This window comes from Rhinopithecus roxellana, chromosome 3 (genome assembly GCF_007565055.1).
Source record: "Rhinopithecus roxellana isolate Shanxi Qingling chromosome 3, ASM756505v1, whole genome shotgun sequence".
Classification (NCBI taxonomy): domain Eukaryota; kingdom Metazoa; phylum Chordata; class Mammalia; order Primates; family Cercopithecidae; genus Rhinopithecus; species Rhinopithecus roxellana.
The window spans coordinates 185,265,929-185,376,839 of NC_044551.1; the positions used below are offsets into that span (position 1 = coordinate 185,265,929).

The window sequence follows — 110,911 nt, forward strand, 5'->3', positions numbered from 1 at the left end:
AGTGGTGTCTGCTGCCTGCTCCACTTCCCCCAACCTCTTCCTAAGTTAAGCTCTTCCTAAGTGGAAATGTGGCCATTTCTGCTCACTATTGTATCCCAAGAGCCTAGCATAGTGCCTGACACAAAGTAGCTATCACTAAATATTAGTTGAATGGACTCCTTTCATCAATCCAAGGGTAGGCACTGCTGTTATCCTCATTTTCAGATGAGGAAACAAAGACTCACCCGGTCTTTGGCACAGCTGGAATATGAGTCTAGGCAATCTGACTTTAGACTTCGAGCTTTTTTTTGTTTGTTAAAATACAAACAATCCCATAGCATGTATTGCCATCTTGTAATAACATAAGAGTAATCAAAACAATACGAATAAATGTTCATATTGGTCAAAGGACATCTAAAAGCAAACTGTATCCATTTCAACAATTTCTCACTTCATTGATCATTTCTAGTTGGAGAAACTTTGTAGCAGAGTAATATTATGTCCTTTTAGCATGATCCGACCCAGTTGTAGTCTTGACTTTGTTTTAGAATAGATCTCTTCTGCATCATCTAATACAAGTTTCATATACTCATCAAAACTAATGATACAGCCTTCTATCCGCGTATTCACTTGCTTATAGAGCCACACCTGAATCCGCGATCTGTTTTGTAAGTATCTGAAGATGAGATTGACGGCTACACCATAGCCTTCTGCACTTTCTGGCCCTGGCCGCAGTATGCCATGGTGGAATTCCACAAAGAGCACACCTACACACTGATTTCAAGCTTTTAACTCTAAGAACCTACTTTATCAGTAGCTATAGTTACTGAGGACTGTTATTAGAGTTGATCATTTAATTTATATTGGCAGTGTAATGATTTTGAATATTTATTTTAGAGATTGCCTTGCCTAGATGACATAATGGCTTTTTTAATTTTTTTTTTTTTTCTTTTCGGTGACAGAGTCTAGCTCTGTTGCCCAGGCTAGAATGCAGTGGTGCAATCTTAGCTCACTGCAACCTTCACCTCCTGGATTCAAGTGATTCTTCTGCCTCAGCCACCCAAGTAGCTAGAGTTACAGACGTGCGCCACCATGCCTGGCTAATTTTTGTATTTTTAGTAGAGACAGGGTTTCACCATGTTGGCCAGGCTAATCTCAAACTCCTGACCTCAGATGATCCACCTGCCTCAGCCTTCTAAAGTGTTTGGATTGCAGGCATGGGCCCCCACACCACACCCGGCATAATGGCTTTCATATTGTGTTAGGATATGATCAAGAGGATTAAGAAGAATGAAAAACTAATGTTTCAAAGGCCTTAGAAGACAGGATAAATACTCGCAACTGGCCAGGTCTGATAGAGAGTAGGAAGAGGTCCTGGGGCACGTGCATGCTCCGCAGTTGGTGCCTTGTAGCAGGAGTTGGCAAACTTTTTTGTAAAGGGCTGGGTAGTAAATAGGCTTTCTAGGCCATAGAGTCTCTGTCTCAACTACTCACCCCTGTCACAGTAAAAGGAAAGCATCCACTGTGAATATACAAATAAATGGGTGGGGCTGTGTTCCAATCAAACTTTATTTCTAAAAACAGAGGCCAGGTCAGATTTGGCCCACAGGCTCTGGCTTGCTGACCTGTCTTTGAGGATGTAAGCTAGATCTTCTGACCTTTCAAGAGAAGATGAAAATCGGGATTTTTATGTAAAAAAAATTTCCCAATTCTGAAAATACAGTATGGCTGCCAGTTTGCTTGCTTATATTGCCTGAAATATGTGTATGCTTTTGTTCAGTAAATAGGACATAAATGTCAACAACCATAATACCCATGGCATGTGGAAAATACTGTAGTTCAAAAGAGTGACAAATTCCCCTGGAATGGGCAATAATCACTAATGGCTTAATGGAGGAGATGGTGCTTAGCTGGGATTTAAAAGTTAGGTAAAGTTTTTCCATACAAAATTTACCATGTGGTAACATTTCCAGCAAAAGCAATAGTATGAGCAAAAATATCTGAGGAACCACAAATACTCATTTTGACAGGGAGCAGCAGGCAGTAAGACTGGGCAAGCAGGAAGGGAGACCAATGACTGCTGAGGGGGCTGGAGTCTGGTTTATGGACTGCTCAAAACTGCACTGTAGGGAAGCTGGCGTTAGCAATGCCCATTAACAACTAGGCATAGAGCAATCAAAAATGGGGAGACTAGTTAACAGACTGTTGTACTAGGCAGTAACTATTTCTTGAAATGAGCTCTTAACTCAGAGCCAACATGCCCACTAGCTCAAAAACGAAAATCATAGGATGCCAGAGCTAGCAGGAAGCTCAGAGGTCTGACCACCTCTGCCCCCATTGACAGATGGGGAGGCTGTGACCTGGGAGATGTCACTTGCCCAAGGCCACAGAGCAAGCTAGGGCAGAGGCAGGCCTGGAACCCGGTAACCATGAGCACACACACCAAGTGCCCTGGAAGCATATGCTCTTGCAAAGGGAGAAAAGGTCTGGCTGCATGTATTCTACAGTGTAGGTCATAAAAGCCCAACACAAAATGTAAAGACAGAAGGAAAAACATGTGTAACAAATTCAACAGACCAAGGATCGTTAGTTTTAATGCATAACTAATTCTTCCTTTAGCAAAACTCTAAAACACCAACAGAAAGATTGGTAAAGGACAGTTTGTAGAAGAAGAAATACATATGACAGATATTCACATTCAGAAAACACCAGTCTTGCTGGAGAGCAAATAAATGTGAACTACAATGATATATTCAATTTCATAATCAATTTGAGGAAACACTGATTCTAAATATGTATTTATTATAGATAGATAGATAGATAGATAGATAGATAGATAGATAGATAGACAGACAGACAGTTTTTGGCGTCTTTTCTTGTTTTTGTTTTTGTTTTCTGGAGACCGAGTTTTGCTCTCGTTGCCCAGGTTGGAGTGCAATGGCACAATTTCAGCTCACTGCAACTTTTGCCTCCTGGGTTCAAGCAATTCTCCTGCTTCAGCCTCGTTAGTAGCAGGAATTATAGGCGCCTGCCACCACGCCTGGCTCATTTTTGTATTTTTAATAGAGACAGGGTTTCACCATGTTGGCCAGGCTAGTCTAGAACTCCTGACCACAGGTGATCCGCCTGCCTCGACCTCCCAAAGTGCTGGGATTACAGGCGTGAGCCACCGCACCCAGCCAGATAGATAGATTTAACAATGACTTAGTCTTGGTGAGAGTCCACTTTTTAGCATTATTGATGGGGATGTGTTTTGGTATAGCCTTCTGGAGGTCAATTCATAATTTATTTCAGAAATCTTAAAACTATTCCTATACTTTGTATAAGTCAAGCTTTTCTAGAGAACCAGAACCAATAGAAGACAAATGGATTAATTGATTATAAGGAATTGATTAATATGTTCATGCAGGCTGACAAGTCGCAAGATCTGTAGTTGGCAAGCTGGAGACCCATGAGGTCTGAGGGTGTAGCTCCAGCCCAAGCCCACAGGCCTGAGTACCAGAAGAGTCTTGGGGATAGTTCCCGTCGGAATGCTGGTGAGCTTGAAACCCAGGGACAGCCAATGTTTCAATCTGAGTCCTAAGGTGGGAAAAATCAATGTCCCAACTCAAAGACAGGCAGAAAAAGAAATTCTGTTTTATTCAGCCTTTTTATTTTATTCAGGTCTTCAACTGACTGGGTGAGGCCCACCACACTGGGGAGGGCAGTCAGCCTCCCTCAGTCCACTAATTCAAATATACTCTAGAAACCCTCACAGACATACCCAGATCAGTGTTTAACTAAATATGTGGGCACCCCCTGGCCCAGTCAAGTGGAGGCACAAAATTAACTGTCACAGCCTTCGTCACAACAATTTCACTTCTAGGAGTGTATCCTCAGATATTGGAGAAGCATAAAGAAAGGATGTTATTAGGATTTTCATCTCAGTGTCGTTTACAATGCACAGAGAAAAACCAGAAACAGCATGAGCTGCCAATAAGCTTAGCCATATTTAAAATACCTAAAATTAAAGACTGGTTAAATACATGAATTGCCTATATGATGGAATATTATGTAGCTAAGCAAAAATGTTTTTTGAGCCTGCCATGGTGGCTCACACCCATAATTCCAGCTACTTGAGAGGCTGAGGTAGGAGGTTTGCTAGAGGCCAGGAGTTCAAGACCAGCCTGGGCAACATAGACCCTGCTTCTAAACAAACAAACAAACTTTTGAGGGACATTTTTTTTTTTTTTTTTTTTTGAGATGGAGTCTCGCTCTGTCCCCTAGGCTGGAGTGCAGCGTCACGATCTCAGCTCACTGTAATCTCCGCCTCCCGGGTTCAAGCAATTCTCCTGCCTTAGCCTCCCGAGTAGCTGGGACTACAGTCACCTGCCACCACACCCAGCTAATTTTTGTATGTTTTTAGTAAAGACAGGGTTTCACCATATTGGCCAGGCTGGTCTCAAGCTCCTGACCTTGTGATCCACTTGCCTCAGCCTCCCAAAGTGCTGGGATTGCAGGCGTGAGCCACCGCAACCGGCCTTGAGGGATGTTTTATTCTATTTTATTTTATTTTATTTTATTTTATTTTATTTTATTTTATTTTATTTGAGACGGAGTGTCGTTCTGTCTCCCAGGTTGGAGTGCAGTCGCGTAATCTCGGCTCACCGCAACCTCCCTCTGCCTGCCTGTTTCAAGCAAGTCCTCTGCCTCAGCCTCCCAAGTAGGTGGGACTACAGGCAAGCTGTGCAACCACGCCTGGCTAATTTTTGTAGTTTTAGTAGAGATGGGGTTTCACCATATTGGCCAGGCTGGTCTCAAGCTCCTGACCTTGTGATCCACCTGCCTCAGCCTCCCAAAGTGCTGGGATTACAGGTGTGAGCCACCGCGCCCAGCCAAGGGACATTTTTAAAGGTATCTCATGAAAAATGCTCATGAGATCATTTTGGGCTTAGAAGTAGCAGGCTAGGAAACTATGTATACATACAATAACAACTTAATGATTACACAGTAATTTTGGCTCACACTTATTCAACACCCTTTATATACCAGGCATCATATCATTTGACCTTCATATAACTCTATAAAGGCAGCACTATTATTATCCCCGTTTTGGAAAGAAAGAATCTGGGGTTAACTAACTTGCTTGAGATCGTTAACTAGAAAAAAATCAAAGTCAACATTGAAGTCTGGGGCAGTCTTAGAGCCTTAGCTGTAACTACTCAGCTGGTGGAAGCAGGCTGGGTTGGGAAAAGAGGGAAGAGGGCAATATATCAACAATGTCCTGGGAGACGTGATTAAGTTCCACATGTCAGTAAATGGGAACTTCACCCTTTAGGTGCTCAGAGCTAAAACCTGGAGTCATCTGATTTCTTTCTCTTACACCACACATCTAGTCCATCAGCAGATCCTATAGGCTCCTATTTCTAACTATGCTCAGGATCTGGCCCCTCCTCACTCCCTTTACCTCTTCCCCCTCCCCAAGCCAACCCCATCTCTCAGCCAGATTATTACAGTAGGCTGTGACCTGGTCTGCCTTCCCTCACCCCTACTGCCTATGTGCCTGGCCAAAGACCATTCCATCGATATCACAGTGGTTAACCTGCTGGTAGGGGCCGGGGTGGGGGAAGGTGTTGTTCAGAATCTTAATAATATACATATTTTTCGAGACAGAGTCTCACTCTGTCGCCCAGGCTGGAGTGCAGTGGCACCATCTCGGGTCCATGCCCGACTAATTTTTTTGTTGTATTTTTTTAGTGGAGACAGGGTTTCACCATGCAGGCAAGGCTGGTCTCGAACTCCTGATCTACCCACCTCAGGCTCCCAAAGTGCTGGGATTACAGGCCTGAGCCACTCCGCCCGGCCAGGATCTTAATAATATTTTAATCATGCTTTAATAGTGGTACAAGGAGAATGATACTTGTGTAACCAATACATTTTTTCATAGATTTCCCAACCCTTCTCCACCCGCAGCCTGAGTCCCCTCAGCTGAGCGGCTGCTACCATAATCCTTGGCTCTTGGACTTTGTGTCTTTGCAGCCCTGGAAGTTATGAAAGCACCTCATAGAAGGTAGCTTTGTGGCATCCAGGTGGCCCCAGGAAAGCAGCGCCCTGCTGCTGGCAGTGAGGAACTTCTAGGCGCGAAGTTCCCCCGGCAGGCTTGTCTGGTCACCTTTCACTGTACAGTCTCAGTCTCCTTCCTGTTTATTGTCTGTTGGAGGAGCCGGCTGTCAGGCTCAGGAGCTTTGAAGTTAATGGTGCCTTTTATTTCCTCCTCCTGGAGTCTGGAAAGGTCTTATCCTGTTGTTCCCTGCAGAATCCCTGCCAGGCTGGAGGGCTCCTAGAATGCACCTACGCCAGGGTTCCCAAGCCAGGGCTGATGCGGTGTGTCGCCCACATTGGGAAAAAAAAAAAAAAGAAAGAAGGAGGGAAGGAAGGAAGGAAGGAAGGAAGGAAGGAAGGAAGGGAGGGAGGGAGGGAGGGAGGGAGGGAGGGAGGGAAGGGAGAAAGAAGAAAGAAGAAAAAGAAAGAAAAAGAAAGAAGAAGGAAGGAGGGAGGGAGGGAGGGAGGGAGGGAGGAAGGAAGGAAGGAAGGAAGGAAGGAAGGAAGGAAGGAAGGAAGGAAGGAAGGAAGGAAGGAAGGAAGGAAGGAAGGAGAAGCAAGGCAAGGCAAAGTCAAGCCAGTATTTTTAAAATCAGGAGATATCTCCATTTCCTCTGTCTTTTTTTCGTTTGTTTTTTGAGACGGAGTCTTGCTCTGTCTCCCAGGCTTGAGTGCAGTAGTGCAATCTCAGCTCACCGCAAGCTCCACCTCCTGGGTTCACGCCATTCTCCTGCCTCAGCCTCCCGAGTAGCTGGGACTACAGGTGCCCGCCACCACGCCCAGCTAATTTCTTTTTGTATTTTTAGTAGAGACGGGGTTTCACTGTGTTAGCCAGGATGGTCTCCATCTCCTAATCTCATGATCCGCCCGTCTCGGCCTCCCAAAGTGCTGGGATTACAGGCTTGAGCCACCATGCCCAGCCTCAATTTCCTCTTTCTTTTAAAGTCAAACAATCTGCCAATAGTGGGCACCAATTCCCAAGCTATAACAATCTGAGGGGATGCAGAAGGTGCTCCCACCCTGGATGCAGCACGTGCCCACTTGTCGACCACAGTCCTCATCGCTCCACAGTGCTTCCTGGCCCTGTGGCTGGTGTGGACACTGACTGTCAAACTCAGGCTTTTTTGTTTCCTCACAAAGAGGAATACTTCTCTCCCTCCAAGTTTCTTCCAAAGGTTGGGGAGTGGGGGAAGTTAGACCAGGAGGGCTGTAAGTCATCTTCTTGTTTATGTTGTCTTCCTGACCCTCTTATTCCCCTGGGTTTGTGTCCTCTGGGATCAAATCCCAGCCCCTCCTTTCACAGAAGGAGAAACTGAGGCCCACGGAAGGAAGGCTACTCACTCAAGCCTCAGCATGGGTTCACAGAGCTTGCTTCAGGCTCCAAAGAGCAATGTCATCAGAAGGTTCTGGCCTGCTCTGTTATTATTATGGATGACAAAATATTAGAGAGCAATTTATACTTCATGATTCTTCACGTCATACAACAGTCCTTTAAGGAAAGAGTAGTTTTCTCATTTTACTAATATGGACAAGGAGATCCAAAGAGCATAAGTGGCCCATAGAGGGTCACACACTTTCCAGATCTCATTTGAAAAGTGAGGACAGTAACTCCTGACCAGTCTGAAGTCTGGGCCAGGTGATTCTCATAGGCCCCCATTAGCTCCACTATCCATGTGTCCATCGTTTATTTCTTTATTTGTTTATTGAGACAGGGTCTTGCTCTGTTGCTCAGGCTGGACTGCAGTGGCGAGATCAGGGCTTACTGCAGCCACCATCTCTCTACCTCAACCTCCCAAGTAGCTGGTACTAACAGACTCGCACACCACCACACCTGGCTAAATCAAAAACAACAACAACAACAAAATGGTAGAAACAGGGTCTCACTATGTTTCCTGGGCTCATCTTAAGCTACTGGACTCAGGTGATCCTCCCACCTCAACCTCCCAATGTACTGGGATTCCAGACTTGAGTCACTGTGCCTGACCCATTGTTTATTACTTTGGTAAACCTATATTGACCACGTCCTTTACTGCAGGCACTGGGCTAGATGTTGGGGATACAAATACGGAAAAGATACAAGTCTTGTCTTCAAGGAACCTGAAGTGTGTGGGGTAAATAGATGGAGGTGTGGGAGAACAGGAAGAAAGGCAATGGACAATTATTTGGGAAGTAGGGAAGCCTGCTCTCAGTGATTGCTTGGACATGTATCACAGTGCCTGGCATATGCTAAGCATGCCACAAATGATAAATTTTCTCGTATTTATCAACAAAAATACATTACTAGCAAGGGGGAAAGCTTTGCCACAAGGATTACTCACAAAAGGGGATAGGTGACTTCAGGTTAAAAACAGCATGGGCTGGGCGAGGTGACCCTTGCTTGTAGTCCCAGCTACCCAGGAGGCTGAGGCAGGAGGATCCCTTGTTGAGCCCAGGAGTTCCAGGCTACAGTGAGCTATGATCATACCACTGCACTCCAGCCTGGATGACAGAGCAAAACTCTGTCTCTTAAAACAAAAGAGAAAGAGAGAATATCTTTAGTAGGAAACATAAATCAATTTCTTCTGGGATGGCAGTCAGGTGGGACAGGTTGGGAGCAGTGTGAGACAGTTTATAGAGCTCTTTCTCAACTTGTTGTGAGTTCTTTTTAAAAATTTTTTATTGAGATATTTTAAAAATATGCTATTTAATGTCATTTTCAGTAAAGAAAAATTCAAAACTTAAAGTATTAGCATGAATTTTTATCATTTATCTTTATATTATGCAATGCCAGTTTTAAATGCAAAAATAAGAACACAACTCACATGCAAAATCACTGAAATTACACAATTTGTATTTTGTAGCTTGAACATGTGTATATATTTCATTCTTTCCTTAACGGTGAAAACACTGCACAAAATTAAGTTAACTATTTTTATTTCACTCTTGATACGTGCACAGCCAATCAATACTCCCTACCTCAGGCATAATACCAATGAGTAAGGAAGAGCTGAAGGAAGAGGAACTATGGGTTGCCCCATTTTTCCCTTTCTATCTATGTCGTAATACATGGTTGCCTAACACAGGAAAGTAACACCCCTAAGAAAGCATATGATAGGGTTCCCTGGTCATTCATGTTTCCTAGAATACTACTGCCTTCTGTTATGGGTTGAATGGTGTACCTCCACAAAAGATAGGTTGAAGTCTTAACCTTCAATAGCTCAGAATGTGACCTTTTTAGGAAATAGGTTCATTGCAGATGTCATTAGTTCAGATGAGGTCATATTGAGTAGGGTGAACCCTTAGTCCAATATGACCGGTGTCCTTATAAGAAGACATGGCCAGGCGCGGTGGCTCACGCCTGTAATTCCAGCACTTTGAGAGGCCAAGGTGGGTAGAACACCTGAGGTCAGGAGTTCCAGACCAGTCTGGTCAACATGGTGAAACCCTGTCTCTACTAAAAATACAAAAATTAGCCAGGCATGGTGGTGCGTGCCTGTAATCCCAGCTACTGGGGAGGCTGAGGCAGGGGAATTTCTTGAACCCTGGAGGCAGAGGTTGCAGTGAGCTGAGATTATGCCACTGCACTCTAGCCTGGCAACAGAGTGAGACTCCGTCTCAAAAGAATAAGAAGAAGGAGGAGGAGGAGGAGGAGGAGAAGAAGTGGCTATGTGAAGAGAGAGAGAAGAAGCCCGCGTGAAGACACAGGCAGAGTTTGGAGTGCTGTAGCTATAAGCCAAGGAAGAACAAGGGATTCAAGTTGTAATCCCTGGCCAACCCCAAAAACCAGGAAGAGGAAGAAAGAATTTTTCCTTAGAGTTTTCAGAGGGAGTGTGGCCCTACTGACACCCTGATTTGGGACTTCTAGTACCCAGAACTGTGAAAGAAGAAAGTTCTGTTGTTTCATGCCATCCCATTGTTGTACTTTGTTAGGGCAGCCCCAGAAACTGATAACACCTTCTTTCTGTGTTCCAAAGCAACGTCTAGTTCAAATAGAAAGCACAGCCTCTCAGGTACTCCCCCCGCCCCATGCCCACTTGTACACATGATCCACTGACCTTCTGCTCCCTTTGAATGTCACCAAACTCCATGCATCACAGGTCCACTGGAATTCTGTGCTCATGAGGCATGGGGAATAGCACATGCAAACAGAGAGCATGGAATGGCAGACACTTGTCTCCTCTGCTCCCTGCATGCTCCACTGTCCCGAAGGACTTCATTTACAAAACACAGGTTCAACGATAAAATTTTCTATATGCATGGAGCTGGCCCTGGGTGAGAGGTAGGTTTATTTTTCACTTATTCCGTCTGTGCCTTTTTAAATTTAAAAAAGTAATGTGGACCAGCTTTATAAATGTCCTAGGTTTTGAGTTCTGCTTGCAAAATGCTGCTTTTTTATTCTTCCTGCCTGGTTCTCAGACCTAATCTGCCGACTCATATCTCAAGAACTTGTAGTCAAGGATCATAAAGGATTTGGCAAATGTTCTCTTGACTAAGTAGACCACACAATTAAAACTCGTTTAAAGGCACTGGATTGGTTTTTGGTTAAAGATCAAAGTGGTAATAAGGCAGATGTCTTCCGTCTGTGTCTATAAACCAAGCCAAACTTCATGCTTTTGGTCCTGAATGGAGTAGTGCAAACCATTAACACCACGAGGAAACGCTATTCAAAGTATATGCCTCAACTTCCCCTGGACAGCTGAGTATTTGAGGAATTTATATGCTTTATATCCTCTGTCAGGATATTCACTGCAGTATGGTTACATGGAAGCAAATACTCACTGCAATGTGGTTATATGGAAGCAGAAGGCTAGAAATGTATGGCCATTCCCAGGCTAAATGTCCATACCTTATGATGGATCCATACTATGGGATTACGGGATGCCATGCAGTTCTTTGGGCACTGCCATGAAACAACAAAACAGAAAACAGTAAGGCACACGAGGATGTGTAGAGTATGCTACCATTCATGTAAAAGGAAGAAAAGGCATGAATGTCTACGTAAATGCATAAATCACTTCGGAAGGAAACATAAGACTCTGGTTATCGCTGGGGAGGAGGAGAACAAGGCCTGGGGCCAGGGGGAGAACATGTACATTTTGCCACGTTTGAGAGTTTGTATCATATGAAAAGCAAAAGGAAAGTTCAGCGCAAACTGGGAAGTTCATAATATTACAGTGAAAATATTAGACCAATTTGTCCTCTAAGGAAGATTGAAAAGGGCAGATTTTTATTTTTTTAGGGATACATAAGAAAGCTGAAGATAAGTAGAATGCACTTGCTCTAAATCTGTCGTTCCCAACCTGTGAGTTTCAGAGGTTGAGGGTGGGGGGATGGTAACTGACTCATGGTAAGCACTTAATAAAAGTTTAGTTTTTGAATGGCTTAATTAATACTTCTTCTTGGCTTGGTTGGGGGTGGATGGGAGAAGTGATTCCAGTTGCATTGGTACTTCCTGCTGCCCGGCACAGGAAGCCTTCTCTGCTAAAGGCACCTGTGGACTGTGACTCAGCACAAAACCATCAGTTTACTGGTGCAATGTATATTTACTCTTCAGAAATACTGAGAAAATGAGGGACTCTGGAGAATGATACACAAAGGGGTGTGGAATGACTATGCTTAGAATCTTACTGAAATAGCCCCTGGAGAAAAGCCCAAAGTTTTTGCTTTCCCTCTCAGTTATCCAAACTCCTGATAATTGATAGCTGAAGTTTAGGAAAAGGGCAGTACAAATTAGTGAATAATAAAGGCCTATCTTCTTTCAATGTACCCAGCATAGAAAGATTGGGAAAGGAATAATACTGCTATGAAAAACAAAACAAAACATCAATGCTCTTCATTGTTGTTGAATGGAAGAACCCTCTAGTACATATTGATATGTCAGGTGATTATTTTAAAGTAACATTCACTCTTTTTTTCTGGTTATGAAATAATGCATATTTCTTGTTGAAAATCTAGAAAATACAGAAGTCTTAGGAAAAAAAGTAAATTAAAATGTACCATAATCCTACCACTCTGATTACACAGTTAATATTTTTGCATATGTGTGTGTGCATGAATGTAGTTTAACTGGGATCATACTCTAATCTTTTTTTGTTTTTATTCATCCCCTTAAAGACAGCCTATTCTTTCTCTTGTTTTTGTTTTCAGAGGCATCGTCTTGCTCTGTTGCCCAGGCTGGTGTGCAGTGGTACAATCATGGCTCACTGCTGCCTCAACTTTTGGTGCTCAAGTGATTCTTCTATTTCAACTTTCCGAGCAGCTAAGACTACAGGTGTATACCACCACACCTGGCTAGCGTGTGTGTGTTTTGGGGCGGGGGGCCTTGCTATGTTGCCCAAGCTGGTCTTGAACTCCTGGCCTCATGCAATTCTCCCACCTCAGCCTCCCAATGTGCTAGGATTGCAGGCATGAGCCACCGTGCCCAGCCCAGTTTATCCTTTTTATTTAATAAATTATAAACATTTTCTCCAATTCATTTTGCATCATTTTAAAAATGTTTTTACGAGACAAATAATTATTAAACCAGTTCCCTGTTCTAATGGTTCACTATAATGAAAAAGCATTTTTGATGAAACACCTTTGAAATAAACCTGCTTTTTTAAAAAGAATAAATTTCTACAGGTGGAAGAGTTTGATCAAGTAATACAGTTTAAAATGTTTTGATTTATGTTGTCTTTCAGAAAGATGGTATTAATTTATATTCCCAACAACACTGTGTATTTACCAAAAGTCCTTAACAAAAAAGTGCCCCACTGTTTTTTTTAAAAAAGCTTTTAATTTGTGTGCGAGGGAGTATGAGCATTTTAAAAATAACATCTATCCATATGAATTCCTTCTTTGACGGCATACCTATTCATGTCCTGCATCCATTTCTGCATGTAGGGTGTTAATGTTTTACATACAGATTTATCAGAGGTCTGGAAAGTAACATCAACCTTTTGTCACATTTGTTAAAAACATTTTCTCAAATTTATCATTTGCCTTTTTGGTAATGATAATTGATATATCTAGATCTTGCACATTTATTCAAATATGTCTACTCACCTTGCCTTTGGGTTCTTCCTATGCCTTAATATCTAGGCCTTCCCCTCCGTGTACTTCGTGTATGTTTTCTTCTTCTTCTCTTGTGATTTGCTTGTTTGTAGTTCTCTAAGTTCTTATATTTACTTTGGTGATATTTAAACAAGTCCTTAGTTTTACTTTTTTCCGCAACCTAATTTATTAAATAATTTAGCCATTTATACTTGTCCCAACAAAGTGAAATGCCACATTTATCATACAGTGAATTTTTAAGTATATTAAATGTTCCTAACTTTCCAGTTATTCCACTGATGCTTAATCCATCCATTCTTGTGTCAACACTACACTGTTCTAACTATAGTGTTGCAATATGCTTTAAGATTTGATAATACAGGTCTATCTCCCCAGTTTTTTTGTTTGTTTGTTTATTGAGATGGAGTTTTGCTCTTGTTGCCCAAGCTGGAGTGCAATGGCACGATCTCCGCTCACTGCAACCTCCGCTTCCCGGATTCAAGTGATTCTCCTGCCTCAGCCTACCGGGTAGCTGGGATTATAGGCGTGCACCACCATGCCTGGCTAATTTTTTGTATTTTTAGTAGAAACAGGGTTTCACCATGTTAGCCAGTTTTGTCTCAAACTCCTGACCGCGGGTGATCTGCTCGCCCTCGGCCTCCCAAAGTGTTGGGATTACAGGTGTGAGCCACCACGCCCCGCCATCCCCCCCGTTTTTAAAAGATAAATTTCTTAGCTTTTCTCACAGATATTCTCCCATGTGAATGTTAGAAAACATGTTAAGTGCCCCCTCCACCAATCTATGCACAACCATTAAAATTTTATTACATAGAGTAATTTGGGTGAAGTTGGTGTTTGTACCTCTATTCGTTCAAGCCTTATTGTGTTTCACCCTTTGTAACGTCTTAAGAGCCTGCACATTTATTCAGTTTATTTTTTGATATCTTACACTTTCAAAATAGTTTTTTGTTTGTCCGCTTTACATTAAAACTACTCTTCAAGGTCCAATTGAAGCTTATCAAAGTTGATTTAATTTTTTCCAGGTGGGTCTTCATGTGCAGGAAAGCAGTCAGAAACTAAAGGCTCTTCAGTCGGAGTTATTTATTGAGTGTTCACTTTATACCTGGTGTAGCGATTATCCCTTTACACGCATTATCTCATTTAATTTTCAGCAAGTTGGTGCAACTTTCATTCCCATTTCACACACGAGGCTCTGAGTTTGAGGAACTTGACAAAAATCACCCAGTTGGTAGGTGGATCAAAACTATCACAAATATCAATCAGCCAAGAAGGATAGCCCAATGCTATGCCATCAGATGGCCTGACTCAAAAGAATGACTTTCCAAAAACAATCGACTGGACTAAAAAGACAATGTTCTCCATCCACCGGACCCGGCAAAAAAGCCTGGTTTTCCTCCAGCGTGAGGTGTGGAGAAATATTCGGCAGGCGCACAGTAAATACCAGTGACTTAGGCTCCTTTAGAATTAGGGACTCGTGGGTGAACAAGGGTGATTTTTCTGCAGCTTTAACAGGAATTGTCCGTTTGGAAATCTACCTCCCCATGGCAGGGCAGGTTTAAAAGAAGAGGAAAACAAACAAAAAAGCAAAAACAAAACAACAACAACAACAACAACAACAAAACAGAAAAAAAAAAAGAGAAAAAGAAAAACAGGTGGAACCGATGTAAGGAGGGCTAGAGCAGTGCGCGCGGAAGGCAGAACTTTCTGAGGGCGTCCTGCCCGCACGTTTCAAGCGTGGTGCGCGCAGGTGGCGCCGCGGTCCCTTTGCGCCGCGGTCCCTTTGCTCCCCGCGCAAGTCGGCGGGGTGCCCAGAAGGCCACCACTAGCTTCAGCGAAGGTGAGAGGGAAGCTTTCCGCCGAAGCGAGGGAGGAGGGCGGGCAGGAAGCGGAGCCAGAGCTGGCAAAGAAAGGCTCCAATTCCCAGCCCCCCGCCCCGCGGGGCGCGGGGGCGCCGGCAGCGCATGCGCGAGGCCCGGCCCCCAATTCCCCCAGCTAGGGAGGGAGGCCCCCGGCGGCCGGGAGCCTGCGAGCCGCGGCGGGACCCGAGCGCACGCAGGGGCGCGGCGACGGCCGGGGCTAGCCGGGCTTCGGAGTTGGCCGTCGGGAGTGCGGGGCTCCCCAGGCGAGGGTCCAGCGGCCGGCAGGCACCAGAGGGCACCGCTGGCTTGGCACTGGGAGGGGCCCGGCGTCCGCAGCCCCCCACGCCCAGAGAGGATGCGTGAGTTTCGCCCCGGCTGGAGGGCAGGATGTGGGAGCAGGACAAAGGCTGGGCGGCGGGGGAGGAGTTGGGGACGGCGAGCCGGTGGCCGCCGCCAGAGCCCCAGCCTCGAGCGAGCTAGCGGAGTCGACAACTTTCTCTGCAACTTTTGCAAAAGGGAAGATAAAAATTCTGCAAGTTGTTGCACAGCTCCATATCGCCCTGTGTCCGGCGAGCAGAGGGGAGGGGGCACCGCAGCCTTCCCCGGACGGTAGGCGACCGCCAGCTCCTCTGAGCGGGCGCAGGAGGGGGCGCCCGCCCGGACCCGGGGCCAGGGGCTAGCGAGGATAGGGACACCGGGGGTCGGAGCTGGGGGCACGCTCTGGCCGCTGAAGTTGCCCGTGTCCACGCAGGGTGCGCCCTGAAAGCCGGGTAGCCTCGGATAGCGGCGCTACGTACGCGATGATGGATGAGCCGTGGTGGGAAGGGCGCGTCGCCTCGGACGTCCACTGCACCCTGCGCGAGAAGGTCAGTCCCTCCCTGCCCTTGTCACTCTGGGTACAGCCTTCTTCGGTCTCGACTTCGTGTTCTCAGGTCGCCTGCGTGGGAACTCAGAACTCCCGGGTGCCTTTCTTTCCTCCTACCCTTTACCTTCTCCCGGAGTGTCTGAGCGGAATTGGGGGCGGGGGTTAGAGACTGGAGATTGGAGAGATTGAAGTTGGTTTTTCTGATAAGGAGCTCAGAACTCTGGGCCAACTAGTCAGAGATCGCCACTGTACCACTAAGGCAGTACTTCCTATAGTATTGCCACCCTAGGTTATTTTAAACAGTACGTGAAGGGGTCTTTAAAAAATATTGTATATTCATTCTAATGTGTAATTTAAGAATGTGTATATATCTAGCAAGCTCTGCATTTGCGATTTTCCATTTATTGTAATAATGATGTAGCAGTTTATTTTGGAGCAAATTTATTTACGTAAAAGTAGTGACTCTATATAAAGATAAGTGGTAATACAAGGAATACATGGTTATGGCCAAACACATGTATCTGTGTGTATATCTAGAATGGGACCGAATGAAATTTAAGGAACACCAGTGTAGTTGAAAGAGGCTTACAAAACTGGGAGGCTGAGGGAAGAAAACAAAAACTCCCCTGCCGGTTTGCCTCCTGTGGCAGAAGGTGGTTGGGAGCAGCTGCAATGTGATCCCTGCACACCCCTCCCCTCAAGGAGAGAAGGGCTGAGGGGCATTGGGAAGGTGGAAGAGTCCAGGTGGGCTGGAGGCATGGCCTGTGTGTCTTGCCTCCAGCCCCTGGGCTGAGACTGGCAAGGAGTGACTTGGGGAACAGGTGTAAGGTAGTGAATGGATTGGTTTCCTAGGGCTGCCATTACAAAGGACCACACAAACTGGAGGGCTTAAAACAACAGAAATTTATTTCAGCTCTGGAAGCTGAAGATCCCAGATCAAAGTGTTAGCAGGACCATGACTCTCAAAAGGCTCTAGAGGAGGATCTTTCCTTCTTCCTTTTAAATTTGCTGGTGCTTGGTCATCCTTGGCATTCCTCAGCTTGTAGGTACATCATTCTAGTCTCTGCCTCCACTGTCATATGGTTCTATCTGTGTCTGTCTGTTTTCTCTTCTTACAAGGATACCCAATCATTGGAGTAGAACCCACCCTAACCCAATGTGATGTCATAATAATTTAATTACATCTGAAAAGACCCCATTTCCAAGTAAGGTCACATTCTGAAGGAAGTTCCAGATTGAAATGACATTTGGGGAGACACTGTTGCGCCCAATACAGGGAGGAAAAGGTCTTCCTAGTGTGGTACCTGAGTCCCCACACAGGTTTCACAGTCAGTGCATTTGTTCGAGTGTCTGGAGGAGCTCTGCTTAAAGGGTTACCAGCTACTTAGTGTTTTGTCCTCATTGAGTAGCTGTCTTCCAGTCCAATTAATGCTTTTGTCTTGTCTTTCTGTACCTGCTGACCTGTCTCTGTCCTGCGTTGCTCAGCAAGGCTGTAGCTTTCCTCTGTTCCCTTGGTCTTCTTCCCAGAACAGAGTGGCCAAGCTGTAGCACATTCTAGGCATCTGGACAAGAAAAAATCCAGGTCTTGTTGGTTTGGTTGAAAAGGAAGGAAAGTGGTAGGGGTATGGTCCTGGCCCTTTTCTGGAGGTGGTGGCTGAATGGAGCTAGTGAGGACTGCTTGGAAATTGGGCCTCCTTGTTTATCATAGACTCAAGTGGTTGTCATTTTTGCTCACAGCTTCTGAGGAACGACTTTGACCTGATTTGCCCCTTTCTAGAGGGAAGGATTTCTAAGAGCAATAAATGCCATTTGTTTAGTTACCTGAGAATGCCCAACCTTTTATACATAAAGGAGGATGTCCTAAGTGTTCCTTTAGCTGCTCAAAGAAGCAAGAAAAGCAATTCTCCATGAACTGCTATAGTCATGTCATAGTGCCATGTGAGTTTACTATTGGGCTCCCCTCCTCGGAGAGAAGATGGGTTTGTCCCAGTTTTGCAGGTTAGAAGTAGAAAGCTCACCCAAGGACTGATGGCCAAGGTCAACCTTGACTTAAAGCTGGACTTATTAGGGCAAATCCCAAGTTCCTTTGGTTATAATGTCCCATCTCCTCAAAATACTGCTATTGTTCTCCTTTATTTCCTCTCCCTCTTCAAAGAAGAAAATGCTTCTTCAAAAATTTGGCTTCGTGGAGTCTGGCAAGAAGAGTGAAGACTAGGGGAACCTAGTAGCCATACTAGCCTCGCCTTGAGGAATGAGGGCTGGCCTTTTGTTTTTCCCAAATAGAGTAATTGCTTTTCCCTCAAAGGTCTACTCTGATAATATGTTTCTAACACTGTAGAACAACTTTACAAGTGCCTGACGCTTACTCTTTGTTCAATATTGCCAGATGAATAAAAAGCATGTTTACATATATGCTGCGTAACTGTTACCATACAACCACAAGCAGTTATCCTCACGTGACCCACACAGGAGGCGAAGCTGAGATCACTGAGACAGTGGGAGCCCCACTTCGTCAGATATGAGATTCCAGTCTAGCATCGTACTACAGGGTATCAAAAACTTGACACCATGGAAACAAGTCTTCGTATTGCATGCACACTATTGATGGAAGCGAAACCCTGATCTGCTCTTTTAACCTCTCTAAATCTGGCCCCTATCTTCCATTCTTCCCAGAATAGCCAAAATTTAGATTGTGTCATTCTCTGCTTAAAGACCTCCAGTGTCATCCCGCTGCACTTACAATTCCCGGTCCTCACCACTGTGTGGAATACCCAGCACAGCCTGGCTCTGGCCTGCTCTCTGACCTTGTCTGCTACCCGCTCCCTACCCTCCATTCCATTGCTCTTGAGCCACACTGACCTCCTTTCTGTTCCTGGAACAAGTCAAACTTGTTCATGTCTCAGGGCCTTTGCACTGGCTCTTTCCTCTATTTGGATTCTGTGTTTCTCAGACTGTCACATGGTTGGTTGTCTCCCTTAATCTTTGCTGCCTCTCCATGTCACTCTATTAAATCATTTACCAGGATCTGAAGTGGTTTTTTTTTGTTTTTTTGTTTTTTTGTTTTGAGACGGAGTCTCACTCTGTTGCCCAGGGTAGAGTGCAGTGGTGCGATCTTAGCTCACTGCAACCTCTGCCTCCCAGGTTCATGCAGTTCTCCTGCCTCAGCCTCCCGAGTAGCTGGGATTATAGGTGCGTGCCACCACGCCCAGCTAATTTTTGTACTTTTAGTAGAGACGGGGTTTCACCATGTTGATCAGGCTGGTCTCAAACTCCTGACCTCGTGATCTGCCCGCCTCGGCCTCCCAAAGTGCTAGGATTACAGGCGTGAGCCACCACGCCTGGCCTGCAGTTATTTTTCATTTGTTTGCTGCCTTTCTTCCCACACTAGAATACATGCTACACAAGAAGAGGTCTGTGTCTGTCTTGTTCCGTGTGGGGACCTCAGTGCCTTGAACACAGCCTCCCAATGTGTATGGAATGACAAGGAGGTTGAATAAGTCAGTCTTCGCTTTCCTCCTCTGTAAGCTGGGAGAAATGTTTTACAGCAATGTTAGGATTAAGTGAGTGAACTTAAGAACAGTGTGAGGTGCATGGTGGGTACTTGGCAGGCATTGTCCTCTCCGCTTAGGGTTGCTGTGAGACACTGATAGCCCATTCACATAGTGCTGTTCAGAGTAAGGCTTAAGGTTTGTGACCACCCTCCAAGGAGTCCACACACGCGATAGGTAATCCTTGTAAGAAAGGCACTGTTAGCCAGTTGGACCATTGGTCCTGTGATGGTGTTGAAGCCGGGAAAGGGACCAGTTTGCCAAAAATCATGTATCTGCTGAGGGCTGGGACCCAGGGGTGAGACCCCATCAGTAAGATCCTCTAACCAGCCTGGCATCCTGATGGGTGAATGCGGGGAGTTGAACCCTCCTCCAGCCCAAATTTATCTGGAGAAATCTCTCCCTCCCCTTTCTGTCAGTCAGCCACCTTTATCCCATGCTCAGCCCTTAAATTCCTCCTTGGATCCTTCTTCCTGTTGCTGTTGCATCTGCAGAAGCCCACCTAGAACCCTGCTCCCTTCAGCTCCTATCCTCTGACCTTTCTGCTGGGGATGGGAATGCCAGCCAGTACAGGGATGTAGGGTTTCTTACCTGCTACGTGTGTGCCCCTTGACCCATTTCCCTGAACCAAAAGGAGGAGCAGATTGTCACCATGCTGGTGTCACCAGTGAGGAGGCTGCTAGTGATGTTTTTCTGGTAACCAAGTCTGTGCCAAGTCTGTCCAGATTAAAACTTGGGGCCACTTGTTTTTTTCTTGAAAGATGCATCCACCTAAGTTTAAAATTAATAGAGTGTTGAATCCAAGAACTAATAGATTTTGGTGAGTGCTGGTTATACATGATGGAATGAGAGCATTAGATGGTACACAGCTTGAGGGCCACGTTCCTTGTCCCTCAAGCCTCTCCTTTGTCATGAGTCCTGGCCCCACCCTCATCCTTGCTTCTTTCACCATCTTTGTCACCCTGCATAGTGACTTGTCCTACCCACTAGACTGTGAACTCCTTGCAGATATGAGGTGTGCCTTGTTACCTTGGCGTTCCCAGACCAGTATCTGAGTCAGAGAGGGCCCTCAGGGTGTCCCTCGCCTCACCTGATGCAGGCACAGGCATTGTGAGTGCACGAAAGAGTGAGACAGCCCCAAATGGACTCTTGTGGGGAAATGTTGAACGAATGCTTGTGTTCAGGGCCGCTTCCTGGGAGTCCTTCATCTCGTCTTCCGCATCTGCCAGGAGATGCCCCTGGCCTGTCCAGTAGAGTCTTTGTGTGTGTGGCCACAGCATTGGCTGTGGTGTCCAGCACAGGATCTGGTTGCTGGAGGATGCCGCCCCAGCTTCCTACAGACCTGCATGTTCTCCTGTCAGGTAACGTGGGGCAGGAAGTTAGAAAAGCAATTACCCACAAGGGCAGATTTACTGGCCTGGACCAAAGTACAGCTTAAGGATCTTAGGAAAATAACTGCAGGTTGAGCCCAGATAACAGAAATGTCAATAATTCCTCCTAGATTTCTAACAGGAGGTCCCGTTTCTCTTCCTGAATTTTCTGAGCAGCAGAGTAGATATAACTTGCACTCTTCTCCTTTTGATTTATGCCCATTTTCCACATAATCTTCACTCTCTAATTAGAAGGAAGTAGTTATGTTAGTAAGCAGAGACACTACTGTGACTTAAGGCTTCTTGAGTGTGTAGAAGACTTTCTGAATATAGGGATTTCTGGAGTTCTTAAGGGAAAAAAATCTCCCTCCCAAAGCCTTGTTGATAAGCTCTGCTTGACATGACCTGGTAACTTGATCTCCCTGGGCTCCAGGGATCCAGGGACTAGGGGCTCCCTGCTTCTCCTCCACTGGGGGTTTTACCTTCTCCCAGGATAGGAGTCATGTGATACCTTAGGGGTCTTCTCATCCTGCTCCAGACTTGAGATCTGCAGAGCAACCAGCCACCTAATGCGTTTTTTTCCACTTCCTGAAGCTTACTTCATTGCACGTTTAGAGGACTTCAGCTCTGTGAGACTACTTTTTTTTTTTTTTTTTTAGGCGGAGTCTTGCTCTGTCGCCCAGGCTGGAGAGCAGTGGCGTGATTTTGGCTTACTGCAACCACCACCTCCTGGGTTCAAGTGATTCCCCTGCCTCAGCCTCCCGAGTAGTTAGGATTACAGGTGCGCACCACACCCAGCTAATTTTTCTATTTTTAGTAGAGATGGGGTTTCACCATGTTGGCCAGGCTGGTCTCTAACTGCTGACCTCAGGTGATCCACCCACCTCAGCCTCTCAGAGTGCTGGGATCACAGGCATGAGCCACTGCTCATGGAAAGGGCTAATGACTAGGCCAGGGTTGCCTTTATTTGGCCCTGGTGGGTGGCTATGCCTGGGCCTCACCTGTGTGTGGTGCCTCTCCCCTCAAGTGATTTGACCTCTGCCATTGCTTGTCCCTAACTTGCCAGGGAAAAGGACACCTCAGGGCGCCCCGCTCTTGCCAAATCTGACAGCTGGATAGTGGTAGAAATTCATCCCAGCTCATCCTCAGCCCGTGTCAAAACTGCATCATTTTTTAGTGACTCCTGAAGCTTGCATACCCTTTTATTTATCTCTTCCAACATCAGTATTTTTTCTCACTCTTTCCCCTAAATCCCTCAAATTTCCCCACTTCAAGACTGAATATCTGTCTCCTTATAGAAATTAGTGACCTGGCCAGGGACGGTGGCTCATGCCTGTAATACCAGCACTTTGGGAGGCTGAGGTGGGTGGATCAGGAGGTCAAGAGATTGAGACCATCTTGAGCAACAAGGTGAAACCCCGTCTCTACTAAAAATACAAAAAAAAAAAAAAATTAGCTGGGCGTGGTGGCATGCACCTGTATAGTCCCAGCTACTCAGGAAGCTGAGGCAGGAGCATGGCTTGAACCCGGGAGGTGGACGTTGTTGCAGTGAGCTGAGATCACGCCACTGCATTCCAGCCTGGCGACAGAGCAAGATTTCCTCTAAAAACATAAAAAGCAGTGACCAAGGTCCATACTCAACAAAGGGCTCATGGATTTGGGTGGGTCATCCTCCACTTGGTTTTTTCCATTCCCTTCCCCTCCTTCTGAGTTTCTGCATCCCTCAAGGGGAAGTCTTCCCCAAATCACAAGATGCTCCCAGATCTACCAAAAAGAAAGTGTTCCAAACTGTGGCAGTGGGATGTGTCTGCCCGACTTAGTTACAGGAATGTGTCATTCAGGCCTTTAAAACTCAAATGCTGGCTTTGACAAGCTCTTCCCTCCTCTAATAGCAAGGCTGTCTTATGACAGTGTTCTTCAAGTGAGACCCTAAGCAGTCTGCCCTCATGACCCCTTCCTGGAGATGAAGGTGTGGGCGCTTATAGAATAAGGAGAAATTTCCTGCAGTCTAACCTGCAGAGGTGATTCAAGCTGCCTTAGAAGGTGTATACAGAGCATGGAAGATGGACTGGGAAGAATTGAAAACCGCAAATGAGGTTGGGGGACAAGATGGGCTGCCATTCAAGATAGTGTCTAGCTTTGAGACTGACTGCAATGCTTCACCCATATTCTGGAGGAAGCTGGTGACAAAACTGAACCAGAACTTGATGTTGTTGCTTAAGTCTTTTAGGTCTTAGAATACCAAAATGCTCAATGTGTGCACAATACCCAGTGAAGACACGGTCTCAGTGTGCCTTATCTGTGGCAGAAGCAAATTACCTTCGAAGGCTTCCTTGCCTCTGCAAAACCACGACAGCAGTCCCTGCCCCTCCTGCCACCCAGGTGTCCCAGGGAGAAAATGGGTGTGGGTGTACCCCATCAATCTCCAGGGCCTCCAGATCATGAGATGGGCAAGGGACTTGGCTGGGCACCCTGGTTGGCTGGGGAAGCCTGTGCTGTCTAAGGGAGGGGAGGACATTCAAGACTTGGAGCTGGCCCTGTGCCCTTGCCCTTGACTTCTTTGTCTTCCTAAATCACACAGCCCCTCGGGTAAAGGGAGTGCAGCCAACAGTTCTCTGGTATGTCTGAGCACCTGGCAGAAAGAGGTGACACTGCAACTCTGCTGTTCTCTCTTTTTCTTTTTGAGTTATTACACACACACACACACACACACACACACAGAGCATTTGTTTAGGAAATAGCAAAAATGAATACAAGCAAATAGAAGAAAGTAAAATTCCCCTCACGATCCTACCACTTGGAAACAATCTCGGTTGACATTTTGGTGTGTGCTCCTTTCTGTGCATGTCATCGCAATACTTTTTTTTTTTTTTTTTTTTAAGTAAAAATGGAAAATACCACCAAGTGCAGTGGCTTACGCCTGTAATCCCAGCACTTTGGGAGGCTGAGGCAGATGGCTCACTTGAGGTCAGGAGTTCGAGACCAGCCTGGCCAACATGGAGAAACCCTGTCTCTACTAAAACTACAAAAATTAGCAGGGTGTGGTGGTGAGTGCCTATAATCTCAGCTACTGGGGAGGCTGAGGCAGGAGAATCGCTTGAACCTGGGAAGCAGAGGTTGCAGTGAGCCAAGATTGTACCATTGCAACCCAGCTTGGGCAACAAGAGCGAAAGTCCATCTCAAAGAAAAAAAAAGGAAAATATCTTGTTGTAAAACACTTTGTCTGTTTCCTACATACATCTTTCCATATCATTCTTTTCCACCCAATTCCTGATTATCGGACACTAGCAAAGAATTAGAAACAATCAATCGTTTGTTTAGAATAGATAACACATGAATGTGATTTTGAAAAACCACACTATACAAAAGAGTAGATGGTGGAAAGGCTTCCTGCCGCCCTTGTCCCCGAATTTCCCTCCGCAGAAGGTACCACTGATCCCGATTTCTTGTGAATCCTATTCTGTCCATAAGAAAGCATAAATTATGTGTGCTTTGACACAAGAAGTAGTATGAATTACATACTTTCCTTTACCATTTCGTTATTTTGATGTTTATTTTATTTTATAATAATAATAATAATATTTATTATTATTATTATTGAGACAGAATCTCACTCTGTTGCCCAGGCTGAAGTGCAGTGGCATGATCTCGGCTCACTGCAACCTCTGCCTCCCAGGTGTGGTGATTCTCCTGCCTCAGCCTCCTGAGTAGCTGGGATTACGGGCACATGCCATGACGCCCGGCTAATTTTTGTATTTTTAGTAGAGATAGGGTTTCATCACGTTGGCCAGGCTGGTCTCAAACTCCTGACCTCAAGTGATCCGCCCATCTCAGCCTCCCAAAATGCTGGGATTACAGGCGCGAGCCACAGTGCCTGGCCTCATTATTTTAATGTTTAGATTTTAATAATCTAAATAACTTTTATGAAACCATGACAGAAGGGTTTTTTTTTGTATATTTTGCTAATTGTAGCAATAATGTATAGTGGGCACTTAGGAAATCTGTATTGAACAAATGAATAGACGATTTCCTTTTGGTCATTTTCTATTCAAGTATATACATTTTATTTTACAAAAATACTATCAAGTATATCACAGTTTCGTAACTTTTTTCCTTAACTGTACATGCTAAATAACCTTCCATGTCATTTTCTATCCTTCTGCAGTCCCATGCCTAATGTTTTATGGATGCATCATGATTTCACTAACTCATTGCATTGTTGGATATTTAGGGACTGCTTATTCATTTTTTAAAAATTGAGGTATAATTTATGTACAGCACAATATACGTATCTTAAGTGAATACACAGTTTATAGTGTACAGTGAGTTTTGACAAATGTATATACTCATGTAACCACCACCATAATCAAGACATAAGGTCAGATACGGTGGCTCATGCCTGTAATCCCAGCACTTTGGTAGGCCGAGGGGGAGTGAATCACCTGAGGCCAGGAGTTTGAGAACAGCCTGGCCAACATGGTGAAACCCCATCTCTACTAAAAATACAAAAATTAGCTGGGCATGGTGGCACACGCCTGTAATCCCAGCTACTCGGGAGACTAAGACAGGAGAATCACTTGAACCCGGGAGACAGAGGTTGCAGTGAGCCGAGATTGTGCCACTGCATTCCAGTCTGGGTGACGGAGAGAGACTCTGTTTCAAAAAATAAAAAAATAATAAAAAAAAAAAAAAGATGGCTGGGCACGATGGCTCACATCGGTAATCCCAGAACTTTGGGAGGCTGAGGCCGGCAGATCACGAGGTCAGGAGTTCAAGACCAACCTGGCCAACGTGGTGAAATGCCATTTCTACTAAAAATACAAAAAATTGGCCAGGCGCGGTGGCTCAAGCCTGTAATCCCAGCACTTTGGGAGGCCGAGACTGGTGGATCACAAGGTCAGGAGATCGAGACCATCCTGGCTAACACAGTGAAACCCCGTCTCTACTAAAAATACAAAAACTAGCCGGGCAAGGTGGCAGGCTCCTGTAGTCCCAGCTACTCGGGAGGCTGAGGCAGGAGAATGGCGTAAACCCAGGAGGCGGAGCTTGCAGTGAGCTGAGATCCGGCCACTGCACTCCAGTCCGGGCGACAGAGCGAGACTCTGCCTCAAAAAAAAAAAAATTAGCTGGGCGTGGTGGCAGGCGCCTGTAGTCCTAGCTACTCAGGAGGCTGAGGCAGAAGAATTGCTTGAACCCGGCAGGCAGAGGTTGCAGTGAGCTGAGATTGTGCCACTGTACTCCAGCCTGGGTGACAGAGTGAAACTCCATCTCAAAAAAAAAAAAAAAGAAAAAGAACACAGGACATTACCATCAACCTAGAAAGTGCCTCATCAGTCCCATCCTGCCCCCAGCCTTAGGCAGTCACTGATCTGCTTTTTGTCCTTGTAAATTAGATTTGTCTTTTCTAGAGTTTCATATAAATGGAGTTATATGTATGGACTCCTTTCTGCCTGCTCTTTTTTACTTAATGTTGTGCTTTTGAGATTCATCTGTGTCGTTGTGTCTATCAGGAGTTTATTTCTTTTTATTGCTGATTAGTATTCCATTTTATGTCTATAAAAATTTGTTCATCCATTTCCCCACTGAATACCTTTTTGAGTTGCTTTTAGTGTACCATTTGATTTTATATAGCACTGCTGTGGTGATCCTTGATTTATATCTGTAAGTATGCTCAGGAATAAGTTCCTAAAATGGAAGCGCCAATCACAGGGTATGATTTTAAGAACCTTGCATATCACCAGGTAATAAATTCCCACAGGATTGCACTAGTATACTTCCACTGGTGGTATGGAAGAATGCCTGTTTCCCAGCAACTTTGCTAACCCTGGATATTACCCTTTTAAAAAAAATTAGTACCATTTGGAGAGGTTAAAAAAGGTGTCTGAATGGCTGTGTTTAAAAGGAGCAGGAGCCGGGCATGGTGGCATGCACCTGTAGTCCCACCTCCTTGAGAAGTTGAAGTGGGAGGATCACTTGGGCCCAGGAGTTTGAAGCTGCAGTGCACTATGATCATGCCAGAGTGAGACCCCATCTCTTTTTTTTAAAAAAAAGAGTGGGAACCCAGAGTGGGAAAACGACTAGAGCCAGGGTGTCCAATCTTTTGGCTTTCCTTGGCCACATTGGAAGAATTGCCTTGGGCCACAAGTGGAATACACTAACACTAATAATAACTAATGAGCTAAAAAAAAAAAAATCACCAAAAAATCTCCTAATGTTTTAAGAAAGTATGAGTTTGTGTTTGCCACATTCAAAGCTGTCCTGGGCAGCATGGGGCCCATGGGCTGTGGGTTGGAAAAGCTTGTGCTAGAAGATGGCAAGGTGAGAGGAAGGGAACTCTGAATCCTTTCTAGGCTGCATGGAACCCCATTTGTAGCCCGGAACTGGCCTGAGACCTGCATCAAGGGCTGGATGAGGGCTGTTAAGGTGACCTGGCTGGAAAACTCCTCCAGCTCCCTCTTAGCCCGTGCATTGCAGTGTGTGCTGCCCCTGGTAACTGGATCCTTCAGAGGCAGAATCTGAATCATCCTGAGGCACTGAGTGCCTTGTAGGTCCCTGGAGCAGATGGTTCCAGGCCCTGGGCATTCTTGTGATAGGGATACCCACGCCATGCCACCAGCTGCTAAGTCTGGAAGTGGTCATCACGTGATTTGGGTGGAAGGGTTGAGGGGACACGAGGAGGAAGGAGAGGAGGTCATTCAGAACAGAAGCATCGGGAATTGGATAGATTCAGTTATTGTAAGGGAAAGTTTTAGAGAACTTCAATGGCATCAGAAGGAAATTGGCCACACTGTGGTCCTTCCATGCATGAAAATATGGTGCAGTCATTAGATGCGACATAGTAGACAGCGCTGGTGTGCAGTGGACTTTTCTGATTATTGTAAAAAAAAAAAAAATCCAAGCAATTCAGAGCACTTCTGACTCTTTGGAGTGAAACATTGTTTTTTCCTTAACTTTTTATTATGGAAATTTAAAAAGATACACAAATGTGGAGAGAACAGTAGAATGAGTCCTCACATACCCTCCACCCAGCTTCCTCACCTGTTTCATCTGTTCCCCAGACAGTGTGTCATTTTACCCATAAATGGCACTACCAGATAAGGGCTTTTTTTTTTTTTTTTTTAACAACTATGCCATTTTCACACCTAAAATAATTACCAGTATTTCATTAATATCTTCTGTTGTCCATTTCTCTGTTGTCTTGGAAATGGATTTTGTAGCTGGTTTGTTCACATGATAATTCAGATAAAGTCCATGCTTACATTTTTTTTTAATGTCTCTTAAGCTGGGTGTGGTGGATCACTCCTATAATCTCAGCATTTTGGGAGACCGAGGCGGTTGGATCACTTGAGCTCAAGAGTTTGAGACCAGCCTGAGCAACATGGCAAGTCCCTGTCTCCACAAAAAATTTAAAGATTGGCCAGGTGCGGTGGCTCATGCCTGTAATCCCAGCACTTTGGGAGGCCGAGGTGGGCGGATCACCTGAGGTCAGGAATTCCAGACCAGCCTGGCCAACATAGTGAAACCCTGTCTCTACCAAAAATGCAAACAAAATTAGCTGGGCCTGGTGGCAGGTGCCTGTAATCCCAGTTACTCGGGAGGCTGAGGCAGGAGAATCACTTGAACCCGGGAGCAGAGGTTGCAGTGAGCCAAGGTTGCGCCATTGCGCTCCAGCCTGGGCAACAAGAGTGAAAGTCAGTCTCAAAAAAAAAACAATTTAAAAATTAGCTAGGCGTGGTGACACACACCTGTAATCCCAACTACTTGGAAGGCTTTGGTGGGAGGATTGCTTGAGCATGGGAGGTCTGGGCTGCGGTGAGCTGTGTTTATGCCACTACACTCTAGCCTGGGCGACAGACCAAGACTCTGTCTCAAAAAATAAACAAATGAATAAATAAATAAATATAAAATACAAAAATGTTCTCAAGTCTTTTATTTTCCAATGGTCCCCTCCCCTGCCTGAAAATATTTTTTTCATGCCATTGATTTTCAGATAAAACAGTTTCATTTGTCCAGATAAATGTCCTATATTCTGGATTTGACCTATTACCTCCTCTTGCAGTCATTTAACTTGAATTCATTGTTAACAGATCGGTTTATACACTTCCCTACTCATGTGGGATTATAATATGCTTTAACCTACCTGTTTTCTAGCTATAGACTCAAGCATCACTTCCTCAAGAGAAGCCATCCCTGACTCCCAGACAAGGACAGGCTGGGCCCTTTGTTTGTTCTCAGAGCACCCTTGGTGATTCCTTCAGCACTTAGCACAATTTGTAATTATACACCTATTTTGGCAACTATTTGATGGAAAGCTAGCTCCCTCCCCAGACTATAGGCCCAGGGGAGCAGGCGTTGGATCTCTCCAGCTCTCAGCAGAGTGTGTGTTGCCTAAGAGTCCCTCCATCAGGATGTGCTCATCACTGACACCTTATCTGACTGAAGTCTGTGCTCTGCAGCCCACAAATTGCCTTCCTGGACTTCCCTGTCGAAACCGTCTTTTTTTTTTTTTTTTTTTTTTTTTTTTTTTTTTTTTTGAGACAGTCTCTGTTGCCCACACTGGAGTGCAGTGACGCAATCTCACTGCAACCTCTGCCTCCTAGATTCAAGCGATTCTCGTGCCTCAGACTTCTGAGTAGCTGGGATTACAGGTGCACACCACCATGCCCGGCCTCAACATAGTCTTGTGGGGTAGGTAGCACGTCTACCAGTAACTCCACCATATACTAGTAGAAAAATGGCATCTGAGGGGTTAAGTATTTGACCAGAGTCCCCCTTTTAAGCAAGGTAGTTAAAGCCTTAATATTTTGTGGATCTGCTGTCCCCACCTGACTTTAGATAAGGCACACATGAAGCAGAGGACTTGCAATGCAGCCTCCAAGTTGGTGATGGTGTAATATGGACTTCCCCTCAAGCAGAGCTGACACCCTGGGCAGCCACCAAGCTAGGTGAGAAGGTGGGGGTTAGTAGAACAAAGCTGTTGACTTGGCGTTGAAATTTCTCTTTAGTCTCTCCTTTTGTGTTAACTTTTGGTTTTGAAATCATTTCAAACTCAGAGAAGATTTGCAAGCATAATATGCAGTTTTGTGAACATTTTAACACATTTGTCCTATCATTCTTTTTCTCTATTTATATTTCTTTTCTTCAACCAAGTTGCAAAAATAATGCCACATTATCCCTTAATACTTCAGGGTTTATTTCTCTATTTTTTTAATAGAGACAAGATCTCACTGTGTTGCCAGGTTGGTCTCAAACTCTTAGGCTCAAGCAGTCCTCCCACCTTGGCCTCCCAGAGTGTTGGGATTACAGGCGTGAACCACTGCACCCAGCCCTTGTTACTTTTAAGATTGGCTATGAAGGGGTTTCTGCAGGAGTTTTTGTCAGATCACCAGGGACATCTTCTCAGGTATCCAGGACCTCCCCAGAGCCATGTTTCAGGAAGAGGGGATTCAGCATTCTGGTTAGGAAGGAAGAAGCCAGGCAGTCGCTGGTGGGCTTTGCTGGCCTCAGCTGTGAGGAAGGCAGTGCTCTGGCTGATTTCCTGGGGCCATCTCTTTGGCTTCGTTGTCACACAGTGCCCATGAAAGCAGCCTCTTTATCCAGTGGTCATTGAACGAGCTTCATGTGTAACCTGCAAGACCTGTGGGAGGCTCTGCCAGGAGAAACCATGACCCAAACCCTGCCCTGAGGCCCTTAGCATAGCTGGAGATATAGTCATATCACACCACTTACAGCCATATGTTAATGGCCATATAGCCATTTAATGTTAGTAATGATAGTCCAGTTTTAATGGGTGCTTACCTTGTGCTGAAAGCTTGAGATCCCCTCCATTAGCTAAGTCCTCAGGCAACTCCTTCCAGTAGGTCCCATAATTATCTCCATTTTACAGACGGAACATGCAAAGTGTAGAGAGTTGCATACCTTACCCAAGCCCTACTAACTGTTGTCTACCACACAGCTAGTAGACAACCTGGCTCCAAAGCTCACACCTACTGCTATACCAAAGACGGGTCCAATTGCCCAAGGAAGACTTAAAAAGCTTCAAGGAGGAGGTGCTGTTTGATTTGGGTTTGAAGGATGAGTAGAAGTTTGCCAGGCAGAGACAGGTGTGAAGTTCATCTCTCTGCAGGGTCCAGGGCAGCTGGTGAGAGTCAAGCATTAGTGGCCTGCAAGGGGTGGCCTGGTCAGTTGTGGGGAGGACCAGGAGATGCACCAGGAACACTGGCTTTGAGGATGTGGATCTTCCTAGATGTTTGAACCTTATCCTGAGAACCCATGGAGGGCAATGAGAAGGGTGGGGAGGGGAAGGCCAGCTCCCTGGAAATGCACCCTGGCCTCGGAGACTAGTTATTACAGTTATTGCAGCTGCCCCGAAGCGATGGCAGCTGAACTTAGGGGAGGAAGTGAGGAGACTTGACAGGTTTTAGACAATAGGGTCAAAAGGACCAGCGAACCAAAAGCAGGAACGATTTCAAGTTTCTTGCTAGTTGGAACAAAGTAACTTTCCTTAGCTGAGCTTGTTCAACCTTTTTCATAGTAAACATTATTCTTGTTTCCCCTTCAGGAAACTGTCAATTGAAGGACTCCCACTGCCCAGTAAGTGAAGGGAATTGATGTTCACTGGATACCTGCAGAGGGCCAGCGACTGTGAAATGCCTTGTGTGTGTTATCTGGTTTAATTACTAAAGTTGCTTCAGAAAGAAAAAGGATGAGTTAAATGTACTGACCAAGGCACTGGTGGTTCTTGAATATCTGTGCATGTTTATTCCTGCATTTAACACACTGTTTTTAGCAGCCAACTGCGTGCTACACACACTGTGCTAGCCACCACGTAAGGGATGAACAAAAATTGTTTTCACAATTGGGGATGAACAAAAATTGTGTCACGGAGCTTATAGTTGAGCATCAGGCTCAAGTGGAGAACTCGTAAAGCATAGATAGGTACTCAGCTCCATCCTCAGGAATTCTGATTTGGTGAGACAGGAAATACAGGGTGTGTCAGGTCCCTAGGGCTGCTGTGACTATGTGCCACACACTTTGGGCTTTATTCTCTCACAGTTGTGGAGACCACAAGTCTGACATCAGGAGGTCAGCAGGCCACGGCTCCCTCTGAAGGCTCTAGGGGAAGATCCTTCCTTGCTCTTCTAGCATTTGACGGCAGCTGGCATTTTATCTGTGGTCTTCCTTGGCTTGTAGCCACATCATTCCAGTTTCCGCCTCCATCTTCACAAGGCCTTATCCTCCTTGTCTGTCTTCACCTCGTCTTCCCTCTGTGTGTCTCTGTCTCTGTTTGCTCTTCCTATAAGAACATAAGACACTGGATTAGCACCCATCCTGATCTGATATGACCTCGTTTTAACTTGATTGCATCTGTAAGGACTCTTACTTATTTATTTATTTATTTATTTGAGACAGATCGCTCTGTCGCCAAGCTAGAGTGCAGTGGCGCGATCTCGGCTCACGGCAACCTCCGCCTCCCGGGTTCAAGAGATCTCCTGCCTCAGCCTCCTGAGTAGCTGGGACTACAGGTGCGCACCATCACGCCCAGCTAATTTTTGCATTTTTAGTAGAGACAGGGTTTCACCGTGTTGGCCAGGATGTTCTCGATCTCTTGACCTTGTGAACCGCCCTCCTCAGCCTCCCAAACTGCTGGGATTACAGGTGTGAGCCACTGCACCCGGCCGACTATTTTCAAATAAGGTCATATTCTGAGGTTTTGAGTAGACAAGAGTTGTCAGGGAAACACTATTCATCCCAATACAGGGGAGAACCCGCTTTTTAAATAGGTCCCCAGGGGATTCGAATGCATGTGGTCAACTGGCAACCCATTTGAGAAACCTTGGACAGTAGATGGGTAGGGAAGTAGAGTCTCAGTGAGGGGGTAGTGGTGCAGTCACCCTACTGTCCCATTTTGGGCTTCTCATTAGGGTCGAAGCTCCCAGGAGAATCCACAAAAGGAATCTGGAAATCGGGGACAGGAGCTGGAGGTGTGGAGGGAAGAGCTTTGGAGCCACTCCACAGAGTGATCCAGGAGGAAAGCGGAGAGATCCAAGAATTGGACCTGTGACAGAGAACCAGCATGGAGGGGCACGTCGGGACCTCTTCCCCTGGATAACAGAGGGCGTGGGAGGATGAGGGGCACCCCAGTCCTCCACTCCAGAAGGTATGGGGGATGCGGTCCTGTAGGAAGCTGGCAGAAGTAAAGAATTCAGTTGGGGGGTGTGGTGTCTTTTAAAAAGGCCATGAATGTTGTCTGTGGGGGGTGTTTGGAGGCCCCAGAGCCGTGGATTGGATGGGGGGCCAAGTCTGTGGGAATGTTTGGAGGCCCCAGAGCCATGGGTTGGATGGGGGGGGGGGCCACTGAGGGTTGCGCAGGCATGTGTGTGGTCACTGTGGATGCCCTGGCAGCTGTGGCCGGGCCCGGTACAGAGTTTGCCTGGAAGGGCAGTGGCTCTGGCTCCCAGGAATGAGGAGGTGTGCTTGGAGCTGGCCTGCCTGCCATCTGCCCGAGAGTAGTACAGACGCCGGCTGCAGATGTGGTGCCTGGGTTACCTTTCACTCTGCTGGAAGGAAGCTACAGGCTGGACTTAAGCAGGAGGGGACGTTACAGGCATTGTTGGCCTCATGTGACGGGCCAACCTCTCAAGAATGTTGAAATAGTGTTCCCACAGAGGTGTTGATGCTTTACAGAAAATGCCTCCTTGGGTCTTATGAAGCAATCGGGGCAGAGAGAGGAAGGAGGGTGAGCCTCCCACCTTGCTGGGCCTCTCAGGTCATGCTGTGTACTGAGGCCTCTGAAGAGCCAGCCTTTCTCCCCCTTTCTTTGCCCCTTTACATTTGCAAGTCTCCACTTCCTGTTGGTCACCTTGGTTACACATGGTGTTTCTTCACCTCTCTGCAGCTCTTTGTTCTTAGACAAGACCCCTCTAGCTGTTGTCCCAGCCCAAGACCTGGATTCCCGGGCTCTTGTTGGCAGCAGTGGGGATAGGCGTGGTAGGAAGATTGGAGGAGGAGAGCAGAGTGATTTCTTTTGGGTGGCTGGTGTTTGAGAGCAGCTCAGCCCTACTTTACTGCACCTTGAGCTGTTTACGAAGTGGTTGTCACCCTCCAAGTAGTGTCATACCCCAAGCCCTGGCCAGCTCCTCTGATGTCCAAGCCCAGGATTTACCACTCACCTGCAGTGTGGCCTTGGCAGTTATACTTCTGTGCCTCAGTTTCCTGGCTACTAGGGCTAGTGCTGGTTCCACCTCGGAGGGTGGGTGTGGGGACATAGCAAATGCACATAGCATTTAGGTTCCAGTTGTAAGGGAGGAGATAGTCCCATAAGAGAGAGAAAAGTGGGCATGCGTGCCCACAGAGAAACAGGACTGGACGTGCTTATGCCGACATACATACGTACTCCCGGTGTTTTCCTGCTGGTGGAACTGCTAGAGACTTTAATTTTCTTTGTGCTCCTCTGTATTTTCTAAAATTCGTATAGTGATTAAGTATTATTGGTTAAATAAAACAGTATTATTATTATTGTTTTCTGAGATGGAGTCTCGCTCTGTCACCCAGGCTGGAATGCAGCTCACTCTAACCTCCACCTCCCAGGTTCAAGCAATTCTTGTATTTCAGCCTCCCAAGTAGCTGAGGCTGAGATTGCAGGCGTGCACCACCACGCCCGGCTAATTTTTTTGTATTTGTAATAGAGACAGGGTTTCACTCCTGGCCTCAAGTGATCCTCCCACCTCAATCTCCCAAAGTGCTGGAATTATAAGCATGAGCCACCATGCTTGGCCTCAAGTTATATATTTTTAATGTATATCTATCTGTGTATATAGATATATCTATATATCTCAGAAGGCTCTATAAAACTATTCATCATAATGAGCAATTCCAAATACTCATGAAGACTTGTGGGAAGGTATGAGAAGCTGGAGGAGCTAAATTTCAGGGGAAAGAGAAGACTGCGTCCTTCCTGCCCTGGGATGACACGTGCCTCAGTCTACCAAGTAGCAACAGAGGGTTTCCAAGGCGGAAGCAGTTTAGCGTTTTTGTTTTGTTTTGTTTTGTAAAGAGACGGGGGTCTTACTGTGATGCCCGGGCTTGAATGCAGCGGCTCTTCAGAGGTGTGATCCCAGTAGTGATCAGCATGGGAGTTTGACCTGCTCTATTTCCAAGTTGGGCCAGTTCACCCCTCCTTAAACAACCTGCTGGTTCCCCACCCCTGGGAAGTCACTGTATTATATACATAATATATAAGAGATGGGCGCCTGGACCTCCCAAGGCAGGACACCCAGCACTTGGCTGCCTGGGGCTTCTGTGAGCTGGCATGTGCTTTTTGTAAGCCTCTCCTAGGCTCCTGATGCTATGGCCATGTGGATGTTCTTACCCGGGCATTTCTGCAGGTGAAAGCTGTGGTTCTTAATCTCAGCAAGCTTTTCAGTAAATCTCTAGGCTTAGAATCATCAAATTATTAGGCATCACGCCAGGGATTTTTGCGAGTCTCGTCTCGCGGATGCAGCGGAGTTTCATTTTCTCCAGCATACCAGTGCCCCGCAGCCAGCACTCTCAAGCACCTTTTCCCAGAGTCAGCTTTCTGGGATATTGTTACTCTGCCCCTCAAGAAGGAGGAGGGCAGGAGGAGTGTCCTGTGGATAAATTCAACCTAGAGTTTTCCAAAGTTATATTAGTTTTTTTGCCGAACAAATGTTTCAGGACCTCTACTGGGCTATAGGCTTCCTTTAGGGAGCAATGTAGTATGCAATGTTTCGCCAAACTGTGGCCCACAGAACCCTTTTTCTCAGGGAGCATAACTTGGGACTGGTGTGCCACAGAACACACATTGGGAAACATTGCCTTTGAAAAATGACTGCTAGATGCATAGTTTATAATTTTTGAAGCTTCCACTTCTCTATAAACACTGACCTGCTTCCTCCATGGAAACCCACTGTTGGTTTTGGGTGGACTGAGGCACATGTCACCCCAAGGCAAGGACAGAGCTTTCTCTTTCTGCTGGAATCGAACTCCCTCAGTTTCTTTCTTTCTTTCCTTCCTTCCTTCCTTCCTTCCTTCCTTCCTTCCTTCCTTCCTTCCTTCCTTCCTTCCTTCCTTCCTTCTTTCTTTCTTTCCTTCCTCCCTCCCTCCCTCCTTCCTTCCTTTCTTTCTTTCCTTTCTTTCTTCCCTCCCTCCCTTCTTTCTTTCTTTCTTTCTTTTTCTTTCTTTCTTTTTCTTTCTTTCTTACTTTTGTAAAGACGAGGTGTTTCTGTGTTGCCCAGGCTGGTCTCATCAAGCGATCCTCCTGTCTCAGCCTCCCAGAGTGTTGCCATTACTGGTGTGAGTCACCGCACCCAGCCTCTGCCCCGTTTCTTGTGCCTCCTCACTGGTCTTCATGAGTATTGGGAATTGCTCATTATGATAAATAGGTTTATACAACCTAAGATCAGGAACAAATAATTTTTTTTCTCACCTGTTCAAGTATTTGCCATTCCTGAAATATGGAGGTTTTGATAATTATCAGGTGTTCCTTTTGTATCAGGTATTGGGGTCACAGAGCTGAACAAGACAAGCCCAGTCCCTGCCTTCATGGTGGTTATAGTCTAGCAGGCAGGAGGACAGTAAGAGCGAATGATTGAGTAGATAAAAAGTCCTAGATTGGGGAGCATCTCACAGAAGCATGAGCCTGAAACACCTTTCTCAGAAGTGACTTTTAGGCCAGGCACGGTAGCTCACATCTGTAATCTCAGCACTTTGGGAGGCCAAGGCGGGCGGATCACTCAAGCTCAGGAGTTCGAGACCAGCCTGGCCAACATGGTGAAAACCCCATCCCTACTAAAAATTACAAAAATTAGCTGGGTGTGGTGGTGGGTGCCTGTAATCCCAGCTACTTGGGAGGCTGAGGCAGGAGAATCGCTTGAACCCGGGAGGTGGAGGTTGCAGTGAACTGAGATCGTGCCACTGTACTCCAGCCTGGGCAACAGAGCAAGACTCTTGTCTCAAAAAAAAAAAAAAAAAAAAAAAGAAGTGACTTTTAGGCTGAGATCTGAAGGAAGAGTAGATTAATAACGAGAAGTAAAACCTCAAGGCAATTAGAAGAAAATAATGCAGTGCAGGACACTAAAGGTTAAACTGAGGACTTCATTTCCTCCCCTAATAGAAGAAACCAAGGGTGCTTGGCAGAACTTGCATAGTACATGCCACCTTCTAACCCCTCTGAGGTTAGCCTCAAAATGCCTTCAAAGCCTGCATATGAAGAGCACGTGCTGAATTTTCTCCTCCCCCTCCCCGGCTATGCAGCAGTGAGAGGTGTGGGTCTCTTGGGGGCAGTCTCTGCCCTGCACATCTGGCTGTGGGCCCAGGGTCTTGAGTGACTGCATTCCGCCTGGCCTCACCTGCACTCCTGGGCACATCTAAGCCTAGCGCAGGTACAGGAAGTGTTTACCACTCTGCCAAGGTCAGCACCTGGGGACGGGTTGGGAAGAGCAGCTGAGGACCAGACACTTGCCTGGAATCTTCAGAGACCTGTCCAGGCAGCCCTGCTGCCTCTCTGTCTCTCTTGTGTAGCTCAGTTTGGGGTTTTAGGTGGGTTGCGATTCATGAGTCCTTAGCCTTTCCCAGGGCACTTTCCCTCTCAGATAATCCTCTTTCTGCTTGAGAACCCCCAGGCAAAACTCTTGGGCAGCAAGGAGAGTGGTTTCTAAAGGGGAAGCTACCTCTTCTTCCCCCAGAATGGCTCCTCTGGTCTCAGAAATGCTGGCTCATATGTCACACTGGGGCTTCCCACTTGAGGGGGGGCAGTGACCCCCACCATGGGTTACCCTAAAGAAGGAAGCCAGGGTGGATAAGGGAGCCCTGAGGGGAAGGGAGGGCATAGAGGGCCACAGGCAGAGGGAAAATTCCTCAAAACACTCTCCATTTATTCAGACATTCATTCACTCAGCCAGCCGCTACTCATTAGCCCTTACTCTGTGCCAGGGACCAAGGGTATGGCCAAGGGCAGGAGAGAAAAGCAGCTCCCTTCCTCACGGAGACCCCCTTCTGTGGGGGGCAGGGGACAGTTCCTAAACACGCTTCAATGTGCAGTGACTGCTGGCGGTGGGAAGTCCACAGGAGGCTGCTGGGTAGGAGGGAGGTCAGGGATGGCCTCTGAGGAATGGTCTGAACAGGGACCCTAAGGAAGAGAAACAGCCTGCATGCCCAAAATCTGGATTTGATGACATCATGGCACAACCTTACAGTGAAAAACTAGGCAGCCATTGCAAACATTGTTTCCCATGCTCTCTGAGTGGGGAGTGGGAAGCAGTTGTAGATGGCTATGGCATTTTATGCGAGTTTGCACAAAGAAATATCTGAAGAATCCAGGTAGAACCTAGTAGTACTTCTCTCTGAATCCTTCTAAGTGAGGGATTATGAATGATGTTGGTTATTCTTTTTAAGATTCATCAGTGAACATATAATTTATAATTAGTAAAAATAAAAAGAAAGGAAAAGAAAAAAATGGAAAATTCCTCTGAAAGGGGCTTTGCATTGTAGGAAGATGAAGTGGGACACTTACTGGGCATGGGGTGTTACTAAGACAGGGTTGATTTTGTTAAAGGGATGATGTGGGCTTGCTAGGAAATCCTTGGGGATAAATTTTTAGCTGGGCCTTAATACAGTGGGTATCTAGTCTTTTTGTTTGTTTCCAAACTGAACACACAGTAACTGAAGTAATAAAGTGGTTATTCATTGAGCATTTTTGAAAAATTCAGGCTTTTTGAAAAGCATGATCGTGAAAATCATGCAAGATCTCAGTGCCCACCCCAATCTCCCCTCTGTAGCCACTGTTAATATTTTGATGTTATCTCTCTTAGTTTTTGCTAGCCCATAGCTAGTATGTTAAATAATGATAATAATAAAGGACTGTGATGACAAAAGCAGGGATTGTTGTAAGGTGGAATTCTTTTTCCCGGAACTCCAGCACGGCCATCTGTCCGTGCCTCCACCTGTTCATCTCTAGCTACTCCTGTGGCAGATGGGCTTCCGTGAGTCAGGTGATCAAGGGCCAACAGCTGGGGAGGGAAAGTGATCAGGAAGCCTCTGCCCTTCCCTCCCCTCCCACCTCAGCCCCCTTCTGCTCCAGCCTCCCCCAGCCTTTCTGCTGCCCACACTCACGCCGTCTGTGGCCCTGCTAGGCATGCTGAGGAGAAGGTCACCCTGCCTGGCCAGGTTCCTGCCCGCCCAGCACCTGCCTGATTGCTGAGTGCCTGCCAAGTGCCCGCCTAATCTGGGGAGAGCTTTAGAAGCCGCCCTAGGGCAGGCTGCTCTTTTGTTTCTGGAATCCAGGCCACTCAGCAGAGGGGCTGGCTTCCTGCAGTGCACTGCTGTGGCTTTCAAGTGGACTTAGGTCAAGAGTGCCTGGGGAGGAATGCAGTCCCTTAGAGCAAAGCCCTTGTAATGAATGCCTTCCCCGCACCCCGAAATTGGGTTAGCGAAGTGATCAGTTGGATTCTCAAACTAAACAGGATAGGCATGCTGCAGTCCTACGTTGTTATTTCTATGCCAAAGAATCTCCCTTTTCCCAGTGAGGAGAACAAGCTGAGGCTCAGAGCTGCTAATTCTGCTTGGTTTGGGGGCTCTGCAGAGGACACACTGATGGAGGCGCCTCAGCTCTAAGGTAGAAAGCCTTGTTGCACGTTTCTCAAAGCAGGTTTCTTTGAAAGCCCAAAGAGCCTGTGACAGAGGTAGATCAATTCAACTTCTCTGAGACTTGATTCCCCAGCCTGAGGGAAGAGGAGGGGCCACTAGGCTTGCTGAGCTGCTGTTACCGCCAAGTACTCTACATTTACGGCAGCGTGACCCCTATTTCTCAGATAAGGACACTGAAGGTCAGTTCACATGCCCAAAGTCAAGTCAATAGTGGAATTAGATTCCGACCCAGAACTGCCTGACCTCACACTCTGTAGGTATCAAGCTAATCCCTGGTATGTGGGGGCAGGAGGTGAGGTGGTTGGCACAGGGAGTGACTCTGTATTTATTCTTTTTTATTCAACACATATTTATTGAATGTCTGCATCTGTGCCAGCTACATAAATAAGTAAATTTTTGACCACAAAAAAGAGACTACCAAGAGAATAAGGGGAACCTGATTTGGAATGATGGAGAGGTCAGAGAAGTCTTAGGAAGTGACATTTAAATCAGTATTTGAGGGACAAACAGAAATAGGGAGAAAGAGCATCCCAGGGAGCCGTTGTTCTAGCGTCAAAATCCTGCCCTCTTGAGACCAGCTCCTTCCAGCACGCTGTACCTACTAACCCCTTCTTGACATGTATTGCTGTGTATTCCAGTGGTCCATAACTTTTCCTGTTTTCTTTTCTTTGCCTTTTATTTTATTTTATTTTTTTAGATAGAGTCTCACCCTGTCACCCAGGCTGGAGTGCAACCTCTGCTCACTGCAGAGTATTGGCTCACTGCAACCTCTGCTTCCCGGGTTCAAGTGATTCTCGTGCCTCAGCCTCCCGTACAACTGGGACCGCCACGCCTAGCTAATTTTTGTATTTTTAGTAGAGACGGGGTTTTGCCATGATGGCCAGGCTGGTCTTGAACTCCTGGCCTCAAGCGATCCGTCCACCTTGGCCTCCCGCAGTGCTTGGATTACAGGCATGAGCCACTGCAGCTGGTCCATAACTTTTTCTTTTATTCACCAATGTCTTTCTTCGAGAATCTACTCAAGGCAAAGGACCCTTTTTCCAGGAGCATGTACAGGAAAGACATTCTTTGTGTTGCCTTGAGCTCTCTTGTCTCACTTGGCTCAAGGGAAAATCTAGAAGGCTTTGAGCTTGGCCGTTGCGTGGGAAGGGAGGTCAAGACGTTGCCTATCTGACTTGTGTTTTGAGGCTTTGGACTGCACTAATGAAGGCAGCGTGGCCTGGCCAAAGGTCACTTGGCTAAGGCTAATTTCCGGCAGCTGCAGCCCACCAGACACCAAGGATCTGTGACTATGGCTGCTTCTTGTCATGACCCTGAACTTAGAGCCCTGTGCTTAGAGGAAATACCCATGTAGCCTGCAATCTGGTGGGAGCTGCTGGAAGGTGGGAGCACTGTTGAGGGGAGCTTCAGCCCCACACTGGCTGCTGCTACCAGCCGTCTGGCCTTACCCTAGGAAGAAGCTGGCCAAAAGATATCTATGCAAGGCTGCTCAGACCAGGCCAGTGCCCTGCTCTAATCCCTTCAGTTTCTGTTGCCCTCAGAGTAGGGCAAGACAGTTTTCTTAATAGGGCATGAAAGCTGGGCCACTGCCCACATTTCCAGCCTGTGTCCAGGCACACCCCGCCTGGCTGACTTTTCCCCAGATGGGACACGTGTGTGGCTTTGCAGGTACTGTTTCTCCTAGTGAGATCCTTACCTTTCCTGCATCTTCAGGAAATTGTACAACTTGGCTCAATCTGTCTTCTTTGAAGTTCCCACAGACTTGCTACTCTATAGAGTTGGTCACGACTTCCCTGTGTAGGCCAGGACCTTCTGTATCTACCACTGCAATTCTTTCCTTGCTTTCTTTACTGCCTCTCCCTCCCTCCCCACACCTTCTTTCCTTCAACAACTAGTTATTAGGCACTTAACCCTGTTCTCATCACCCTGGGGTGCTGAAGTAACAGTGATGTGCAAAGGAGACCCAGACCTGCCCTCAAGGAGTTTGAACTCCATAGTGGCCGCATAAGTTCATCAAACCTTGAAGATGAAGAATACACAAACACATCAGGTCTTTTCCTTAAAGAAATTAAGCTGGAGCTAAAAGAGCTCCCCATGACTTACTTATTTATTTATTTATTTTGAGACGGAGTCTTGCTCTGTCACCCAAGCTGGAGTGCAGTGGCACGATCTCAGCTCACTGCAACCTCCATCCTACCAGGTTCAAGTGATTCTCCTCCCTCAGCCTTCTGGGTAGCTGGGATTACAGACACACGCCACCACACCCAGCTAATTTTTATGTTTTTAGTAGAGACGGGAGTTTCACCATGTTGCCCAGGCTGGTCTTGAACTCCTGACCTCGGGTGATCCAACTGCCTCAGCTTCCCAAAGTGCTGGGATTACAGGTGTGAGCCACAGCACCCAGCCAAGCTCCATGACTTAACAACATCAAAAAAAAAATTCTCTGTTAAACCCAAGCAATTAAAAAGAAAAAGTTGGAAAAAAGAATACTTTTGAAAGTCTTCTAATTCAGATCTGTTGCTAGTTAGATAAAGCCCAGGGACTCAGGGACTTTTTGAAACTCAATTTCTTCATTAAACATAAGGGAGAAGAAATAATTTATTCAGGCTTTGAGAGCCTTCCATGAGCAAAGCTCTAGGGCTGCGAAAATAGCTGAGTCCTGGCCTCTGAGCTCTCTGGAGGATCAGGCCAGAGGAGAAGTAATCAGTGTGAAATCTAAACCCAGCCTCACTTTCAGGACACAGGCCTCCCTCCCCCCCAGAGACGATGGGGCCTCCCAGAGCATCTGAGGGTTTCCTTTGCAATATTAGTTCATCACAGTTTGGAATTCTGCAACTGTCTTGTTGCTGGATTGCCACCTGTCTCCCTTGTTGGACCATGGACTCCATGACTGTGGGTGATACGTCTGGCTTGTTTTTTTTGTAGCAGCTTTATTAAGATATAATAATTCACATATCATAAAATTCACTTTTTTTTTCTTTTTTTTTTTTTTTGAGACAGGGTCTGGCTCCTTCATCCAGGCTGGAGTGCAGTGACATAATCTCGGGTCACTGCAACCTCCTCTTCCTATGCTCAAATGATCCTCACACCTCAGCCTCCCAAGTAGCTGGGACTACAGGCACGCACCACCACACAGGCTAATTTTTTTATTTTTTGTGGAAATGGGGTTTTGCCATGTTGCCCAGGCTAGTCTCAAACTCCTGAACTCAAGCGATCCACCCGCCTCAGCCTCCCAAAGTGCTGGGATTATAGGTGTGAGCCACTACACCTAGCCAAAATTTAGTTTTTTTAACGTGCGATTAAGCAACCTGAATGTCCATCAACAGATAAATGGATAAAGAAAATGTGGTACATACACACAGTGGAGTACTATTCAACCATAGAAAAAGAGTGAGATCCTGTCATTTGCAACATGTATGGAACTGGAGATTATTAAGTGAAATAAGCCAGGCACAGAAAGACGAACTTCACATGTTCACTTATTTGTGGAATCTAAAAATCAAAACAATTGAACTCATGAACATAGAGAATAGAAGGATGGTTACCACAGGCTGGGAATGGTAGTGGGGGTTGTGGGGGAGGTGGGGATGGTTAATGTGTACAAAAAAAAAATAGAAAGAAGAAATAAGACATACTATTTTATTGCACAACGAGGTGACTATAGTCAATAATATCTTAATTGTACATTTCAAAATAACTAAAAGAGTGTGATTACATTGTTTGTAACACAAAGGATAAATGCTTGCGGGGATGGATACCCCCTTCTCCATAATGTGATTACTTCACATTGCATGCCTGTATCAAAACGTCTCCTATACCCCACAAATCTATGCACCTACTATGTACCCACAACATTAAAAATAAAAAAAATTAAAATGTGCAGTTTAGTTGTTTGTGTATTCACAGAGCTGTACAACCATCACCACTGTCTAATGACAGAAGAGCTTTATAACGCCAAAAAGAAATCCCATATACCCATTAGCAGTTATTTCCCATTAACTGTTACCCCAACCTCTGGCAACCACTAATCTACTTTCTGTTTGTACGGATTTGCCTATTCTGGACATTTCATGTAAACGAAATTATATAATATGTGGCCTTTTACGACTGGCTTTTTTCACTTAACATAATGTTTTCGAGATTCATCCCTGTTGTAACATGTGTAGTATTCTGTTGTATGGATACATTACATTTCGTTTATCCATGCATCAGTTGATAAGCATTTGCGTTGTTTCTACTTGGGAACTGTTGGGAATGATGCTGCTGTGAGTATTCATATACAAGTCTTTGTGTGGCTGTATGTTTTCATTTCTCTTAGGTATATATATACCAAGGACTGGAATGGCTGGGTCATGTGAGAACTGTACGTTTAACATTTTGAGGAGTTTCCAGACTGTTTCCCACAGTGGCTGCACCATTTTACTTACCCACCAGCAGTATATGAGGATTCCCATTTGCCCCATCCAGCACTTGTATATACATTTCAGTTTTGTGTTGATTTTTTTTTACAACAACCATTCTAATGAGTGTGAGGTGGTATCTTACCGAGGTTTTAATTTGCATTTCCCTAATGATTAGTATTGTTGGGCACCTTTTCATGTGTTCGTTGGTCATTTTTATACTTTCTTTGGAGAACTGCCTGGTCAGTTCATTGCCCATTTTTAAATTGGGTTGTTTTGCCTTTTTATTGTTGAATTGTAAGAGTTCTTTATATGTTCTGGATACAGTCTTTTATTAACAAGTGATTTTCAAATATTTTCCTCCATTTTGCAGGTTGTCTTTTTACTTTCTGGATGGTGTCTCTGGAAGCACAAACACTTGAAGTTTTGAAATTCAACTTCTGTATTTTTCCCTTGATTGCATCTTGTTTTAGTGTCATATCTAAGAAACCTTTGCCTAATCTAAGGCCATAAAGATTTCCTCCTGTTTTCTTCTGAGAGTTTTATCGTTGTAAGTCTTACATTTAGGTCTGTATCTATCTTATTCCAGATGGTATCCCCAGTGCCTAGATAACGCCCAGTGTAGAGAACATACTTGATACTTATTGAGTGAAATGAATGAATGAATAGCTCTTGAAGGAATGAATGATTGAGCAGATATCCCTTTCTAGTCCTGGATCTGCTGCTAGTTGAGTAAGCCACAGGGTTAAGAGAGAGGTATTCTATAGAAGAGAGGCACCAATTTGTTTCAATCTCATCCCCTTGTGAGCCTGCCATAAGTGAGCTTTCACATTCCTTTTCTGCCAACTTATTTCCTGTTTTCCTTCTATTTCACTTCTTTTTAGTTTCCTTCTTTGGCAAAATGTTGCAAAGACATTTCATAAACAAGTAGTGTCTAGGCTGGGCGTGATGGCTCAGGCCTGTAATCCCAGCACTTTAGGAGGCCAAGGTGGGAGGGATCACTTGAGGCCAGGAGTTTGAGACCAACACAGGCAACACAATGAGACCCCTGTCTCTACAAAAAATACAGAAACAATGAGCTGGGTGCAGTGGTGCATGCCTGTAGTCCTAGCTACTTGGGAGGCCAAGGTGGGAGGACTGCTTGAGTCCAGAAGTTCAAGGCTTCTGTGAGCTGTGATTGCACCACTGTACTCCAGCCTGGGTAACGGGGAGACTCCTAACAAAACAAGAAAAAAAAAAAAAAAAAACACAGTGTCTAATCTACTTTGATTAAATGGTAAATATGAGAGATACTGCATATAAGAACATTTTTATGTTGTAAAAATCTTTGTTGGTTTGATATCTTTTATTGGTTTTTCTTGAGTTAGACAAATAAAATGAGGTAATGTGGCAGTATGTAAATTGCAAAGTAGAAGTAAAAGTCATCTAGTCACCTCCTGGGGGCGTGCGAAGTATCATGATATCTGAACCTACTTTTAGAAAAAACATGTATATGCATGTAGAGAGAAGAAGGCAAATGTGAAAAATTAGGGAATTGAGGTGAAGGGTATTTGAGAGTTCATTGTACCATTATTTCAACAACTTTTTTAGGTTGATTTTTTTCAAAAACCCATCCATCATAATCCTACCCTCAGAAAGAATGAGATGTGGATCCTGAGAGGTCACAGGTGTGCTAGGCATTTCACATACATTTTAAACTTAGCTCTCAGCTCTTGAGGAGGAAACAAAGGTGATGGCAGGTGACCAGGGTCACACGACTTGGCTGAGTAGTGGAATCAGAATTTGGATGTGTTAATTCAGACCAGACCCTGGGGGAAAAAAGGAATTTGGACTTAGACCTCAGACTCCAAGGCCTTTATTCCTTTATGACCTTGTGTATCTCAAATAGCAAACCTTTCCCCTGGGAAGGAATGACTGGCTTCCTCTGTCATCCTCTAGGTCCCTGATACTTTATGAGCCTGTGCTTAGTGAAAGCAGATGGGAGATAGCCCAGGAGGGGCTGCCATCCTGGGACTTGCAGAAAAACTTTAATAAGAGTATGGAGGGAGTCGTTGCCTCCCATTCAGTCAGCAGGCAGGCCCTGAGGTCCCATTTCCTGGGATAGCCGAGACTCTCGGGAGGCAGCCCTGACCGTCATCCCTCCGCCCCGCCTGTCCTCCAGGAACTGAAGCTGCCCACCTTCCGAGCCCACTCCCCACTCCTGAAGAGCCGCCGGTTCTTCGTGGACATCCTGACCCTGCTGAGCAGCCACTGCCAGCTCTGCCCTGCAGCCCGGCACCTGGCCGTCTACCTGCTGGACCACTTCATGGATCGCTACAATGTCAGCACCTCCAAGCAGCTCTACACCGTGGCTGTCTCCTGCCTCCTGCTTGCAAGTAAGCGAAAACCTACGTCTTCCTCCGCGCTTGTGCGGTCTCCTCCCCCTTAGTGCGCCTGGCTGCTTCCAGATCACTTTACATTTTGACGATCTTTGCACGTCTTATATGTTCATCCTTCACTGAGCATTTTTTAGCATCAACATTTTTAGATGCAACATTTTTTAGCATCTATAATGTACCAGACCAAGTGATAAGGATGTTAGCAGCTTGTCTCAATTAATCCACACAGTAGCCCTAGGAGACAGATACTGTTAGTGTACCCCACTTTACAGAAGCACAGGGAAGTGAAGAAGCCGGTTTGGGGCTGCCTGGGTAGTATATGGCAGATAAGATTTGAGCCCAGAACTGCATGGTGCCAGAACCTGTGCCCTCAACCTCCTGTCTCCTGCTTCCTGGTATGGGGGGTCTAAACGTGCTAGGAGGGGAACCCTAGCAACCACTGTTCTTAGAGGTGTTTTGAAATGTGGCTGCTTGATTTGGACCTAAGCAGGACCCATTGTGTGGTCACCAGGCCTGGGCACAGCTCTCTTGAGGTTTGCACCTTCCAAACAGGCCTCACTAAAAACACAGCATAGCTTTGACCATCTGTCTGTCTGCCTTGGTAGGGATTACTGTGTTAATTCGCTGCTACTTGGATGATCTCCTTAAAACACAGTTCTGCCATGCCACCCTGCCACTTAACATCAGCCCGTGGTTTACTGGCAGTCTTAGGAATAAAGACCAACCCTTGAGTTCCTGCCTCTTTGACCTGTGCCTTTCTCCTCATCACTTCCTGGGTTCCAGCCACACTGGCCAAGTCCTCTCTTGTCATAGAGCTTTGCACATGCTGTTCCCTCTGCCTGGATTGCTGCTCCCGCCCTCTCGCTGCCCCCCTGATTCTGGTTAAACATCACTCAGGCTCTATATCCCTGTGAAAACCTTCCCCCACTGCCCTCAGCAGATGAGGCCTCCCAAGTATGCAGACCCTCAGCGTCATGTGCTTTAAATTAACAGCCATCCCCCCACCCCCATGGATAGCAGGTTTCAGGGATGGAAAGGAGCTTGGCACATAGTAAGACCTCAAAAATAATTTGTGGAGTCAATGAAACTAATGGTGCTAATCGTCCCTTAAGATCCAGGCCTCTCTGCTTCTCTAGGTTGCCCTAATGCAGAGGAATGGAATGCCCCAGAGGCCTCAGGCTCAAAGTGGCCAGGGACAATTAGGACATTTCTTTGACATCTGGTATTTTATCCTTGACAGTCAGATTTTACATTCTCCTCTGAGATATGTTTCTGTCCTGTTTCATTATTCATTTCCCCTCCCTGCCCCGCCATCCTTCATCCTGCTTGGTGCTGCAGGACTATGGCACCCACTTTCTTCTGTGGCTTTGTCTGCTTTTTGGCAGGCTGCCATAAACCCCGTGGGCATGATCACCCAGTTCCAGAAGCACAGATTTAGAGTTTTCAGAATTCTGTCTCGTTCTCCACGCTGGCGTCTTTTACCTGCTGTTGTTCATAATCCCATTGGCTGCTTTAGGCTCACAGCCTCACATTTGGTGATTTTTCTCTACCTTGGGCCGACTGGATTCCCTTGTTACACATGGGAGCCAGTCTTGCTGGGTGTCCAGCCTGTCTCAGCACCCCAAATCAACGTGCAGCTCCTTTTCATCTGTGGAGCTTGTGAAACACCTCTGGCAGTGAAGGGTACACCGGGCATCATATTTCAAGCAGCACAGGAGAAATTCACGCCACAGCCTTTGGCCTGCTGCTGTCTGTGATTTATGGGCTGCATCGAGGCCTGCTGGGGGCAGGGGACTTATATTTCCATGGGGCCATGGAAGCTCTCCCCGAGCGTCTGTCTGGGGAGCTGGGATATGAGGCACACACTAGAGACCCCTTTATGCTGCTGCCGCCTTGTCGGAGGGAGGGGGTGTTTCAGATGGAGAGGTAGACGCCCCCACCCACGTGTCTGAGGGCAGCACAGCCTCGGACAGCAGGAACGATTTTTCGGGACACCTGCCATATGCTGCAGAGACCAGAGGGAAGAAAAGTTTCCATGACAGCCTGAAATCCTATTCTTCCCTCCTCCCCTCTCCCCAGGCCATTGTGGGCCACGTGGGGGGTCACCTTGCCTCACGAAGTCTGGAGATCTACTAATTTGGTACAAAATTATTCTGAGATAAGAAGAGCTGGGGTTCTTGCCCCCCCACCTGTCAATCTCAGGTTTTTAAATCTGCTTCCAGATAGATAGGAAGGCCGGGCGTGGTGGCTCATGCCTGTAATCCCAACACCTTGGGAGGCAGAGGCGGGTGGATCACCTGAGGTCAGGAGTTTGAGATCAGCCTGACCAACATGGAGAAACCCCGTCTCTACTAAAAATACAACATTAGCTGGGCATGGTGGCACATGCCTGTAATCCCAGCTACTCAGGAAGCTGAGGCAGGAGAATCGCTTGAACCAGGGAGGCGGAGGTTGCGGTGAGTCGAGATCGCACCATTGCATTCCAGCCTGGGCAACAAGAATGAAACTCCATCTCAAAAAAAAAAACAAAAAACAGATAGACATGAAGCAGAGATGGGATCTTCTCACCTACCTACAACCCCTTCTGCCCTGTCGAACAGGGCTTAGCCAGGGGCCCATGTCTGCAGGCCACAGGAGAAGGCAGAAGAAGCGAGAGCATTTTGTCATTCCACGGTGGACGTGTGGCAGACACCCTCTGTCCCTCAGAGTGCATTGTTTGCGTCTCCTGTCTTAACACAGGATAGAACTGTACTATAAATATAGTATAGAGATCACTATACTGTAAATGAAGTTGAGCCTCCCTCTTCTTTAATTTTTCATCTTATACAGCACCCCTCCTGCAGTGTCTTTTTGTTGTTCCCATTTTTTAATTAAAAGGATAATTTGACAACATGGGAATCCCATGACTTCAGGTGAGTTGGCTTTGGCAGTGCCCTCGAATCACTGGCATCACAGCGGCTGTGGCTTCCTTCCTTACTGTTCTCTTTGTACATGCTGGACCCCATGCCAGGCACTTTACACACATCACATGGATCCTCACGACCAGTCTATGCGGTCGTGCTGTCACCCGCCCCTTTTATAGGTTCAGAGAGGCCACAAAACTTGCCCAACTTGTAGTGTGGGGTTGTGTGTGTGGTTTTTTGGTGTGTTGTTTGTTTGTTTGTTTGTTTGTTTCTAATTAAGAAAAATACAACCAGGCACAGTGGCTCACACCTGTAATCCCAGCACTTTGGGAGGCTTAGGCAGGCAGATCCCTTGAGGCCAGCAGTTCGAGACCAGCCTGGCCAACATGGAGAAACACTGTCTCTACTTAAAAAAAAACACACACACACACAAAAATTAGCTGGGTGTTGGTGGCTGCTGGAGAATTGCTTGAGCCCGGGAAGCAGAGGTTTCAGTGAGCTGAGATCATGCCACTGCCCTCCCACCTGGGTGACAGAACAAGACCCTATCTCAGAAAAGAAAAAAAGAGAGAGAGAGAGAGAGAGAGAGAAAATTCATGCCACAACATAAAATTCAGGATTTTAACTGTTTTAAAGTATACAGTTGAATGGTGTTTAGCACCTTCACGCTCTATCTACTTCCAGAACATTTTTATCACCTTAAAAGGAACCTTTGTACTCATTAAGCAGTCACTTGCCTTTTCTTCCTATCGTCCAGTTCTGGCAGCCACTAATCTGCTTTCTGTCTGTGTGGATTCGTCTATTCTGGCTGTTTTATATAAAGGGGATTATACAATATGTGACCATTTGTGTCTAGTATTGTTCACTTCAAACAGAATTTTGAAGGATCATCCACTTTGCAGCATGTATCAGTACTTCTTTTTTTTTCTTTTCTTTTTTCTTTTTCTTTTTTTTTTTTGAGATGGAGTTTCGCTTTTATCGCCCAGGTGAGAGTGCAATGGCACGATCTCAGCTCATTGCAACCTCCACCTCCCAGGTTCAAGCAATTCTCCTGCTTCAGTGGCCTCCCGTCCCACCGCCCTGAGTAGCTGAGACTATAGGTATGTGCCACTACACCCAGCTAATTTTGTATCCTTAGTAGAGACAGGGTTTCACCGTGTTGGCCAGATTAGTCTCGAACTCCTGACCTCGGGTGATTCACCCACCTCGGCCCCACAAAGTGCTGGGATTACAGGAGTGAGCCACCGCACCCGGCCTTCATTTCTTTTTATGACCGAATAATATTCCATTGTATATCCCACAGTGTGTTTATCCAGTCATCTGTTGATGGATGTTTAGGTTGTGTTCACCTTTTGGCTATTGTGAACAGTGCTGCAGTGAACATTCGGGTAGGTACCAGTTATATTTGAACACTGGTTTCGGATTCTTTTGGGTATATGCCTGTGGGTTGGATTACGGGTCGTGTGGTAATTTTATGTTGGAGTTTTTGAAACACCTTGGAGTTTTGTTTTTGCTTGGTGGTTGCTGCCTGGAGATGGCTGCAGTGTTGAGTCTTTGGCCCCAGGGCATGGACCAGCCTGAGGAGGTGAGGGAGGGTTGGGGAGAAAGCCAGGAGGTCAAGAGGTGACCTTTTGCTAGGGTAGCTAGGCCTTAACTGTAAGACCTTATTATTTTGTACAAGAAGTGTGAAATATGTTTTTATTTTTAAAAACCTGAAAGAATTTAGCCAGATGTGGTGGCATATGCTTGTAGTCCCAGCTCCTTGGGAGGCTGCGGTGGAAGGAACTCTTGAGCCCAGAAGGTGGAGGCTGAAGTGAGCTGAGATCTTGACACTGCACTCCAGCCTGGGCAACAGAGCCAGACTCTATCTCAAAACAAACAAACACAAAAAAACTGAAAGGTACAGAAGTACCTAGTGCAAAAAATTAGTTTCTCCCCTTTGCTCACAGTCCCACTCCCACAGTTTTGTATGAATCCTTCCAGACCTCGGCCGGGCACAGTGGCTCACGCCTGTAATCCCAGCACTTTAGGAGGCTGAGGCGGGCGGATCACTTGAGATCAGAAGTTCAAGATCAGCCTGGCCAACATGGTGAAAACCCATCTCTACTAAAAATTCCAAACATTAGCCAGGCACGGTAGCACGCACCTGTAATCCCACCTACTCAGGAGGCTGAGGTGGAAGAATTGCTTGAACCTGGGAGGCGGAGGTTGCAGTGAGCCAAGATTGCACCACTGCACTCCAGCCTAGGCGACAGGGCAAGACTCTGTCTCAAAAAACAAAAACAAAAAACACAAATCCTTCCAAACCTAGATGTGTTTTAATAATTGGGAAAATAAACTTATTTTCATTTATGGGGGGAAAATGAATCATAGATTATACCCCTACACACTACTCAGTGAACGAAACTGCCAGATTCCCTCTCTTCCTTCCTTTTCCATTCTTCCTTTTCCTTCCCCATCTAATTGCAGTTCCATCATACTTTTTCTTTGCAAACATCTGTTTTCTTTCACTGTCACTTCCAGACCCTGAGCCTGAGCCTGTCCCTGAGAAAACAAGGCTTCTCATTGGTGAATGGTTTTCCTCTGTCCTCTGAGCCCCTCCTGCCCCCGGCCCACTGCCTGTTGTCTGTGAAAAGCAGTGGAAGGTGAGGCTGATAGATCTGACTCTTACAGTAAAGTTCTGACTTCTGGTTTCTGTAGGTGGGGCCACATCCTGTGCTAACCTTCATGCTGGCCCCTGTCCTCCTCCCTAGGAGAGAGAAGTGTGGGGCAGGAGGTGGTGGCACGGCCTTTCTTTTTGGGGGGGGTTGGGAAAGCCCCCCTCTCTGACTCTGGTCCTCCTGCAGAGCAGGGTCCCTTAGCTCTGTGAGTCGGTCATGCTGTGCTGAGCTTACCTGTGAAAAGGCCCATCTCCTTACTGTAGATTGTTTTTTTTTTTTTTTTGAGACAAGGTCTCACCCTGTCACCCAGGCTGGAGTGCAGCGGCATAATCTTGGCTCATCGCAAGCTCTGCCTCCTGGGTTCAAGTGATTCTCGTGCTTCAACTGGGGATTCCGTAGCCGGGATTACAGGCACACACCACCACATCCGGCTCATTTTTTTTATTTTTAGTAGAGACGGGGTTTCACCATGTTGGCCAGGCTAGTCTCGAACACCTGACCTCAAACAATCTGCCCGCCTCGGCCTCCCAAAGTGCTGGGATTACAAGCATGAGCCACCGGACCGGGCCCTTACTATAGATTTTTAAAATTATAATTATTATACACACTTGTAAAGTGAGATCCAAAGAATAAAGTAAAACTCGTTTTCCCATCTCACTCTCCAGAGGTAACCCCTGGGAACAGTTTCTTGTGTCTTCTGATTTTGATCTGGTGTATTTTTTTGGAATTGCTCCATGGTTATACAAACACACAGTTGATTCTCATTATTCACAGATTCTGTTCTTGTGAATTTGCCTACTTGCTAAAATTCTTTTGTAGGCCGGGCGCGGTGGCTCACGCCTGTAATCCTAGCACTTTGGGAGGCCGAGGCGAGTGGATCACCTGAGGTCCGAAGTTCGAGACCAGCCTGGCCAACATGGGGAAACCCCAACTCTACTAAAAATACAAAAAAAAATTAGCCGGGTGTGGTGGTGGGCGCCTGTAATCCCAGCTACTCGGGAGGCTGAGGGAGGAGAATGGCGTGAACCCGGGAGGCAGAGGTTGCAGTGAGCCAAGATCACGCCACTGCACCACAGCCTGGATGACAGAGCGAGACTCTGTCTCAAAAAAAAACAAAAACAAAAAAATTCCTTTGTAAACCTGGAATCAGTGGCAGCGCTTTTGTGGTGCTTCGCAAACATGCGCAGAGCCGTGTGTCCCACATGGGTTGACACATACCCTCATTCCAAGCCGAGGTCCGGTAAGAAGCACTCTGCCTTCTTCTTTCACCTCTCACGCTGTAAACAAATGTGTTTTTAGTGGACTTAGGGCGACATTTTTCATATTTTTGTGCTTTTTGTTGGTGATTTCGGTGTCAACAAGTCTCCAAGAACGGGTTGAAGTGCTGTCTAGAGCTCCCAAGGTCAAGAAGGCTGTAATGTGCCTTGTTGAAAAAAGTCTCTGTTAGAGAAGCTTTGTTCAGGCAGGAGTTATAACGCTGTTGGCCATGAGTTCAATATTAATGAATTAATGTATTAAACAAATACACAACACAAAGTTATAGGCTGATCGGTTGATGAAATGTGATCAGAGGCTTGCAGGAACCTAACCTTGTACCTTCCCCTAGGAGCAGTGGTTCAGTCTTCACTAATTCAGTGTTCACAATGGCTTTATAGCACATAACTGACATGAATAACAAAAATTGACCAGATATATTTACACAGCTGGGTTACTGCTAAAGGTGCTTTCTTCATAGTATGTTAGGGAACCCCTCTTTTTCCATCAGCCCTTGTGGATTTACTTCACTCTTTTTATTGACTGCAAAGTTCTTTGTTTTATAAACACTGTCATGTATGTAATGATTTCTCTCTCTTTTTGGACATTTAGGTTGCCTTCTGTTTTTTTCACTGCTATACACAATATGACAGTGACTGGCTTTTTCCCTATATCTTTGCAAACTTACATGAGTCTGTCTGTAAGATAAACTCCCAAAGGTGGAATTGTTTTGGTCAACAGGTAGGTACAGTGAAGATTTTGATAACTAGTTCCAAATTGCCTTACAAGTTTTAACTCAACCAACAGCTGATGAGATCCGTTTTCCCTAAATTTAACTTTATTTGTGGGAGGCTTTGGAACTGTTAACATCGGTGGCATAGTGGTAAGCACAGCTGCCTTCTGGAAAAACATTTATTTGACTGATTCTGTACCTAAACAATAAACTATAAAAGAACAAGCAGTGTCTCTTCTCTATCCTGGCCCCTCACCCATGTCTACTTGGGGCTTTTCTTCTGTGCTGCCAGCCACGAGTGCCTTTGCCCTGCCTTTCTCCGTTGCCCTGTCCAGGAAACACAGACAGGGAATCCTTTCCAGACCGATTGCTTTTAGTGCTTGTTAAGCCTCATGTCTTAGGGCAGATACCACTAAAAGCTATTGCCTGCCAGATACTTGCAGTGGGGCTTCAGGAGGTTCTAGGAGAGGCCTGTCTTCCTCCCAGTAAACCAGCATCACTCCCCCTGCATCCTCCATCCCCCACTCACCCCTGCTTTGATTGCTTGGCAACTGTTGCTTCTGAAAAGCAACTTCTTTGACAACAAGGCAGGGGGCGGGATGGGGTCTCCCCATTGGATATTTCAGAAACTTGAGAGCAGTCAATCCTTTTTGGTGGACAAGGATGAACGAATATGCTGCTTCCTAGCCTGGAGAAGTTAAACACATCAGCTCTCCCCAAAGCTGGGAATGCTTGAGATGCCTCCACGGCTCTAAATGTAGGCAGCAGCTGCAAATGGGGCAATATTTCCAGGTGATCTTTTTCAGGGGTGTATTTCTGACAAAACATGAGATGTATTGATAGAATTAAACCTAAATCTGCAAGGAAACGTGACAGCGCCCTTACAGGAGATAATTTAATAGCTCCCTACATCTCATGCAAGAGTGGCCAGGAGGAAACTCCATTTCCTCCCTGCCGTCAGGAGCATTTGAAATGCTTGAGCCTTTCAATGTTTGAACATTTCAGGAATCAGAACAGGTCTTACATTTGACGTGTGCAATTAAAGTGACTATTGCTTATCTTTCTTCCAAAAGACTGCCATGACATCAGTGGTACATCTCTAATCAGTGCCGTTTGGGTGGTGGCCATGCGGCTCGGGGCAACTGGAAACGGTGGTCTGTCACATTAGTGAGGGCCATGCTGAGCAAATCTGGGCACAGGGCTCAAATGTCACAGCACAGTGAGCGGAGGACATGGTGATTTTCCATTTCCTGTTCCCATCTCTGCAGACTGGCAGGCTTAGAGCTATTTGAGGGGAGGGATTTTGTATAAACTCCCTGTCAGACAGCTGGCTGGGCCGGAAACTCTTAAATTGTTCAATTTGCGTTAGCAAGTTTAACACCCAGACCTGTTTGTCCAGGGCCTAACTTTCTGGGCTCTGCATGGCTTTTTTTATTTTAATTTTATTTTTATTTTCCGGGAGTGAGGGCTGTATTTCAAGCTGCACGAATTAATTGAACGTGCGGTGTTCAGAAGCCCCTGATCACAGCAGCCCACCCCTCACCACCCAGGCATTCACCTATCAGTATTGTCGGTTGTGATAGCTAGCAGCGGCAGGGCACCTTTGTTTGATTTTGAAATCCGTTTCAGACTCAAAAGAGATACGTCGACCTGTTCTATCCCTTGGTGCTGAGATTAGATATTATTTTTATGTGTGGAGCATTTGCCTCGATTTTTGAGATTTCCTTCAAGGAGTGTGTGTTGCCTCCCTCCACCTCTGAAATCTTAATTTTAATTACAAGCATTGCGGTGTCTAGACAGGAAAAGTCTCTTCTTTGTCACCGACATGGTGGAGTTTCTGGGACTTTTCTAGGGAAGTCTGACGCCTCCCGACTTGTAGGTACTTGTACAATAGGTTCATGCTGAGATATTCTTGGACTGGAGCAGACCTACATTCTGGAACGTTCTCTGGCAGTTATTCTGCTAGCTCTGGCTTCTAGATTCCCAGCATCAGGGTCTTGCCTTCTGAGGAGTTTAAGGTGTTTTTTATCAGCAGGAGAGTAATATTTGTTCCTGTAGAAAACCAGAAGATGGGAAAAACTAAAAATAACAAAATAAAAATCACTTGTAATCTCACTACATTTCTCTTTTCTGTAATCGGAACCTAGGGGTGGAGGGTAAATCCTAGCCTCAGTGGTGATGGGATAGTTAATGTTTTTTGAGTGTTTATTTTTATTTATCTTTTTGAGGCAGGATCTCACTCTGTCACTCAGACTGGAGTACAGTAGCATGATCACGGCTCCTTGCACCTCAGCCTCCCAGTACCTGGGACCACAGGCGCATGCACACCACCAGGCCCTGCTATTTTTTTTTTTTTTTTTTTTTTTTTTTGAGACACTGTCTCATTCTGTTGCCCAGGCTGGAGTGCAGTGGCACCGTCTCGGTTCACCGCAACCTCCGCCTCCCAGGTTCCAACAATTCTTCTGCCTCAGCCTCCCGAGTAGCTGGAACTACAGGCGTCCACCACCACACCCAGCTACTTTTTGTATTTTTAGTAGAGACAGGGTTTCAACATATTGGTCAGGCTGGTCTTGAACTCCTGGCCCCAAGTGATCTGCCTGCCCTGGCCTCCCAAAGTGCTGGGATTTCAGGCATGAGTCACTGTGCCCAGCCTGTATGTGACACAGTGTTCTGAATTTTTTACACAGATTTACTAATTGAATCCTCAAAACAATTCTATAAGGCAGGCTGTAGTTGTATTTTCCCCAAATATCGGAGGAAGAATCCGAGGCCCAGTCAGTTAGGACACTTCCGTAAAAGCAAACAGCTAGGATGTGGCTAGTAATGGGGACCCAGGTTGTCACCTTGGGGTTGACTCAGTGGCTCTCAGCCACTGTACAACTATGGCCCTCGTTGTACAGCCAGACCACGTCCTTCCTTGGCTGTGCCAGGAAGACTCAGGTCAGAACACGGAGAGATTGCTGGGAGACTCTAGGCCACACTTCCTTCTGAGCCAACAGAGCAGCATTTGTGCTGACCCCGATTAAAACATCAGCCCTCGGCCGGGCGCGGTGGCTCAAGCCTGTAATCCCAGCACTTTGGGAGGCCGAGACGGGCGGATCACGAGGTCAGGAGATCGAGACTATCCTGGCTAACACGGTGAAACCTCGTCTCTACTAAAAAATACAAAAAACTAGCCAGGCGAGGTGGTAGGCACCTGTAGTCCCAGCTACTCCGGAGGCTGAGGCAGGAGAATGGCGTAAACCCGGGAGGCGGAGCTTGCAGTGAGCTGAGATCCAGCCACTGCACTCCAGCCTGGGCGACAGAGCCAGACTCCGGCTCAAAAAAAAAAAAAAAAAAAAAAAAAAAAAAAAAAAAAAAATCAGCCCTCAGGACCAGCTCTTGTATCTGGAAGCGTCTCCCCTCTGAACCTCAAGGGCAGTACCCAAGATGGTCTCTCTTCTTCCTTCTCCCTGCTCCCTGCAGGGGTCAGAACAAAGGATCAGGGTCCCCAGTGCCCACACATTCAGCACAGCAGCTCCCTGGGCCAGAGGTAGCCCCTGGTTAGTTAGGAGTGAGCTTTCTTTAAAGCAGTGACACCAAAACCTTCGTGACAGGAGTTAGCTCCATAACTCCTATCCTCCATACGAGGACAGAAGCACTTGTGGGACGCAGTCCCCAGATGCCAGCTATATGCGTTACAAATGGCCCCTGCCCCGCAGGCCCTGCTTTCAGTCAGTGACACTTATTTGGGTCACGTATAAAGCGGAGCACAAAGGAACCAGGGATTGCCTGAGGCCACAGTGTGACGTCATCACAGCAGTTTCTCCTTCCTGACACAGGGAAGTCCTCCCAGCAAGAAGGGAAGCCCGTGGGTGACCCAGCTGGCTGAATTCCACTTCTGACCTGGGAGGCATTTTCACAATTTCCTCCTAAAGAAAACAGCCACCCACAACCTCACCCTGGTCTCTGTTTTTAAAATTGGGCCCAGGAACTGATTCAGCCTGTCAGAAATGAGCTTGCTTTCATTCTTTCATCCATCCGTCCTTCCATCCATTCATTATTATCAAGGCCTACTCTGTGCCAGAGACTGGAGATGCAGCCCTGCTCTTGAGAGAGGAAGGAGAGGAAGACAGCTTTTTCTTTATTTCCTGAGGGAGAAAGGAAGCTCAGCCAGGCAGGGTACCCAGAGCCACCTTCACACAAGGTCTACCCAGCGGACCTTGGAAGCCCAGGAATGGCTGGTGTTGGAGGCCTGTTTCTCCGGAATGTTTCCTAACTACAGGATCAGAAAGGGGCCAGAAATCTTGGATGCAGCTACAGCAGGTCCTTAAGATCAGAGTGGGAAGGGGAGGCTACCTGGCCTCCAACCCTTGTGGTCCCCACAGCTTTCTCCCTTCCTTGAGCACCACTGAAGCACTCTCTTATAGATGAAGGATTTTCTTGCTTTGTCCCTGGCTTTCTCTCTCCCCCATACCAAATCTCATCCAGAAACCAAACCACCGTCATTGTATCTGTGACTGTCATTTCAGGGCTGGGTCTGAATTGAGCACAGGTTTATAAAGAGCACTGTTCTGAGCACACTAAGCCATCATGTCACCCTCACCACAATTCTATCTACTTGTCTTCTTTCCACTTCACAGATGAGGAAGCACAGGTCCAAGAAGTTGTGACTTATCCCAGACCACATGGCTAGTAAGTGGCTGCCACTCTGTAGAATCCAGGACAGTCATCATCAGAGTGTGTGCCTGGCCCGCTGCACTGCCTTACACTGTAAAAACAGCCTGCCAGAGCATGGCGTCCTCAGAGTAGTTTCACACTCTCTCCATCAATTGCTCAAAATCTGTCTCCCCTGGTTTCTCGGAAAGACACTTGTCTGCTGGGCGTATGAGCAGTGCCTTTTATTGCAAAGAGTAGGAAGCACCTTTCTTGCCTTCAATAACTGCAAGAAGTCAAAGAGGGTTTTTGTTTTTTAAAAAAAGGTCAGGCTGGGGAGCACCTACAGTACAAAAAGTTTCCTGTTAGAGAGCCACTCCTTTGACTTAAATGCTATCATTAGAAGAAAACAGTAAGTCCTGTTGATCATATAGCTCTTTAGTGGAAAGGCTCTGGAATTAAATTGCTAAGTAGCAGAAGCAAAGGGGAGATTGAAGTCAAGAGGATTTGTGGAAGGGCCAAACGTCGTGGTGCATGCCTGTAATCCCAGCACTTTGGGAAGCTCGAGTAGGAGGATCGCTGGAGCCCAGGAGTTCAAGACCAGCCTGGGCAACATAATGAGACGCTATCTCTTCAACAAGTAAACAATTTTTTTAAAATCTTAAAAATTAAGAGTATTTGTGGAGAACAGGGTTAGATGGGGTGAAGCTGAAACTAGCCTGACACCCACATCCATAAGAGTTCCTCCACCTAGATAGACACACTCATTATGGAGCTTGTAGGATTGCAGGGGGCCTTGTGACTGTATATAAGATTTCCTGCCTATAGTGTAGAAAGCCAGGGACTTTGGAATCATTTATTCATTCATTTTTTAAAATACACAAAAGCTATTTGTTATTTATTTTATACTAGAGGCTGTGCTAGGTGAACAGGATCTGTGGTGTTCTAGAAGACAGATGTGGTCCCTACCCTCATGGAGCAGACAGACAGATTTTTAAATGCTGCTTTGTGCTTTACCAGCTGGGAGATCGGGGTAACTCAACCTTTCTGAGCTTCTGTTTCCATGTGGGAAACACCCCCAACCTCCCAGGGTTGTTGCCAGAATCAACTGAGAGCATCTGTTAAGGGCATAGCAAGCACAGTTCATGGACCCCCTAGCCCACCCAACCCCACAGTAAATAGAGGTGTAGTCCAGGGGCTGCCAGCACATTTGATGCCTGCTGTGTGTCGGGCCTGGGATGCAACAGAGAACCAAGTGCTGAACGAAGCTCTCCGCCCTCCCAGAGATCACATCCTGGTGTGTGGGTTCTCTGCCTCTTGCTACCCAGTAGATTCTCTGCCTCTTGCTACCCAACTGGGTAACCTGAGAAAAGTCCCACCCTGGGGAGGGGGGCATCTGGGAAAGGCCTTGGATGCAACACTCACTCCCGTTTCTTCCTCCCTGACTGTGAGCCTGGAAATCACCAGCAGGAGGTCAGAGTTCAAGGTCACAGCCTGGGGAAAGGAAGCTGTAACAACTCTAGTCCACTCCATGCATTCCAGCACAGCCTGGACTGTGGAGTTGGGTAAGGGTAAGGGAGCCTTTTGTTGGGCTTTTTTCAGCTCCTTTCAGAACCTGTAAGAAAATACGTCTAGCTAACAGAACTTGAGAAGATCCCAGGTTTGGAGTGCAAAGTATACCATGTTCAATAAATAATACAGCAGCTGCTACCATTTATAGAGCACCTCCCACATGCCCATCCTGTTACCTGGGATGCTCCTTGCGCCCTCCCTACTGCCCTGTGAGGTGTGGGTTTCCAGGTGATTGCCCAAGATCACACAAATGATACCAGGAGTGAGGATGGGAAACTGGCACTTGAGCCCCTGCCCTGCCTCTGCCCCAGGACATTCCTGCCTGTTTCTGGTGGGGACCTCCCCCAGAATCCTGGCTGTCCCTCGTCACACCGGCTCCAAGGCCATAAATAAAGCTGGTAGAAGTTCTGCCTTTTCTGGGGCTACTTTTCTCCCCTCCCCTCCAGGAAGGAAGAATCTGAGGGAAAAAAGCATTAGCATCAGAAAGGTCTCTATTGAGCCTGGCCCTGCCTGGGCTTCCACTCCTGGGATGCTCGCTTCCCTTGCCAGCAAAGGCTGCAAAGCTGGGAAAAAGCCTTTCAGCCATCTCTTTTCTCTTCTGTCCTTGCCACCTGACTGCATAGCACTCCCCACAGGCACCTGGGAAGATAGATGTCAGGCCCCACCTGGGAAAAGGCAAGGCCTGGACACCACTGGGCGGTTCTTGATCCCTCTGAGCTGTCAGCCCCATCTTTCCTTTATCACCAGCACCTGCAGGGTAGGCTGGTGGCTGCTGGAGGGGCATGGGATAGCTATGGGGTCTCAACTTCTGATAAAATTCTGGTTCTCATTCTGGGATAAAATGAGGAAGAGATTTTTTAATAGGAGAGCGGCCATTCTTGTGGAAGAATAACTTTGCCTGTTTTTAAAGGCATTGCATTTCTTTCCCCCCGCCCCACCCCACCAGACAGAGTCTCGCTCTGTCACCCAGGCTAGAGTGCAGTGGTGCGACCTTGGCTCACGGCATCCTCAGCCTCCGGGGTACAAGCAATTCTGCCTCAGCCTCCTGAGTAGCTGGGATTACAGGCATGCACCACCACACCCAGCTGATTTTTGTATTTTAGTAGAGGCAGTGTTTCACCATGTTGGCCAGGCTGGGGCATTGCGTGGCTTTGCTTTGCTTTGCTTTGCTTTGCTTTGCTTTGCTTTGCTTTGCTTTGCTTTGCTTTGCTTTGCTTTGCTTTGCTTTGCTTTCTCTCTCTCTCTCTCTCTCTCTCTCTCTCTCTCTCTCTCTCTCTCTCTCTCTTTCTCTCTTTCTCTCATTCTCTTTCTTTCTCTCATTCTCTTTCTCTCTTTCTCTCTCTCTCTCTCTTTTTTTGAGATGGAGTCTCACTCTGTTGCCCAGGCTGGAGTGCAGTGGCGCGGTCTTGGCTCACTGCAACCTTTGCCGCCCGGGTTCAGGTGATTCTGCCTCAGCCTCCCGAGTAGCTGGGACACACACCACCACACCTGGGTAATTTTTTTATTTTTTTAGTAGAGACGGGGTTTCACTGTATTGGACAGGCTGGTCTTGAACTTCTGACCTCGTGATCCACCCACTTTGGCCTCCCAAAGTGCTGGGATTACAGGTGTGAGCCGCCACGCCTGGCTGGCATTGCATTTCTTTAGGGAAGAAAAGTAGCCAGCTGTGGCTTTAAAACCTGTTTCTCTTTAGCCAGGAAACTTTGGCCTCATCTCTGAACCTGGGTTAAGCACCTGAATGTGCAGTGCACCAGGTAGCCCTGAAGGGGTCCGTCAGTAGGCATCTTCTGAGGCGTGAAGGACTTTTGGGGGGATTCATGGGGCACAGTGCAGAACACAGTCTGTCTAGTTGGGGGTGGGCCACACTCGGACCGGGGCCACAGGAATGAGGCAATGCTGAATTTTTACAGAATCTTGTTCTGTGCTGGTTACCTTTTTGTGTAAGTTTTCGGTTTTTTTTAAAGGCAGTGTAAATGTTAATGATTGTTGGAACCGGGTGATAACATTCAAGGGACTTCATTATAATAATGTTTCTCTGTCTCTTTATGTATATTTAAAATTTTCTAAAATAAGATGGCTTTTTAAGCAATTAAAAATATTGCTCATCTTGGCGCTAATTCAGAAAAGTCAGGAATCCTGTTTGGTCTACCTTGAGGCTTGATTGCCAGGACAGTAGGTGGAAGATAAGCCAGTCTTCAGAGTGGGCACCTTCATAGAGAAAGAAAGTAGAATGTGGTTGCCAAGGACTTGGGAGGGGGGACCTAGGAATGATTGTTTAATGGGGACAGAGTTTCAGCAAGATGAAAAACTTTCTGGAGAGGGATGGTGGTGATGGCTGCCCATCATTGTGAATGTCCGTATAATACCACTGAACTGTACAGTGAAAAATGGTAAACTTTATATTATATGTTCTCACAAGTTTTTTCTAATTCAAAAATAAACAAATAAAAAGCTGATCTGTAAGCTGGACTCATAACATCTTGCCACCACGGCCTCATCTGTGGTTAAGCATGTGGGCCACATGGATGGACGCATGGTCATCCTCACCTGCCACGAATTGCCCAGGAGCTCTGTGTGCCAGCCTCAGGAAGTGGTGTCAGGAATCAGCCAGCCAGGTGCAGAAAGGAAGGCACATAAGAGGCATCACTTACAGGCACCACCAGCACCACCAACACTAAGGGTACACGTGCATCTGCCTGGCCTCTGAGAGCCAGAGGAAGTGCTTCTGTAGGTTTAGAATGCTTTTTAATCTTTTAAGTATGTTGATAGTGACCAGGCGCAGTGGCTAATGCCTGTAATCCCAACACTTTGGGAGGCCAGGGCGGGCAGATCACTTGAGCCCAGGAATTCGACCAGTCTGGGCTCTACTGAAAATACAAAAATTGGCCAGGCGTGGTGGCGTGTGCCTGTATACCTAGCTACTCAGGACGCTGAGGTGGGAGGGTCACCTGAGTCTAGGAAGTTGAAGATACGGTGAGCCGAGATTGAGCCACTTGAACTCCAGCCTGTGCGACAGGAGTGAGACCCTGTCTCAAAAAAAAAAGAGGTTGATAGGGCTCCTGCTGTTCCAATTTAGGACAATATGAACATCAAAAAAGAAAAATGTAGATGGAATGATAGGATTTTTAAAACTTCCTTTTCAACCACCAACCCCCAGTATAATAATTTATTCAGAAAAGGATCATCCGTGGATGTAAAGCCATTGAGCTAAAGATTATTGAGAAACAGGATATTCACAAAGTGTCCCCTCACAGATTACTTATTAATTTCCCAGGGAAGCCGGTACCTTGAACTGGAGCAGTCTCGTGTCACCACCTTAATTGATCTAACGTAGGCCGGTACAAAGTGACATTGCCTAGGACTCCTGCTGTGGTCCGGTGGGTGAGGACAGAACAGTCTGTCATTTTCTTGCCTGTACTGTTTGACCTGCATCTAATTGTAAGGAAACAATCAGACAGATCCAGAATGTGGAGCATTTTACAAGACAACTGGCCTAGATTCTCCCAGAGTCAGTGTCATGAAAAACAAACGAAACAAGGGGACTTCAGCGATCATAGACTCCGTGTGTGAACCTAGTTTGGATTCTGGATCCAAAAACACAAAACGAAGGTTATAAAAGGCATTTTTAGGACCCCTGGAGAAAGTCAGATGTGGACTGAATATTAGAAAATGTGATTGCATTAATGTTCATGTCTTAGAAATGCTAATAAGCATTACGATTTGTAGGAAAATGACCTCAGGAACAGATGCTGAAGTGTTCGGGGGTGGCATGTCATGTCGGCAACTTGACTAGAAATGGTCCAACAAAACCAGTATTTACAGACAGAATACACCTAGACAGAGCATACACGGATCAGGGTCAGCAAGGGCAGAGTCTGGTGAAGGGTCTTATGTGTTCATTGTTCTCTTTCATCTTTTCTCTGATTTGAAAATTTTCAAAATCAAAAGTGCATCAAAGGAGTCGGAGAATCTGTGGCTATTGTCTGGCTTAGAAGGACTCAGAATTCTGTTCCCAGCCTCTCCCAGGGGACTTGCCTGAAGTCTTCTAGGCATCTGTTGCCTGTGCAGTTTGTTGATAAGGAGAAAGCAGCTGAGTAACAGTGCTTGGCGGTGGCAGCGCTGGGGACAGCGGGCCAGCCCCACTCACAGTCCTGGGAGGAGGGGAGGAAATGTCTGCCAGGCACGTGCAGCATCAGGAAACTCATATAAAATCTTTTCTGGCTGCGAAATGTGTTGTGCTAGGGGATAGTCGCTAACCTGGGCTTGGCCTGGGCAGCAGTTAAAGCAGGGGCTCTAAAGTCTGCTTCTGGGTGTAGAAGCTGAGTTCTCCCATCAGCTTCTTCTCTGAGCCTCTGAGGATTGTAAAGAACCTACCTAGAAGGTTCCTGCCAGGAGCCAGTGGGTGGCCAGCTGGAAGCACAGCCCATTCTGTGTACCGGGGGCTTGTGAAGCACTTTCCGTTCTGCAGCTCCATTTTGTCTTCACGTGGGACGTGGTCCTACATCATAAGCAAATAAACAGCCTGTGGAGTTTAGTGCTTGTGGGTCCAGAGCAAACTCCTGAGGATTCAGACCCAGCTCTGCCTGGCTGTGGCCTGCCATGTGGTGCGTCCCCAGGAAGCAGAGGGAGCAGGTGAAATCAGATTCCGCAGTAATCCTTGGTGCCTTCCATTGGAGGATAATCCTCTTGGGCCTGGTAGCAGAGCTCTGAAAGGTTTGAAAAGCGGGGAGGGGAGGAGGAAACTAATCTGACTGAGCACATCTGTCAGTTCTAAGAGATTGCTGGCTGCCAGCAGTGCTGTGCAAGGTCTTAGTGCCACCCCAGTACAGTGCACCTGCACCTGGCCACCTCCTGCTCTGGGGAGGGAAAGAGAGCTCGTTTCTATTGAGTGCATGCAACCAAGGCTGGCTCAGCACAAGATTCAGGGAAGCTGTTGGAAAAAAATAAATAAATAAAATTCTTCCTTTTAAAAACTGCACAAAGAATACATGATCATTGGAGAAAAAACTGGGAAATACAAGATCATCAGAGAAAAATTCAAATGGCCTAAAATATCTCTTTCCTGAGAGGACTGTTCATTCATGTAACAATATTTACTGGGTACCTACTATGTGTCAGGCACGTGCTGAGAACTGCCGGCACAGCAGCAAATGGTTCGGATTCAGTTCCCGTTCTTACGAGGCTTAGAGGCAGATGCCAGCCATTAATATTAATACTTGGATGTTAAGCAAATAATCTGAGTGTAGAAGTCCCTTTAATACCTGGAGGTCTCTAAACTGAGTTCTGGAGGACACAGATAAGGGAGGTGAGGGGAAGAGCATTCCCAGCCCGGGGAGGGGTCGGAGTCCCACGTGGCTGGATCCTGTGCTTGGAGAGGGAGTGTTGGGGGGTGGGGACAGGCGGCGCTGCCGAGGCCAATAGAGCCAGTCGGCCAGAGCCTCAACCCTGGGATTTCCAGCCATGCAGGAGGCTCTTCCTCTCTGGGCAGCTTTGACCTCGCATTGGCCTGCCTGAGTAGCTCTTGTGTGCAAGACAAGAAAGTGTGTACTTCGGACACAGCACCATTGCAGGCTGAGCAACTGGGCTCCAGATGGAATGTGGGCTTGCTGTAAACTGCATGGTGCGGGGCTGGTAGTGCCTCTGCCCTTCACTGTCTCATACATTTCCACTCCTCTGCATCAAAGACCAGAGCTTTGTGTCAGGTCATCGTTACCCACTGAGTGGGCTGCCGCAAGGTTTGCCGAGAAGGGAGCGACCCTGGCCTGCCGAGACACAGTTGATTGATTCTGCGGTGACGTCTTTTGAGCTGTCCTCAGGAGTGTGTTGTATCTGCTGTGGTGGTTCCTTCCTTATCTCCCCTAAGCAGCATGAGAGATGGGAACTGGGTCACAGGTGCCTGCAGCTGGGAGCAGGTGCATGCGTGTGTTGTTTGCTGTTCCCTTTGTGAGCACTGAGGTGTGCTTTGAGGTCAGCTGGGTCGCCCCACTGCCTCTTTTGGCATTTGCTTAGTGGCAGCTCCACACCCTATGAGGCTGGCTTTGGGTCACGGGTGATCAGACCAAGGCGAGGCCCTTGAAGGCCTCACCACCTGATGTGGGAGTCATACAGTGTAGGGGGCTGGTGTGGAGGATGACTTCTGAGAGGCGGAGACTCGAGGTGAAGGACATGTCAGGGTTGGCTGAGTGAGGAGGGGATGGGGAAGGGTGCTCCAGGCCCGGGGGGCTGTGTCAATGAAAGCTTATAGGCAAGAACTGCCAGGGACGGGGTCCACGGCCACCTGTGCCGTGGTTTCCCCAGAGTGAGGAACATTGAGGCTGGAGAGGCCCACACTCTGCAGAGCCTCACACAGTAGAAGCTGTCATGCCCCTCACCAGCCCCTGACTCTTGACCCTTAGGGCACAAGGACCCCACATTGTCCCCTCAGAGCATCCATAACTGATGACTGCCAGGGGTTGCTATGTAAATGCCTCTGCTCTTTAACCCGTGGGTGGGATAACCTGAGGCCTGTCTTAGGCTGTTTCTCAGAATTCCTCAGTAGGATTAAGCTCGGGTTGTCCACAGTGGTGACTCCCTTGTGTCCTTTTGGGCTTTCTTCCCTTTCCTGTTCTCTTCCCCCACCTACCGAGCTTTCCTGGGCTCACCTTCCAAGACCTGGAAACCAGAGGGAACCCAAACTAAGACCCCGTTTACACAGTTCGAATTCAACAGCAAGGATAGCAGGAAGCCACTGGAGAGCTTTTCTACCCATGGAGGGACAGGGCCGGGTTTGCATGGCCATGCTGACTCTAGCCGGAAGGTTGGATTGGTTAGGGCCAGATGGAGAGCAGAGAGAGCACCTTATTCCCCAGCCCCTGGCTGCTGCTGACCACTGTCACCTGCTTTCTGTGTTCCAGAGGCTGGTCTGAGCATTTGGTGTGCATTTTCCCATTGACTCTAACAGAAGCCTTACGAAGTATAGGTTCCATCTTACAGATGAGAACGCTGAGTCACAGAGAGGCTGAGACACCTAGCCATGATCCCCCAGTGGGAAGTGATGGCTTGGAGATTCAAGCCTAGGTTTGACAGATCTGGAATGAGTGCTCTTATTCCTCCTCAGTCCGGCCTGTCTGCTTTCTGTCTTCTTTGCCAGCACTGTCCAGGCACTGTAAGGTGGGCCGTTAGCTCTCTGGGTGCAGGTAAATGTCTTCCAGTAACCCCTGCTTCCCCTGCTCCCCCACAGGTAAGTTCGAGGATCGGGAAGACCATGTCCCCAAGTTGGAGCAAATAAACAGCACGAGGATCCTGAGCAGCCAGAACTTCACCCTCACCAAGACGGAGCTGCTCAGCACAGAACTGCTGCTCCTGGAGGCCTTCAGCTGGAACCTCTGCCTGCCCACGCCTGCCCACTTCCTGGACTACTACCTCTTGGCCTCCGTCAGCCAGAAGGACCACCACTGCCACACCTGGCCCACCACCTGCCCCCGCAAGACCAAAGAGTGCCTCAAGGAGTATGCCCATTACTTCCTAGAGGTCACCCTGCAAGGTGACAGCTGGGACCCAATGGCAGGACCTCCCACCCCTTCCCCACCCACCCAGGGGTCAAGGTCAGGCGGCTCTCAAAGGCATGTCCATCCAGATCAGGCCTTCTCACTGGGGCCTGTGCACCCAGATCACTCTTACTTTGCCGGCGATAAGCAAAGAAAGGGCAAGGATTAGCCCAGTGTGTTACCAGTAACACGTAAAAGAGAAATAGCAACTTATATACAGGCAGCTGGAAATCTAGAAACTTACAGATCACCTGGTAATTTTTCTTACAGTAACCAGGAACATTGCAAATGAATTACATAGCACAGATTTGCAGATTGGTTATTCTCAAATACTGCCATCATATAGATAGTATGTAGCAATAAAAGTTACCCTGTTACTTGAAACTTACTTGAAACTCGCTCTTCCCAGTGTTTTAAAATCTAGATGTTAACTGGGTCAAAAACACTGCTGATACAGCCAGGTGCGGTAGCTCACTCCTGTAATGGGAGGCTGAGGCAGGCGGATCAGGAGATCGAGACCATCCTGGCCAACATGGGGAAACTCCGTCTCTACTAAAATACAAAAAATTAACCAGGTGTGGTGGTGCGTGCCTGTATTCCCAGCTATTTGGGAGGCTGAGGCAGGGGAATTGCTTGAACTCAGGAGGCAAAGATTGCAGTGAGCGGAGATCGCGCCATTGCACTCCAACCTGGCGACAGAGCGAGACTCCATCTTTTTTTTTGTTTGTTTTTTACAGTAGACATTTATTTAAAGTAAAATATCTGTAGACCAACTAATTCTTAAGATTGTTTCGAGTTTAACCATCTTCATAAGAGCTGCATCCACAGACTTGAATTACATGATTACCTCTGCCCATTCTTCTCTTTCTTTTCTTTCCCAAGTAACCTCTTTCAGATACAGTTCAAGGTAGAAATTTTTCTCTTCGTATTTGGTCCACTGCTCTTTAGGCAAGATCTGATGCTTCATGGTCAGGTCCAGTGCTCTCTACATGTGAAACATTCTGTCATTATAAACGTTCTCAGGAAGCCTTCTTATGGCTTCTTTTACATCTTCTTTCTCGTATATTGTGTCATCTCTCATTAACCCCAGTTTATTGAATCCTGCGGCATTGTAATACCATTTTCAAATACCATCCAGCCACTTGCCTGATGCTGCAGCAGCCTTCATGCCAGCCATTTTGACCAGTGAGACTCCGTCTTAAAAAAACAAAAAAATACTGCTGATACAACCATCCCATAACCTACCACAAACTAAAATGGGCATGAGTATCCAGATCAATGATTGGACTGGGCACGGTGGCTCACACCTATAATTCCAGTAATTTGGGAGCCTGAGGCGAGCAGATCACCTGAGGTCAGGAGTTCAAGACCAGCCTGGCCAACATAGTGAAACCCCGTCTCTACTAAAGTACAAAAATTAGCCAGGCATGGTGGTGGGCGCCTATAGTCCCAGCTACTTGGGAGGCTGAGGCAGGAGAATCGCTTGAACCCGGGAGGTGGAGGTTGCATTGAGCCGAGACTGTGCCGTTGGACTCCAGCCTGGGCGACAAGAACAAGACTCCATCTAAAAAAGAAAAAATCTCAAGCCTGTAATCCCAGCACTTTGGGAGGCCGAGACTGGCAGATCATGAGGTCAGGAGATCGAGACCATCCTGGCTAACACGGTGAAACCTCATCTCTACTAAAAAAATACAAAAAACTAGCCAGGCGTGGTGGCGGGCGCCTGTAGTCCCAGCCACTCAGGAGGCTGAGGCAGGAGAGTGGCATGAACCCGGGAGGCGGAGCTTGCAGTGAGCCGAGATCCTGCCACTGCACTCCAGCCTGGGTGACAGAGCGAAACGTCTCAAAAAAAAAAAAAAAAAAAAATTCAGTGATTGTGATCCCAAGCATTAACTGAGCATTTACTGCATGCCAGGTGTCTTGCTTCAGTGATTTGCACACGTTATCTCATTTGAACCTCACAGCAACCCCACACCAAAATCACCTCCATTAATCATATTTTACAGAAGAGGAAACTGATGCTGTAACTTACCCAAGGTTATTGCTAGGATTTTTTTAATTTTTTTTTTTTTTTTTTTTTGGAGGCGGAGTCTTGCTCCATCGCCCAGGCTGGAGTGCAGTGGCACAATCTTGGCTCACTGCAAGCTCCGCCTCCCGGGTTCACGCCATTCTCCTGCCTCAGCCTCCAGAGTGGCTGGGACTACAGGCGCCCGCCACCACGTCTGGCTAGTTTTTTGTATTTTTTTAGTAGAGACGAGGTTTCACCGTGTTAGCCAGGATGGTCTCGATCTCCTGACCTCATGATCCGCCCGTCTCGGCCTCCCAAAGTGCTGGGATTACAGGTGTGAACCACCGTGCCCAGCCGATTTTTAAAAATTTTTTAGAGGCAGGATCTCACCATGTTGCTCAGGCTGGTCTCAAACTCCTGGGATTACAGGCGAGAGCTACCATGCCCTGCTCATTGCTAGGATTTGAACCTGGGGAGTCTGACTGAATGATTGTTTCTATCACTGTATTACCACCCTGACTGATAACCTTATTTTTAAAATTTGTTGTTGTTGTTTAGCTGCCCTATGAACTGATCTTTAAAAGGCAAAAGTGGAAGTAATTGAAAATCATGAAAAAAAGGTTTTTTTTTTTTTGAGATGAAGTTGTGCCCTATCACCCAGCCTGGAGTGCAATGACACGATCTCAGCTCACTGCAACCTCCGCCTCCTAGGTTCAAGCCATTCTCCTGCCTCAACCTCCCAAGTAGCTGGGATTACAGGCGCCCGCCACCATACCTGGCTAATTTTTTGTATCTTTAGTAGAGACGGGGTTTCACCGTGTTGGCCAGTCTGGTTTCGAACTCCTGACCTCGTGATCCACCTGCCTTGGCCTCCCAAAGTGCTGGGATTACAGGTGTGAGCCACTGCTCCCAGCAGAAATCATGAACAATTTAAGATAACATAGTAATAAACTGAAAATCCAGTGGTATTCAGGAAAACTGTAGAAATTTCAACTGTTTGCCTTTGCACATATTTAGTACCAGCTTTGCCTTGTGGCCGGATATCTTAGTTGGACATTAAGATTCCTCAGTCAACCTAAGTGCCAATTTTAGTTATAAATATCAAAGTCTTACCACCATTCATTCAGTAGATTTTCACTGAGTGCCTACTATGGGCCAGGCATTGTTACAATTAATAAGTAGCTTTTAGTCATACCCCAAAACGGAAGCCTTTGAAATAGTGTGTCATTCTCTCATAATAACCAAAGAAAGAACAAATGTTTTACAGTTCTGTTTGTAGAACATCAGCAAGCTCCTTGCTCTTCCCTGGGAGCCGTGGACAGTATTTTGAAAACACTATTCTAGGCTGCTGTCAGAAATCCCAGACTGGTCACACGCCTGTAATCCAGCACTTTGGGAGTTTGGTGGCTCACACCCGTAATCCCAGCACTTTGGGAGGCTGAGGCAGGAGGATTGCTTGAACTCGGGAGTTCAATACCAGCCTGGACTACGTGCTGAAAGCCTGTCTCTCAAAAAAATACAAAAATTAGCCAGCCTGGACTACGTGCTGAAAGCCTGTCTCTCAAAAAAATACAAAAATTAGCCAGATGTGTTTGTGCCCGCCTCTAGTCCCAGCTACTCAAGAGGCTGAGGTAGTAGGATCTCTTGGGCCCGGGAAGTTGAGGCTGCAGTGAGCCGTGATCTCGCCACTGCACTCCAGCCCAGGCGACAGAGTGAGACCCTGTCTCAACAAAAAAGAAATCCCAAACCAAGAGCCAACGTTAAGATTCAAAAATGGAACTTCACAGTTTCTAATTTTTCATCCTATTTATAGGGTGGCGATGAACAGCCTTGAAAATGATTCATTTGTCCATCCATTCTCAGGGTGGGCCTGGGATTTCAAGGGGAGGATTTGGATGCTGACTCCCTCCATGGCTTTCTTTCAGATCACGTATTCTACAAATTCCAGCCTTCTGTGGTCGCTGCGGCCTGTGTTGGGGCCTCCAGGATTTGCCTGCAGCTTTCTCCCTACTGGACCAGAGACCTGCAGCGGATCTCAAGCTATTCCCTGGAACACCTCAGCACGTGTATTGAAATCCTGCTGGTGTAGGTTTCTCCCCTGAATCCTGTGTTTCTGAAATAGTGAGGTTCCTCTTGCCTTGAGGCCTGCCTCAGGCCACAGGCTGTTTCCTGAGTTTGGAGCTTGTGGCGGTTCTTCCAGCTACAGGGTCTCAGGGAAAGTGGGCCATGGTGACTCCTGGTAGAAGTGGGGTTTCAAGAACCAGTTCTTCCTATTTGGATAGCTTCGGGTTTGCTTTTTATTTATTTATATTTATTTATTTATTTATTTATTTATTTATTTATTTTTATTTATTTTGAGACAGAGTCTCACTTTGTCACCCAGGCTGGCGTGCAGTGGCACGATCTCTGCTCACTGCAACCTCCGCCGCCCAGGTTCAAGCGATTCTCTTGCCTCAGCCTCCTGAGTAGCTGGGATTACAGGCGTGTGCCACCATGCCCAGCTAATTTTTTTATTTTTAGTAGAGATGGGGTTTCACCATGTTGGTCAGGCTGGTCTCGAACTCCTGACCTCATGATCCACCCATCTCGGCCTCCCAAAGTGCTGAGATGACAGGTGTGAGCCACCGCACCCGGCTGGGTTTATATCTTTAAAGTCAGGCATCAAGGGAGAAGAGGGTTGTTTGCACCTTTAAATGTCTAGGCTATTTGCTCTAAGTCTCAGTGTAATCTTATAGATAATCACATTGAAGGACTTCCATTATAAGCTACTTTTCTCAGACATGGTCACAAAGCTGACCTCTTAGCCAGGTAAACTCCGAGTGACTTCCTCTAAGCGCCACAGGGAATCTCGGGGAGGAAATGTTCAGTGTGTCAGAGAAGATAATTTAAAGGCATCATGGGCCCAACACCCTGAAACTGACATTGGAGGCAAACGTGCCCCAGTTACTGCAGGGAGCAAGGCAGACAGGACAGAGCCATTCCCAGTAGGCACACACTGTCCAGTTCCCCTTCCACCTGCCAGGCACCGCGTGTCCTGGGTGCTGGCCTAACTGACTGGTGGGCCGTGTGGGCAAAACGGAAGCCCTTAGACCCCTGAAGAGAGCCTTCCCCGATGTGGGAAGCTTTGCTGGTGGCTGCCTTTATCTCATTCCTCTGAAAAGTCAGTCCCACTCCCTAGACCTTGTTTTAAAATTTGTGTTTTTGAGAAGGTCCCCAAAGCCTGGTCTGAGTGTCGGTGCATGCCTTACATAAGCCTCTAATTGTTTTGTTTTCCCAAAAAGCTACATGGGAAGCTTTTTTTGAGATGGCAAAAGTCTCTATTCCAGCCCCCTTTTCAGGTGAAAAATTCTAGGCCTCAGGGGTCAATTTGGTTGGTATCAGCTAGCTAAGGAGTGACCCTGCTGGGACGAAGCTGGCCCAGAATTGCCTGGAAAGCAGAGATTGGGTTCATTCAGGCCCCAGGAACACTCCAGTGCCAGGGGCAGGGAATGTATTGGTGAGCACAAGCAGGCGTGATCCTCCTGGCAGCCAGGTAACTAGAAGTTACCCTCCGGAGCAGGTTACTCTCTGGGGTATTGACTGGAGAGAATCAGCGTGGGGCTGCGGGGACAGCTAGTCTAGTCTGGAGGGGCCAGAAGAAGTTTTCTGTAGGAAGCAGATCCAAGCTGAGAGCCAAGTCCTGAATCTAGTTGGTGAACAGCTGGAGCGGTGCCACACACAGTGACCACAGCCAGGTAAGGCCCGGTGGACACAGGGCACACGGCATCTCTTCCAGTCCCACTTAGCAAGGCAGGTAGAAACACACACAGGCATCTGGTAGCTTTTGGCCTCCAGTTCTCACCCAGGTCTTCTTGTTTCAGAGTGTATGACAACGTCCTCAAGGATGCCGTAGCCATCAAGAGCCAGGCCTTGGCGATGGTGCCCGGCACACCCCCCACCCCCACCCAAGTGCTATTCCAGCCACCAGCCTACCCGGCCCTCAGCCAGCCAGCAACCACCCTGGCACAGTTCCAGACCCCCGTGCAGGACCTATGCTTGGCCTATCGGGACTCCTTACAGGCCCACCGTTCAGGGAGCCTGCTCTCGGGGAGCACAGGCTCATCCCTGCACACCCCGTACCCCCCTCTCCAGCCCCTGGATATGTGTCCCGTGCCCATCCCTGCATCCCTTAGCATGCAGATGGCCATTGCAGCTGAGCCCAGGCACTGCCTCGCCACCACCTACGGAAGCAGCTACTTCAGTGGGAGCCACATGTTCCCCACTGGCTGCTTTGACAGATAGGCCACCTCCAGACCTCACGAGGAAGCCTTGGAGATCTGGGCAGAGGAAGAGGACACTGAAGAGGAGAGCTCAACCAAGTGAGGCAGCAGGAGGCCATCCCTGAAGAGCCTTGGAATGTGGAGGGTCTGTGCTCCTTTTAAATAAACCTGACCCAGAGCAAAACATTCAATAGCATACCTCACCCGAGAGCATTCCTCTGAGAAACATCTGCCACGTGTGACTGGGGTACAAAAGGATGGCTTGATGGCCGTCCCCCCACGCAGGGGCCAGTGAATCAAGAAAGACTTGGTAAGAGGCCAGGAGAGTGGGAACTGAACACAGACCACTGATCTCAAGCATGTCCAGTTTTTAGCATTAAAGACTTCTCTACTCTTTGCTGATGGGAGCTACACCACTGAAAAAGGAGGGGCAGCCTGGCGTGTTCTCAGGAGCCCCGGAGGATGCCGTATTGGGTGCTTTTCTTTCCCTGGCTCCGAGCAGAGGGGCCTGAGTTTGTGTGTATGCCTGAGCATTTGCCTTGTGAGGCACAGTGGGTGGCTGTCTTGCCTTTGTTTTTGAACCTAAAACCATTTTCAGCCTTTTAGATATTTCATGTGCTGCTGCTTCCCGAAGTGGTCTCGCTTTCTGTTTCGTAAGATGTCTTGTTTACACACTGTATCAGGGATTTGGTGATACTTGAAAATTCCTTTGGAGAAAAAAACAAATTTAATTGCCACACTGCCTGTCCCACATGAGGGCTGTTAAGTTGGAACCCAAGTTTGAACCCAACTTGTGACGGACCGGCAGGTAACCACAGAGCTTCCTTTTCGAAAGCATATGGTTGGAGAGAACCACTTTCCCAGCTCTCGGTTCCAGAAGATTCCACGTCTTGGAGGCTGTGTTCACCTCTAGAACTTTAATGACTACCCAGGGAGGGAGAAGCTCGTTGAAAGGAAGACAAAGATTTAAACAATTCCCACCTCTCTCCACCACATACTTACAGTGCATGAGTTTAACCCAGTCTCGGCTTTGAGTGTGGCTGATAGCGAAGGATAGCAATGTGGAAGATTTGCTTAGTCCCACTGGATTTGGGGTGTGGGATGTACATGGCATATTATACCACCGTTGATAGGCAAGTGACTGGTTGGATCAAAAGCCAGTATTTAGGGATCTGCAGTGAGAGGGCTCTCAGGAAGACTCTTGTAACCGTGTGCAATATGTTTTTTATTCTGACTCGCAGCTTGTGCTTAGCATGTTCTTTGGTTTAGTTCGGGGTTGGGGGACACATCGTTCACCCATCAGAAGTGGGAGATGCAAAGGACCGTGGAAGCAATTTTTGTTTTGTTTGAGGAATACCTGTCTTGGTTTTCTTAGCCCCTTGCCAGTCCTGGAGACTGTGCCTGGGGCCGCCAGGAAGACAGCTGCATGCTGCTGAGTCAGATCTGAAGATGGTGAATCTTTCCAGAGCAAATGAAAATCTCAGCGTGGAGACAGAAAGAAAAGAGACGGGATGTGGATAAGACTCTGCCACCGTGTCACACTAGCATAGGAGACTGCACGTTCATTTGTTGTTTTTCTTTTTTTCCTTTGCCAACCTCCCTTCTATTTATGTGCAAGCAGTTTGGATTCAAGTTCTTGTGTCTGTCTGTTCTGGGGCCTGGGGATCATGAGGGTTCCCTCACAGCCAGCGCAGCACCCAGAAGTGTCCCACAATAAACACGTCACCTGCTCTTGGTCTCTCGCCTCTTGTCCTAGGCATCCCCTCTTGGGCCGGCCCCTCCTTCCCTCTCTCAGATCAGCCCTGGTGGGCATCTCCCTATGATAGGGGGTGGAATGTTGGGGGCAGCAGTAAGACCTGGGGAGCTGAGTCCTGTCCTCTGAGTGGGAGCTGGGCCTCCCTAGGCACACAGAGGCCAGCAGAGGGGTGTGTAAGGCTTGACACCCCAGCTCCAACACCATCTCAGGGTTTTTCCAAAGAAACCAATAGGATATATATGGAGAGAGATTGATTTTAAGGAATTGGCTGTGATTGCGGAGGCTGTGGTCTAAAATTTCTGGGGCATGCCAGAAATTTGGGGCATGGAAATTCACGTAAGAGTTGATGTTGCAGTAGAGTTCAAAATCTGTAGGGCAGGCCCACAGGCTGGAAACTCAAGCATAATTTCTGTGTTACAGTCTTGAGGCAAAATTTATTCTCCAGCAAACCGCAATCCTTGCTCTTATGACCTTTTACCAATTGGATGAGGCCCACCCACATTATGGAGGCTTTTCTTGAAGTCACCTGACTGTAAATGTTAATCACATCTAAAAAATACCTTCACAGCAACACCTAGACTAGTACTTGACCAGACAACAGGCACCATAGCCTAGCCGAGCTGCCACATAAAGTTAACAATGGCACAACTCAGCAGCTGCTGGAAGGCAGTTGACCCGACCTCCCTCTGAGCCTCTGTCTTCTCACCTGTTAAAATGGGAGTGATAACAGACCTTGCCTCATAGGGTTCTCAGGAGGATTAAGTAACATAATGTACATCAAGGCCAATACCTCCAAAAAAGGAGACAATTATTATGTTTCTTCAAGCATAAGACCAGCTTTTTGTAAGATGCACTATTTTATGCACTAAGACGTTTTAGAAAACTAAATCATTAGGCAGTTTTCAAGATACCATTGATTATATGTTGCATTCTTATTTCAGAAGCATTAAATGTCAAAATATGTAAATGTAGAATTGATGGAATATAGCATCAGCTATTATGAAAAATGTCAGATTCGCACTCCTCCTTGAAGGGAGTCTCACTCGAGACTTCCGTCTTGCCCTCTACCTACCCAGGTTCCAGCAGGAGAACCACCCTAGAGAGCTGGCGTCACTGTGGGGCTGAGACATTTGCTAAGTGCAGCTGCCTTGGATTAGACAATTAAGGGAGGAAAGGGAAGATGAGCTCAGGGCCTGAGGCTGCAGCCCAGACCCAGGAGTGTGTTTGACACCACCAAGACGGGGGCTGAGGGCAGTGCTCACCACCTGCCTTGTGCAGGCGAGGCAGTAAGCTCTAGGTTTTGGGGATTCAGAGACAAGGCAAGTCTTGGGTTTACCAAGAGCACCACTTTACTTTGGACACATCCCTCCCTCTTTGGGCTTCCATTTCCCCGTCTGTTACTATGGAGATGGTCAAGTTGGTGGATGGGTCTAAGCTCTTGGGGTGGTGGGGAGGCTGTGCCAGTTGTCTTTCTTCCACCCTTGGGCGCTCCATGTAAGATTGTGTTCGTTCCCATGCTGGAGGATGGCTATGAAAGCTTTACAAAGCACAAAGATAGCCTTAAAGTTCCTCCCAGGGCTGGCATCGGGTTAAATTCAGAGGTTTTCAAGCCTGAGCAAGCTGCAGAATGACCTGGAGCCTTCTCTAGGAGGGGTGGGGACCTGGAATCTGCACTTTTAGCCAGCTTCTTGGTCATTCAGGTTTACGATTTCTTTGTTTTTTATATCTCAGTTGTATTTTTGTAGCTCCCAGTTTATTTTGATTTTTTAAATTTATTATTATTATTATTACTATTATTATTTTGAGACAGGGTCTCGCTCTGTGGCCCAGGCCAGAGTGCAGTGGCACAACTACAGCTCACTGCAGCCTTGACCTTCTGAGCTCAAGGGATCCTCCCACCTCAGCCTCCCGAGAAGCTGGGACTACAGGCACCTGCCACCATACCCAGCAAATTTTGGTATTTTTTGTAGAGATGAGGTTTCACCATGTTGCCCAGGCTGGTCTCAGACTCCAGAGCTCAAGCAATCTGACTACCATGGCCTCCCAAAGTGCTGAGATTACAGGTATAAGCCACTACACCTAGTCGAGTTTATTTTGAAAAGTATTTTCTGACATCTATATGAATTTAACAGAATTACCTCAAAGTATACAGAAATTACCTGTATTATTTCTTCCTTTTTTTTTTGTTTTTTATTTTGAGACAGGGTCTCACTCTGTCGCCGAGGCTGGAGTACAGTGGTCCGATCTCGGCTCACTGCAACCTCCACCTCCCAGGTTCAAGCAATTCTGCGTCAACTTCTCCGGTAGCTGGGAGTATCGATGCATGCCACCATGCCCAGCTAATTTTTGTATTTTTAGCAGAGACAGGGTTTCACCATGTTGGCCAGACTGGTTTCCAGCTCCTGGCCTCAAGTGATCCACCCGCCTCGGCCTCCCAAAGTGCTGGGATTACAGGCATGAGCCACCCACCCAGCTTCTTCCCTATCTTTTAAATATACAAGTGTGTACTGTGGGTGTGTGTGAATTAAAACGATTCTAGACTGTGAGCTCCTATGGGCGGGGCTATTGTCACTCCATAAAAAGCCCTAGGGCAAAAAGATGGAGGTAGTGCAGGAAGCAGAGGGCGCCTGTCCTCCATCCAGCCATCATCAAACCCACTGAAGAGGCAGACCCGATTATCTTAAGTCTTAGTGGGCTTAGATATTGACCTGGGCCTTCAAGGGAGGTTTTACTCCATTGTGTTTTATTTTGTTGTTTTATGTTGTTTGTTCCACTATTTTTGTAATTAGGGCAAAGTGAGAGGCTCAGCTAATCTAAGAACACTTAATATACCCCAGAAACTGTCTGAATCAATGACTTTTATTCTTCTGCCAAACACAACTGATTTCCATCCGCAATTATTTTTTAAGGTAAGAAACAGTAAGTCAGTGAAGAAAGAGCTAGGACCTTGGGCTGTGGAACACTATTATACTTCAGCTTGTCCACTGAGAGATGCAGAGCCGAAGGCTGGGGTCTAGTCAGGTTGGCCACAGCAGGGTACAGACCAGCTTCGGTGGGCTTCCTCCAAGAACATTCTGCAGCACCTGACACACTGCTGGTACACCGTCTCAAAAGGCAGCCATTTCCATAATAAGGATCTGCATTAATAAGTTGGTTTTGTGGATCACAGCTCTCAAGTACTTCAATTTTAGCTTTGCAGCTTTTAACTTGATTGCTTTTTCTATTCCTATCTCTGCTGGGCAACGTGGCTCATGGGAATGTCGTGCCTCTTCATGCAGCTGTGCCCTTGGTAGTCAGGGGATTCCCTGTCTCATACCCAGATGTCACCGAGCTGTCTACCCTCCAATTCTCTGAAATGTTTTTTGGCTTTCTTTTTTTTTTTTTTTTTTTTTTTTGAGCCAGAGTCTTGCTCTGTCGCCCAGACTGGAGTGCAGTGGGGCAATCTTGACTCAGTCAACCTTCGCCTCCCAGATTCAACTGATTCTCCTGCCTCAGCCTCCCACATAGCTGGATTACAAGTAAATGCCACCACACCCAGCTAACTTTTGTATTTTTAGTAGAGATGGGGTTTCATCATGTTGGTCAGACTGGTCTCAAACTCCTGACCTCAGGTGATCTGCCCGCCTCAGCCTCCCAAAGTGCTGGGATTACAGGTGAGAGCCACCATGCCCATGCCTTTGAAATGTTTTGTTCTGAAAACTGCTTCTGCAATGGGTGACCAACAGATGTTACCCAGACACACAAACAGCACTGGCTTAGGCACCTGCTCTGCCATCTCTGCATGCGCAAAGGCACCCAGAGACTGCCCGTGTGATTTATTTGAAGAAACATTGAAGGATTAACTGTGCAGGAACTGGTTCCCAAACTCAAATGAGAATAAGGAAGCAGCATCCCCGTCTGAATGTCTGAACCATTTGAGTCGTAGACCTATACTTAGTATTTCTTTGTTCTATGCAGCATTTCTTTGGCTTAGCTGTGTGAAGGGCTAGGACATCCAGACTTCTTTTCCAAGAAGAATGTGCTTCTTTCCAAACTAGCACTGCCGACTAAATGCCTGGATTAGGGTTGGGGTCAGGGTTCAGTTCCTCCTGCCCTCCGGGTTCAAAGTCCATCTCTCCAAAGCTATTTCTGCTCTTCCCCTTAGTCCTTGTGGGACTGGCTCCTCACCCCCCCCCCCACCTTTTTTTTTTTTTTTTTTTCTTTCTGAGACAGAGTTGCTCTGTCACGCAGGCTGGAATGTAGTCGCACCATCTCAGCTTACTGCAGCCTCCGCTTCCTGGGTTCAAGTGATTATCCTGCCTCACCCACTCGGGTAGCTGAGATTACAGGCAAGCGCCACCATGCCCGACTAATTTTTGTATTTTTAGTAGAGGTGAGGTTTCACCTTGTTGGCCGGGCTGGTCTCAAATTCCTGACCTCAGGAGGTCTGCCCGCCTTCGCCTTCCAAAGTGCTAGGATTACAGACATGAGCCACAGCGCCTGGCCTGCTGCTCACCCTTTATATCAGTGATTCTCAACGGGTCATTTCTGCCCCCCAGGGGACATTTGTCAATGTCTGCACACCCACTTGGTTGGAACTGAGGGGAGATACTACCAGCATATAGCGAGTAGAGGTCCAGGATGTTGCTAAACATCCTATACTGTACAGGAGAGCCCCTCATGGCAAAAAATTGTCCAACCCCAAATGGCAATAGTATTGAGGCTAAGAAACCCTGCCATAGGTCTCAACTCACATGCTACCTCCCGAACAGGCCTTTGTAACAACGCTAGTCATTCTCTTGTTAGCTGTTCATTTTCTGCATGGTATTCAAACCATCCGAAATGACTACATTAATTTGTTTACCTGATTTTACGGCTGTGCCCTAAACTACCTCCCCTCCCACCACCCCATATAATAATAGCTCCTGGTGAAAGTGGCAGTAATCATCGCAGCTGGCATTTGTTAAGTACTTACTGTGTGTCAGGCACTTGCTCATACTATTTCTTACAGCCATCCTAGTAACCCTACAAAATAGGAAGTATTATTAGCTGTGTTTTACAGATCAGAAAATAAGGGCGCAGAGAGGCTGTTTGCCTAAGGACAGCAGCGGCAGTGAAGGAGCCACAGTTCAAGCCCACACCCTGGCTGGGGTTCTCAGAGCACGCTCACCAGCAGACACAGAACCGTAACTCCTTGCACATCTGCCACCGGCTAACATGATTTGCGGCTCCATCTGTCTGCTTCTAATACGCTCGGATCTGGGAGGGGCTCCCTGAGCTCCCAGCCCCATCTGTGAAGGTGAAGACGGGCACCAGGCTTGGGGCCTCCCCAGAGCTTCCCCCAGGAGGGGACCTGCCTCAGTGCTGGCTCAGACCAGCTCCAGGTACCATCCAGCTTGTCTAACAGCCTAAAGAGCTGCCTTCCTCTTTGCCAGCAACCAGCATCCTTGTGTTTCTGAGGTAATCCCTGGCACCAGGTGCCTGGAAGAGAATCTTAGCAGCCCTTGTGAACCAGTGTCTGTTCCTCAGAGTAGACCCTTGTGAACCGAATTTCAGCAGAAGGCAGCAAAGCATTTGGTAGGTGTCTCGGGTCAAATGCCCGCCAGGGCCAGGCAGGTACCATATGTGTGCAAATCCAGCTGGATGACAGTGCGAGGTGGTGGGGACTGTGTAGAGCTGTAATGTAAAGTCAGTGTCCCCTTAGAGGATATGATGGATATGATGTCTACTCAGCTCCTACCTGGTATTATCTTTTTTTTTCTTTTTTTTTTTTTCTTGAGACGGAGTCTCGCTCTGTCACCCAGGCTGGAGTGCAGTGGCACGATCTCGGCTCACTGCAAGCTCCGCCTCCTGGGTTCATGCCATTCTCCTGCCTCAGGCTCCCCAGCAGCTGGGACTACAGGCTCCCGCCGCCACGCCCTGCTAATTTTTTTGTATTTTTAGTAGAGACGGGGTTTCACCGTGTTAGCCAGAATGGTCTTGATCTTCTGACCTCGTGATCCGCCCGCCTCGGCCTCCCAAAGCGCTGGGATTACAGGCATGAGCCACTGCGCCCAGCCTCTACCTGGTATTATCTTTCAGAGATGTAAGCTCCATGTTTCCAGAGAAGCTGGGATTCTGTGCTTTCTAGGAAATTAATTTTTTAATTTTTTTAAATCAAATTTAAAACATTTTAACAAATAGCTGATAAAACATTTTAAGTTAGAGTGGAATCTAAGATGGGTGTGGTGGCTCACGCCTGTAATCCCAGCACTTTGGGAGGCCGAGGCAGATGGATCACCTGAGGTCAGGAGTTCGAGACCAGCCTGGCCAACATGAAACCCTCTCTCTACTAAAAATACAAAAAATTAGCCAGGCATAGTGGCAGGCACCTGTAATCCCAACTACTTGGGAGGCTGAGGCAGGAGAATCACTTGAACCAGGGAGGCAGAGGTTGCAGTGAGTGGAGATTGTGCCACTGCACTCTGGCCTGGGCAATAAGGTAAAACTCTCTCTCAAAAAAAAAAAAAAGAGTGGAATCTAGACAAGAACACAGAGCCTGAGAGGTGAGAGGTCCGAGAGCGGCTGGTCTTGACGATAACCATCTCTCCATTCTGAACCTCTGTCCCCTCATTTTAAGGGGAAGGCTGCCAACCTGGTCTATGGTTCAGGTATATGGTAAAGAAGCCTGGGACACGTGGTATCATCATTCAGCAGTGAATTCCACAAGGACCACTGGAAATAAGTGGACCCCCACTTCTTTAGGGCTCAGGTGAGACAGCTTCACCTCCCTCCAACCCAGCTCCCGCTTCAAAGGAAGAACTCAAGTGACCAGGCTTCTCCTGGGCCAGCTATGGCTGGTTGTAGGCCCCTGCCATTGTCAGAGACACACAGGCAGGACATCTGGAAGTCAGGCCTTCTGCTGCTCCCCAGCTGTGTGGACTTAGGCAGGTAATTTCCCTTTTCTAGAGCTCAGTTTCTTCATCTGTAAATGAGAGGGTGGGACTGGAATGGTCTTCCAGGTCATACCTAGCAAGGGAGCATGTTCCAGCGGCAGTCCATGGTCTTGTTACCCAGAGTCAGGTCCAGCAGGTCTGAGATGGGAGGTTTCCCAGGAGAAGCTTGTGCACAGCCAGGCTTGGACACTTCTCCCTGCTCTAAAGCCCTATCCTGTATGTGCCAGTTCTCACCAGGAGACCTTTCAGGAAGAGCCCTTAATAGCTCCTTTGTGCACACTTACTATGTGGCAGGCCCTGTCTTTGGCACTTTCCTCATGCTCTTATCCTTACTCCTCTTTTGCCCTCACACCACCACCATGAGCTAGTTGGATTATCACCATTGCCTAGATGAGGATACTGAGGATCGGGGAGGCTGAAGGTCTCACCATGCCATGTCACCCCTAGGTGACACACAGCCACACGAAGGCCCAATCACTCAAGATTTCACTGCTCCTTCCCCCCAAACACATCAGGTATCCAAGGAATGGCAGGCAGGTGGCAGAGTGCCACCTAATGGTGATCATCTTCTTCTTTTTTTTTTTTAATTTTTTAAAGACATTGTCTGGCTCTTTACCCCAGGCTAGAGTGCAGTGGCGTGATCTCAGCGCACTGCAACCTCTGCCTCCTGGGCTCAAGCCATCCTCCCACCTCAGCCTCCCAAGTATCTGGGACTACAGATGCACACCACCAAGCCCAGCTAAGTTTTTTGCATTTTTTGTAGAGACAAGGTTTCGCCGTGTTGTCTAGGCTGGTCTCAAACTCCTGAGCTCAAGCGATCTGCCCACCTCAGTCTCCCAAAGTGCTTAGATCACAGGCATAAGCCACTGCGCCCAGCCCTAGTGGTGATCTTTAAAGATGCTATGAGTAGCTCCCAAGTTCACCAAAGGAGCTTGCCAGGAGGGAGGCAGGTGCCCGGGCAGAGTGGGAGAGATGACTCCCAAATGTCAGGGTGAAGGTCAGAGAGACCCTGTGGTAAAGGGCACCTGAACCAGGTCTGTGGAATGGGAAGTCCTTCTAGCATGTTGCACAGTGCAGCAAATGATGAAGCCAATCTAACTTTCTGGGAGTCATGAGCATGGATTAAAACAAATTTTTTTTTGAAATGGGATCTCACTCTGTCACCAGGCAGCAATGCAGTGGTGCAATCATGGCCACTGCAGCTTCAGCCTCCTCGGGCTCAGGTGATTGTCCCACCTCATCTTCCCAAGTAGCTGGGACTAAAGGCACATGTTACCATGCCTGGCTAACTTTTGTATTTTCGTAGAGATGGGGTTTCATCATGTTGCCCAGGCTGGTTCTTGAACTCCTGGCTCAGTGATCTGCCCACCTTGTCCTCCCAAAGCATGGATTTTTACCCTTTATCCTTGTAACTCCCCTGTGACCAAGGAAGGGAAGGTCTTACTAACTCATTTTACACATGACCAAGATGAGGCTCAGAGAGGTCCAGTGACTCACAAGTTAGTGCCAGAGGCACTCCTAACCCTTTGATTGCACTGACCTGAGAGTGATGGTTGTGATGATGGAGGTGATGGTAGAACTAACATTGAGTGACTTTGAGCAACTCTATTAGGTAAGTGCAGTTGTTATTCCCATTTACAGGTGAAGAAACTGAGGCTCAGAGAAATGCATGAACTTACCCCAAGGTGACACAGCTACTAGGTGATAAAGGAAAGATTCAAATCCTAGTAATGTGACTCCAAAACCAAACCTCTTTTTTTTTTTTTGAGACAGTCTCGTTCTGCCACCCAGACTGGAGTGCAATGGCACATTTCGGCTCACTGCAGCTCCACCTCCTGAGTTCAAGTGATTTTCCTGCCTCAGCCTCCCAAGTAGCTGAGATTACAGGCACGTGCTACCACACTTGGCTAATTTTTGTATTTTTAGTAGAGATGGGGTTTCACTGTGTTGGCCAGGCTGGTCTCTAACTCTTGACCTCAATGATCCACCCGTCTCAGCTTCCCAAAGTGCTGGGATTACAGGTGTGAGCCACCGTGCCCGTCCCCAAAGCTCTTTTTTTTGAGAGAGGGTCTCGCCCTGTCACCCAGGCTGGAATGCAGTGGTGCAATCATGGCTCACTGCAGCCTTGACTTTCCCGGGCCATTCCATCCTCCCACCACAGCCTCCCAAGTAGCTGGGACCACAGGCATGTGCCACCATGCTCAGCTAATGTTTTAATTTTTTGTAGAGATGAAGTCTCCTTATGTTCTCAAACTCCTGGGCTCAAATGGTCCTCCTGTCTCAGCCTCCCAAAGTGCTGGGATTACAGGTGTGAGCCACCACACTCAGCCCAGAGTCAAAGCTCTTAACCACTGGCTCTTCTGGCTGAGGAATCCTCCAGCTCGCCTTATTCTGTTTACCCACACTGAGAAACTGGAGCTGCATCGGTGAGTGAAGCCCACACCCGCATTACTCTCAGAGACTCACTCACTCTCTGCTGTGTGACTTTGGATGAATTTCTTTTCCTCTCTGAGCCTCAGTTTCCATGTCTGTGAAATACAGAGTTTAAACTAGTTGAGAGCTGAGGTCCTACTTTTCCATAGTCTGTGAATCTGTGAGTTTATAACAACACAGGCTTCAGAATTTCTCCCCTGGCTGGGGGCTGTGGCTTATGCCTGTAATCCCAACACTTTGGGAGGCCTAGGCAGGGGGATCACGAGATCAGGAGATCAAGACCATCCTGACCAACATGGTGAAACCCCGTCTCTACTAAAAATACAAAAATTAGCTGGGCGTGGTGGCGCATGCCTATAATCCATGCCACTCATGAGGCTGAGGCAGGAGAATCGCTTGAACCAGGGAGTCAGAGGTTGCAATGAGCCGAGATCACGTTACTGCACTTAAGCCTGGTGACAGGGCAAGACTCTGTCTCAAAAAAAAAAAAAAAAGAAAAAAGAAAAAAAAGAATTTCTCCCCTGCCAACAATTTGAATTTGTTCCTGAATCAATTACAGGAGTAAAAATTCTACCTTATCTCTTTTATCTCTTCTGTCTCTCCCTCCCTCCCTCTCTGTCCTCTTCCTTCCTCTTTCTCTCCCCTTCTCTCAGTTTTCAGCCTAATTATAGTTAACTCTGTTATTTAGAGACTTATTATCCAAGCTCATTATGAGTAATTATTCAGTCTGGAGGGGAAACAGCAACACTGCTAGTTTAATTTAATGCTTACCTAGTTCACTTAATTAGTAATAAGTCTTGGCAAAATGGTGGGATTCATGGGTCCTTGCTGGGTGGGTGGGGAGAGGCTGTGTATTGTTCTTAGAAAGATAAAGTTTCAAAGTAGAATGTGGGAGGAGGCAAGAAAAGGCTGCCTGTGACCTGGGCCGTGACATCTGTCCAGGTTGAGGCTGGCCCACAAGAGTGAAAGGCTGCAAATTGCACAGAGCTAGACAGACCTTAGGTTAGGTAGCACTTATTAGGCCCCTTCTGTGTGCCATACCCCATGCAAAGCTCTGGACAAACCTTATTCCTTATGTCTCACATGTGGGACTTGTACATTCGAAATAATGTAAGTACTACCTGCCTTCGGTAATTCAACTCTTATAGTGAGTACGTTCTCCTTTCAGCAGTATCTCAGGAATTTTGATAAGTTAAGGATAAATTTTCCCATTTGATACCACTGTATCTTTTACCTCTCTCACCCTTTTCACAAAGGGAGGCCTTAGGCCCAGGGCCTTGGGCAGGCAACAGAATCTGGCTAGAAGTCAACATTGTTCAGCTTTGACTTTTTAAATAGTTTTAAATTATGGCAAATAACAGTGGTTGTCTATGTATGGAAGTGACGTGATTTTCCATTATAGTAAAAATAAGTGAATTGTTACGTAGAAAAATACAGGGTAGCTGGGCGCAGTGGTTCACGCCTGTAATCCCAACACTTTGGGAGGCCGAGGCAGGTGGACCACCTGAGGTCAGAAGTTTGAGACCAGCCTGACCAACGTGGAGAAACCCTGTCTCTACTAAAAATACAAAATTAGCCAGGCGTGGTGGCACTTGCCTATAATCCTAGCTACTTGGGAGGCTGAGGCAGGAGAATCGCTTGAGCCCAGGAGGCGGAGGTTGCAGTGAGCCAAGATCATGCCATTGCACTCCAGCCTGAGCAACAAGGGCAAAACTCCGTCTCAAAAAGAAAAGAAAAGAAAAAAAAAATATTGGGTAAAAAAGAGGTCAAGGTGGTACCCAGATGTGGTAACACTTCCAAGGAGAGAGGAGGATGAAAAAAGTCCCCTTCAGGATTCTGGATTAGAGATTGTCCCAGGACATCTGCCAAACCCAAACGTTGCCTCAGAATGCTTCTCAACCCAGGACTCCAGGCACCAGATGTCAGGGTGACCCCGCCCCCACCCCCCTTCCCAGCCCCCCATAGCCTCTCGAAGCTCTTCCCAGGCACCCCGCCCAAGCCCTGTGAGTCAAAACCAGGACACTCCAGTCCCTCCTGTCCCTCCTATCACCCCCATTGCCCCTTTGCCATCTCATAGACCACTGATCCCCCTCAGCCTGTCATTGGTCCTCCTGGACCCCCTTTGTACCCCTCAGTGGGTAAACTGAGGACCAGAGGGATGACTCCACAGTGAATAACAGCAGAACCCTGGCCAAGCTGAAACAGCTTTCCTGGGCGAGCCCTGGTCCATCCCCGCTTTGAGCTTTGGAGCCCAGCAGCCAGGGCCCTTCCTAGAGGAACAGCTCCCACCCTACAACCCTCAAGTCCTGATATGCCTGTCCTGTGGCCCATCCGAGAATCAATGTGTTACCCTTCCCAGCTGACTTTGTCTCCATAAAGGAGCCTTCAAGCAGCACAGAGTAGTGGGTGGCAGAGTGGGGTGAAGGGGCCACAGAAGTGTGCCCACCATGCTTCCTGTGTGCCACCTTCAGCCTCACCCAGAGGGCAGGAGCATTGCAGTCATCCACATTCATGTCTTGCTGTGCCATGACATGAATCCCACAGGGATCTCAGGGCCAATGTGTGGCCCATGTGGCCACCCTTGGGGGCTTTCCCACCCTCACCCAGCCAGAGCCCATCCCAAGACACCAGAAAAGAAAAACAAAGAGGTTCTGGAGTGAGCAGCATCTGTCCTTATTATCAGTTTTATTGGCGGGTTTGTAGCTCCCTGGGCCGGGTCTGGATGCCTAGGCCAGTCTCTTGCTCACGCGCTCATAGGTCACGCCTCCGATGGTGGAGACCTGAAAGAAGCCGCCGGGACAGAGGGAGTCAGTGCCCAACCCCAAGGTAGCCAGGAGGCACCGCTGAAGGAAGATGAGCCTCCAACCCCAGCCTTGAGTAGATGAGAGTCAGGTGCACCACTTCTTTGGGCCTCAATTTCCCGATTTGTTCCAGGAGTCAGTGTGCAGACTCCCTGTGATGAATGGTAACCAGCTGTGAGGGGTGATGTGACTCTGGGTATGGAACCCTGAACCTCTGTTCCTCTCCATTCACCCATGATTCCCCTGCATGATTCCATTTAATCCTCCCAACAGCCCTGTGAGGTTGTTCTCATTGTACGGATGAGAAAATGGAAGTTTAGAGAAGTCAAGTAACCCTTCCAAGGCCACACACCATGGCTGCATCGCACAGTATTTGTGGGCACCTGTCACATGCTCAGTGATGGGAAGATACAGTCCCTACTCTCTGGAAGCCTAAGGTTTAGTGGGAGAGGCAGGCGGGGGCATGCAGTTCATTGAAGGCCCACAGTGTGTGGTGCCCGGGGCTCCCTGCTGTGGAGCTGTGCTGCCATTGGAGGTGCACGTGTCATCAGCTGGTTCGCACACCCAGCAGAGGAAAGCAGCATTTCCATGAGAAGGGCGGGTAGCAAACAGAGAGCTGTGGGAGAGCCCAGAGGAGGCAGGGAGCCACTGACTAGGTAACAGGACGGGGAATTGGCTGTTGGACAGAAGCCTGCAGAATTGGATTTGGAAAAGCAAACAGGAGAAAGGGAATTCAGAGCAGAGAAACCACATGGCACAGAAAGGGAGATAGGAACGGCTCTGGCCAGCTCAGGAGCAGTAGCTGGTCCAGGTGGGCTGGGCAGAGCATACCTGTAGGACTGGGCAGTAAGGCCGTGGAAGGTCAAGCGGAGGAGTTTGGTCCTGATTCATGACAAAGGGCAGCAGTGTGAAGTGATGTGTGACTTGCATATGGGATGGATGGAAGGTGGGGGAGAGGTGGAATCAGAGGAGGCTGGGCTTAGTGTAGGGGAGAGGTGATGAGAACATGGCAGGGGTGCTGGTGGCAGAAGGCAGGAGGTATGCTTACAAAATGCACTGTCTGTTGGTGGAGAAGTGGGGAGGTGCCAGGATGATTCTGGGCCTCTATAGATGGGAGATTTGCAATCAAGACAGCTCCTCTCAGGGCCTAGTCATGGAACTTTGTTTATGTGTGCGCGTGCCTGGGTCTATGCGCATGCATACATGTGTGTGTGCCTGGCTGTGTCGTGTGTGTGTGTGCATGACGACCCTGAACTGCAGTCACTGCCCACACCACATGGGCTCCATGATGAGGAACCTCTGGGTATTGACAAGCAAGTTCACTCAGCTTGGGAAGATCAATTCTCTTTTCAGGCCCAAATCTGCTTCCAATTCTCCTGCCCTATGCTCTCCCTGCACACCTCACAGGCTGGGGAACTTTGCTTCTCTGGGAGTTATTGACTAACATTTCATGTAAAAATGCATCAAAAGCCCTTTCATTAGATCCTTCGAAATGTCAGTTTTCACCCAGGAGAAGAGGGATATAGTCACTTTTGTTCTTTTTACAGTTTTTCAACACTGTACATCTATTAATTTTTAGACTTTTTTTTTTTTTTTTTTTTTTTAAGACAGAGTTTGCTCTTGTTGCCCAGGCTGGAGTGGGCACATTCTCTACTCACTGCAACCTCCACCTCCCGGATTTAAGCGATTCTCCTGCCTCAGCCTTCTAAGTAGCTGGGATTACAGGTGTGCGCCACCACACTCGGCTAATTTTTTTTTGTATTTTTAGTAGAAACTGGGTTTCAGCATGTTGGCTGGGCTGGTCTTGAACTTCTGACCTCAGGTGATCCACTTGCCTCAGCCTCCCAAAGTGCTGGGATTAGAAGCATGAGCCACCACACCCAGCCAATTTTTAGATTATTTAAACAAAAATGTTAAAGGGGGATAAAAAAAGACCCATGGGCCTGGGCAGAAGAGGCAGGGGGCCTAGTCTGGAAGTCAGCAGATGAGATCTGCCTCTGCATGTACTAGCTATGTGGCCATGGCCAAGTCCCGTGCTATCTCTGAGCCTTGTAATGCTGTTCTGTAAAATGAGTATAATGGGAGGGCACGGAACTTCTTGGGCCGTGTTACGGACTCCATGTGTGTCCCCCAACCAAACCCATATGGTAAAGGTCGAAGCCCCAATATGATGTTATTTGGAGATAGGACCTTTAGCGGGTGATTAGGTTATGAGGGTGGAGTCCTCATGAGGGATTAGTGCCCTTATAACAACAGACACAAGGCCTGATACAGTGGCTCACGCCTGTAATCCAAACACTTTGGGAGGCCAGGGCGGGCAGATCACTTGAGGTCAGGAGTTCAAGACCAGCCTGACCAACATGGTGAAACTCTGTCTCTACTAAAATTACAAAAATTAGCTGGGCGTGGTGGCACATGCCTGTAATCCCAGCTACTCAGGAGGCTGAGGCATGAGAATCACTTGCATGGGGGAAGCAGAGGTTGCAGTGAGCTGAGATCGCGCCACTGTACTCCAGCCTGGGCAACAGAGTAAAACTCCATCTCAAAAAAAAAAAAAAAAAAAAAAAGGCCAGGCACAGTGGCTCATACTTGTAATCCCAGCACTTTGGGAGGCCGAGGGAGTACATATCATCGGGTCAGGAGTTCAAGACCAACCTGGCCAACATGGTGAAACCCTGTCTCTACTAAAAATACAAAAATAGCTGGGCATGGTTGTGCGCACCTGTAATCCCAGCTACTCGGGAGGCTGAGGCAGGAGAATCACTTGAACCTGGGAGGTGGAGGTTGTAGTGAGCCAAGTTTATGCCACTGAACTTCAGCCTGGACAACAGAGCAAGACTCTGTCTCAAAAACAAAAAACAAAAAAAAAAAACAAACAAAAAAAAACAGACACAAGAGAGATGACGTCTCCCTGCCATGTGAAGAAACCAGGACGGGGGCCCTCATAAGCCCCTGCCCATGCTGGCACCCTGATCTTGTACTTCCCAGCCTCCAGAGCTGTGTGAAATAAGTGTCTGTGGTGTAAATCATTTACACCACAGTGTCTGAGAAAGGCAGTGTGCTCCTTTCCTCTTGACAGGGCTTAAGATGAGGGCACAAGGAAACGAGAGAGACAGAGAGAGAGAGACCAAAGAAGAAGCAAGGGGGTCACACAAACCCTGCCTCCCTCATCACGTCTTCCCTGCTGGAGAGCTTCAGGGAGGAGGGAAGGGCCCTTTCTAGACCAAACAGGACCCCAGAGGGTCTCTGACGCAGGTCACAGGCTCACAGTGAGGGAATGAAGTGTGGAAATGCCTTCTTTTCCCTGTTAACTTCACATCCATTTCTTCCACCTGGGGAGAACTTGGAGACCCACGGGAAAGAAACAGAAGTGAGAAGAAGGGCCTCCCAGGGCACCACCTCCTGTGTAGGAGAACCCACAGATGTGTGTGTTGGACCTGCCAATATTGAAAGAATGTTCTAATTAGTTGCCAATATTTGATAGTGTGGAGATTTCACATGGAAATGCAAATTTCCATCTTCTCTGGATAAATCAGAAGATCTGGTAGAAGGCGCCTGATGTCCCTCATGGAAATGGAGTGGAGTGGTGGCTGTCCCTGGAGGAGCCCACCTGGACCACCTCCTTTATTTATATTCTGGGAAGGATCTTCCAGGCTTCCAGTCTTGTGCCCCAGAGGTGGCTGAGTGTGCGTGCTGCAGTCAGGCTACTTAGCATCAAATCCCAGCTCTGTCATCAAAGCTATGTGCTCCCTCACTTAGCTTCCCTGTGCCTCAGTCTCCTCCTAAAATTGAGACAAAAATCCCCACCTAACAGGGTTATTTGAAGACCAAATGACATCATGTGCATCCAGCACTCAGCATAGAGCCTGGTACAAGGGAAATGCTGGTAAAGCCAGCTGCCCAGAGGCCTGCCTCTGAGGGGCTGTGGCCAGGAGACAGACAAATGTCCAGTAATCATCCCAGGGACCAGCAGGACACTTACCTCCACCAGCTTGTCACCCACGATCTCTGAGGTCTGGTGATAGTTGGGGAAATTCACCACCAGCTTCCCGCCCTCCATCTGCACGATGGCCTGGAATTGAAGCACAACATTAAGCCTGGGTTGTTGCAGGTGATTGGTAACTATCTGGGGCTGGTGGCATGGGGAGTAAGAAGAATTTACCAAGGCCAGGTGCAGTGGCTTACGCCTATAATCCCAGCACTTTGGGAGATTGAGGTGGGCAGATCACTTGAGGTCAGGAAGACCAGCCTGGCCAACATGGTGAAACCCCGCTATTAAAAATACAAAAATTAGCCGGATGTGGTGGCTCATGCCTGTAATCCCAGTTACTTGGGAGGCTGAGGCACAAGAATTGCTTGAACCCGGGAGGCAGAGGCTGCAGTGAGCAGAGATTGTGCCATTGTGCTCCAGCCTGGGCAACAGAGCAAGACTGTCTCAAAAAAAAAAAAAAAAAAAAAAAGAATTTACCAAGACAGTTGTCAGCAAAATAAAAGTCAGATTTCTTAGAGAAAGTATGAAAATATGTTGCAAGGGTGCACTGGGCAGGTCAGCAAGAGAGGAGCCGACTGCAAGGAGACAAAGTCTTGCTGGAGAGTTGATAGACTGTTGCTTATGCAGTGTGCTGAAGAGGGTTTTGTGCAGTACTGACAAAGCAAAGGTTATAGTGAGATAACTTACGTATTTCTATCAGTGGAGGTGACGATAGCTGGGCACAGGAAGATTGTGAGTTATATACACAGGAGGGGTATGTGTTCTGGACCATGAAGAAAGGCAGACTTATAGCTTATCTGCTCTCCTTTTTTGCTTTCCCCTGCTGCCGCCAGCCTGACTCCTTTTCTATAATTAGAACTCCACATGGGTCACCAGAGGCCTAATGATAGAGGCAAATAGCTGGGGTTCAAATCCCTGGTCCCAGCATGTTCTGGCTGCAGGGCCTTAGACCCATTACTTGGTATCCCTGAACCTCAGTTTCTTCAGTTTTCTTTTTTTTTGGGGGGGGGGGCGGAGCCTCGCCCCGTTCCCTGTTGCCCAGGCTGGAGTGCAATGGTGTGATTTCGGCTCACTGCAACCTCTGCCTCCAGGGTTCAAGCGATTCTCCTGCCTCAGTCTCCCAAGTAGCTGGGATTACAGGTGCCCGCCACCATGCCTGGCTAATTTTTGTAATTTTAGTAGAGACAGCATTTCACTATATTGGCCAGGCTGGTCTCGAACTCCTGACCTCGTGATCCACCTGCCTCAGCCTCCCAAAGTGTTGGGATTACAGGCCTGAGCCACCGTGCCCAGCCAGTTTCTTCACTTCTAAAACAAAAGCAAATGACTGCATTTTTTCTTCTAGCATTCAATATGTGGCAGGCACTATGCCAGGTGCTTTCATGCACTGTCTTGTTTAATCTTCACCACAGCTCTTGGAGCCAGAGACTGTATGTAGTCTCCTTTTGCATACTAGAGATACGAGGCTCAGGGGAGTGAAATGACTTACCCAAGGCCCTACAATTGCTGGTGGGAAATCATGGTTTCAAACCCAGCCAAGGCTCACTCCAGGGCCCGGCCTCTTTATCTCTGTGCTACACAGAGAGGCAACATTAAAAAAGCACTTATGGCCAGGCACAGTGGCTCAAGCCTGTAATCCCAGCACTTTCGGAGATCAAGGTGGGCAGATCACCAGGTCAGGAGTTCAAGACCAGCCTGGTCAACATGGTGAAACCCCGTCTCAGCTAAAAGTACAAAAATTAGCCAGATATGGTGGTGCATACCTGTAATCCTGGCTACTTGGGAGGCTGAGGCAGGGGAATCGCTTGAACCCAGGAGGCAGAGGTTGCAGTGAGCTGAGGTCATGCCAACTGCACTCCAGTATAGGTGACAGAGTGAGTCTTGAAGAAAAAAAAAAAGCACTTATGCTCTCTAGTGCTGGTGTGAAGGCCTGCCCCTGTTGTGTGACTAAGGCAAGGTTGTTTTTATTTTTTATTTATTTATTTATTTATTTATTTTTTGAGATGGACTCTCACTCTGTCACCCAGGCTGGAGTGCATGGCATGATCTCAGCTCACTGCAACCTCCGCCTTCTGGGTTCAAGTGATTCCCCTGCCTCAGCCTCCTGAGTAGCAGGAATTACAAGTATGCACCACCATGTCCAGCTGATTTTTGTATTTTTGGTAGAGACAGGGTTTCACCGTGTTGGCCAGGCTAATCTCAAAATCCTGGCCTCAAGCCATCCACCCGCCTTGGCCTCCCTGAGTGCTGGGATTACAGGTAGGAGCCACTGTGCCTGGCCAGCAAGCTTTTTAATCCCATGATTTAGCCTTCCCCCTCAATCTGGGGAGAGTAATTGTAGCAATGTCATAGGATTAACTGCATTAAGATGAAAAATCTATTCAGCAAGAGTCTAGGTTATATTAAGTGTTCAGCAAGTATTGGCTACTTTTCTTATTGTTTTAGTGCCCATTTTTGACCATTAAAAATCAGGAGCATTAAATTGCCAAGTAACTCAAGCTCTTAATGCTGGAGGCCAAACTGGAGAAAGAAGCCTCAGCTTGGGAGCAGGGAGGCTGTGTTTGAGAAGTCGGGTGGAGGCCTGGGGAAGGACGGGGACAGCCAGTAGCCTCTCACCTTGAACTTCTTGCCCCCCATTGTCTGTATGTCGCTTTCCTTGCCAACAGTGAACTTGTTGGTCATGGTGTGTCCCCCGGAGTAGTGCTGGGACCAAGTGAAGTCCTGCCCATCCTGCTGCACCTCCGTGACGATCTTGAAGTCGCGGGCCTTTTCGATGACATCGCTGGAGATCCCTGGACCCGGGGATAAGCAGAGTAGCCATATAAGAGCTGCTTTTAACCCTGTGGTTTGGGGAAAGAGCTTTCCTGCCCACCCCCACTGCCCTACCCCATGTGCATGATAGGCTAGCCTGCAGGTTAAGAGCACAGTGCCTGAGACAGATAATACATGCTGTGAGCCATGTGGCTGGGGAAAGTCACTATCTCTCTGTATTCATCCTCAGTGTATTCATCCACAAGATGGGGATAATAAGGCCCATCTCAAAGGGCTGTTACAAGAATTATATTCAATGTGAGTGTGTTTGTGAAGCTCCGGGCACATAATGGGTGCTCATCAATAATAACCAAGCTTCTGATAGTAATATAAATATAACAGAATCTTGCCAAGCTCGAGAAGTTCTGGAATTAATGAGACTTTCAAGACTGTGCCTTCTGGCCAGGTGAGGTGGTTCAGGCCTGTAATCCCAGCACCTTGGGAACCCGAGGCGGGCAGATCGTTTAAGGTCAGAAGTTCAAGACCAGCCTGGCCAATGTGGTAAAACCCCATCTCTACTAAAAATACAAAAAAAAAAAATTATCTGCGGATGGTGGCGGGTGCCTGTAATACCAGCTGCTTCAGAGGCTGAGGCAAGAGAATCACTTAAACCCGGGAGGTAGAGGTTGCAGTGAGCCGGGATAGCGCCACTGCAGTCCAGCCTGGGCTACAGAGCAGGACTCCGTCCCCTACCCTCCACCAAAAAAAGATTGTGTCTTCTAATATTTTTATTTTACAGATAAGGAAGTGAGCACCTAGAATGGGAAAGGGACTTCCCAGTATTTCATTGAAAGTTAATGACAGAATCGGTGTAGAACCGAGGTGGGCTCACTTCCCATTCCACAACACGAAGCTGTTATAGATGAAGCCAAGTCATGCTCCTTCAGGGCCACTGCCAGTGCATGACTCAGAGGGGCTCTCGACTCCTCCAGGCCCCAAGGCACAAGGGCCCTGGTCTCAGGGTTGCTCTGACCCAGCTGGCAGGCAAGAAGTGGCCACCAAGAGGGAGGGCATGGGTCCCCTTGAGCTGTCCTCTGAACCTTGAGAGTTACACTGCCAGGCGCGGTGACTCATGCCTGTAATCCCAGCACTTTGGGAGACCAAGGCAGATGGATCACCTGAGATCAGGAGATCAGGACCATGCTGGCTAACATGGTGAAACCCTGTCTCTACTAAAAATACAAAAAAAAAAAAAATTAGTAGGGCGAGGTGACGGGCGCCTGTAGTCCCAGCTACTTGGGAGGCTGAGGCAAGAGAATGGTGTGAACCTGGGAGGCAGAGCTTGCAGTGAGTGGAGATAGCGCCACTGCACTCCAGCCTGGGCGACAGAGCAAGACTCCATCTCAAAAAAATTTTTAAAAAAGAGTGTCTTAGTTCTTATTATCCTCAGAGCCTGGGAGAAAGCAGTTGCTCAACAAATGTGTGAATGAATGAATGAAATCCCGTCCCACTGTGACAAACCAACCCCGAGGAAGGGTTACGCAGGAGCTCACTCACCGAGGAGCTTCATGAACTCATCATAATTCTTCTCACTCTCCATCTCGAACTTGCCGGTGAAAGCCATGCTGCTGGGAGGCTGGAGCCAGAGAGCAGAAGGATGAGGAGAACCAGTGGTGCTGAGGGGTCTGCTTTCCCAGCTTATAAACTCTCCCAGTTGCTGAGGCTCTGCCCCTAAGTCACCCCACTTCTTCTCCCTCCTGTCCTGAAGAGGAAGCACTCGCTGTTTTATGATGTGGGCAGGACCTGGAGGGAGACAGCCCCAAGGTTATTCACCTGGGGAAGTGCTGGCTGTGACCCCACTGCCATTGCCCGCAGGGTCAGGATGGCAATGGGTTTGAGGAGTCATCACCTCTCTGCCCATCTCTCCCTCCATTCCCACATACCCTGCCCTCAACCCATGCTCTCACCATCTCTCATCGCTCATGCACTCTCTCACTCTGCAACCAAAGCAGTTGAGCACTTGCTGTGTGCAGGGCCAGCACTGAAGAAACACAAATGAACGAGACACACACCTTTCCCAAAAGAGCCTTTGGTTTAGTCCAGAGACAAGCACACACCTGCAGAGAGTTCTTGTGTAAGCAGCGTGTGATGCGCCCCAAGAGAAAAGCAGATGGCTGACCTGGGGCATGGGGAAGGAGCAATGGTGTCCAGCAGGTGGCTGGTGCATGATTGGGGAAGAGGTGGCATTTGGCACTCATCTTGGAGGACCAATAGGACTTGGATGTGTAGGGAAGCAGGAAGGTTGGAGGAGGTTCAGAACAAAGGGAGATGATATTCTAGGATGAGGGAACAGTGTGCTGAAGATGGAAAGGGTCATGATGAAAGGAAACAGTGAGTTTGGCTGGAGCAAAGCAAACTTGAAGGACAACAGATGCCCCTAAGGGTGGAGATAATGCAACCAGAGTACAGCAGCCACCCATGGACCTAGGCAGCGCACCTGGAGGAGAAGGTACCAGGTGCCTTGAAGACGCCTGTGTGCCAGGCACTGGGCTGGGAGCTGGATGAGTTTTATTTTGTTCAAGCTTCAGAGCTGGAAGGGGTTAAGGATTCAGAATCTTGACTTCCATTTCCTGCTCTGTCTCTCAGTACCACTTCACATGCTGGGACTCTATCTCCTCAGTGATCACTCCAGTCTACCTATCTTGTGAGATAGTCCTCTGCATTGGGCAAAATTGACAGTGCAAAGTATAAAACACTCTGCAAAGGCTCTCATGATTATTATTTATTTATTTATTTATTTATTTATTTATTTATTTATTTATTTCTGAGATGGAGTTTCACTCTTGTTTCCCAGGCTGGAGTGCAAAGGTGTGATCTCAGCTCACTGCAACCTCCACCCCCTGGGTTCAAGCAATTCTCCTGCCTCAGCCTCCCGAGTAGCTGGGATTACAGGCATGCACCATCACACCCAGCTAATTTTGTATTTTTAGTAGAGAAGGGGTTTCTCCATGTTGCTTAGGCTGGTCTCGAACTCCCAACCTCAAGTGATCCGCCTGCCTCAGCCTTCCAAAGTGCTGGGATTACAGGTGTGAGCCACCGCACCTGGCCGATTATTATTAATTCAGGAAACCTTTGCATGTCTATTTCCTTTTCCCAGGCTTGCTCTCCATGAATCTCCCTCATTTCCATCTCAAGCTGAATTCAATACAGTTGCTGACTCCCAGACCTGGGACTAAGGAGTCTCTGAACTGATGAAAAACCAACTCTGCCGCATTTTACCAGGCTTTAATCTCCAATCTTGGAATTTCTAACTTCAGCCAGGACTCTTACTTTAGTCTAACAGGCAGACAGACAGACAGACAGACACACACACACACACACACACACACACACACACACACACGTCATGGATTTTCCTAAGTTATATATACAAAAATTTCAAATAATTCAGAGCAAATGACAGTCCTGTCAGAGGTGATCTGTGATAATAGTTTGGTATCTCTCTTTCCAGGCTTTTCCTTTTCTTTTCTTTTCTTTTCTTTTTTTCTGAGACAGGGTCTCTGTTTGTCACCCAGGCTGGAGTGCAGTGTGTGATCTCAGCTCCCTGTAGCCTCGACCTCCCAGGCTCAAGTGATCCTCCCAACTCAGCCTCCCAAACAGCTGGGACTACAAGTACATGCCACCATGCCTGACTTTTTTTTTTTTTTTTTTTTTTTTTTTTTTTTTTTTTTTGAGGTGAAGTCTGTTGCCCAGGCTGAAGTACAGTGGCACAAACTTGGCTCACTGCAACCTCTGCCTCCCAGGTTCTCCTGCCTCAGCCTCCCAAGTAGCTGGGACTACAGGTGCGCACCACCACACTCAGCTAATTTTTAGCAGAGACAAGATTTCACCATGTTGGCCAGGCTGGTCTCAAACTCCTGAGCTCGGGTGATCTGCCCACCTCGGCCTCCCAAAGTGCTGAGATTACAGGTATGAGCCACCACACCCAGCCCTTTTAGGCTTTTAAATGCACATATTTACTTTCTTGTATAAATGAGACTATATTGTTCTGTTACCTCCTGTTTATGTAATGATATAGGCATATGTCTATATCATTACAAAAGGGTACATAATATCCTGCTCAATAGTTCCAGAGTATTCTATCATATGTATGTCTCATAACTTACTTAGCTATTGCTGGATTTTTTAGGTTATTTCTAATCTTTTCCTGTTATAAATAACTGTGATAAAAATATTCTTGTTCACACCTTTCACTGTACATGTCAGATTATTTACTAAGATTACTTGCTAAGGGTGAATTCCCAGACATGAAATTCCTAGAACAAAGGATTTCAGTGTTTAAAATTTGTATATCTATTACTTTACTGCCTTTCAGAAAAGCTGTAGCAGTTTACACTCCCGCCTAGAGCATGTGAGAATTTCCCCTCACTGATAATAATAATGATGAAATAACAATAACAAGAATAGCTCACATTTATTGGATCTTTATTGTGCATTTGGCACTCAGCTGAGTGTTTTACATGAAGGATCTTATTTAATCTTCAGAACAACTCTATGAGGTATGTACTGATATTGTCCCCATTTCACCTAGGGGCAAACAGAGGTTCAGTGAAGTATTAACCTTGAGAAAGTATACCGTGCCAGAGTCACAGAGCCCCGGTGTATAGTTTATATTTACTTTTTTTTTTTTTTTTTTTTTGAGATAAAGTCTCGTGGCATGATCTCGGCTCACTGCAAGCTCCGCCTCCCGGGTTCAAGCAATTCTCCTGCCTCAGCCTCCTGAGTAGCTGGGCTTACAGGCGCCCACCATCACGCCCGGCTCATTTTCTGTATCTTTAGTAGAGATGGGGTTTCTCCATGTTGGCCAGGTTGGTCTCGAACTCCTGACCTCGTGATCTGCCTGCCTCGGCCTCCCAAAGTGCTGGAACTACAGGCATGAGCCACCACGCTCGGACTATATTTACTCTTAAAATAGCTTTCAACATCTTTTTTTCAAAAAATCCCCATAATCCCATAACCCTAATACAAGTAATCTGCTTTTATTAATTAATTTATTTATTTATTTGAGACAGAGTCTTGCTCTCTCGCCCAGGCTGGAGTGCAGTGTCACATCTCGGCTCACTGCAACCTCCGCCTCCCGGGTTCAAGCCATTCTCCTGCCTCAGCGTCCCAAGTAGCTGGGATTATAGGCGCCCACCACCATGACTGGCTAATTTTTCTGTTTTTAATAGAGACAAGATTTTACCATGTTGGCCAGACTGGTTTCGAACTCCTGACCTCAAGTGATCCACTTGCCTCAGCCTCCCAAAGTGCTGGGATTACAGGTGTGAGCCACCCTGTCCGGCCTTATGTTTTCTACTCTCTTCCTCCCTCTTTTGCTATTTCTCTCTCCTTCTCCCTCATTATTATTTTCTGTCTTATCAACTATAACAGATACACAATAACTATACCGCACATAAATACAATGTTGCATTCTATTTTTCTTTACCCAGCATTCGTTTGTAAACACAGTCCCATGTTTCTAAAAAGCTGTCAGGTTGGGCCAGGCGCAGTGGCTCAGGCCTGTAATCCCAGCACTTTGGGAGGCTGAGGCAGGCAGATCACGAGGTCAGGAGGTTGAGACCATCTGGCTAACACGGTGAAAACCCATCTCTACTAAAAATACAAAAAAATTAGCCAGACATGGTGGCAGGCACCTGTAATCCCAGCTACTTGGGAGGCTGAGGCAGGAGAATTGCTTGAACCCGGGAGGCGGAGGTTGCAGTGAGCCAAGTTCGTGCCACTGCACTCCAGCCTGGGGGACACAGCGAGACTCTGTCTCAAAAAAAAAAAAGTGGGGGCCGAGTGCCATGGCTCATGCCTATAATCCCAGCACTTTGGGAGGCCAAGGTGGGCAGATCACAAGGCCAGGAGTTCAAGACCAGCCTGGCCAAAATGGTGGAACCCCATCTCTGGTAAAAATACAAAAATTAGCCAGGTATGGTGGTGGGCACCTGTAGTCCCAGCTGCTTGGGAGGCTGAGGCAGGAGAATTGCTTGAACCTGGGAGGCAGAGGTTGCAGTGAGCCAAGATCACACCACTGCACTCCAGCCCAGGCAACAGTGTGAGACTCTATCTCAAAAAAAAAAAAAAAAAAAAAAAAAGCTGTCAGGTTTGGCCAGATGTGGTGGCTCATACCTGTAATCCCAGCACTTTGCAAGACCAAAGCAGGCGGATCACTTGAGGCCAGGAGTTTGAGACCAGCCTGGCCAACATGTCGAAAACCCTGTCTCTATTAACAACACAGAGAATTAGCTAGGCATGATGGCACGTGTCTGTAATTACAGCTGCTGGGGAGGCTGAGTCACGAGAATCACTTGAGTGTGGGAGGCTAAGGCCATGGTGAGCTGAGATCATGCCACTGCACGCCAGCCTGGGGGACAAAGTAAGACTCTGTCTAAAAAAAAAAAAAAAAAATTATTGTAGAGACAGAGTGTCACTATGTTGCCCAGGCTGGTCTCAAACTCCTGGGCTCAAGTGATATTCCCACCTTAGCCTCTCATAGTGCTGGGATTATAGGTGTGAGCTACTGCACCCAGCCTTGAGTGGCATTTTAATTTCCTCCAAAAACTTCTCCTTTGCATTCACCACTCAGCTAACTATTTGACTTAAGAAACCTAGCTTTTGGTCTATCTCATTATTCCCCCATTCAGCTTAATCATTTCTAATGTTTGATTTAAAGTGAAAGATGTGGGCCGGGCGCGGTGGCTCAAGCCTGTAATCCCAGCACTTTGGGAGGCCGAGACGGGCGGATCATGAGGTCAGGAGATCGAGACCATCCTGGCTAATATGGTGAAACCCCGTCTCTACTAAAAAATACAAAAAACTAGCCGGGCGACGAGGCGGGCGCCTGTAGTCCCAGCTACTCGGGAGGCTGAGACAGGAGAATGGCTTGAACCCGGGAGGCGGAGCTTGCAGTGAGCTGAGAGCCGGCCACTACACTCCAGCCTGGGCGGCAGAGCAAGACTCCGTCTCAAAAAAAAAAAAAAAAAAAAAGTGCAATTTCTCCTTTCACTTGAACACTTAGAAGACATTTTCAGGTTATTAACTGGCCTAATTTCTTTTGTTGTTGAGAGAGGATCTCCCTCTGTCACCCAGGCTGGAGTGCAGTGGCAAGAAAAACGCCTCACTGCAGCCTCAACCTCCCAGGCTCAGTCTTCCACCTCAGGCTCACAAGTAGCTAGGATCAGAGGCACGCACCATCATGCCCAGCTAATTTTTCTTATTTTTTTGTAGAGATGGGCTCTCGCTTTGTTGCCTAAGCTGGTCTCAAACTCCTGGGCTCATGCAATCCTCCCACCTTGGCCTCCCAAAGTGCTGGGATTACAGGCATAAAGCATCATGCCCAGTCTAATTGGCCTAATTTCAATATTGTGTCTCAGGGAATAAGAAGGCCTGAGGAGGGGAAGAGAGATGGGGAATGGGTAGAAGTTCACTGTTTTGGCCAGGCACAGCAGCTCACGCCTGTAATCCCAGCACTATAGGAGGCTGAGGCGGAAGGATTGCTTGAGCCCAGGAGTTTAAGACCAGTCTGGCAATATGGTGAGACAAAAAAGTCATTTTTATAAAAAAATTTTTAAATTAGCCAAGTGCGGTGGTGTGTGCCTATAGTCCCAGCTACTTGAGAGGCTGAGATGGAAGGATTGCTTGAGCCCAGGAGGCAGAGGCTGCATGAGTCAAGATTGTGCCACTGCATTCCAGCCTAGGCAACAGAGTGAGAATTTGTCAAAATAAGGAATAAGGAAGGAAGGAAAGAAGGAAGGAAGGAGGGAAGGAAGGAAGCAAGGAAGGAAGGAAGGAAGGAAAGAGAGAGGGAGGGAGGGGGAAGGGGGGAGGGAAAGAAGGAAGGAGGAAGGAAGGAAGGAAGGAAGGAAGGAAGGAAGGAAGGAAGGAAGGAAGGAAGAAAGGGCAAAGATTCACTCTTAGATAGGTGGGGTTTATGGTACCCCAAAACAATTACAATAATAACATCAAAGATTGCTGATCACCAGAATACATATAAAAATAATAATAAAGTTTGAATACTGTAAGAACTACCAAAATGTGACCCAGAAACAAAGTGAAAAATGGTGCTGACAGATTTGTTCCACATGGGGTTGCCGCAAACATTTGACGTGTGCAAAACAGTTTCTCAGGGAGACTAAGGCTGAAAGATCACTCGAGCCTAGAGTTTAAGACTACAGTAAGCTATGATCATGCCACTGCACTCCATCCTGGGCAACAGAGCCAGATCCCATCTCTAAAAAAACTAAAAAATAAAAAAATAAAAATAAAATACAGTATCTATGAAGTACAATCAAGTGAAGTGCAATAAAACAAGGTATGCCTATATTTCCTTGAGCTAAAGCCCCAGGATAGGACTACAAACTTAAGGAGTCTGGAACATTCTTACAACTCATACAATGTTTTGTCAAATTGGGACTGAATTTCTTTACACCCAGCTTAACTGGGACTCAGAGTTTCGAACATCTTTGATACTTTCCTGCCCCTCAACATAACAAATTGTGGCGTCTTGAGAATTTCTTTCTTTTCAACAGCTTTTATAATAAAAAGGGATTTTATTTTCTGATTATAAAAGTATTATATCTTAATAGTAGAAAATCTGTGGTGGGTGGGGAGTTGTGGGAGTTGTGGCTCGTGCCTGTAATCCCAGCACTTTTGGGAGGCCAAGGTGGGCGGATCACCTGAGGTCAAGAGGTCGTCGAGACCAGCCTGGCCAACATGGTGGAACCCCATCTCTAGTAAAAATACAAAAATTAGCCGGGTGTGGTGGTGGGCTGTAGTCCCAGCTGCTTGGGAGGCTGAGGCAGGAGAATCACTTAAACCTGGGAGGAGGAGGCTGCAGTGAGCTGAGATGGTGCCACTGCACTCCAGCCTGGGCAACAGAGCAAGACTCCATCTCAAAAGAAAAAAAGAAAATGTGGGAAGAGACCAGCCTGGGCAAATATAGAGACCTCATCTCTACTAAAAATTTAAAAGTTAGCAGGTGTGGTGGCATGTGCCTATGATACCAGCTGCTCTGGAGGCTGAGGCAAGAGGATCACTTATGCTGGGGAGACTGAGGCTTCAGTGAGCCACGATTGCACCACTGCATTCAGCCTAGGTGACAGAGCAAGACCCTGTCTTAAAAAAAAAAAAGAAAATTTCGAAAGCACAAAACACAAATAAATTTGAAGCTACCTATAATCCTACCAAAAAATCTTATTTTTCAATTGTGAAATTAATGCATACTCATTGTTTAAAAAGACAAAAGCTTAAGATTTTGCAAAGGTTAAAACCCCAGATCCCACTACATCTCATTTTCCAGAGCCAGCTGCTGTTAAATTCAGTAGATAAACTTCTAGATGTTTTCCACACGCACACAAACATATTTGTGCATATCTTTTTTTCCTGCTCTTTTTAACAAAAATGAAATTCGGAGATACTGTTTTGTCTTGCTCTTTTACACATAGCTATATACATAGATATACATCATAGACATAAACGAGTCTTATTTCTTCATGGAAACTGAAAAAAAAGTCTCCATCCATTATTAAAAGGGACTTGCCCAATGGACAAATCCACTAACAAAGTATGTTTTGTCGCCATGTTCTAGGCATGAGAAACAATGAAAAATTCACCATCTCCCTGAAAACCTTGGGGGAAATAATTTTATCACAGCAATGGAGACGCAAGTCAGCCATAAGGTGACAGCCAGTGAGTGAGATAGAAAGGTTTAGGGGGTGGGGCACAGTCTTCCGGAGTCTTCTGGGGTCTCTGTCTTGGAGGAAGTTCGCACCTTGTGAAACCCCTCCTTCCTGCCTTGGCCTGCCTGGATGACTGCTCACCTTTCATCGGTCTTTCTGAATTCTAATTGTCCTTCTACCCCCACCTCCTCCAATGAGGATTCTTTGATGACTCCAATCTATAGAGATTGTCCCTTGCAAAAATCCCCATAGCCTGCACCTTCTCTTTGTAATGGCTCAGTGGGGGAACCTGGGCTTTAGAGTCAGTCAGCCTTCTCATGTATTAGCTCTGAGACTTCAGACACACCGTCGATTCATTCAACAAGCATCACCTGAGCATCTACAGTTCACTGGGTTCTGGAAATACCAAGTACCCGTCCTCAAGTCTCAAGTCTTTTCTTTGAGACAAAATCTCACTCTGTCACCCAGGCTGGAGTGCAGTGGTACCATCTCGACTCACTGCAACCTCCACTTCCAGGGTTCAAGCAACTCTCCTACCTTAGCCTCCCAAGTAGCTGGGATTACAGGCCCCCATGACCATGCCCAGCTAATTTTTGTATTTTTAGTAGAGACAGAGTTTCACCATGTTGGCCAGGCTGGTCTTGAACTCCTGATCTCAAATGATCCACCCACCTCAGCCTCCCAAACTGCTGGGATTGCAGGCGTGAGCCACAGTTCCTGGTCTGTCCTCAAGTCTTGTGGGAGACACAGTCCCATAAACAGGCAATTACAACATGATGTGATCAAAGAAATAAAGGCTGTAACATAAGGATATTTTTGGAACACAGAGACATTACTCGACCTCTACCTGAGTATCAGGGAAGGCTAATATGAGAAGAATTAACAAATAAGCCAAAGTCTTATTTATTATTATTAATTATTATTATTAGGCAAGGTCTCACTCTGTCACCCAGGCTGGAGTGCAGTGGCACAATCAGCCTCAGCCTCACAGGCTCAAGAGATATTCCTGCCTCAGCCTCCTGAGAGGCTGGGACCTCAGGCATGCTCCACCACACATGGCTAATTTTTTAACTTTTAATAGAGACGAGGCCTCACTATGTTGCCCAGGCTTGTCACAAACTTCTGGAGTCAAGTAATCCTTCTGCCTTGGCCTCCCAAAGTGCTGGGATTGCAGGTGTGAGCCATCACCTGACCTCATTCATTATTATATGGGGAAAAAATACCTATCTTTCAGAGTTTTAATGAGATTAAATGAAAGTACATAGCAAAAGTGCTTAGTACAGGATCTAGCATTTCACAGATGATTGTTGAAGGATATCTACTGTTATTCTCACTCACTGGCAATTTGTCCAGCCTAGCTGCCTGTTGTGAATTACAGTTTGCATATTGTAGCATTAATTTAACCCTTCACAAAGTGAGTCTTTTATCTCCCAACTACACTGTGATCCCTTCCAGGCCTCAAGCTGCATTTCATTTTTCCTTCTGTATGTGTACCCAGTGGGTACTGGGATAGTGTTGATTTCATTTTATTTGTTCAAATCTGTCTGGAATATGCTGTAAGGCTGTGTTCATACACTACTGGGGATGCAGGAAGGGAGGGCTTGTGAAAAATGGAAATCCCTGTGACCTGGCCCCCCAAAATTCTGATTTTGTAGGTCTGGGGTGGGGTCCTAGAATCTGCATTTTTACAAACTCCCCAGCGATTGCAGTGCTCAGCGGCCTTGAGCAGCTCTAGCCAGGCGATGTGGGCAAGAAGGACCAGGTGGCTTCTCCAGGCCCCCGCTAAACTCCCTTTCCCATTGATTTCCTCCTGCACAGTCAGAACTGTTTTTTCCTTAGTTGCTACTCTTCCAAGGTCAGTGTCCAAGGCAGGATGGGAGTGGTGGGGCTATGGGAAAGGACGACATTGGCACTCGGCTGACTGACTCAGCCATACTCCCACCCCTTCCCTAGAGTCCAAGTGTACATCTGACCCTCCACCCTCCATCCACCCACGCCTGCCTCTTCCCCTCTTCTCCTGGGTTTACCTATTTGTTCAGACACTCATTGAGAACCTCCCTGGAGGGGTGAATGGACTCAAACTGCCTCCATATCACAGTGAAGTTTTATGAGGCAATAGAACCAACAGAACAACTATACCCTAATAGAGATAAAGAAGGCCCCAAGGCTAATTCCCCCGGGCCACCCCAACTTTCCACCTGAACTCTGGCCCCTGCCTCAGTCAGCCACCATTATTCTCAGAGTAATGCCTGGAGAAGGGGGTGGGAATACAGGTTCTTGAGTCCATGGGTGAGGAGGAGCCCTGGGCACCCTCCTACTCTCTCCATCCCCAGGACCTTACTGGCCTTGTATAGAGTAAGTGAACTATCAGGGTTATCAATTCCTGAATTAAACTCCCCTTCCTCTTTCCTCAATTAAAATCTGAAATACTATTTGGCATTGATACCTAGCATGTCAGGGCTAAATGGGACCTCTGAGAGCAATATTTTCCCATGATGATACTTCTAGTTTTAGTCTCAAGAATCAAAGGCCAGGAGTTTGAGATCAGTGTGGCCTACATAGTAAGACCCTGGCTCTAGAAAAATTAAAAAACAATTAGCCAGTCATAGTGGCTTGCGCCTGTAGTCCTAGCCACTGAGGAGGCTGAGGTGGGAGGATCACTGGAGTCCAGGAGTTTGAGGCTACAGTGAGCTGTGATCGTGTCACTACTCTCCAGCCTGGTGACAGAATGAGATCCCAACTCACTAAAAAAAAAAAAAAAAAAAAAAAAAAAAGGCCGGGCGCAGTGGCTTACGCCTGTAATCCCAACACTTTGGGAGGCTGAGGCGGGAGGATCACCTGAGGTCAAGAGTTCTAGACCACCCTGGCCAACATGGCGAAACCCCGTCTCTACTAAAAATACAAAAATTAGCCAGGCATGGTGGCAGGTGCCTGTAATCCCAGCTACTCGGGAGGCTGAGGCAGGAGAATTGCTTGTACTCAGGAGGCAGAGTTGCCATGAGCCAAAATCACACCTTTGCACTCCAGCCTAGGAGACAGAGTGAGACTCCTCTCAAACAAACAAACAAACAAACAAAAAGTCAAAGACTAAGATAAGAAAATCCAGTTGACACTTAGTTTATCCACAATGAGAAGCGAAAGAGATAGAGACTCTGGGCCAAGTCTGCCTAGGTTGGAATCCCAGCTGTGTCGCTCACTGGTTCTGTGGCCTCGGGCACCTTATTTATTTTTCTGTGTCTCAGTTTTCTCATCTGCAAAATCTGATAATAATGGTGCCTACCTGAAGGGGATGTTACTAATGTTAAATGAGTTAAGTCAGGGGTGGTGGCTCTCACCTGTAATCCCAGTGACTCAGGAGGCTAGAGGCCAGGAATTGGAGACTAGCCTGGGCAGCATAGCAAGACCTTGTCCCTAAAAAAAAACAAACAGAAAACCTTAGCTAGGCATGGTGGCCTGTGTCCGTAGTTCCCCCGCTACCCAAAGGGCTAAAAGAAGGATGGTTCGAGCCCGGAAGTTCGAGGCTGCAGTGAGCTATGTTTGTGCCACTGCACTACTGCTTGGGTGACAGAGCAAGACTTGACTCTAAAATTAATAAATAGGCCAGGCACGGAGGCTTTTGCCTGTAATCTTTCCTCTTTGGGAGCCCGAGGTGGGAGATTTGCTTGAGCCCAGGAGCTTGAGATGAGCATGGGCAACATAGGGAGACCCCATCTCTACAAAAAATAAAATAAAATAAATCAACTGGGCATGGTGGCGTGTGTCTGTAGTTCCAGCTAGTCAGGAGACTGAAGTAGGAGGATTACTTGAGCCTAGGAGTAGAAGGCTACAGTGAGCCATGATCATGCCACTGCACTCCAGCTTGGGCTACAGAGAGAGATTCTGCCCAAAAATAACAATAATAAAATAAATAAATGAGTTAATTTTTGTAAAGTACTTTTCGCAGCACCTGGCACAGAGTATCTAAGGATGTGTTAAGTAAGTATTGGGGCAGGCTGGCCGTGCAGCTTCCACACCGCTCTGTCCAGTTCCCAGCTTTGCAGTGTTAATCATTTCCCTCATCTCCAAGTGTCAGATGTATTAGCATTCAGCCCTCCTTCTTGTCTTTACTCTGAGCACTCATTCCCTTGGTGATTTCATCCAGCCCATAGCTTTAAATATCATCTTTTGCTGATGACTCTAATTTTTTTCCTCCATCTCAGACCTCTACTCTGGACTTAGTATATCTAACTGCCTACCTAACAACTCCCCTCTATGCCTTACGTCCAACTTACATAAGGCATTTCTAACTTACGTCCAAAAGTCCTGTGCTACCCTCAACAAAACTTGCTCCCGCCATGGAGCATTTCAGTTGATGGAAAATACTGAGAGTCAAGATCTAATGTGCACCTGCAATGCGCCAAGTCCTATGCTAAATGCTTTACATAAATTATCATCCTATCCTCCCAACAAGTCTTGTATGTCAGTCCTGATATTATCCCCATCATGTAGATAAGGAAACAGGCTCAGAAATAACATGCCCAGGTGGTAAGTGGAGGAGAATGTCTGGCTACAGGTTCTACACTCATGCCCACTAACTAAATGCAACAATTTGATTACATGCAGCCTCCAGAACCCATCAGGGTCTTGGAGACTGATCGCTCCTTTGGTACTTAGTGAATGACCCCAAAGCACCAGATACCATGCTGAGCACTCAAGACATGGCATCATTCTTAATCCATGCAACAAACTTCTAAGAGAGTTGTAATAAACCCTACTTACAGAAAAGAAAGTCTAAGTTCAGAAAGGTTAGGTGACTTGTCCAAGGTTACACAACCAGTCACTGATTAAGTTTGGATAGGAATTCAGTACTTACTACCACCATGGATCCTGCTGGCTCTCTGATCTAGCAGTGGAATGCCAGTCTGTTAATTCACAATGAGGGCCGGGTGGGCATGGTGGTTCACACCTGTAATCCCAGCATTTTGGGAGGCTGAGGTGGGCGGATCACCTGAGGTCAAGAGTTCAAAACCAACCTGGCCAACATGGTGAAACCCCATCTCTACTAAAAATAACAAAAATTAGCCAGGCATGGTGGTATGTGCCTGTAATCCCAGCTACTCAGGAGGCTGAGGCAGGAGAATTACTTGAGCCTGGGAGGCGAAGGCTGCAGTGAGCTGAGATTGTGTCACTGCACTGCAGCCTGGGTGACAGAGTGAGACTCTGTCTCTAAAAAAAAAAGAAAAATTTATAATGAGAACTATAAGTCATGTATTCATCATTTTATTCATTCAATACGTACTTACTAGCACCAGGCTATGTGTCAGGGGATGGAGATACACAACAGAAGACAAAATTGTCTCACCCCATTGAATGAAGCTTCCAGCTTTGCAGCTCATCAATTTTCCCCAGTTCATCCCCTACTCAGCCTCACATGCTTTCCTATCCAGCCCACGGATGTATCCTTCCTGTGCCAGGACCTTCTGCCACATTAGCTTCCCAGGCCCCATCCTTACACCCAAGAAAGCATTTGTCCTTCCACCTCCCATCTGCAGGACTTACAGCTGCAGCCAGAAGAGGTGGCACAATGGGGAAGGGGGGTAACACCACCTCAAGTTCATGACCCTCCCTCAGCAAGGCTTTGGGATACTCACTGGTTCTTTCCTGTCCTCGTTGAGTGAATCCCACTGCCATTCCTCACAACAGCAGCTGGTTTGAAATAACCTTTACCTTCTTATCAAGTCTCCTGCAACACTCCCACCACCTCCACTTCCCAGTTCTAATTCCTCATGCTGTTAGTTCTTTTTTTTTTTTTTTTTTTTTTGACAAGGTCTCGCTCTGTCACCCAAGCTGGAATACAGTGGCAAAATCATGGCTCACTGCCACCTCAATCTCCTGGGCTCAAGCAATCCTCCTGCCTCAGTCTCCCAAAGTGTTGGGATCACAAGTGTGAGCCACCATGCCTGGCCACCATCACTTTTTTTTTTTCTTCTTTGAGACAGAGTTTCGCTCTTTTAACCCAGGCTGGAATGCAGTGGCGTGATCTCGGCTCACTGCAAGCTCTGCCTCCAGGGTTCAAGTGATTCTCCTGCCTCAGCCTCCCGAGTGGCTGGGATTACAGGCACCTACCACTATACCCGGCTAATTTTGTATTTTTAGTAGAGACGGGGTTTCACCATGTTGGTCAGGCTGGTCTCAAACTCCTGACCTCGGGTGATCCACCCACCTTGTCCTCCCAAAGTGCTGGGATTACAGGTGCGAGCCACTGTGCCTGGTCCACGATCACTTTTAATGGCCATATTGTAATCCATTGTACAGACATATCGCAACTTAGCCATTCTCCTTTTGTTGGACAGTTAGGTTAGGAAAAGAAAATTGTATATATCAATAGGAAACACCACAACATGGGGAAAACAAAAACAAAAGCGTTATTCAAAACCATGTGTTAACATGAACAGCATTATCCGAGGCAACTGGGATACAGCTGAAGTTCCACTGGATGGCCATGGGTCATAAACTAGTGGAGGACAGTGACCTCTGAGATGGTAACCAGGGACAAGCTGGGAAGTTCTGCAGGGCAGCCACCTCACTGGGAACAGTCTTTACCAGACAGGGAAAATCTTTATTTTCTGCTTCTGTTCTGTGTCTCTGCCTGTTCCACAACCCACTTTTGAGTTGAGTTGATGGAATTTCTCTCCCTTTCCTTCCTTCCTTCCTTTCTTTCTTTCTTTCTTTCTTTCTTTCTTTCTTTCTTTCTTTCTTTCTTTCTTTCTTTCTTTTCTTTCTTTTCATTCTTCTTTCTTCTTTCTTCTTCTTCTTTCTCTTTCTTTCTTTCT

The 110,911-nt window shown here is 47.1% G+C and overlaps 2 protein-coding genes and 3 pseudogenes across 5 annotated transcripts; 1 reads left to right on the forward strand and 4 right to left on the reverse strand.

The window, feature by feature from the left end:
* Nucleotides 1–444: 444 nt before the first annotated feature.
* LOC115896566 lies at nt 445–722 on the reverse strand (annotated as a pseudogene).
* A 14,121-nt stretch (nt 723–14,843) lies between these two features.
* On the forward strand, nt 14,844–75,470 carry CCNJL (cyclin J like). 3 transcript variants are annotated; one of them, XM_030927980.1, is made up of 6 exons: nt 14,844–14,929; nt 15,703–15,817; nt 45,962–46,175; nt 67,155–67,457; nt 71,395–71,554; nt 73,330–75,470. In XM_030927980.1, the coding sequence occupies exons 2-6, from the start codon at nt 15,752–15,754 to the stop codon at nt 73,748–73,750; spliced, it is 1,164 nt and encodes a 387-aa protein (XP_030783840.1). In that variant the 5' UTR covers nt 14,844–14,929; nt 15,703–15,751; the 3' UTR covers nt 73,751–75,470. The 3 variants fall into 3 exon arrangements, with proteins under 3 accessions (XP_030783840.1, XP_030783839.1, XP_030783841.1); XM_030927979.1 differs by lacking the exon at nt 14,844–14,929 and adding an exon at nt 15,080–15,310; XM_030927981.1 differs by lacking the exons at nt 14,844–14,929; nt 15,703–15,817 and adding exons at nt 32,208–32,259; nt 32,659–32,894.
* LOC104667498 lies at nt 68,297–68,638 on the reverse strand (annotated as a pseudogene).
* Nucleotides 75,471–78,497: 3,027 nt separating the features above from the next.
* Nucleotides 78,498–79,274, reverse strand: LOC115896373 (annotated as a pseudogene).
* An 8,219-nt stretch (nt 79,275–87,493) lies between these two features.
* On the reverse strand, nt 87,494–97,093 carry FABP6 (fatty acid binding protein 6). Of its 2 annotated transcripts, XM_030927600.1 has the most exons (5): nt 96,872–97,093; nt 95,932–96,010; nt 94,240–94,415; nt 91,615–91,704; nt 87,494–87,611 (listed from the first exon to the last, which is right to left on the reverse strand). In XM_030927600.1, the coding sequence occupies exons 2-5, from the start codon at nt 95,996–95,998 to the stop codon at nt 87,558–87,560; spliced, it is 387 nt and encodes a 128-aa protein (XP_030783460.1). In that variant the 5' UTR covers nt 95,999–96,010; nt 96,872–97,093; the 3' UTR covers nt 87,494–87,557. The 2 variants fall into 2 exon arrangements, with proteins under 2 accessions (XP_030783460.1, XP_030783459.1); XM_030927599.1 differs by lacking the exon at nt 96,872–97,093 and having other exon boundaries at nt 95,932–96,119.
* Nucleotides 97,094–110,911: the final 13,818 nt, after the last annotated feature.

What these genes read in the sequence shown, in the direction of transcription:
- FABP6 (XM_030927600.1), bottom strand. Translation starts at nt 95,998, where the DNA reads ATGGCTTTCACCGGCAAGTTCGAGATGGAGAGTGAGAAGAATTATGAT. An exon ending in TGAGTTCATGAAGCTCCTCG is followed by an intron (nt 94,416 to 95,931) that starts GTGAGTGAGCTC and finishes CCCCGGGTCCAG; the next exon opens with GGATCTCCAGCGATGTCATC. An exon ending in TGGGTGACAAGCTGGTGGAG is followed by an intron (nt 87,612 to 91,614) that starts GTAAGTGTCCTG and finishes GGCTTCTTTCAG; the next exon opens with GTCTCCACCATCGGAGGCGT.
- CCNJL (XM_030927980.1), top strand. Translation starts at nt 15,752, where the DNA reads ATGATGGATGAGCCGTGGTGGGAAGGGCGCGTCGCCTCGGACGTCCAC. An exon ending in ACTGCACCCTGCGCGAGAAG is followed by an intron (nt 15,818 to 45,961) that starts GTCAGTCCCTCC and finishes CCTGTCCTCCAG; the next exon opens with GAACTGAAGCTGCCCACCTT. An exon ending in TGTATTGAAATCCTGCTGGT is followed by an intron (nt 71,555 to 73,329) that starts GTAGGTTTCTCC and finishes TTCTTGTTTCAG; the next exon opens with AGTGTATGACAACGTCCTCA.